Raw genomic sequence first — 144,179 nt, forward strand, 5'->3', positions numbered from 1 at the left:
ACCTAGACATTATCTCACCTTTCTTTAAACCTCGGAGATTTGTATAAACCTTGCTGTCTGTCTCTCCGACATTTGCAACATTGTTTCAGTATTCAAATTCGATCTCCAGCTGTCCCATAGTAATGAACGTGTCGGCAGTCGGGACGAGACAGACAGGCAGGCAACGTTTCTCAGCCAGTCGAAATCATGAATCAGTTGGCATCAATTTATGGATATATACAAAGAAATGTCAACTGAAAAAAAGGTCAAACTAAACAAAATGCAGCTAGTTTGCAGTCTTTCGAGCTTCAGTTTGAACTGATTGTGTTAGATGTGTTGTTGGCTAGCTCCTGATGAGTGAGCACATTTTCTATGCCAGGTGAAACTGCGCCTCATTAGCTTATTGTTATGGATGTATCCAAATAAATGTCACTAGAAAACAGCTTAAACAAATGCATATGTTGCTACTTTGCTGTTATTCTGGCTGCACTTTTTGACGTGAATGTAAATTAGCCGTAGTTGGCTAGCTAGCAAGCAAGGGATAAGAACGTTGCCAGATAGTATGGAAATGGACATTTAGATCAAACGATGCGGTCGCGCCCATAAATACAAAACAAAAAGACTGAACGACTTAATCTCGGGCATAACACCAGTGCCAATATATCCTCCAAACGGCATTATCACTTAAATGGAAAAGCCAACGGGTAGCCTAAAGAATGTATTGGAATATATGCAAATAAGAAGGGGCCTATTGTAACCATTGATGGCACTAGATTATATCCAGCTGATGTCTCGTTAAATCATCAATACACGCTAAATTCCCCTGCACAGCTGATCTCAATTGCAACTATTATTGGTCATCTCATTACCGCTTCCGAAAAGATGATGTCGGTGTTACCTTAGTCCGGAATGCTACGAAATTCTTTCAAGATATGTTCGCTCACTATTTGGTATTATCATCAGAAAAACCGACTAAGGGCGATTTATCTATTTGATAACCGTTCTGTACAATTTGAAATAAAGTATTTCCTTGTTTACCCTGGCAAATCTATTATGAATGGAAACTAATGTTGGTGTAGCCTATTGTTATTATTGAATTTGTTTCCTATTTATGTTACAACTGTCTTTAAAATAGAAGTGTCTGGTATGGCCATTTCTTAACAAGATCAGGGGTAAAACATCCCTGGACTGGCCATATTTGGAATGTATATCTAAATCAAGTCAATCTGGGGATTTAGTTATTTGTGCCAGAACAGTACGGGCCTGGATCAAACCCACACGGACATAGTAGGCCTATATGTTCATCCTGAAGGCAGCGATCCTAGACCACCCCAGGCCACGTTTTGAACTCAATTTGAACAGTTCATCTGTAATCTTAGGTTTGCTAGTAAACAATGTGCTCTTTTTCTCTTACATATACTGTAGACCTCAAAAACTCATGGGCCGCGTTTTTTTTAGTGTTTTTGTGTTTTTCAAATCAGTCGCTTTCTTTCATGTGCCATTGCGCTCCATTCCGTAGGCTACCTCACTATTGTCCATTTACATGTGAGATTATAGACCTATGTGTGTAATTCATTTTGAAAGGCTACTGTAGGCTATAGTTTAGGTGCAGCCTACTGTACGGCTGGCTGCATTGCGGATCCACTTCACACTTGTATGTTGTAGTGGAGACGGATATCTAACTTATTGTTATTAAGCTATATAAAACGCGGTTGTTGATGTGCATGCATGCATTTCAGGTACATTTTTTGTACATTTGAACATTGTTGTAATAGGACAGATAGGCCTACAGTAGCAGTAGTACATGTATTCGTGTTCTGTCTGGGGATTTAGCATTTGAGCGAGCGAGAGAGCGAGGATGATTTCAGTAGCTGGCACTAGTCAGAATGCCTCGACTGCCCCAGCTTGGAGAGAAACAGAACTGCGGGTTTTCAGTGAACGTATCTAAATCACAAGGCTCATTTGTTTTCTGCGGCAAAAGAGTAATCAAAGTAAGATCCGACATCTACACGTAAATTCACCAAACCGTTGTTGTTTTACTACTCCTAACCTTTTACATAAATGATCCTGACTTTTGTCGTTAGTTCCCCTAACCGCCAGTGTAAATTCTCCCCGTAATTCTCCTTTCTTTCTCAACAACTAACCTGGTCTCTAAGAAATACTTATAATACTATATGTCCTCCAAGATGTATGTTAGTTACGTCATCCAATTCGTATGCTATTGTACAACCGGGTAAGACGTACGATACTGCACGTCCTCTAATTTGTATGATATTGTACAACCGCTGTTCCATTCATAATGTAACCTAACGTAATATATCATACTAAATGAAGTGACACAGATTTACGTACATTATAACACGAATTGCCCTGAGACCACGTTGGAGTGCTCATTCAAATAAAACAGTACATTCCCTTTTCTGGTTTGAATTGGAGCTCATTCGTGTACAGGGGATATGCTTGAAGAGCTCTGCAGGTTTCGCTTTGAAGGCCTGCACGTTAATGTGACGGGGGGATTTTCCCTTCAATGGTGACTGTCTGTCTTGTAGCGTGTAGCTCTTGGTGGGATTTTGGTCTCCACTTTGAGTGTTATTCATTTGAGGGGTAAAAACTTAGATTACTACTCAATCTCCTGCTGAGGATTCACTTGCGGCGGTCCATTTATCCAGCGCTTCAGAGCTGTCATAGCTTGGACTACCGTAACGAGCTACAGGAGTCCGAGCTATATTCCTTTCGCCCCCGCAACGAGATTACTCTAGGAACCCTTCCAGAATCTTCTCCTCTCCCATGACAACACCTATCTCCATTCTGCACAAATAGACTTACAGGTTCTGCTCCAAAAATATGGAAGTCTTCATACAGATATTGGACCGTGTTTTTGACAGACTCACGCAAACAAAGTCTGCAGAAGCGTTTGCCAATATCCTGCCTCACATCTTCATTTCAAAGGCACTCTGCAGACGTCGTTGACAATTCTCAACCCAAGGCCTTGCTCTGGGGTTGCATGTCCCAGCACCTGTTTGAAGTGTTTTGGTAGCCAATCAGTGTTTTGTCAGGGGGGCTGCCTTACTCTAATGTCTCTTAATGTCTATCACATTAACCTTAATTGACTGCACATGAAAAAACAAACATGTTGCGAGGCGCTGTTGAGACGAATAAGTCCTGCGGGCAAAGCAAATAAACAAAACATTTAGCAAAAATAGATGTGTTCTGGAGCTGCGGGTCATATGCCGAAGTTTTAATTGCTGTGCACTCAACCTGCTACTGTGTGCAAGATGGAGTGAGTCAAACCCAATGTTGCCATGGGGGCAGACATTTCATCATAATCACTTATGGCATTCAAGTCTGTACCCACAACAACCTGCGGTCAATATAGAGTATTTTCATACTTTGAACATTGCTCTACACTCTTAGGAAAAAAAAAGGTTAAAAAATAAAAGGGCTCCATAGGAGAACCGTTTTTGATTCCAGGTAGAACTCTTTTTGGTTCTAGGTAAAACCCTTTTGGGTTCCATGTAGAACCCTCTGTGGAAAGGGTTGTACATGGAACCCCAAAAGTTCTACCTGGAACTAAAAAGGGTTCTACAAAGGGTTCTCCTATGGGTTGTCGATAGCACTTTTTTTTCTAAGAGTGTATGTACAGTATGCGTGTACTCTTTGTGTGCGTGGGTTGCATGTGTATGTATGAGTGTGTTTATTTGTGTACTTCTGTGTGTAAGTGTGGAGTTTGTTGTCGTCTGTATAGTGCAGTTGTCTGGACAGCGAGATCTCTTTTGCTCAGACAAAGGCGCGTCTCGCCCTCTGAGGAGTTGTCTAGGCAAGAGCAGGAATTTGTCCTGGATCACTCTGTCATGCTGTTACACTTCAGACTCAAAACAACTGTATCCATTGAGGATTGACAAGGAAGAGACTACTTCCATCGAGTCCATCTTTTGAACAACAATAAAAACGATTATTTAAAAGAAATAATTGTTCAGAAAATGATGTTGTATTAATTAAGGTATGTACAGTAGGTATGATTGCTGAAATGGGGACGAAAGTAAGCCACTGAATAGTACGTGTATCAAATCTTAAGATACTGTGGCAGAGCCAAGTTTCTGAAGCTTTAAAGTCTTAAATTACCTTGATTAAAGACCTCAGGTCAACACGCACGCCAACATACACACGCACGCACGCACGCACGCACACACACACACACACACACACACACACACACACACACACACACACACACACACACACACACACACACACACACACACACACACACACACACACACACACACGACACAAGACACCAAGCTCTTATTTTACAACCTTTAACTAAACAATTGCAAAGCGGAGGTGACATTTTTACAACCTGTTCCGACAGGGAAGCATGCTAATTTCATCTAATTTACTTGTATTCTGCCATTTTCACACTTTATAGAGCTGAAAGTAGTGGGGGAAAAAGTTAGTGGTGTCCTGAGTTCTTTTGATAGCTTTGGAACCGAATCAAGATGATCTACTATTGAATCTTAATCTCTACTGTTGTAGTTTGTTAGGAGGACATACTAGCGGACGCAAAGGTAGTATAGTGTTGTGACGCTAAGTTACGGTGACATCCTATGGCACATCTTTTAGTACCTTTCAGGGTATAGTTGCACAGCTGTCCTTTATAAAAAACAATATCTTCCTCGCTTTACATTATTTGTCCACTCGTCTGTCTATAAAGATCCTGTAACCGGACTCCTCATCCTCTGTTAAATCATCCTTATAACGGTGGACCTCGCTTGCTGCAGGAACACTTCAAGCATGGCTGAGCACCAACACAACAGCTATGGAAGTATAGCTAGGGCCCTGGGTTTTTTCTTAACCGCATGACCTGACCAGGAAAAACTCTGGGCCCTAACTATAGTCAATCTCTGTCATGTCATGATCTTATCATAGCTATAGACTACAGTAGCGTCTCAACCTGGCTCTGAGAGTAAATTAGCCGGCCCGCCCATCCTCTATTAGCTTGACATTCATCAGACTGTTTTGACTTTGGCTCCTCCAACACTAACCATGTAAAATTGAACCAATACGCAATAGTAGAGGCATTTCTGTATTATCTACCAATGGATGAATCCATAATATGTCAGGGTTTACTGATGTTGTCAATCCAGAGTGGACAGGGTTTTGTAGCTACTGGCAACAGCTGTCCCTCTGTGAGTGCAAAGGGTCACATTGGTGCTCCCTTAACCTAAATAGGTGGCCATGACTACTGGATGGGGATTGGTCAACGCACCAAAACAACGTCCAATGGGCCAAATTCTTCAGTGTGGAGTTTCCACTTGGATTCAATATTTCTGTCAAAAATGAAAGTGTTTCTCATATTTCGGGTCTTTCCTGTTTTGGGGCCAGCCATTAGGGCGGGTGGGTGGTTAGCATGGGGGCCTTTAAAGATGGCTGTATGGAACTGGCTGTGCATAAAGCCGTCCTTCATAAGGAATGCTACAGTACACCCTAACAAATGTCCTCCATCAATATGACTTTTGTTACCAAGCCACCAAAGCACAGCTTGTGGAATGGGAGTATGTAATCAGAAGACAAAAACTATTTGGAGCAGTTTTTGTCGAGCAGCGGGGATGTGTCTGTGTTGTGGGAGGTGTGCCAAGGACCAGGGTGTTGGTTCGGGCTGTAGTGGCCCCATGACCACCCATGCTCAGGGAGAGTGTGTGCGTGTGTGTTGCCTGGATAACAACAGCATACAAAGCCCTGTCCTCTCCTGCTGAGCCGCCTGTGCGAGTCAGCTGCTAATGGCCCCATACTGAACATATAAATACCATTCCATAAATGATTAGCCACACCAGCTAATGAATGGCTGTGGCTTCCTCCATAGTAAGAAGGTGGTAACCAAACAATAAATAACATGGTCTTTTATGAACGTCCCCTCTGTGAATCGTTTTTACATGAGCAAAAATGGTGGCTACTACATCAAAATTGTCGGGTTGAAGTGTGTATTTTTCATTCTGTTCGACTGAATGGATGGATACATTTACTGTAACTCTCTCTCTTTCTCACACAACCCCCTTCAATTTCTCCATGCTGGATGTGTCCGAAACGTTGCTCGGAGCCATGAAAAATCATTATTCAAAACCAATGTTGAAATGAGTTCAGCCAAAGGGACAACAATACTGACCATAAATGCTGGAAACCCAAAATGACTCTTAAACCCCTCGGGTCATAATGTGATCATTCTGCGGTGAATATATTACTGTTGATCTTTTGGGTGGGACTAGGTACTATCTGTTCAATCTCTCTTCTTCTCCACCATTTTACCAGCGAGAGAAACCACAAGCCTCAGTAATTCATTATATTTTCTATAAGACAATAAAGGCCTATCCTTTTTGACCAACATCAATATGTATTTTCCATAGCTCACATTTTATATCTCTTCACTGGCTAGTGGTTTGGGAGCAGTCACAGACGGAAGTCCAAATACTCCTTAAGGTGCTGTTTCTGTGGAAACAAAAGATCATAACCCGAGCCATCACAACAGGGAAAAAAATGAATTTGTCTGAGGTCTGATTAATGAAATGATGATGAAACTCCACACGGGCACCTGGAGAAGGCACGGAATTCATCATCATGAGAAAAGGACTTGACACATTTCTCCTGAAATGTTAGCAGACTCCACATATCCAGAGGCATTTTTCTCTTGGCAAGGACACATCACCTACAAAGTGAAGCAGAGCTGCAACTGTCATCAAAGCCCGAGGATGGAATCTTAGTTAGTGAGAATAATGGTGTTATTATTACAGTGAGGTAATGGCAGATGGGAAGAGAGAGACTGGCCAATGGAAGAGTAACCCTCATATCCCCAGGTCCACGGTCATTGTCACAAGAGCAGTCATGGAAATATACTATTCTATTACTCCTTGCAATTTCGGGAACTTCACACGGAGTTCAGAGGACTGCGAGAGTGGGTAATAATTGTGAGTGTTCAAGCCAAGCACTTTGCTGTTAAAAGTAGGAACATTTTTACAACTAGCAGGCGTAGGAAATAGGATTCCGAGTGTAAAACGGACAGACACAGCCGTCTCTCAGTACTCTCTCCTCTTGAGGCTATTATTTGTGTTGTTCTTGGGCTTCTGGAAGCCTCTGGCGCTCCGGGAATAAAAACCCTTTCTCTCAATCTTTGGATAGACACATGACATTGACATGTACTTATTTATCAACAAAACGTTTGGTTGCTGCAACTCTCCAAATGAGTAGGTCATAGAAATTCTCCCAGGACCATTCCCATGGAAGAGTAGGCCTGCAGTATATAGCTCCAACAGTTGCAAAAAAAGTGTAAAGTAATCTCCAGGTGCACAATTACCATATGTGATTGCACACGATGGGTGTATTCCTACCACAGTCCAGCCCCGGGATAAACTGAGAAATAGAATCCCATCTTGACAGTTCTCCCTGCACTCTTGGCCCTCCATGGTTAACCACTATTGGCATCTGATGGTTTGTCTTTCTACTGTGGTAATGCATGAGGCTCCCTGGTCCCAGGCAGATTGACTGTACAGTACTGTACTGTATGGTGCACCCAGCAGACAAGACTCACCAGCACCATCTACTGGTTCATATACAGTGACACTGGATTTTAATTCATGTTTAAAAAAAAAAGAATCATTGCTTTAAACGTATTCAGGTAATGGCGTTGTTCGTTGAAACTAATATATACAAACTATATATGCACCTGAAGAACAGTGATGGAATTTAAACCATCTCCACCGTCTTGGGGCGGCAGGGTAGCCTAGTGGTTAGAGCGTTGGACTAGTAACCGAAAGGTTGCAAAATTGAATCCCCGAGCTGACATGGTAAAAATCTGCTGTTCTGCCCCTGAAAAAGGCAGTTAACCCACTATTCCTAGGCCATCTTTGAAAATAAGAATTTGTTCTTAACTGACTTGCCTAGTTAAATAAAGGTAAAATAAAACTGTAAACCAGGCAGAGGGATGTGGCCCTTCTGACTAGTGTTGAGTGTTAGAATGTATGACCACTTCAAGACAAGAGATAGCTCTGGAGCTCACACATGTACACATACATACTTGTCACAGGCCCAGAACCACACTGCACAGCTGCAGAATCACACTGCACAGGCCCAGAACTAGGGTGTCAGGCCACAGCACTTTCAGAATGTTCCCAACACCAACCCCCAAGGCCCAGATACCCTCTCAGCGAATGTCCACCCAGTTCATAGTCAAGTGTCCTGCCAGTGCAGATACAGCCACAGTCCAGCTATATTAAGCCTCACTGCAAGTACGCACTTCCAGAACGTTCTCAACGCCAGGTCACAGATAACTTTAACCTCTCGGTGGAAGGCCACCCAGTTCTTGGTGAAGCAACCTACCAGTGCAGCCACAGTCCAGGTACCTAACCAACTGCTGCAGCTGGCTTTCCAAGTCCAGGAGTCTCATATGGCCTCTATTCTGGCTGCCGAAGCGCCTATCTTAATTTAGTTTGCTACATAATGGCTATTTTTTTTTACACTTTTGTGTAATGGAAACTTGAGTGATGCCTATTAAGAATTCCACAGTGGTGTAAAATACTTGAAAGTACTTTTTACACAAATATACATTTTCACAAAGTCTGCCGCCTCAGTTTGTATGATGGCAATTTGCATATTCTCCAGAATGTAATGAAGAGTGATCAGATGAATTTCAATTCATTGCAAAGTCCCTCTTTGCCATGCAAATGAACTGAATCCCCAAAAAACATTTCCACTGCATTTCAACCCTGCCACAAAAGGACCAGCTGACATCATGTCAGTGATTCTCTAGTTAACACAGGTGTGAGTGTTGACGAGGACGAGGCTGGAGATCACTCTGTCATGCTGATTGAGTTCGAATAACATACTTGAAGCTTCAAAAGGAGGGTGGTGCTTGGAATCATTGTTCTTCCTCTGTCAACCATGGTTAGCTACAAGGAAACACGTGCCGTCATCATTGCTTTGCACCATAAGGAATATGGATGTTGCTGCCAGTAAGATTGTACCTAAATAAACCATTTACCGGATCATCAAGAACTTCAAGGAGAGCGGTTCAATTGTTGTGAAGAAGCCTTCAGGGCGCCCAAGAAAGTCCAGCAAGCGCCAGGACCGTCTCCTAAAGTTGATTCAGCTGCGGGATCGCGGCACCACCAGTACAGAGCTTGCTCAGGAATGGCAGCAGGCAGGTGTGAGTGCATCTGCACGCACAGTGAGGCGAAGACTTTTGGAGGATGGCCTGGTGTCAAGAAGGGCAGCAAAGAAGCAACCTCTCCAAGAAAAACATCAAGGACAGACTGATATTCTGCAAAAGGTACAGGGATTGGACTGCTGAGGACTGGGGTGAAGTCATTTTCTCTGATGAATCCCCTTTCCGATTGTTTGGGGCATCTGGAAAAAAGCTTGTCCGGAGAAGACAAGGTGAGCGCTACCATCAGTCCTGTGTCATGCCAACAGTAAAGCATCCTGAGACCATTCTTGTGTGGGGTTTGCGTCTCAGCCAAGGGAGTGGGCTCACTCACAATTTTGCCTAAGAACACAGCCATGAAAAAAGATGGTACCAACACATCCTCCGAGAGCAACTTCTCCCAACCACCCAGGAACAGTTTGGTGATGAACAATGCCTTTTCCAGCACGATGGAGCACCTTGCCATAAGGCAAAAGTGATAATTAAGTGGCTCGGGGAACAAAACATTGATATTTTAGGTCCATGGCAAAGAAACTCCCCAGACTCTAATCCCATTGAGAACTTGTGGTCAATACTCAAGAGGCGGGTGGACAACCCCCTCCCCCCAAATTCTGACAAATTCCAAGCATTGATTATGCAAGAATGGGCTGCCATCAGTCAGGATGTGGCCCAAAAGTTAATTGACAGCAAGCCAGAGCGGATTGCAGAGGTCTTGAAAAAGAAGGGTCAACACTGCAAATATTGACTCTTTGCATCAACTTCATGTAATTGTCAATAAAAGCCTTTGACACTTATGAAATGCTTGTAATTATACTTCAGTATTCCATAGTAACATCTGACAAAAATATCTAAATACACTGAAGCAGGAAACTTTGTGGAAATTAATATTTGTGTTATTCTCAAAACTTTTGGCCACAACTGTACATTCCTTAGTTACGAAATGCTGTGCTTTTTTCTCCAAAAGTCCTAGTTACATTTTGAATGCTTAGCAGGACAGGAAAACGGTCCAATTCACACACTCAAGAGAACATCCCTGGTCATCCCTACTGCCGCTGATCTGGCTATCCGTAAATAAATTAAAACAAGAAAATGGTGCCATCTGGTTTGCTTAAAATAAGGAATTTGAAATTATTTATATGGTTATTTTTACTTTTGATACTTAAGTCTATTTTGTAAAACCAAATACTTTTAGACATTAATTCAAGTAGTATTTTACTGGGTGACTTTCACCCTTTTCTATTAAAAGGTATCTTTACTTTTACTCAAGTATGAAAATTGGGTCCCTTTTCCACCACTGGAATTCTGTGCATATAGACTTATTCTAATCTCTTAATCTACAGGCCCAGAACCATGTGACTTCTCAGCGGATGGCCATCCCTTTCTTGATCCAGCGTCCTGCCAGTTCAAACGCAGACATAGTCCAGCTACACAAGCTCACTGCAATTACGCAGCCGGTATTAGTAATCCACTTCTACAAATGACTTCACATCTCCAAACACAAGAGCCCCTGACAGCCTCCACCCTGGAAAATAAAAAGGATTCTAGTTCTGTGTCTGTTTCCTTGAATTCAGAACATGCATCCCTCTCGTGCTATGAAAATCACAGGGTCCTAGAAATCGACAACGCTGAACTGCTACACTGGAGTCCCTTTAGTACGTCCGCTCTAAGGTGGAAGAGGCATAGACGGTGCTACTTGTCCACCATATAGAAAATAAATCTGTCAACTCCGTTGGAGCTTGAAACAAAGCACAGGACTGGGATTTTATTTATATATTTTTTTTTTACCAAGACTAAATACAGTTGAAGTCGGAAGTTTACATACACCTTCGCCAAATACATTTATACTCAGTTTTTCTGACATTTAATCCTGACATTTAATCCCAGTAAAAATTCCCTGTCTTAGGTCAGTTAGGATCACCACTTTATTTTAAGAATGTGAAATGTCAGAATAATAGTAGAGAGATTGATTTATTTCAGCTTTTATTTCTTTCATCACATTCCCAGTGGGTCAGAAGTTTACATACACTCAATTAGTATTTGGTAGCATTGCTTTTAAATTGTTTAATTTGGGTCAAACGTTTCGGGTAGCCTTCTACAAGCTTCCCACAATAAGTTGGGTGAATTTTGGCCCATTCCTCCTGACAGAGCTGGTGAAACTGAGTCAGGTTTGTAGGTCTCCTTGCACACACACGCTTTTTCAGTTCTGCCCACATATTTTCTATAGGAGTGAGGTCAGGGCTTTGGGATGGCCACTCCAATACCTTGACTTTGTTGTCCTTAAGCCATTTTGCCACAACTTTGTAAGTATGCTTGGGGTCATTGTTCATTTGGAAGACCCATTTGCGACCAAGCTTTAACTTCCTGACTGATGTCTTGAGATGTTGCTTCATTATATCCACATAATTATCCTCCCTCATAATGCCATCTATTTTGTGAAGTGCACCAGTCCCTCCTGCAGCAAAGCACCCCCGTGCTTCATGGTTGGGATGGTGTTCTTCGGCTTGCAAGCCTCCCCCCTTTCCCTCCAAACATAACAATGGTCATTATGGCCAAACAGTTCTATTTTTGTTTCATCAGATCAGAGGACATTTATCCAAAAAGTACAATATTTGTCCCCATATGCAGTTGCAAACCGTAGTTTGGTTTTTGTTATGGCGGTTTTGGAGCAGTGGCTTCTTCCTTGTTAAGTAGCCTTTCAGGTTATGTCGATATAGGACTCGTTTTACTGTGGATATAGATACTTTTGTACCTGTTTCCTCCAGCATCTTCCCAAGGTCCTTTGCTGTTGTTCTGGGATTGATTTGAACTTTTTGCACAAAGTACGTTCATCTCTAGGAGACAGAACGCTTCTCCTTCCTGAGCGACATGACGGCTGCGTGGTCCCATGGTGTTTATACTTGCGTACTATTGTTTGTACAGATGGATGTGGTACCTTCAGGCGTTTGGAAATTGCTCCCAAGGATGAACCAGACTTGTGGAGGTCTACAATTTTCTTTTCTGAGGTCTTGGCTGATTTCTTTTGATTTCGCCATGATATCAAGCAAAGAGGCACTGCGTTTGAAGGTAGGCCTTGAAATACATCCACAGGTACACCTCCAATTGACTCAAATGATGTCAATTATCCCATCAGAAGCTTCAAAAGCCATGACATCATTTTCTGGAATTTTCCAAGCTGTTTAAAGGCAAAGTCAACTTAGTCTATGTTAACTTCTGACCCACTGGAATTGTGATCCAGTGAATTATAAGTGAAATAATCTGTCTGTAAACAATTGTTGGAAAAATTAGTTGTGTCATGCACACAGTAGATGTCCTAAACGACTTGCCAAAACTATAGTTTTTTTAACAAGAAATTTGTCGAGTGGTTGAAAAACAAGTTTTAATGACTCCAACCTAAGTGTATGTAAACCTCTGACTTCAACTGTAAATATAAAGCAAATCGTAATGATAAGTACAAAGTTGATTAAACCAAAAAAATAGGATGAAAACAGAAAATCAAGGTTTGAGACCATGTGAAAATGAGAACATTCCTTTGTGTTCATTTGTCTGTGCTCAGAATATCAAATGGTAAGTAAAGAGACAACATAGCTGGGCATTGTAAATTACTGGCTGTAATGAAATGTCAAAAAGCAAAACACACATAAACACACGTCCCATAAGTCCTGCCTCCATTGCCCCACATCAATAATGATACCTCCTCTATTTACATTGCGAATATCCTGCCAAATACTGCACATCACCACAAACAGTAGAGGAATGCTAACAGTGCATGCATGGACTCTTAACTGTAGACAGTAACTCTATGAGACTGAATCATCTATCACACAGCGCCAGAGGACTTTACAGCAATATGTTATGACTGCCTACATTGATTGGTTGTGAGCAGTTGCTGAGTGGCTTGCTTAGTTGAAATATAGTAGGAGTGTGAATGCACTGCTGACATCTGGTGGATTAGACTTGTGTTGACAGTGATCTATTCACATCCTCTGTCTCCTCTCCAAAGGATGTGGTCCTCATTGTGGCTTTCTGCATGGCTGGATCCAGGTGGAGACAATGTGATCCCGGACGGAGGTCAACTCCGATTAGCCACACTTCCTCTTCTGTAGCTCAAACAGCGGTCTGATACTCACCCATCCGCTCTCATCCGTCACTGTTCCATTAAATGGACGGGACCCATGATTTATAAAGACCAGGATATTTGCCACCCAAAAACAAGCCCCAATGGAAACCGGCGTGAATCTTTATGGGTACAAATATAAGTTTATGAGGAGAGATGGACAGACACAGAGCTATAATTTACAGTTCTGGCATGCCCTGCTTCTTGTCCTGGGGGAAGCATTTGAGAAGGAGAGAGGGAACACTGGAGGAAGGATATAAAGGATTATTTGAGCTCAATGTCATTATCTTACAGTCAAATAAAAGAGGCCCGGACTGAAGCTCTGAGGCGTTGTTAAATTCCTCCAGTGCGTGCCTCTCTTCTCCTGCGAGCTTCTCTGAGGCTCTTGTGTTTCTGATCGGAGGAAAAACAATGTATCTCATTTGAATTTGTTTGTTTGCATTCCGGCTATCTTTGACACGGAAAGGAGGCAGAGACAGAGAGGCAGAGACAGAGAGCGGCAGACAGCGAGAGAGAGGCAGAGAGAGAGATTGAGAGAGGTCATGTAAAAATGGTGCTGGAGCACTGTGGTCTTGCTGCGTTTCATGCAGGCTGATATTAACGGCTCGGTGTGGAGGTCCACGTTTGTCTGCCAGGGCCCTGGGTGATACTACCCTGCAGAGATGGTATAGAACCTAGAGGGTGAGGTGGAAGAGAGCAGAACCAGTGGATGGTATTGACCAGCTGTGGCCTGCCTGGGAGGGTGAGCGTGCATGTGTTTATCACCCAAATTATAGTGACATGGCATCCACTACTGAGTTGCCATGATTTATGTCTTCTCTCTCCCAGTGGAGGCTGCTGATAGCTCATAATAATGAATGTGTTTAATACCATTCCATTCACTCCATCCCGGCCATTATTATGAGCCATCCTCTCCTTAGCAGCCTCCACTGCGCTCTACATACTGTAAAACGAAAACAGCCACCTTGATTATTTTCCTTTGCACATTTTCTCATATAAACCTGGACCGGTCTGTGAAGATACACACCATATGGTAGCAATGGAGCTCTCCCCATAGAGTTCTCCCCATTAACCCAGTGTTTTAAGGTCCCCATGCAATGCTCTACTGTACTTGGCTTCCTGCGTCGCAGCGAGAGTCAACACAACTCTTACCATCTGATTGCAACTCTATGCTTGTGACTGTGGAAAACAGGGATAATCACAGGAGAGGAAAAGAAAGAGGCCCAACTAAACACTGATTGTGCACTTATGTTGAGTTTTGAGTTACCAGAAGGATGGTTTCCAGGATGTGCCCATCACTGGAGAAGATAGAATTGGCCCCTAACCACTGATACAGGGTCAGATACAATAACCTAATAATAACGTAATGGTTTAAATCTGTGGTAAAGGTCCATTTCTACTTCAAGCCACTTCTCCATGTTTCAATGGCTGTTTCAGGCAATGGCAGCATTTTCACCCTGACTTGAGGCCTGTATTTCAAGGTTTTGACCTCACCTCCAGGACCTCCTGTGTGATGGGAATAACCTCCAGCCTCTAAGGCCCTTTGATCCATTCTGCAGATGTTTCTCCTCAAGAAGAGGAGGTGAGTAAAAATGAAAAACAAGGTGTACAGTATCCAAAAGACTTTCCAGATTCCAAGACCTTTACTATTCTTTTTCTGTGGGGGAAGGAAAAGGACTGTGTAAAATATAACTATGAGCTTGAAAACTGGTCTGAAAAATCTTATCGCCGAGTTGGTAAAAAAGAAACCCCTCTGTGGGCCAAAGCCTTTAACACCGAAGTCAGTACAACACAAAAAAGATAATTCAAAGCTGTCACCCTCCTCTCTCCCCTGTAGCACACCCCATCCCCCAACCAACCACCTACACAATACCGAAACAGGGTCTGCCCTGCACAAAACACCCAGGCTTTTCTTGACTTTGTTTTCGTTTCCTAAAGTGGAGAGACTTATGATGTGGATTTCTGTTATAGGCAGTATTGAATAGCTCTCCTGTGTGTTACTGGGCTGTCACTAGAGGGACCTCACACGGAGAACAATGTCAACATGTTAACTTTGTATACTACGCCCATTTGTATAGCTTTCTCCAGCCCTTTTTCCTCTCCCGCCTATTCATTGAATTTTACACACTTTCACTGGTCCGTTTTAAACATTATTTGACAGCCCCTCTGATATCATTCTCTTTTTTGTGCTTTTCTGACACCCTCAAAGCTGGAAGACCTCAGAAACTTTGAGTTGGCCGGCTACCTCTCCTAATGTACAATTAGCACTGTTTTGATTGTCAGTATCAAGTACGTGGTCAGGATATAATCGCAATTAGGATTTCCTTTTCCACTTGAATAATAACTCGGCATTTGTGATTTCTCACTCACATTCCCTGACGGGTGGCTTTTTCCATGCCGGCGGCATCCGAAGGTGGTGAATTTGAAGTCCTCTCAAAAATAATAGAGTCTACCTTTACAATCGTGGCACGCCACTTAGCACATTAGCACCGTCACTTTAATTGGGAGTGGGAAGCACATCAGAAGACTCAAGCAGAACACATGGATGGGTGGCAGGATGGCTGGACTGTGCGTCAGAGCTATGGAAAAAGTGAATCTTTCGCAATCTCTCATAATAGAGGGAGAAGGTTTCAGAGCTGCTCGACTGCAACACCACGTCTATGTTTTTTTCTCTGTTATTCTGGAGGAGCAGCAAGGTTGGCACACTCTGTCATGACTGCTGCTATTTATACACCTGCTGAGGATATACAGTATTAAAAGTAACTGTCCAGTGTTTCCAGATTTTTATAAAATATGACCTATAATCAATTACAATATGAGTGAAATCGTTTTCCTTCCAAAAAAGTATAATTAAGAATGCTAAAAAGTAACTTATCTGTATTGGAATGGTGTGAGTGTACCCTACCAACAAAATGGTGTGGGCGTATACCGGTCGTTAAAAAATATTCATGCGAGTAGACCACTGATTGGCCAGCTCATACTCCTCAGGATGACATCATCCTCTATGAGGAAATAGCAAGCATTTTTTTTAAACGTTCTGTTTGAGCTAAAAGTTCGAGGTAGGGTTTTTAAAGTGTTTTTTTCCCTTCAATTTATGCTTTGGCCACAAAAACAAGAATAGGATGAGTCAACATTATTTGGGTGTGAGTTAACGGAATATTAACTTTAAAAGTGAGATTTTCAATGCACAGTTACTTTAAAAACTCAGCTCTGCAACTTTAGCCTGGATAGAACTCCTGAACCACCACGGGAAACAGACCGAGTAGGAGATTTTGAATTCCATGATCTTGGTGAGAGTCACATTCAGAACCCTGTCCTAAATGACTTTACCACTTCAGTTCACCAAACCCCCTTTGAATCCTATAGCTTTTTTATGACCATGCAACACTCATTATTAAACTGCCTTTCACTGGCAGTGGCTGTGGATGATGAGGCCTGAATGGAGGACAGTGCAGACGATTCATCTAACCACAGAGAACACCCCAAAACTCACTGATTGCCTTCTCCTCTGCTCCGGCTCAATGTCAGTGAAAAGAATGGAGGAGAACATCAGTGTCCCAGGTTACCTCTGCTTGAGAGACAGTGAGAAACAGAGTGTGAAAGAGAGGGAGAAAAAGAGATGTAGAGAAAGAGGGGGGATAAGGGAGAAACGAGTGTCCACTCCACTGACAGTCAGACATCACGGAGAACCAGTGACCTGATCGAGGAGTGTAACACGACTACACTGGGACAGTTATATTGTTCAGGAGAGAGAACAGCGGGCACTCTGTCAAGCAGGACTGCGTGCCGCCATTGGACGGCTGTAATTAGAAACATTTGGGATCATTTGCAAGGGAACACGAGTCCAAATGGGAACCAGATGGATCAACCGATGGCGGGTTTCACCTGAAATACAGGAACCCTTATTTAGGAGGGGAGGTGAAGGGTTCCTGGTCGGGGGGAGAGGAGTTCATCTCCACCCCCACCCCTATCCAGACCCCCAAAAGTGTATGGCCCTTTGGCTTGTATCGACTCGGCTCTAAGGGGGGTACACACCGTTCAGTCTACTCTGGAGGTCAAAGCCAGTCTGAAGACTGACTGGTGGTGAAGAACATCATACATCATCTTGAAGACACTGTATTTCCAAACACACCTTTGTAGATGTTAAACACATTCATGTACAGTGCCTTGCAAAAGTATTCATCCCCCTTGGCGTTTTTCCTATTTTGTTGCATTACAACCTGTAATTTAAATAGATTTTTATTTGGATTTCATGTAATGGACATACACAAAATAGTCCAAATTGGTGAAGAGAAATTTTTTAAATAACTTGTTTCAAAAACTTCCCAAAAATTCAGATCGGTAAAGTGGTGCGTGCATATGTATCCTTTTGCTATGAAGACCCTAAATAAGATCTGGTGCTACCAATTACCTTCAGAAGTCACATAATTAGTTAAATAAAGTCCACCTGTGTGCAATCTAAGTGTCACATGATATGTCACATGATCTCAGTATATACACACACCTGTTTTGAAAGGCCCCAGAGTCTGCAACACCACAAAGCAAGGGGTACCACCAAGCAAGTGGCATCATGAAGACCAAGGAGCTCTCCAAACAAGTTGTGAAGAAGTACAGATCAGGGTTGGGTTATAAAAAAATATCAGAAACTTTGAACATCCCGCGGAGAACCATTAAATCCATTATTAAAAAATGGATAAGAATATGGCACCACAACAAACCTGCCAAGAGAGGTCCGCCCACCAAAACTCACGGACCAGCCAAGGAGGGCATTAATCAGAGAGGCAACACAGAGACCAAAGATAAGCCTGAAGGAGCTGAAAAGCTCCACAGCGGAGATTGGAGTATCTGTCTACAGGACCACTTAAGCCATATACTCCACAGACCTGGGCTTTACGAAAGAGTGGCCAGAAAATAGCCATTGCTTAAAGAAAAAAATTAGCAAACGCGTTTGGTGTTCGCCAAAAGGCATGTGGGAGACTCCCCAAACATATGGAAGAAGGTTCTCTGGTCAGATGAGACTAAAATTGAGCTTTTTGGCCTTCAAGGAAAACGTTATGTCTGGCACAAACCCACCACCTCTCAGAACCCCGAGAACACCACCCCCACAGTGAAGCATGGTAGTGGCAGCATCATGCTGTGGGGATGTTTTTCGTCAGCAGGGACTGAAAACTGGTCAGAATTGAAGGAATGATGGATGGTGTTAAATACAGGGAAATTCTTGAGGGAAACCTGTTTCAGTCTTCCAGAGATTTGAGACTGGGACGGAGGTTCACCTTCCAGCAGGACAATGACCCTTAGCATACTGTTAAAGCAACAATCGAGTGGTTTAAGGGGAAACATTTAAATGTCTTGGAATGGCCTAGTTAAAGCCCAGATCTCAATCCAATTGAGAATCTGTGGTATGACTTAAAGAATGCTGTACACCAGCGGAACCCATCCGACTTGAAGGAGCTGGAGTAGTATTGCCTTGAAGAATGGGCAAAAATCCCAGTGGCTAGATATGCCAAGCTTATAGAGATATACCCCAAGAGACTTGCAGCTGTAATTGCTACAAAAGGTGTCTCTACAAACTATTGACTTTGGGGGGGTGAATAGTTATGCACGCTCAAGTTCAGTTTTTTTGTCTTATTTCTTTGTTCGTTTCACAAGAAAAAATATTTTGTATCTTCAAAGTGGTAGGCATATTGTGTAAATCAAATGATACAAACCCTCCAAAAATCAACTTTAATTCCAGGTTGTAAGGCAACAAAATAGGAAAAATGTCAAGGGGGTTAATACTTTTGCAAGCCACTGTATCTCCCGGTGGGTTAACTTGGGGGTTCTCCAGTTACGAAAACACACTCACAAAGGCAAGACCACTGATGATATTCAGAAGAGTTTAAGACTGTAGAATTCAGAAACAAAAACAGAATTGAATGTCACTATTTCTTGCCCCATTGATAGGTGTGTTCATTCCGCTTGTCACAGCAAAACCTCCACATGGTTGAGTTGCTACTAATTTAGGGTGATGTCACTGAGTAGCCTTCCCATCATGTAGTGTGGCTATAAGGCCCCATGTCAGAATCAGTGTGATCCTACAGTAGGTTTATGACTAAACAGAGGTAGGAGTTCATTAAAACGATGAATGTATCATCAGTCAGATGTGAAGTTTATTACAGATGTTTTCATGTGCTTTCCGGGGGTGTCGTCACTTTGCACCAGATTACATTCGGTAGCTCCGTCTGTGAAGAGAGAGGCAAAGATCAATCACAAACCAAAACTCTATATTTGATATCAAGTATCCCCTAACCATCACTTATAGGCAAAACTACTTCTTAGTGAGAAATATTTGGAAGACTTTCTCCAACCAACCTGGCTTTGAGGCACAGGAGGGATGATATAGGGACAGCGACTGTGGAAGGGGATTCTTTTTAGCCCTATGCTGCCTCCCAGTGGACAATACCTTCATGGGTTAAATAATAAGCACATTTCTTACCTTTTTCTTTGATTATGCACTGCATTTGTGGCGCCTTCTCTATGAGATCATCCTACAGGCTATATTCTATACTGTTAATATATCATGTTAAATTGTCCAGAAGGATAAGAGGGCAACACTATAGGTCCTGCAGCCCTGTGCATATGTTAAAATCTCAGATCCATTTAACGAGTACGCTTTAACTGCACGTGTGAATTGGTAGCTGTACTACCAGGCAGAGAAAGACTGAGATCACTCTGTAAGAGCTCTGTTCTGTTTGACCTGAAATGAATGTGATGCATTGCCCTAAGTAGAGGACTTCACCTGATCTCCACTCACAAACACTATTAGGGGGATATACTGAACTGTACAGGACAGAACATTGAGGTGTTATTTAAAGCAGGACTGTGGTTAAGTACTGTTTCTTTAATCAGGTCTCCCTATGTGACCATAGCGCTTCAACCGTGTACCCTTTCTATCTTTGTACGAGTTACATCCTGTCTGTCTTTCTGTGCCACTGACACAGAAGTGAAACCAAATCCGCATCAGGCAAAACCATACAGTTCACAAAACCACGGTTAATAAATTCCCCTGACCTTCAATCCACTTGAGCTTGTGTAACAGTGCTCTCCTTGTTGTCAGTGGTTAACACTGTAGAACTCCACTGCCCCAGTCCAACCACATCTTCCCTTACGGAAAGACCACATTCATTTAACGTGAACAGAAAGTGTTCCAAAAACACATTTTCAGCTTATGGGAAGCTAATGTGATAACGTGTGACAACAAGTAAAGCAACATATGATAACATGAAACTACACGTGGTTTTTCTGTAAGGGTTTCGCCTCTCCTGGTACTCAAAATAATCGAGGAAAAGAGAAAAGGCCATTGACTTGATTTGAATATACAGTACCAGTCAAAAGTTTGGACACACCTACTCATTCATTTTTTACTATTTTCTGCATTGTAGAATAATAGTGAAGACATCAAAACTATGAAATGAGACATATGGAATCATGTAGTAACCAAAAATTTTTTTTAATAAAAAAAGTGTTTTTATATTTGAGATTCCTCAAAGTAGCCACCCTTTGCCTTGATGACAAGCTTTGCACACTCTTGGCATTCTCTCAACCAGCTTCATGAGGTAGTCACCTGGAACAAATTTCAAATAATAGGTGTGCCTTTTTAAAAGTTAATTTAAATGCATTTGAGCCAATCAGTTGTGTTGTGACAAGGTAGGGGTGACATACAGAAGATAGCCCTATTTGGTAAAAGACCAAGTCCATATTATGGCAAGAGCAGCTTAAATAAGCAAAGAGAAATGACAGTCCATCATTACTTTAAGACATGAAGGTCAGTCAATGCGGAAAATTTCAAGAACTTTGAACGTTTCTTCAAGTGCAGTCGCAAAAACCATCAAGCTCTATGATGAAACTGGCTGTCATGAGGACTGCCACAGGAAAGGAAGACCCAGAGTTACCTCTGCTGCAGGGGATAAGTTAATTAGAGTTAACTGCACCTCAGATTGCAGCCCAAATAAATGCTTCACAGAGTTCAAGTAACAGACACATCTCAACATCAACTGTCCAGAGGAGACTGTGTGAAATAGGCCTTCATGGTCAAATTACTACAAAGAAACCACTACTAAAGGACACCAATAATAATAAGAAACTTGCTTGGGCCAAGAAACACAAGCAATGGACATTAGACCGGTGGAAATCTGTCCTTTGGTCTGATGAGTCCAAATTTGAGATTTTTGGTTCCAACCGCCGTGTCTTTGTGAGACACAGAGTAAGTGAATGGATTATCTCTGCATGTGTAGTTGCCACATGGAGGAGGAGGTGTGATGGTGTGGTGGTGTTTTGCTGGTGACACTGTCAGTGATTTATTCAGAGTTCAAGGCACACTTAACCAGCATGGCTACCACAGCATTCTGTAGCGATACACCATCTGGTTTGCGCTAAGTGGGACGATAATTTGTTTTTCAACAGGACAATGACCCAACACACCTCCAGGCTGTGTAAGGGCTATTTGACCAAGAAGGAGAGTGCTGGAGTGCTGCATCAGATGACCTGGCCTCCACAACTACCCGACCTCAACCCAATTGAGATGGTTTGGGATGAGTTGGACCGCAGAGTGAAGGAAAAGCAGCCAACAAGTGCTCAGCATATGTGGGAACTCCTTCAAGACTGTTGGAAAAGCATTCAAGGTAAAACTGGTTGAGAGAATGCCAAGAGTGTACAAAGCTGTCATCAACGGGTGGCTACTTAACAGAATCAAAAAAATGTAATCTATTTTGATTTTTTAAACACTTTTTTGGTTACTACATGATTCCATATGTGTTATTTCATAGTTGTGATGTCTTCACTATTATTCTACAATGTAAAACAGTAAAAATAAAGAAAAGCCCTTGAATGAGTAGGTGTGTCCAAACTTTTGACTGGTACTGTATATATACACAGGTACCCCCTGTATATAGCCTCACTACTGTTGTTTTACTGTTGCTCTTTAACTACTTGTTATTTTTCTATTTTCTTATTACTTCTTAAAACTGGTTTGTAAGTAAGGGCTTGTAAGCATTTCACTGTAAGGTCTAGACATGTTGTATTCGGCGCATGTGACAAATAAAATTTGATTTTGATTTGAACTAACTACTACTTACCTAAATAAAAAGAGATTTCCATCATTAGCATTTTCACACTTCACGAGTTGCCCTAAGCAGCGCCTCCTGCGTAACACAGTTGGTTCTTGTCTGCCGGGGGACTCACGCAACACCTCTGACTCATAGAATGCAGTGATGCTGAAAATGCAAATTTCACAATTATTCAGGTCAAATTTTTGCAGTCTTTAAACGGACTCTGACATTATGAGGTATCTTGTCTTGCAGTGCTGGTACTGACCGTCTCCACCTGTCCTGCTCTTTTCTCTGGACAGATCTCCACGTGTCCTGCTCCTTGAAGATCTCCTGTCTGTCTCTCAAGAAGTATAACCCTTGTATAACTTCCGTTGCTGCTCACGCACTGTGATGTTACATCACTCAGGTGCTAAGCAATGTTTCAATGGGAGGCAGAATTCCTTGGAAGAGATACAAATGGAAGGAAAAGGAAGAAAAAAATACATGCAGTTTGATATTATAGCCAAGGAATAAAAAGGCAACTTTATTAAAGAGGCAGTGCAGTCAAAAACAGGGGTTTCCAGTGTTTTCCAGTATACAATGCCTTCGGAAAGTATTCAGACCCCTTGACTTTTTCCACATTTTCTTACCTTACAGCCTTATTCCAAATTTGATTAAATAGTTTTTTCCCCTCTCATCAATCTTCACCCAAAACCCCATAATGAAAAAGCAAAAACAGGTTTTGAATTCTTTGCTAATTTATAAAAAACATAAATATCACATTTCCATAAGTATTCAGACCCTTTACTCAGCACTTTGTTGAAGCACCTTTGGCAGCGATTACAGCATCGAGTCTTCTTGGGTATGACACTACAAGCTTGGCACATCTGTATTTGGGGAGTTTCTCCCATTCTTCTCTACAGATCCTCTCAAGCTCTGTCAGTTTGGATGGGGAGCGTTGTTGCACAGCTATTTTCAGGTCTCTCCTGAGATGTTCGATCGGATTCAAGTCCCGGCTTTGGCTGGGAAACTCAAGGACATTCAGAGACTTATCCAGAAGCCACTCCTGCGTTGTCTTGGCTGTGTGCTTAGGGTCGTTGTTGGAAGGTGAACCTTCACCCCAGTCTGAGGTCCAGAGCGCTCTGGAGCAGGTTTTCATCAAGGATCTCTCTGTACTTTGCACCGTTCATCTTTGCCTCGATCCTGACTAGTCTCCCAGTCCCTGCTACTGAAAAACATTCCCACAGCATGATGCTGCAACCACCATGCTTCACCGCAGTGATAGTGCCAGGTTTCCTCCAGATGTGACGCTTGACATTCAGGCCAAAGAGTTCTATCTTGGTTTCATCAGACCAGAGAATCTTGTTTCTCATGGTCTGAGAGTCCTTTAGGTGCCTTTTGGCAAACTCCAAGCGGGCTGTCATGTGCCTTTTACTGAGGAGTGGCTTCCGTCTGGCCACTCTACCATAAAGGCGTGATTGGTGGATTGCTGCAGAGATGGTTGTCCTTCCGGAAGGTTCTCCCATTTCCACAGAGGAAGTCTAGAGCTCTGTCAGAGTGACCATCAGATCTTGGTCATCTCCCTGACCAAGGCCCTTCTGCCCCGTTTGCTCAGTTTGGCAGGGCGGCCAGCTCTAGGAAGTCTTGGTGGTTCCAAACTTCTTCCATTTAAGAATGATGGAGGCCACTGTGTTCTTGGGGATATTAAATGCTGTAGATATTTTTGGGTACCCTTCCCCAGATCTGTGCCTCGACACAATCCTGTATCGGAGCACTACGGAAAATTCCTTCGACCTCATGGCTTGGTTCTTGCTCTGACATGCACTGTCAACTATGGGACCTTATATAGACAGGTGTGTGCCTTTCAGAATAATGTCCAATATATTGAATTTACCCCAGGTGGACTCCAATCAAGTTGTAGAAATGTCTTAAGCAAAATCAATGGAAACAGGATACACCTGAGCTCAATTTCGAGTCTCATAGAAAATGGTTTGAATACTTATGTGAAAAAGGTATCTGTTTTTTATATTTAATACATTTGCAAACATTTCTAAAAACCTGTTTTCGCTTTGTCGTTATGGGGGTATTGTGGGTAGATTGCAGAGGATTTGTTTTTGTTTAATCCGGGGGGGGGGGGGGGGGGGGGAGTATTTCTGTCTGTAATAAGCCCTTTTGTGAGAAACTTATTCTGATTGGCTCTGGGTCTGCCTGGCTCCCAAGTGGGCGGGCCTAGGCCCACCCATGGCTGTGAGGCTGCCCAGTCATGTGAAATCCATAGGTTAGGGCCTAATGAATTTACTTCAATTGACTGATTTCCTTCTATGAACTGTAACTCAATAAAATCCTTGAAATTGTTGCATGTTGCGTTTATATTTTTGTTCAGTTTATAAAAATGCTGGGCAGGCCATTATTTTGGCTACCATGGCTAAGCCCCCATAGGATGACAATGCCCCCATTCACACGGCACAAGTGGTCCCTGAATGGTTTGATGAGCATGAAAACGATGTAAACCATATGCTATGGCCATCTTAATCACCAGATCTAAACCCAATTGAACACTTATGGGAGATTCTGGAGCAGTGCCCGAGACAGCGTTTTCCAACACCATCAACAAAACACCAACCTATGGAATGTTGTCACGTCCTTCCAGTAGAGTTCCCTACACTTTTAGATTCTATACCAAGGTGCATTGATGCTGTGTTGGCTCGTGGTGGCCTAACGCCCTATTAAGACACTTCATGTTGGTGTTTCCTTGATTTTGGCAGTTACCTGTATATTCCCACACTATGAGTTTGGAATAATACTGTGAAATTGTGAAAATGATGACAATACCCATTTTAGGTAAGAGCTGTTTGCAAAGACTGCCTGACATTTCAGCTTGTTTTGCATGGATGGCGTTTTGTAAAAGTTAGACCAATCACAAAGAATTCTTGCTTGAGAACGAGCTTTTTGCAACAAAAATCAATTTTTGTTTGTTATTGAACATTTTAATTAAAAACAGTCACAGTAAGCTAAATTGTTACCCAGAAATGATTTGATAATGCGATAAAAACAACTGCATTGAAAGATAAAAATGTTCTTATGAACGCAAAAAATTGCAGAAACATATGAATTGGATTATGTTGCCCTGTCCGGATGTGTATTTACCTGGAGCAGGACGGCACAGAGACAAGCGGACTTCAGGAGGAGAGCCTCTCAGCAGCATTACCACCCTCTACAGGCCATAGAGAGAACAGTCACTCACTGTCATCTACAGCCAGGCAATTAAGTCATTATGGGAAAGATAGACCAGAGATGGACTAAGGAGCTGGCCACTGAGAAGGGCTTTGTACACTGCACGTTCTTAGATCTTCACTTATTAATCCCATCCGTGTATTAATGAAGTACACTGAATCTAAGTACTCTTGGATTCACCACAACACGATTGAATGTTATTAACCAAGTTATTGTCTCACAATTGGCTTGATGTAACACATATATATTTTTATCAAAAGATAAATGGTCATAATGCAAGATAATGATCAGAGATAATGGTGATAAAGAGCTATTGAACAAACCAATCACATTGAGTGAAACAAAACCCCTCTATCTCACAGTAAATTGTCACAATTATCGGTCTTCCTATGCTCAGATTAACACAAACCCACCCACCCCCATATACAGTATTCTAACTCACAGTTGTAGCCACAATTGTACAGTCGTATTATGTCACACCGGTCTACGTCAATATTTACCTGGTAGGACAATCCCTTCAGCGGTTCTCCATTAACTGCCAGGATGACGTCTCCCTCCTGGATCCGCCCACTCTCCTCCGCTGGCTGGCCAGGGAAAAGCTTCTTGATCCGGACAAGACTACTGCTCGAGTCTCCTTTCGAGGGGTTGAGCTCAGGGACCAGGACGCTGAAGCCCAAGCTTTTCTGGCTCTTCTTCAAGGTCACCTCCAGAGTGTTATCTGTAGGGCGGAGGGGTTAGGGGATTGAAGTGTGTCAGAGTTCACCTCGGAGGCTTGGACGGTGGATCCAGGACTGAGTTTGGGAAACCCTGCTCTAAAGGACGGATTAGAAATCATGCAACGTCACCCAGTGTAAACTCATGGACAATGATAACCTTGCTTCGGAGATCAATCCCTCGAAGCACTAGTGTTCCCCTTACACTAAAGCTTCATTGTCAATGATATTTCCCTTACTGTCAGACACAAAACTGTAGTCCTTGGGCCTGACGAAGAAGGGGGTGATGATGGCGGGGCAGCTGTTGTTCCTCATCTGGGTGATGTCCAAGTGGGCACTCCGAGGGGACAGGCTGCGCCCCAGGAGACTGCGCCCTGTGTCTGGGCTTGGAGACACCCTGGGCAGGGCCATGTTCTCCCTCTCCAAGACCATGGTCACCACCTAGGACAGGAAAGGGTTAAATGAAGACAAACAATGTGACACGCCAGCCCAACGGGGGCTGATGAACTTTCATGTGCCTTCATTTCAAACGTATATGTGGTAAGTAAATATGAATACAAATGTTAAATTATGAGCCTAGTTTAGCCAAGGAGAAAGCACTGAGCTATACAGGGATAAAGACAGGATCCTTCCTGGCTAGCCATGATTGACCATGCTAACTGCTTGCTATGCATTTAAATGTGAATTCTTAAAGAGATGGGTGGGTCTATGGCTTAAGAGGGTGTGAACGATGCTGAATGGGTGTAAACAAAGAAGAGCTCTCTCGCACTCAACAAAATCTTTCAAAGTCATTCTCTCCTACTTGTCTCCTAACTGGGAAAACAAGTTTAGAAATGTTTAAAGCAGCATCATTTCCCCATGCTTCTTCCAATCACAGATATACCATTTGAGTCCGATTTTTCCGACATAAGCCCCCGTTGGGATGGGCTGTCACAAATGCTTCTTATTCGTCTTGACCTTGTAGAGACCTTAACTAGGGTAGGGGGCAGCATTCGGAATTTTGGATGAAAAGAGTCCCCAAATTAAACTGCCTGCTACTCAGGCCCAGAAGCTAGGATATGCATATAATTAGTAGATTTGGATAGAAAACACTATAAAGTTTCCAAAACCGTTAAAATGATGTATGTGAGTATAACAGAACTGATATGAAAATCCAACCAGGAAGTACTATTATTTTGAAAGGCCGTTTCCCCATTGAAAGCCTATCCACCATACAAAGACTTAGGACCCAGTTCACAATCTCTATGGCTTCCTCTACATATGGCCAGTCTTTAGGCATTGTTTCAGGCTTTTACTCTGAAAAATTAGGGAGATACAGCACTTTCAATGAGTGGCCAGTGTGAAATTTCCAGACAAGAGTCATGCGCGTGATCTTGTTTCTCCTTTTCTATTGACTAAGCTTTTGTCCGGTTGAAATATTATTGATTATGACAAAAACAACCTGAGAATTGATTTTAAACATCGTTTGACATGTTTCTACTAACTTTTATTGTACTTTTTTGACTTTTCGTCTTGATGTTGAGAGCGTGCATTGTGCCTTTGGATTTCTGAACTAAACGCACCAACAAAACGGAGGTTTTTGGACATAAAGAGGGACATTATCAAACAAAACAAACATTTATTGTCTAACATGGAGACTTTTGTGAGCCCTCTCCTTGGCTGGAAAATGGCTGTATGGTTTTCTGTGACTAGGCTCTGACCTAACATAATTGCATGGTGTGCTTTCTCCGTAAAGCCTTTTTGAAATCGGACACTGTGGTTGGATTTACAAGAAGATTATCTTTAAAATGTTGTATAAAACTTGTATGTTTGAGGAATTTTAATTATGGGATTTCTGTTGTTTTGAATTTGGCGCCCTGCAATTTCACTGGCTGTTGTCGAGGTGGGATGCTACCGTCCCACTTATACCAGAGAGGTTAACACCTAGCGACCTCGTCAGGAGGTTCGAACCTCTTGGCGTAACAGTTAAGATGTTGGCTTGACAGCTGCTGTACCTGGGTTCGAGTACCGGTCGGGGCTACTGCATTTGTTACATTGGTGTCAGAAGTGGGATTGCTATACACCCAAGCCTTGACAAGATGGATGACACAGTGAAGCAGCTGGCGAAGACGACTGGGCAAGAAGAAGAGGAGAAGCTCAAGGAGCTGAGCCTCAGCGGGAAGTGCCACCCCCCGCACCCCACCCACATGGATGAGGGGGAAGGAGGATGAGCGGAGCCTGGGAGGAACGGACAAGTTGCCCACGGATCCTACACCGGAGGGCTCATACCTGGACAGCCTGCTCCAAGCCAGTGGAGGTTTTCTGCTTCACCACACCCCATAGTGCCACCTGGAGGAAGGTGCGGTGTCTCGTTGTCCTGCACAGTGACATGGAGACAGACGTGGATCAGATGGTGGTGGTCCAAGGAATGGAAATGCCCACCCGGACGCTGAAGGTGGCCCGCTACAGGGGAGTAGAGTTTTGGGAACCCTACCTAGCCCAGTTTCAGCTAGCTGCGTGGCAAAATGGTTGGGCTGAAGAGGAAATGGCTGTGCAGCTTTTCCCAGGCCTTACAGGCCCTACTAGACCTCAGCTCTACAGATATTCGTTATTACGCCAGACAAGGCTACCCCCAGTTTGCCACTGCTGATCAGAAGAAACAGGCCTTACATGCCTTCCTCTGGAAGGCTCCAACAGCATGTTCGCCTGGCTGCCCCTGCCACACTGTCTAAGGCCGCAGGAAGAAGCAGAAAGATTGGAAAACATCTTGAGCCCAAAGAGTTGGGTTATCCCAAGGACACTGTGGGTAGAAACTGAGGTGGAGACCAAGAGTGACTCAGATGAGGTGGTCTGCAAAGCCAGTGAGGCGCACCGGCAGTGGACTCTACGACGGTCCACTTAGAGAGGTCAACGCCAGCCTGAGATTATCTGTTTCCGCTGTGGACAGAAAGGCCACATCGCTCGCCACCCCACCTCATCCCTTGCCCGCCCCTGAGTCGACGGAAAACGCCAGGGGGGTGATGAAATGAGGGGAGCATCATCCCAGTCCCCTGACCCCTTGTTGAGCGGAACATCAAGTTGGTTGTTTGGGTCAGACGCAGGGCCTCTACTTTCCATGCAGCGTCAGCAGTGAGGCCTGCCAGGTATTGATTGACACCGGTTCCACTATATCCCTTGTTCCGCCTGTTGTTCTTCCAGACACAGTGGCCCCTTCATCAAGCTATCCAACAGCCTCTGTAGTCCTTGTCAAGAAGGATGGCTCATAGCGCTTTGGTGCAGACTACAGGCAGCTGAACTATGTGACCAGGAAGGATTCCTATCCCCTCGCCATCACAGGGTCACTGTGGTTCAGTTCCCTTGATCTCCGCAGCAGTTATTGGCAAGTGGAGCTTGGCCTTGAAGCCAGGCCAAAGACCGCCTTCTCGATTGGACAAGGACTGTGGCAGTTTACCGTGATACCCTTTGGGCTCTGCAATGCTCCGCCAACCTTCAAGCGTCTTATGGAGCAAATGCTGGCCACAAACCCCCGCAACAAGTGTGTGGTCTACCTGGATGACCTCTGTTTGCAAGCAGCAAGCTTCCAGGGATCTCTGGCGAATCTGCGTGAGGTTCCACTTGCCATCCGGCAGGCAGGATTCGAGCTCCACCCCAAGAAGTGTCACCTACTTCAGCGGTAGGTCAAGTTCCTAAGCCAAGTCATTGGGGCAGACTGAGTCGCAACTGACCCAGCCAAGGTGGTGTCGGTTCAGCACTGGAGTTGAGAAGCTTTGTTGGCCTAGCTTATTACTACCAGAGGTTCATCAATGACTTTACAACAGTAGCCAGCCCGCTACACTGCCTTACAAACAAGGACCAGCGGTTCAACTGGGATGAGAACTGCGCTGCTGCATTCGCTGAATTGCGGGAGGCCCTTACCAAGGCTCCAGTCCTGGGATACCCCAACGTCCAGCACCCATTCATCATGGACAAAGATGCAAGGTATGTGGGCATTGAGGCTGTTCTTTTGTAGGAGGGGCTGGATGGGTAACAGGTGGTGGCCTTCTACAGTCGGAACCTCAACCGTGCCGAGCTTGACTACTGTGTCACCCGGTGAGAGTTGTTGGCTGTGGTCAACTCTACCTCTACGGGATCCAGTTCCTCCTTTGTACTGACCAAGCCTCAATCACCGGGCTCATCAACTTCCAAGAGCCACAGGTCTAGGTGACTCATTGGACCGAAGAGCTACAGGAGTGAGAATACCAGATGCAGCACCGGGCTGGTCGTCTCCATACAAACGCTGATGCATTGTCTTTCCGGCCGTGTGAAGAGGAAGACTGCATGCACTGCCCACACTTGAAACAAAAAGATGGTTTCCTGCCCACAGTGGTGGAAATTCAGGCAGCAGACAGGAGCTCAGTACCCTTGGAGACCTGGAATGACCAAGACCTGAAGAGGGAGCAGGAAGGTGACCCGATATTGGCAACTGTTCGGGGCTGGTTGGAGACAGAGTCTCACCTCTGTGCTCCAAAGCCAAGGCCTACTATTCACAGTGAGACAACCTTGCCATTCATATGGGTTGCTGTTTCGAAGATGGAGGGAACCAACACACAACTCTGTGGTGTGGCAGCGGCTGAAGCCTTGTTCTATGCGTGCCCATGCCCTCAGAGCTGTCCATGGGTTGGTGGGGGACGTCCACTTCAGGCTTACAAAGACCTTCCAACGCCTCCGAGGGAAACTCTACTGAGCTGGCTGCCGTCAAAACACGGAACAGTATGTGCATGCCTGGACCAACTGGACAGTCACCATTTTGTTACAATATACATACACATTGCGTAAGACAAAATGGCACATAATCAGAACACATGTTAAAATGTTAGTGTTTACTCTTATATTTTTTATACACAGTTCAGATGAAGGCCAATGCAGAAGCAAAGCTTTGTTGCCCTGTCCTGGTTGCAGCTGAGATATTGATGTTCCTTTACCTCTCCTGTTTTCGCCAGACATTCCACAGCCTGCTGATGTGTGAACCCTTGAAACCTGATGCCATCCACTTCCAGCAGTCTGTCACCTGTTAGATGTGCACAAACACATGCACACACACTTGTGATTCATCATCTCGCTCTAATCTATACTGAATAAAAATATAAACGCAACATGCAACAATTTCAAAGACTTTACTGAGTTACAGTTCATTTGAGGAAATCAGTCAATTTAAATAAATTAAATAGGCCCTAATCTATGGATTTCACATGACTGGGAATACAGATATGCATCTGTTGGTCAATGATACCTTACAAAAAATGGGCCTCTGGATCTCGTCACGGTATTTCTGTGCATTCAAATTGCAATCGATAAAATGCAATTGTGTTCTTTGTCCGTAGCTTATGCCTGCCCATACCATAACCCCACCGCCACCATGAGGCACTCTGTTCACAACATTGACATCAGCAAACCGCTCGCCCACTCAATGCCATACATGTGGTCTGCGGTTGTGAGGCCGGTTGGACGCACTTCCAAATTCTCTAAAACGACGTTGGAGGTGGCTTATGGTAGAGAAATTAAAATTAAATTCTCTGGCAACAGCTCTGGTGGACATTCCTGCAGTTAGCATACCAATTGCACTCTCCCTCAATACTTGAGACATCTGTGGCATTGTGTTGTGAGAAAAACGTGCGCATTTTAGAGTGGCTTTTTAGTGTCCCCAGCACAAGGTGTACCTGTGTAATGATCGTGATGTTTAATTAACTTCTTGATATGCCACACCTGTCAGGTGGATGGATTATTTTGGCAAAGGAGAAATGCTCACTAATAGGGATGTAAACAAATTGGTGCACAAAATTGTAGAGAAATACCTTTTTTGTGCGTATGTAAAATGTATTTTATATCAGCTCATGAAACAGGTGACCAACACTTTACATGTTGTGTTTATATTTTTGTTCAGTGTAAATTCAATTTGTGCAGCAATAATCCAGTGTAGTGCTCTCCTAGTGTCATTATTATTCCAGGTGCTTCACTGTAACATAATATAGCTTGTTCAGGATTATACTGCACCTGGCTGGATGCGGCCATCTTGCTCAGCAGCCCCTCCACAGACTAGGCTTTTGATGAAGACACCGCCATGACGCAGGCCTGTGGTCACACCACCCTGACAAACCAGAAACACAAGGGTATTTTCCAACAACATAACAGTCTCTGTGGAAATGTAAGTTTATCAATATACGCCATCCATAACATTTGCATGTCTGACTAATTGCTGAAGCAGTAATGTCATTTTTGTATTATATTTTTGTATTTTATTTTCTTACTTTGGTGATAACTACTTTATTGAGGAACATGTACTTACTATGCCTGTGATATGTAGTTGTCCCACCTAGCTATCTTAAGATAAATGCACTAACTGCAAGTCGCTCTGGATAAGAGTGTCTGCTAAATGACAAAAATGTAATGACAATGTACCATAAAGGGTTAACTCCTCATATTTTGTTTATATCAATAGTCCCCACACTCAGGCTGCTACCGTAAGTGAGAGGGATGATTAAAAGCAATAATGTATGTTTATCAAGTTACAAGATCTTACACTCTGTTTCTCACACCAAGGAGGTAAAAAAAACTGAATGTCTGCCAACAGACACACCCAGGCGTGTGGTGTGGTGTGCTCTCATCCCTGGTCCACCTTCACATCATCCGAATTCCGGACAGGCATAATGAGAAGACACCAACAAAAAGTCAGTATCCTTGTTCACATAGCACAGATCAACCGCCAATCAGCGTCATTAAAATACTCCAGACCACAAAATGGCAGCAGATTTCTTAAGCTATGTTTGGCTTGTGCCTGCTGTAGATAGCTAATGTTAGCTAACCAGCAAGCTGCACTAATGTTGTTGCTAACTAGCCACAATTTGTAGTAAGCCCAATAGCCATATGGCCACAACTAGATAACTAGCACCATTATGATTACATCACAATGCATTATGCAGCTTGGTGGATTACACCGGGAAAAGTGCCCTCTTTTATCCTTTTTCTTGCCACTCCTGTCGGCTCCGCCACGTGGAGATTCGGGCTCTCTGACTGGCTCAAAGTCAAGTGTCTTCCGCTGACGAACAGGGCGATTCCACTAGTAGAAACTGCAGGTTCGTCGGTACCAGGTCGGTAGGCAGTAGGTACATGTGCATCTTTTGTTCTAGCAAGAGAAGGAACGACCTCCTAAGTCTCTCTCTCAACAGCTTGCACCTGCCTTGTGAGTGGTGAGTAACTCACGTAGCCTGTTGAGGTTGACCTGTCACAGGCTGTTAGGTAACGGGTCGGGGTCTCACACACACACACACCTGGGCTTTACTGTAGGCTACTGTAATGTGCAGTAGGCAGGCAGGTTCCAAGCTGCAGGCCCTCCCTCTCCAAGGTGATTAGCCCCAGGGGTCTGAAGGATTACCCAGAGACAGCTAACTTCCTGTCCAGAGAGGTGTGGTCAACTCATCTGTACACCCCATAGACTTAAATACAGGAGGTCCATCCCTCTCCCGCCTACCAGGAAATACACCCTTTGCCTATAACTCTGGCGTTGTCCTAGGGCGTTAGGTGTGAAACAGCAGGGTTGGTGAGTTAACTCACAGCGATACTGATCCCTAACCCTCCTCCAGCATTCTTCTTTAGCTCTACAGAGATCTCATCACCCCTGAAGCAGTTCATGGAAGGAGCCCTGATGCAGCCATCCTGAAAAATGTATAGGGGATAAGAGTTAATGATTAATGGTGCAATTCACGAGAACAGCTGTATTGTATTTTTGTATTCTTTCATCAGATTTAAATGGACATTATGTAGAGTTGATTGCTAAATGTTCGTTGTCTTGTTTGTGTATAAAATCTAAACGATCGTCGATCACACAAAAGGCTTCACTGTTCTTGAATGTAAGTACGTGCGGTATGTACAGTATTGTCCCTAACATGGAGGAGATGATGGTCAGTAGCCATGGGTTACCTGAGCATTGAGGATGCGTACGTCAGGGAGTTGCAGCCTACTGCCAGTCTTTGGCGTCAACATGACAGACACGATCTCATCCAGGTCGTCCTCCCCAGAGTGTACATCAGTCATCAAAGTGGTCTGGGACTCGTAGTTCTTCAATAGCGGAGATCTCACGTTGTTGGGTGTCAAGGACACTGTAAAGAAAAACGAAAAGAAAAAAAAACGATTGAATTATCAACTAATATCGAAAGTCATTGAAACCTCTGCCCACGTACAGTGTGCATCAGAGGAAGCTGGTGGGAAGAGCTGTAGGAGGATGGGCAAATTTTAATGGCTGGAATGGAATAAATGGAACGGAGTCAAACATGTGACGTGTTTGATACCGTTTCAGTTACTTCATTCCAGCCCGTCCTTCTATAGCTCCTTCCACCATCCTCTGGTGGTATCTACTGTAGTGGAGTTCTACAGAGGACAAACAATTCAAATTCCAGTAGCTTAAGCATTTTGGGGGTCTAACTAGTGTCTAGCTGAAAAGCCAACAAGTTTCACGTCTACTTCAAAAACACAGTTTACTACTAAACCAGCTGTGAACAGAGCAGAGACACACACACACACACACACATCCTGTACCTTTGGGCTGGGACACAATGAGTGCGACCTCCCGTGGGCTGTTCTGCATGACCTCTGCAGCCTCACTGAAGGTCATGCCCTCCAGACTGGTGTGGTTCAGAGAGATCAGACGCCCACCTGAGGGAGAACATCACCGTAACATTTCATATATCAGGTTCCACTTTTAGATTTCAATGAAATATGACTTATCTTGTTGTTGGTGTCCACTTAGTCCTGGCCCAGAATCAACCGTTAGCCCCTATCTAATTCATTAAGATTTGTAAACATCATAAAAGCAGGGGATAAGACAAGGGACTGGGGGTTGTCTCTAGACAAGGCCCCTAGTCTTTGTTAATTAACCAGCAGAGTGTCAACAGACAGAGCTCACATAAGAGCTTAGAAAGCCTTTAAACCCGGCATTCAAGGCTATTATCCACAAGTTTTGTGTAGCCAGACCAGACGTCATAATCCGGTGTGAGTTTTGTGAGGAGAAGCCTGGGGGAAGAAAAAACCTGATCACCGACCTGGTCTGATGCGGCCATCTTTATCCGCTGGTCCTCCCGGCACGATGGATGCTATGAAGATACCCAGGTCGTACTTCCCCACCGTGTCTTCTCCAACTATCACAATACCTGAACAAATAAAAAGGATTTCCTTTTAACGATGACTTTTCATTCTAGTGCTAATCTAAAACATGTCCTTTAATGTATATATACACACGACTCAATGCTGTTAACGGTGTACTTGTAATCGCATCTCTGCATGTCTGGCAGACATATCAGTGTGGATGACGGATCACCACCTCAAGCTGAACCTCGGCAAGACGGAGCTGCTCTTCCTCCCGGGGAAGGACTGCCCGTTCCATGATCTCGCCATCACGGTTGACAACTCCATTGTGTCCTCCTCCCAGAGCGCTAAGAACCTTGGCGTGATCCTGGACAACTCCCTGTCGTTCTCAAGTAACATCAAGGCGGTGGCCCGTTCCTGTAGGTTCATGCTCTACAACATCCGCAGAGTACGACCCTGCCTCACACAGGAAGCGGCGCAGGTCCTAATCCAGGCACTTGTCATCTCCCGTCTGGATTACTGCAACTCGCTGTTGGCTGGGCTCCCTGCCTGTGCCATTAAACCCCTACAACTCATCCAGAACGCCGCAGCCCGTCTGGTGTTCAACCTTCCCAAGTTCTCTCACGTCACCCCGCTCCTCCGCTCTCTCCACTGGCTTCCAGTTGAAGCTCGCATCCGCTACAAGACCATGGTGCTTGCCTACGGAGCTGTGAGGGGAACGGCACCTCAGTACCTCCAGGCTCTGATCAGGCCCTACACCCAAACAAGGGCACTGCGTTCATCCACCTCTGGCCTGCTCGCCTCCCTACCACTGAGGAAGTACAGTTCCCGCTCAGCCCAGTCAAAACTGTTCGCTGCTCTGGCCCCCCAATGGTGGAACAAACTCCCTCACGACGCCAGGACAGCGGAGTCAATCACCACCTTCCGGAGACACCTGAAACCCCACCTATTTTAAGGAATACCTAGGATAGGATAAAGTAATCCTTCTGAGCCCCCCCCCCCCTTAAAAGATTTAGATGCACTGTTGTAAAGTGGCTGTTCCACTGGATGTCATAAGGTGAATGCACCAATTTGTAAGTCGCTCTGGATAAGAGCGTCTGCTAAATGACTTAAATGTAATGTAAATGTAATGTAATGTACTCACCTACGCCGAGCTTTGGGTCTCTCTTTAAGGACACACAAATGACTTCTCTCTCTGGTATGACACTCTTTGTTGGGGTATCTATTGAACACAACAAAGAACATCTATTGACTGAAGTACCACAGCTACCTGTTATCAAAATACGTCGACCACAGCGCCTCATTAGAAACCTGTACGCCATCTCTTCGGTTGATAATGATAGGCTACTATGGCGGTTGCTAGGATGTCTTCCTCGCGGTGCACGGCTTTGGAAGGCTTCCGGGAACGTCGACTCGTGATCCTGTCCCTGATTCAACAGTGTTATGAGGTTTTAATTTTCTTGGGAGCTGATAATCGAGCCATACCTCTGGCTGCTGAAGACATGGAGGGTGCCTCAGACCCACACTTCCCAGACCCACGAGACAGGGCTGGTGACAGGTTCCCAGACAATGGTCTCCCTATGCTGGAAATGATGCAGGGAGAAATGACTTACAAACATTCGACGAAAGACATACAGTGGCAAGAAAAAGTATGTGAACCCATTGGAATTACCTGGATTTCTGCATAGATTGGTCATAACATTTTATTTGATCTTCATCTAAGTCACAACAATAGGCAAACACAATGTGCTTAAACACACAAATTATTTTATTTTCTTCTCTATATTGAATACACGATTTAAACATTCACAGTGTAGGTTGGAAAATATGTGAACCCCTAGACTAATGACTTTTCCAAAAGCTAATTGGAGTCAGGAGTCAGCTAACCTAGAGTCCAATCAATGAGACGAGATTGAAGATGTTGGATCAGAGCTGCCCTGCCCATAAAAAAACTCACAAAATTTTAGTTTGCTATTCACAAGAAGCATTGAACAGGCCTCGAACAAAAGAGATCTCAGAAGAACTAAGATTAAGAATTGTTGACTTGCATAAAGCTGGAAAGGGTTACAAAGGTATCTTTAAAAGCCTTGATGTTCATCAGTCCACGGTAAGACAAATTGTTTATAAATGGAGAAAGTTCAGCACTGTTGCTACTCTACCTAGGAGTGGCCGTCCTGCAACGATGACTGCAAGAGCACAGCGCAGAATGCTCAATGAGGTTAAGAAGAATCCCAGAATGTCAGCTAAAGACTTACAGAAATCTCTGGAACATGCTAACATCTGTTGACGAGTCTACGATACGTAAAACCCTAAACAAGAATAGTGTTCATTAGAGGACACCACAGAAGAAGCTCATGCTGTCCAAAAAAAACATTGCTGCACGTTCGAAGTTTGCAAAAGTGCACCTGAAACAAAATTCTGTGGACAGATGAAACGACAGTTGAGTTGTTTGGAAGGAACACACAACTCTATGTGTGGAGAAAAAAAAGGCACAGCACACCAACATCAAAGACTCATCCCAACTGTAAAGTATGGTGGAGGGAGCATCATGGTTTGGGGCTGCTTTGCTGCCTCAGGGCCTGGACAGCTTGCTATCAGATAGATTTCCCAAGTTTATCAAGACATTTTGCAGGAGAATATACGGCTATCTGTCTGCCAATTGAAGCTCAACAGGACATCACCCAGAAGTTGGGTGACGCAACAGGACAACAGGAAAATACACCTTCTGGAGTGGCTCAGTCAGAGTCCTGACCTCAACCCGATTGAGATGCTGTTGCATGACCTCAAGAGAGTAGTTCACACCAGACATCGCAAGAATATTGCTGAATTGAAACCGTTTTGTAAAGAGGAATGGTCCAAAAGTCCTCTTGACCATTGCGCAGGTCTGATCCGCAACTACAGAAAACATTTGGTTGAGGTTATTGCTGCCAAAGGAGGGTCAACCAGTTATTAAATCCAAGGGTTCACTTTTCCCACCCTGCACTGTGAATGTTTAAACGGTGTGTTCAAAAAAGACATGAAAACGTATAATTGTTTGTGTGTTATTAGTTAAAACAGACAGTGTTTGTCTATTGTTATGATTTAAACGAAGATCAGATCAAATTTTATGACCAATTTATGCAGAAATCCAGCTAATTCCAAAGGGTTCACATACTTTTTCTTGCCACTGTATAAAGGTACTTAAAAGACGCAAGAAATGAAAGAAAAAGATCTGTACAGTATATAGAAAGAAATAATACAGGGAAGGGAACTTCATGCTCTCCATCACTCCTACCCCTGCTCGTGGAGGACACGCTGCTGTTTGATCCGCGCCTCGATCTTGGCGGCAATGTCATCACACAGTTTGGTCATGGAGTCGTCCTGCGGTGTGGTGGGACCACTGTCTGTCCGTATGGTCTCAGAGACAGAGCGCCGGCTCATCTGGCTGTTCATCTGGCTATGGCTGTTCTCAGCTGTTTGACACACTGCCGCATACTGCACTATGCTGTCCTCTGGAAAGAGAAAGGGATCTTCAGTTCAAATCATGGGTGGTCAAAAGTGGCTACAGTGAAATCAAGATGGGTGTAAATGTAGATCTAATAAGTGTGCAAATTACTCTAATACAGTGGGGCAAAAAAATACTTATTTTCCACCATTATTTGCAATAAATTCATTAAAAATCCTACAATGTGATTTTCTGGATTTTTTTTCCTCATTTTGTCTGTCATAGCTGAAGTGTACCTATGATGAAAATTACAGGCCTCTCCCATCTTTTTAAGTGGGAGAACTTGCACAATTGGTGGCTGACTAAATACTTTTTTGCCCCACTGTAACTGTACTATAAATCACAAGATGTCCCTGTTTGGCCTATCATTGAGCCCACATGGTACAATAGCAGGATATACACTGAGTGGACAAAACATTAGGAACAGCTTACTAATATTGAGTTGCACCTCTCTTTTGCCCTTAGAACAGCCTCAATTCGTCGGGGCATGCACTCCACGAGGTCCCGAAAGCGTTCCACAGGGATGCTGGCCCATGTTGACTCCAACGCTTCCCACAGTCGTGTCAAGTTGGCTGGATGTCCTTTGGGTGATGGACCATTCTTGATACACACAGGAAACTGTTGAGCGTGTAAAACCCAGCAGCGCTGCGGTTCTAGATGACTCAAACTGTTGCGCATGGCGCCAACTACCATACATACTCCGTTCAAAAGGCACATAAATCTTTTGTCTTGCCAATTCACCCTCTGAATGGCACACATACACAATCCATCTCTCAATTGCCTCAAGGCTTAAAAATCCTTCTTTAACCTGCCCCCTCCCTTTCATCTACACTGATTAAAGTGGATTTAACAAGTGAATCAATAATGGATCATAGACTGACCAGGTGAATCCAAAACGATGTCATGGAAAGAGTAGATGTCCCTAATGTTTTGTACACTCAGTGTATAGCTTGCTAGCTGTATGGCTGAAGAGTCTGGCAAAAAGTCAGGCTAAGATTCACCAAGAGCAGGACACAAACTGTATAAAATCAGAACAAGCTGTCTCTGGCATAGTATTAACAGGAATGTGGTAGTAGTAGTGGTTATGGATGGGGCCAGGAGTTTTTCTTGACTGTTACCAAACCAGGAAAAAAAACTTTTGACCCCGAGCCAGTTAGGATGGCATGAAAGGTTCTGACCTGAGGCCAGACTGTGACTGAGCTGGCGAGAGTTCATCTCATTGTGAAACTTGTGCTGGGCAGAGCAAAGGTTGCAGAGGTACGTGGCCGTCTTGGTTCTCTCTGTGACTAAGGTGTGCTTTTTCTTGCTCCCTCTGCTCTCGATGACAAATTTACGGTGCTGTGGTAGGACATAGAGGACGGGTTAAGGCATTTACAGATATAACAAGCCAACAAAACAACAGCGACAAAATCTTTATATTCAACTACACTGAACAAAAATAAACGCAACATGTTTCCTCTAAGCTCCGCACCCGGCGTGCAGTAGCCCCTATACTGCCTCCCGGAAGAACTATCGGCCCAGGGAGAGAAGCATGAGATTGAACTCAACTTTCAAGAGTTTTCCCTGTTAACACTATCAACGTTTCTCTTGACTGTGGCAATTGCTATCGAATTAACGCAATATTAGCCACTTTCAATGCAACATACTGAAACAAAACCAACTATGCACGAGATTTTGTTGTTGGCAGAACGCATTGGAGTAGGATTCTATTGAGAACAACCCAGCCCTTACTCTACAAAGACCGGCAGCATAACCAATCAGAGTTGCAGTAGGCCTATATGTAAATAGACCATTACCATATATGGATCTGTGCCATTTACATTGAACTGGACCGTGTTTACAGCTGTGGTCGTGAGTAGATTTGCTTGTTTTGAGATCAAAGCAAGAACTGCATGAAGCCACTTGTGCACATTTTCTTCATACAATCCATCCGGAAAGTATTCAGACCTCTTCCCTTTTTACACATTTTGTTACGTTACAGCCTTATTCTCAAATGGATTAAATGAAACAATTACTCATCAATCTACACACAATACCCCACACTGACAAGTGAAGTACAGCTGAAGTCGAAAGTTTACATAGTGTCTCCTGACCCCTCCTGTCTCAGCCTCCAGTATTTATGCTACAGTAGTTTATGTCGGGGGGCTAGGGTCAGTCTGTTATATCTGGAGTATTTCCCCTGTCTTATCCGGTGTCCTGTGTGAAATGAAGTATGCTCTCTCTAATTCTCTTCCTTTTTTTCTCTCTCTCGGAGCACCTGAGCCCTAGGGCCATGCCTCAGGACTACCTGGCATGATGACTCCTTGTTGTCCCCAGTCCACCTGGCCGTGCTGCTGCTCCAGTTTCAACTGTTCTGCCTGCGGCTATGGAACCCTGACCTGTTCACTGTCATTACTATTATTTGACCATGCTGGTCATTCATGAACATTTGAACATCTTGGCCATGTTCTGTTATAATCTCCACCCGGCACAGCCAGAAGAGGACTGGTTCCTCTCTAGGTTTCTTCCTAGGTTTTGGGCTTTCTAGGCAGTTTTTCCTAGCCACCGTGTTTCTACACCTGTATTGCTTGCTGTTTGGGGTTTAAGACTGGGTTTCTGTACAGCACTTTGATATATCAGCTGATGTAAGAAGGGCTATATAAATACATTTGATTTGGAGTCATTAAAACTCGTTTTTCAACCACTCCACACATTTTTGATTTTGTAAAGTGGTTTCTTGCATCAAACAACACAACAACATTTTAGGTAACCTCCTTGTCTGAAGGACAAGTGGATAAACAGGTTAATGTCATGTCATGCATGTCTCATGGAATGTTGGCCTACATTGAACACCACACATTGGCTGCTACTGTTGGCTGAATGATAGAACAGCTATTTTCTACATTGTTTTTGATGGTAGGCCACTCTGGTAGACCTACATTATGATCAAATAGCCACAGTAGGCTACTTTGCCACTGTTAAAAGTGTAACATAAAGCGGGTACAGCCTCAGCGTTCACAGTAAACTTTTTTTGGAAGTTGCACAGAATTTTCACAATGTTAAAATTTCAGCAGACCTGAAATATGCTCAGTCCGGAAAAAAAATGTGTTTATATCCCTGTTAGTGAGCATTTCTCCTTTGCCAAGATAATCCATCCACCTGACAGGTGTGGCATATCAAGAAGCTAAACAGCAGGATCATTACACAGGTGCACCTTGTGCTGGGGACAATAAAAGGCCACTAAAATGTGCAGTTTTGTCACACAACACAATGCCACAGATTTTAATATATATATTTTTTCATTTCACCTTTATTTAACCAGGTAGGCCAGTTGAGAACAAGTTCTCATTTACAACCTGGCCAAGATAAAGCAAAGTAGTGCGACACAAACACAGAGTTATACATGGGATAAACAAACATACAGTCAATAACACAATAGAAAGTCTATATACAGTGTGTGTAAATGTAGTAAGATTAGGGAGGTAAGGCAATAAATAGGCCATAGTGACGAAATAATTACAATTTCACAATTAAACACGAGTGATAGATGTGCAGAAGATGAATGTGCAAGTAGAGATACTGGGGTGCAAAGGAGTAAAAAATAAATAACAATATGGGGATGAGGTATTGAGTGGGCTATTTACAGATGGGCTGTGTACAGGTGCAATGACGGGTAAGCTGCTCTGACAGCTGATGCTTAAAGTTATTGAGGAAGATATAAGACTCCAGCTTCAGTGTTTTTTGCAATTCGTTCCAGTCATTGGCAGCATAGAACTGGAAGGAAAGGCGGCCAAAGGAGGAGTTGACATTGGGGATGAACAGTGAAATATACCTGCTGGAGCGCGTGCTACGGGTGGGTGCTGCTATGGTGACCAGTGAGCTGAGATAAGGCGAGGCTTTACCTAGCAAAGACTTATAGATGACCTGGAGCCAGTGGGTTTGGCGACGAATATGAAGCGAGGGCTAGCCAACAAGAGCATACAGGTCACAGTGGTGGGTAGTATATGTGGCTTTGATGACAAAACGGATGGCACTGTGATAGACTAGACTACATCCAAATTGCTGAGTAGAGTGTTAGAGGCTATTTTGTAAATTACATCAGTTTTAGTCAGTTTTACTAGGGTATGTTTGGCAGCATGAGTAAAGGATGATTTGTTGCGAAATAGGAAGCCAATTCTAGATTTAATTTTGGATTGGAGATGCTTAATGTGAGTCTGGAAGGAGAGTTTACAGTCTAACCAGACACCTATGTATTTGTAGTTGTCCACATATTCTAAGTCAGAACCATCCAGAGTAGTGATGCTAGACGGGCGGGCGGGTGCGGGCAGCGATCGGCTGAAGAGAATGCATTTAGTTTTACTAGCATTTAAGAGCAGTTGGAAGTCACGGAAGGAGTGTTGTATGGAATTGAAGCTCATCTGGAGGTTTGTTAGCACAATGTCCAAAGAAGGGCTAGAAGTATACAGAATGGTATCATCTGCATAGAGGTGGATCAGAGAATCACCAGCAGCTAGAGCGACATCATTGATATATACCGAGAAAAGAGTCGGCCCGAGAATTGAACCCTGTGGCACTCCCATGGAGACTGCCAGAGGTCCGGACAACAGGCCCTCCGATTTGACACACTGAATTCTATCTGAGAAGTAGTTGGTGAACGAGGCGAGGCAGTCATTTGAGAAACCAAGGCTGTTGAGTCTGCCGTTAAGAGTGCGGTGATTGACAGAGTCAAAAGCCTTGGCCAGGTCGATGGAAACGGCTGCACAGTATTGTCTTTTATCGATGGCGGTTATGACATCGTTTAGGACCTTGAGCGTAGCTGAGGTGCACCCTTTACCAGCTCAGAAACCAGATTTCATAGCGGAGAAGGTACGTTGGGATTCGAAATGGTCGGTGATCTGTATGTACGTTGGGATTCGAAATGGTCGGTGATCTGCTTGTTAACTTGGCTTTCGAAAACTTTAGAAAGGCAGGGTAGGATAGATATAGGTCTGTAACAGTTTTGGGCTCCCCCTTTGAAGAGGGGGATGACTGCGGCAGCTTTCCAATCTTTAGGGATCTCAGACGATACGATTATGGTATGGGCAGGCATAAGCTACGGACAACGAACACAATTGCATTTTATTGACGGCAATTTGAATGCACAGAGATAACGTGAGGCCCATTGTCGTGCCATTCATCCACCGCTATCACCTAATGTTTCAGCATGATAATGCACAGCCCCATATCGCAAGGATCTGTACACAATTCCTGGAAGTTGAAAATGTCCCAGTTCTTCCATGTCTTGCATACTCACCAGATATGTCAACCATTGAGCATGTTTGGGATGCTCTGGATCGACGTGTATGAAATTGTGTTCCAGTTCCCGCTAATATACAGCAACTTCGCACAGCCATTGAAGAGGAGTAGGACAACATTCCATAGACTACAATCAACAGCCTGATCAACCTTGCGAAGGAGATGTGTTTTCTGATCTACGCCCCTACCTTTTTTTAAGTATATGTGATCAACAGATGCATATCTTTATTCCCAGTCATGTGAAATCTATAGATTAGGGCCTAATTAATTAATTTAAATTGACTGATTTCCTTATGTGAACTGTAAGAGCGTCTGCTAAATGACTTAAATGTAAATGTAAATGTAGCTCAGTAAAACGTGTCAAATTGCTGCGTTTATATTTTTGCTCAGTATATTCAGTAAACGTTCACTTTCAACATTCCTCATTTCCCTTCAATAAAGTGCAACACCAACGGGGGAAAAAAACGGTGTTTGCATTATCATAAAGATGCATGATACTCACAGAGGAGGAAATACTGGCCGTTTCCCGCCAGTGGAATGTCTGACTCGTGGAGCGGGAGCCATCTTTAACCTCATACACTATGACTCCTTTGGCACACACTCCTAAGATCAGCTCTCCGATGACTGGCTTCTTCTCGCGACCCACGCGGTAGAACAGAACGCCATACTCAGGAAGCTGCTGGGTTGCCTGGGAGGAAGTAAGATGTTAGACGTTAGAACGGCCGACGTGCAAGCTTCCCGCACGGGCTAAGAATACGAGCCAGATGTGTATGTAATATACAGTATTACCATATGTTTGCCTTTAATGCACTGTGCAGGTGCCACAGTCTTTTAGTGTTATGATTCAAATATTAGTCCACATATTAGTAGTATGGAATGAATTAGACTGACATAACTGTTTTATATATAGATATATATGCACACGACAGTTCAAAAAGTCCATTAAAATAACATCAAATTGATCAGAAATACAGTGTAGACATTGTTAATGTTGTAAATGACTATTGTAGCTGGAAACGGCCGATTTAAAAAAAATTGAATATCTACATAGGCGTAGAGAGGCCCATTATCAGCAACCATCACTCCTGTGTTCCAATGGCACGTTGTGTTAGCTAATCCAAGTTTATCATTTTAAAAGGTTAAATGATCATTAGAAAACCCCTTTGAAATTATGTTAGCACAGATGAAAACGGTTGTTCTGATTAAAGAAGCAATAAAGCTGGCCTTTTTTAGACTAGTTGAGTATCTGGAGCATCGGCATTTGTGGGTTCGATTACAGGCTCAAAATGACCAGAAACAAAGACCTTTCTTCTGGAACTCGTCAGTCTATTCTTGTTCTGAGAAATGACAGCTATTCCATGTGAGAAATTGCCAGGAAACTGAAGATCTCGTACAACGCTGTGTACTACTCCCTTAAAAGAACAGCGCAAACTAGCTCTAACCAGAATAGAAAGAGGAGTGGGAGGCCCCGGTGCACAACTAAGCAAGAGGACAAGTACATTAGTGTCTAGTTTGAGAAAAAGATGGCTCACAAGTCCTTAACTGGCAGCTTCATTAAATAGTACCCATTGGACACTGCTCCAGAGTCGAATGGCGTTGAGCTTTACACCACTCCAGCCTACGCTTGGTATTGTGCATGGTGATCTTAGGCTTGTGCGCAGCTGCTCAGCCACGGAAACCCATTTCACGGAGCTCCTTAACAGTTATTGTGCTGACGTTGCTTCCAGAGGCAGTTTGGAACTAGGTAGTGAGTGTTGCAACTGAGGACAGGCGATATTCATGTGCACCACACATCAGCGGTCTGGTTCTGAGAGCTTGTGTGGCCTACCACTTCGTGGCTGAGCCATTGTTGCTTCGAGATGTTTCCCCTTAACAATAACAGCACTTACAATTTACTGGAGCATCTCTAGCAGGGTATATATTTGACGAACTGACATGTTGGAAAGGTGGCATCCTTTGACGGTGCCACGCTGAAAGTCACTGAGCTATTAAGTAAGGCCATTCTCCTGCCTGTGTTTGTCTATGGAGATTGCATGGCATTGTGCTCGATTTTATACAATTGTCAGCAATGGGTGTGCCTGAAATAGCAGAATCCACTAATTTGAAGGTGTGTCAACGTTCTTTTGTATATTAACAGTGCATTCAGAAAGTATTCAGTCCCCTTGACCTTTTCCACATTTTAAGTTACAGCCTTATTCTAAAATTGATTCAATTGTTTTTTTCTATCAACCTACACACAATACCCCATAATGACAAAGCAAAAAAAAAAAATGGAAATATCACATTTACATAAGTATTCAGACCCTTAACTCAGTACTTTGTTGAAGCACCTTTGGCAGCAATTACAGCCTCTAGTCTTCTTGGGTATGACGCTACAAGCTTGACACACATGTATTTGAGTTTCTCCCATTCTTCTCTTCTCTCTCAAGCTCTGTCAGGTTGGATGGGGAGCGTCACTGCACAGCTCTTTTCAGGTCTCTCCAGATATGTTAGATCGGATTCAAGTCCGGGCTCTGGCTGGGCCACGCAAGGACATTCAGAGACTTGTACCGAAGCCACTCCTGCATGGACTAAGTTTTCATCAACAATCTCTCTGTACTTTGCTACGTTCATCTTTCCATTGATCCTGACTAGTCTCCCAGTCCTTGCCACAGAAAACATCTCCACAGCATAATGCTGCCACCACCATGCTTCACCATAGTGATGGTGCCAGGTTTCCTCCAGACGAGACGTTTGGCATTCAGGCCAAAGAGTTCAATCTTGGTTGTAACATAACAAAATGTGGAAAAAGTCAAAGGGTCTGAATACTTGCCGAATGCACTGTATATACTCGTTATATATATACACTCTTATTAAGGATTAAAATAGGGCAAAAAAAATGTGGTTACATAACTCTATGGAGTGTTTTCATTGGCTCATGTTACCTTTAGGAACTCAAGTTCGGACTCGTCGGTACTCATCGTGGAGTTATTGGCATGTAACCGTAGTAACTCCTCCTTTAGGTAAGGCAAGGCTCTTTTTTCCATGACGCTCTTGGCAACGTACTGGTCTGGTCGATAGTAGTTCCTCCCATAAACCTTTGGGAAATATCAGATAAAAGTCAGTCATCACTCAACTATAACATTTCTAGAGCTAATATTACAAAATATTTGCCATGGATGGGCATTTAAAATTCTTTTACAATTCAAATAATATGACATTTTTATGACAGTCAAAATTTGTAATAATAATGTTTTTTTTTTGCTCTCGACTCTCGACCAATCAGAATGACGCAAATGCACATGGCAGAGATAAACAGCGAACATTCTGCTTTTCTCCGGTGTAACAGTCCTGACCTGTTTTATGTTGTTTTTATGTGTTTATGGTCAGGGCGTTAGGTTTGGGTGGGCAGTCTATGTTATTTGTTTCCATGTTGGTTTTGGTTTGCCTGGTATGGCTCTTGATTAGAGGCAGGTGGTTTGCGTTTTCCTCTAATCAAGAGTCATATTTAGGTAGGGCATTCTCACTGTTTGTTTGTGGGTGATTGTCTCCTGTGTCCGTATGTATGTTCGTACCACATGGGACTGTAGCGTTTGTTTGTTTCGTTTCGTTTCGATGTCGTCTGTTTCCTGTACGTAAGTTTATGTTTAGTTATGTAAGTTTATGTTCAGGTTTCGTCAACGTCGTTTTCTTGTTTTGTAGTTTTGAAATTGTTTTGTTTCGTTTCGTGTTGCCATCGTGTTTATAATAAAGATGGCTTATTTCCCACAAGCTGCGTTTTGGTCTGAAGATCCTTCTCTCCTCACCTCATCCGAGGATGAGGAGAGCACCAGCCGTTACAGAATCACCCACCACGCTAAGACCAAGCGGCAAGGGAAAATTAAACGGAGTAAGGGACAGGAGAGAAAGGAGCAATGGACATGGGATGATGTTTTGGACGGAAAGGGTTGCTACACTTGGGAGGAGATCCTGGCTGGGAGGGATCGCATCCCATGGGAACAGGTGGAGGCACTGAGGAGAGCAGAGGCTACCGGGGAGAGGAACCGGAGCTATGAGGGAACGCGTCTGGCACGGAAGCCGAAAAAGCCCGTAAGTAATTCCCAAAAATTTCTTGGGGGGGGCTAGGAGGTAGTGGGCCAAGGGCAGGTAGGAGACCTGCGCCCACTTCCCAGGCTTACCGTGGAGAGCGGGAGTACGGGCAGGCGCCGTGTTACGCAGTAGAGCGCACGGTGTCTCCTGTACGAGTGCATAGCCCAGTGCGGGTTATTCCACCTCCCCGCACTGGTAGGGCTAGATTGAGTATTGAGCCAGGTGTCATGAGGCCGGCTCAACGCGTCTGGTCTCCAGTGCCTCTCCTCGGGCCGGCATACATGGCACCTGCCTTACGCATGGTTTCCCCGGTTCGCCTACATAGGCCGGTGCGGGTTATTCCACCTCCCCGCACTGGTCGGGCAACCGGGAGCATTCAACCAGGTAAGGTTGGGCAGGCTCAATGCTCAAGAGTGCCAGTACGTCTCCACGGTCCGGTATTTCCGGCACCACCTCCCCGCCCCAGCCTAGTACCTACAGTGTCTACACTATGCACTAGGCTACCAGTGCGTATCCTGAGCCCTGTTCCTCCTCCACGCACTCTCCCTGTAGTGCGTGTATCTAGCCCGGTGCCTCCAGTTCGGGCACCACGCACTAAGCCACCTGTGCGTCTTCAGAGCCCTGAACATACTGTATCTTCTCCCCCTACTAATCCTGATGTGCTTGTCCTCAGCCCGGTGTCACCAGTGCCGGTACCTCGCATCAGGGATAGAGTAGGCTTTGAGAGTACAGTGTGCCCTGTTCCTGCTCCCCGCACTAGTAGGAAGGTGCTTATCCTTAGCCCGGTGCCTCCAGTTCCGGCACCACGCACCAGGTCTACAGTGCACCGTATCCGGCCAGAGCCATCCGTCTCCCCAGCGCCATCTGAGCCATCCGTCTCCCCAGCGCCATCTGAGCCATCCGTCTCCCCAGCGCCATCTGAGCCATCCGTCTCCCCAGCGCCATCTGAGTCATCCGTCTGCCAGGAGCCTGCAAAGCCGCCCGTCTGCCATGAGCCTGCAAAGCCGCCCGTCTGCCATGAGCCTACAGAGCCATCCGCCAGACAGGAGCCGCTAGAGCCGTCAGCCAGACAGGAGCCGCTAGAGCCGCCCGCCAGACAGGATCTGCCAGAGCCGCCAACCAGACAGGATCTGCCAGAGCCGCCAACCAGACAGGATCTGCCAGAGCCGCCAACCAGACAGGATCTGCCAGAGCCGCCAGCGAGCCATGAGCAGCCAGAGCCGTCAGAGAGCCATGAGCAGCCAGAGCCGTCAGAGAGCCATGAGCAGCCAGAGCCGTCAGAGAGCCATGAGCAGCCAGAGCCGTCAGAGAGCCATGAGCAGCCAGAGCCGTCAGAGAGCCATGAGCAGCCAGAGCCGTCAGCCTGCCATGAGCGTCGAGAGCCGTCAGCCTGCCATGAGTGTCGAGAGCCGTCAGCCTGCCATGAGCGTAGAGAGCCGTCAGTCTGCCATGAGTGTCGAGAGCCGTCAGCCTGCATGCACCTGCCAGAGCCGTCCAGCCAGGACCTGCCAGAGCCGTCCAAACAGGACCTGCCAGAGTCCTTCAGCCGGGATCTGCCCCTTGTCCCGGTGTTGCCCCTTGTCCCGGTGCTGCCCCTTGTCCCGGTGCTGCCCCTTGTCCCGGTGCTGCCCCTTGTCCCGGTGCTGCCCCTTGTCCCGGTGCTGCCCCTTGTCCCGGTGCTGCCCCTTGTCCCGGTGCTGCCCCTTATTCCGGTGCTGGTCCTTATCCTGGTGCTGCCCCTTGTTCCGGTGCTGCCCCTTGTTCCGGTGCTGCCCCTTGTCCCGGTGCTACCCCTTGTCCCGGTGCTGCCCCTTGTCCCGGTGCTGGCTGTTTATTTAGGGGAAAGTAGTTTTAGGGTGGTCAGTGGAAGGGGTAGACAGAAGAGGGGAGTGACTATGGTGGTGTGGGGACAGCGTCCTGAGCCGGAACCACCACCGTGGTCAACTGCCCACCCGGACCCTCCCCTGGACTTTGTGCTGGTGCGCCCGGCGTTCGCACCTTGAGGGGGGGGTACTGTAACAGTCCTGACCTGTTTTATGTTGTTTTTATGTGTTTATGGTCAGGGCGTTAGGTTTGGGTGGGCAGTCTATGTTATTTGTTTCTATGTTGGTTTTGGTTTGCCTGGTATGGCTCTTGATTAGAGGCAGGTGGTTTGCGTTTTCCTCTAATCAAGAGTCATATTTAGGTAGGGCATTCTCACTGTTTGTTTGTGGGTGATTGTCTCCTGTGTCCGTATGTATGTTCGTACCACATGGGACTGTAGCGTTTGTTTGTTTCGTTTCGTTTCGATGTCGTCTGTTTCCTGTACGTAAGTTTATGTTTAGTTATGTAAGTTTATGTTCAGGTTTCGTCAACGTCGTTTTCTTGTTTTGTAGTTTTGAAATTGTTTTGTTTCGTTTCGTGTTGCCATCGTGTTTATAATAAAGATGGCTTATTTCCCACAAGCTGCGTTTTGGTCTGAAGATCCTTCTCTCCTCACCTCATCCGAGGATGAGGAGAGCACCAGCCGTTACATCCGGTAGTTTGACTAAAAGCAACAGCGAAAGAGAAGTCCGATTTTCCATGATTCTCTTACAAAAGGGTTTTCTGGAGTGTTTTGCATTGATCCGTGTCATACCGATCATGTCAGGGCAGCCTGGAGTTCTAAATGAGCAGAAGTAGCACAGGAGGAGCTTAACACACCCTTACAAAAAACATTCAAAAGTTTGTTTTATTAAATTCAGAATTTTAAATATCATGGTATATCCTTTTTTTTTTTTGTAGACAGCTTTTTCATTGCTAACCTCTGAAAGTCTAAGCATTTGGGGGGGGGGGGGGGGGGGGGTCTACTAAGCTAACATATGGAATTGTTTTAGGTTGGTCATATTATGGATTTTAATTGTTTGATAAAATATTGAATTAGGCCTTTATTACTGTAGCCCATTTAAAAACACATTGGATACCACATTCATAAATGGCAAAAGAAAACAGTAAAAAAAATAATACATCATAAGGAGAAAAAAAAACAAGGTTTTGAAGTGTCATTCTTTTATCCAGGAAATATAAGAAAGCTCAGGGACAAAAATTGCGGAGACACATTTAACCTCTTTTTTTAATTGGCACAAAACTACCTCCATTCATTTGTATGGGTTAATAACGGACGGGTCCCATGATACTTGTGGGGTCGTAGAGTCTCCCCTTTCCACAATGGGGTCATATTAGTTTGTAGCCCAAACAGGTTGGACGGTACAGACAAAAGTTGGCACATCGGTGATACCGAATACAGACACTTGTGCGGGTCGTAGAGCAAAACGGAGAACACCATTGTGATCGTCAAAGTCTACTCTTTCCATATAGTGTTTATTAGGCACATTCTGATGCTACAGACGTTTTCCTGAGAATACAGATTTGTCTGGATGTGTCCTGGGCTGATAAACAGCACTGTAGCCTGCCACTTTCCACCGCAGATGCGGAAGGCCGAAATAGGCGGATGTGGTGAATTGAGACGGGGCTCATCCTGCAGCTATCGCTAGCTTAAACTGAAGGATTTTGATGTGGATTTTTTTTGTTATAATCATTACTTATTCTACAATATAGAAAATAGTAAAAATAAAGAAAAACCCTTGAATGAGTAGGTGTGTCCAAACTTTTGACTGGTACTGTACGTATGCAGTAAAATCCACCTAGACCTTGACAATCAGGTGACTATACAGGATATATAACTCAAATAAAATGTCTAAAATACCTCAGGCATGCAGTCTCCATACTCTGCTTGGAGAGCCAAGGCACCCAGATATAGGCCTGTCTCTTCATGGCAGGCCAACCTGTCCTCCAGTATATCCTTCCTCAGCTGTAGGTAGTACTGGTGACGAGTCAGTTTGTGCCTGCCAAAAAACGCCATTCACACACAATATGCTTCCATAGAGAAAGCAGTGGGCAATCTGCATTATTGCCTGACCTCTATGAATTCCATAGGTCGACCTTGAATACAATACACTGTAAGCATGAGCGGATGTGAGGTACTTACAAAAGGAGAGAGATGTCGTGGACAAAGAATTTCACCCTGAAGAAAAGGACAAACGTGGAGGTAGGCACTTTCTTCCAACTGTCGGGGGCGACCTTGGATAGCTTTGTGTCATTTTCCAGGAAGAAGAACTCATGATCTAAAACCGAGAGATAAAAAGAAGAGTGACATTTTTAAACACGTGAACCATTTAAAGACAACTTTTAGCTTTTTCATTACTGTAGTTCGAGCACAGCCATACATGACCCAACAGAACACCTCAATGAACTGTTTCCAGTAAACGACATACAATATTTGTGCATTTACCATCAATGTAAGCAAGGCCAAAGTAGAAGTGTTCCACCAGATTGGAGTGGGCGACAATCATATCAAAGACATCCCCTCCTCCTGACTTGACGTCACACTTGACCAGGATGCTCTGTCCGTTTGGCATGACCACACTCAGTTCCCTCATAGTGGAGGGAGACTTCCCTTTCTTTGACTGGATTAAGAGACAGAAAGATAGTGATTCACGTAAAGACCGACTGATGACAGTTGGGGTGATGATAAAAGGCATTTAATGAAGCTCTTGATTTTTATTTTGTTTAACCTTTATTTAACTAGGCAAGTTAGTTAAGTACAAAATTCTTATATACAATGACGGCCCACCCCGGCCAAACCCGGACGATGCTGGGCCAATTGTGCACCGCCCTATGGGACTACAGCCGGATGTGATGCAGCCTGGATAAGAAGAGGTGGTGAGGCCTGACCTGAGCAGGCCAGACTACTGGTCGATGATAAAGTCATAATTACCACAATGGATCCGGGCAGCTCCAAGACAACCAGAGGCTCGTCTAACTTCCTAATGAACTCAGGACCCATATCCTGCAGAAATAAAGAGGAAAACATTAAGAACTACTAAAAATGTCAACTCAATATGTCACATGACTCACTATGATATCATACCTTGGCTTTCTTTTCATTAAGACTGACCGTGGACTCGTTTAGATATGTGTAAAGTACAGGTCTGACACTGCCACGGCGAAAGCCATCCAGGTAAGGGCTACAGGGGCTACGTGACTGATAGCTGCAGTAACTCTCTCGGTGACGTGACCCTTGGGGAATTCTGGGAGAAAATAAAAGACAAGATTACAGGGATAAAATTCTTTAACTTATTGTCCATAGACAGTTGGGTGAACTATCCCTTTAAAAAAAAACTGTACTTGTAAAGCTGATAATATGTGTATTCCCGGGTCAAAATGTGCCTTTTTGTTGTTTGAAAGGCGACAGCTAGGTTCTTACCCTCTGCTGAGCTCAGCTTGGAACGTTGGGGTGCTTCTGTTTCTCAGCGCCCAGGTGGAGTTGTGGTACGAGGCACTTCCTGAGAGACTGTGAAGCCTCTCTCTGACCATCTGACTCCGGTCAGTAAGTTGAGGACCAATCTCAGCCATGGACACATGATCAACCTAGAAAACACAATTGAATGACAGCTGCTGAATTAGATAAGTTGCGCTGACCTATCCTTAAAAATAACCATGGTCTCAAATCAATATGATCTCAATTCAAACCCAGCTGTAGATTGTAGCCAAGATAGAGTTGCAGCCAGTATTGTCACAATATGGAATAGAGGCCAATTTATTTCTAGGAAATTTGACCCTATAATGTCAGTGTGCTGGTCAGCACATGGAGTGTAGAGTGACAGCTATACTGACTACAGGTGCATTGCCTAAACCAAAAAAGGGAATGTGGGTGACTCACAGAGTCCCTGAAGACATCTTGTACTAGCTGTCTGATGAGCTTCTCTGGTGGGGGCAGTTGAGCAGCCTTGATGTGCTGTTCACAGGTCTCCAGCACGGTCACGAGATCTGCTCGCCTGTGGACCGTGTCCTCACACATACTCAGCAAGAGGTTGTTCAGGTCGTCACTCAGCCGAATGGGCTGGTTTTGAGGTAGTTGATAATCAACGGACCAGAAGAGGGTCATTCCTAGGGAATATACAATCATCTGAAGAAAACAAAGAGAAACAAGACAACAGTAAACATGTCGGTCATTCGGTGTTAGAGGAGTAGCGTTTTTAAGTGTTTTTCACAAAATTCCAAATCCATCATGGGCGGACCTCTTGGGTCCGTGAGGCAAATGTGTTCCTTGTAAGGAGAGGGACCTATGTACCGAATTTCATGATTTTAGGTCAAACGGGGTGTGGGCGTGACCTTTCAAAGTTTGAATTTTCAATCGCATGTTATCTGGTCAATCAGTGTCATTTTGTGAACCGTAAGACGCATCATTCACCCAAGGTTCGTCAAAATCGGGCTCGTGCTGTCTGAGACACTGCGTGTGACGAACGTACAAACTAACTGACAGAGACAGATCCACAGGACGAATGAGTAAAATCTTTCCTGAGGAATTCATGCAAAACCGAAAGTCGAGAGCCAAAACAGTGGTGAGATGTCAAGCCAACGGAGACCATAGGAGTTGGCCATATAGTACAGACGGACATGAAATCAGATTAGCAGTGTGATGCGATGACATTGAGATCAGGGGTTTTATTGAGCACCTTCTCCGAGGCCGTCCTGTTGGAGGCAGCGTGCCCCTCCTGTACCTCTGGAGCAGTGAAGGAACCAAGGTTCTCTGACCGGGGACAGCTCTTAAAAGCAAGGTTCCCAGTGGCTGACAGCAGCATTGAGCCAGGGCTCAGTACACTGCACATGTTACCAGGACCTGTCGAGAGGACAAAATACAAACTATTAGAAGTCGAGCACGATATTGTGTTGCCTATCCTTCCCATTCATCTCGGGTTTGAGGCCTATTTCTTCGAATGCATAAAGATGCATATACAAAAACAAGTCATGGGGTATGAAGTCAGCTCAGCATAATGGAGGTCTGCAAACATCTGACACATGTTTTGACAGGGTGTGAACAATCTCTTTTAAGGTCAAAAGATCCTGCCGGTGTGTATTATCATGGGTGAGGAAAAGCATATAAATATGTCCAGGTACCTTTGTGAGAGATTTCCATCAAGGCCTCGGCGGTGCCCAGTAGCAGACACCATACCTCATCCTCCTCCAGAGGTGACCCCCGGGCCTCCAGCACCTCCGCCAGGGTCACGAACGTGCCCATCCTGGGGGGGGACAGCCATGTGTAGATACAGTCATGTTATCTAAATCATTTTTGGAATATCTGCCTCAAAACGCTGTAATAGCGAAACATAAGCAATACATGTTGTTTCAAAAATATGCGAAGCCGTTATTTGGATTACAATGAAAACTGTTGAACCCAAGAGACTTGATTGTTTCCATAAATCATTGAAAAGTGTCCACACAACCATATTATCTAACTGCTTAAATCATTACCGCAAAGTGATATTTTTCTTTGACAAGATAGAGATATTAGGAGAACAGTAAATTTGGTCCATTTAGACAAGTAGCTATAGATGATTATCTACAATGAGTGAGGTGATTGATTGGACTAAAGGGCTCATGCAAAGCAATACAGACGCCCCCCCCCCCTTCAATAGCCACCTGTCCATTTCCCCCCTCTCCCGCTCTCACACATGCACACCGGGCTGTCACACGATGAGCTTCCAGTTTGCCATGTAATAGGCTTTCGCAGAGCCTGGAGGATTTGCTCTGATATGGCTACTCTCTGTGCCTTTCATTTTTCTGCCTCTCGTCACCAAGGTGACTGTGAAGCGTTACAACGAGACGTGACAGTGGTAGCATCCGGCTGAGGTTCTGTGACAATATCAAATGACACTGAACAAAAATATAAAATGCAACAATTTCAACGATTATTTCGACATGGGGCCGTGATTTATCACGCTGCCGCATATGATGGCTGCGGATGAATGGCGCGACAATGGGCCTCAGGATCTTGTCACGGTAGCTCTGTGCATTCAAATTGCCATCGATAAAATTAAGTTGTGTTCGTTGTCCGTAGCTTATGCCTGCCCATACCATAACCCCACCGCCACCATGGGGCACCCTGTTCACAACGTTGACATCAGCAAACCACTCGCCCACAAGACGCCAGACAGAAAATGTTTGCAAATGTATTGAAAAAATAAAATAAATACTAAATCTAATTGACATAACCCTTCACATCCCTGAGTCAATACTTTGTAGAAGCACCTTTGGCAGTGATGACAGCTGTGAGTCATTCTGGGTAAGTCTGGAAGAGCTTTCCACACCTGGATTGTGCAACATTTGCCCATTTATTCTTTTAAAATAATTCTTCAAGCTCTGTCCAATTGGCGTTAATCATTGCTAGACAACCATTTTCAGGTCTTGCCATAGATTTTCAATTAAATTTAAGTCAAAACTGTAACTCGGTCAGTCAGGAACATTCACGTTCTTCTTGGTAAGCAAATATAACACTTTGTAGTCCGGACAAAAAAGTACATTTCTTTGCCACATTTTTTGCAGTACTACTTTAGTGCCTTGTTGCAAACAGGATGCATGTTATGGAATATTTGTATTCTGTACAGGCTTCCTATTTTTACCAATTAGTCAATTAGGTTAGTGTTGTGAAGTAACAGTGTTGTTTATCCATCCTCAGTTTCCTCCTATCACAGCCATTAATTGACTATCGCACCATAGCACTCAACTGTCATCGTGAAGTGCTTTGAGAGACTAGTCAAGGATCATATCACCTCCACCTTACCTGCCATCCTAGACCCACTTCAATTTGCCCAATAGATCCACAGACGATGCAATCGCCACCACACTGCCCTGTCCAATCTGGACAAGAGGCATACCTATGTAAGAATGCTGTTCATTGACTATAGATCAACATTCAACACCATAGTACCCTCCAAGCTCATCGTCAAGCTTGAGGCCTTGGGTCTGAACCCCGCCCTGTGCAACTGGGTCCTGGACTTCCTGATGGGTCGCCCAAAGGTGGTGGGAGGAAACAACACCTCCTCTTTGCTGATCCTCAACACTGGGGCCCCACAAGGGTGTGTACTCAGCCCCCTCCTGTACTTCCTGTTCACCCACGACTGCGTTGCCAAGCACGCCTCCAACTCAATCATCAAGTTTGCAGACGACACAACAGTAGCAGGCTTGATTACCAACAACAATGAGACAGCCTACAGGGAGGAGGTGAGGGCTCTGGGAGTGTGTTGCCAAGACAATAACCTCTCACGCAACGTCTACAAAACTAAGGAGATGATTGTGGACTTCAGGAAACAGCAGAGGGACCACCCCCCTATCCACATTGATGGGACCGCAGTGGAGAAGGTGGAAATTGAAAAGCATCCTGTCGGGCTGCATCACAGCCTGGTACGGAAACTGCACCGCCCACAACCGCAATGCTCTCCAGCGGGAGGTGCGGTCTGCACAACGCATTACTGGGGGCAATCTTTCTGCCCTCCTGGACACTTACAGCACCCGATGCCATAGGAAGGCCAAAAAGATCATCAAAGACATCAACCATCCCAGCCACTGCCTGTTCACCCCGCTATCATCCAGAAGGCCAAGTCAGTACAGGTGCATCAAAGCTGGGACCGAGAGACTGAAAAACCGCTTCCATCTCAAGGCCATCAGACTGTTAAACAGCCATCACTAGCACATCAGAGACGGCTACCTATAGACATAGATTAGGAATCACTGGCCACTTTAAGGAAATGGATCCCTAGCCACTTTAATAATGTCTGCATATCTTGCATTACTCATCTCATATGTATGAACTGCACTCTATACTATCTTAGTCACTTCAATTGTGTGTAAATATTGCATCCCCCATCTCATATGTACATACGGAATTCTCTACTATGCCACTGTATCTTAGTCCAATGCCACTCTGACATATATGTATATATTCTTAATCCATTCCTTACTTAGATTTACGTGTATTTTGGGTAACTGATACCTATTACTTGTTAGATATTACTGCACTGTCGGAGCTTGAAGAACAAGCATTTTGCTACACCCGCAATAACATCTGATAATCACGTATATATGACCAATACATTTGATTTGATTTTGATTTGAACTCTAACTGTTTTAAAGTTGGCTTCATGGTGAAATCCCTGTGGTTTCCTTCCTCTCCGGCAACTGAGTTAAAATATGTCTGTATTTTTGTAGTGACTGGGTGTATTGATACACCATCCAAAGTGTAATTAATAACTTTACCAAGCTCAAAGGGATATTCAATGCCTGAAGAAAAAATAATATATATAAACTTACCCATCAACCAATCGGTGCCCTTCTTTGAGAGGTATTGGAAAACCTCTCTAGTCTTTGTGGTTGAATCTGTGTTTGAAATTAACTTCTCGACTGAGGGACCGTACAGATAATTGGATGTGTGGGGTACAGAGATGAGGAAGTCAGTAACAAATCATGTTAAACACGATTATTGAGCACAGAGTGAGTTCATGCTAATTATTATGTGACTTGTTAAGCTCATTTTCACTCCTGAACTTATTTAGGCTTGACATAACAAAGGGATTTAATACTTATTGACTCAAAACATCCCCGCATTTCATTTTTTATTTATTTGAAAAAAATAATTCCACTTTGACATTATGGGATATTGTGTGGAGGCAAGTGACAAAAAAAAAATCTAAATTTAAATCAATTTTAAAGTCATACTTTAACACAACAAAATGTGGGAAAAGTCAAGGGATGTGAATACTTTCTGAAGGCACTGTACCACCATTGGATCCAAGTCGTTAGAGTATTCACAGCAAATATCACACTGTGGAAGGTGTGAAGAAAATATTGTATGTTTACCACAGATTGTGTTACACAGCAAAATGAGACTTGATTGAATCATGAATTCCATCTCTGTGAAGTATGTAGTTCAGAGAAAAGTTTTTGCATACAAAACCACCCACATATGCAAAAAAATAGAGGAGCAGAACAAAAACATCGAACAGAAGGTTTAGAGAACATTTAATTGGATGCCAAAAAAGGATTAGAACAAAGCAAGCCCATATCTGAAGAGCACATACAGTGGCAAGAAAAAGTATGTGAACCCTTTGGAATTACTTGGATTTCTGCATAAATTAGTCATATCATTTGATCTGATCTTCATCTAAGTGACAACAATAGACAAACACAGTCTGCTTAAACTAATAACACACGAATAATTGCATGTTTCTTGTCTATATAGAATACATCATTTAAACATTCACAGTGTAGGTTGGAAAATATGTGAACCCCTAGACTAATGACTTTTCCAAAAGCTAATTGGAGTCAGGAGTCAGCTAACCTAGAGTCCGATCAATGAGACGAGAATGAAGATCTTGGTTAGAGCTGCCTTGCCCTATAAAAAAGCACTTACAAAATGTGAGAAGCAGTGCCTGATGTGAACCATGCCTCGAACAAAAGAGATCTCAGAAGAACTAAGATTAAGAATTGTTGACCTGCATAAAGCTGGAAAGGGTTACAAATGTATCTCTAAAAGCCTTGATGTTCATCAGTCGAGGGTAAGACAAATTGAGAAGGTTCAGTGCTGTTGCTACTCTCCGCAGGAGTGGCCGTCCTGCAAAGATGACTGCAAGAGCACAGTGCAGAATGCTCAATGAGGTTAAGAAGAATCCTAGAATGTCAGCTAAAGACTTACAAAAATCTCTGGAACATGCTAACATCTCTGTTGACGAGTCTACGGTACGTGAAAAACACTAAACAAGAATGATGTTCATGAGATGACACCACAGAAGAAGCCACTGCTGTCCAAAAAAAACCATTGCTGCACATCCGAAGTTCGCAAAAGTGCACTTGGATGTTGCACAGCACCACTGGCAAAACATTCTGTGGACAGATGAAACTACAGTTGAGTAGTTTGGAAGGAACACACAACTCTATGTGTGGAGAAAAAATGTCACAGCACACCAACATCAAAACCTCCTCCCATCTGTAATGTATGGTGGAGGGAGCATCATGGTTTGGGGCTGCTTTGCTGCCTCAGGGCCTGGACAGCTTGCTATCAGATGGAAAAATTAATTCCCAAGTTTATCAAGACATTTTGCAGGAGAATGTCAGGCTCTGTCCACCAATTGAAGCTCAACAGAAGTTGGGTGATGCAACAGGATAACAACCCAAAACACAGAAGTAAATCAACAACAGAATGGCTTCAACAGAAGAAAATATGCCTTCTGGAGTGGCCCAGTCAGAGTCCTGACCTCAACCTGATTTAAACTGCTGTGGCATGGCCTTGAGAGCGGTTCACACCAGACATCCTAAGAATATTGCTGAACTGAAACAGTTTTGTAAAGATGAATGGTCCAAAAGTCCTCCTGACCATTGTGCAGGTCTGCTCCGCAACTACAGAAAATGTTTGGTTGAGTTTATTGCTGCCAAAGGAGGGTCAACCAGTTATTAAATCCAAGGGTTGACATACTTTTTTCACCCTGCACTGTGAATGTTTACACGGTGTGTTCAATAAAGACATCCAAACGTATAATGGTTTGTGTGTTATTTGTTTAAGCAGACTGTGTTTGTCTATTGTTGTGATTTAGATAAAGATTAGATCTACCTCCTAATAATTTGGTCTATTTCCACCAATGCGGTATTGTAAACACATCATTCGTAGCCGGTGTGTGCTTGTTTGCCCATAACCTGTTTTAGAGAAATGTAATCATTGAATATTGTAAGAGCTTTCATTGTCTGTTTACATGCCCCCTTTATTCATCCTATGGTTCTGACTTGTTGTACAGGGAGTACACTGTAAGAACGGCAGAGGTTCTGAATTCTGTCGCTTGTACATTTCAAAAGCGCTGAACAAATAGTATTATTGCCTACGTCCGTCGTTGGTCACTCATTAATGTCTTAATCGAAATTACGGATTGCCTCTTATCCGCTTGTTGTCCCCTTATACCATAGTTTGTACATCTCAATTGTTAGTAGAAACCACAGTTGTTTAAGCAAGTCAGCCATATCAGCTATGTTCTTTAAAAGGCAGTAAATGAGGCTTAATGAACGGTGATAGAGTTTCTGTGCACCGTTTGTCACCGTTGTAGTGCAATTAAATGTATTGTTTAGTGTTGTTGTGGTCCCGTGTGGCTCAGTTGGTAGAGCATGGCGCTTGCAACGCCAGGGTTGTGGGTTCAATTCCCACGGGGGGACCAGGGTTCAATTCCCACGGGGGGACCAGGATGAATATGTATGAACTTTCCAATTTGTAAGTCGCTCTGGATAAGAGCGTCTGCTAAAATGTAAATGTTGTTAATGTAATTCATGAAAGCACACAAATTTGATCAATTGTTGCGTAGGGGCTTTGCTGGCATGCATCACACATTTATTTTATTTGCCCCACCAAGATTTACATGCTAAAATCGCCACTGCTAGCAAGCTAGCCAACATTAGCCAGTTAGCTAAGTCAGTTAACCCACTGTTCCCCGGACGCCGAAGACGTGGATGTCGATTATGGCAGCCCCCTGCACCTCTCTGGTTCAGAGGGCTTTGGTTAAATGCGGGAAGAAACATTACAGTTGAATACATTCAATTGGACAACTGACTAGGTTTCCTCCTTTCCCCTAGCTTGGATGCTTGACTGCTGTTAGATCAGAACACTCGGATCAACCCATCTCCTCCGCCAGAGCGTCCAGTGCGTTCTGAACGCACACTGGATTTACGAACGGACGATCTGACAACGCTATGCGTTTACGAGCGCACTCTGAGGACACTCTGGCACTCCAGATTGAATTTACGAACACACCCTTAGTATAAACCAGCCTTTAGTCTTGAAATCTTTGGTTGTTTAGTACATGGCCTCACATCTGAATCGTTAATAAAGAGCTGGGTGGGGATAAAGCTTAAGCGGGTGTGAACAACGCTGAATGGGTGTAGACAAAAAAAGAGCTGTCCAGTAGGTGTACCAAAACTTTCAAGGGCCATTTTCTCAAAAAGTGAGGTTACAAGTTTATCAACTTTCAAAGCAGAATTACTTCCCATTGTACCTCAACTGTAGTGTATGATATACCAATTTTTAGCTCTGAGTCTCTACTTTTATCCAATGTAAAAAACACAATTTTAAATGTTGCTATATAAGACCTGAATCGAGCCGGTCGGTCACATTTGTTAACTTGTCGACACGTTAACAGGCTATTTATTGTATTTTAAACGTGATAATGAATTCTGCTTGGTTATCAATGGAACTAAATATCAACATTAGAAGGAGATTTATCTTCCGCTTGGATATTTCCATCTGTGCCACTGACTTAGTCTGGCTTTAATTCCAGTTTGTTTTTCAAATGAATCAGTCATGTTGGATTCACATCTCCAACTCAACCAAAAATCTAAGTTAAAGAATAGGATTAGGCCTAAATCAAACTTAAGTTTAATTTAAGTTTAATTTGATTTAACTGAGATTTTGGTTGAGGTGGAAAGTGAATCCAACATATAAATTATTAATTTGTCGACAAACTGGAATTAAATAATTTTTTCAATTTGGACATAAAGGCATGGTAACTGGCTATATTTATGCTGTCATTGCATTTAAAACACAAAATATAAAAATATATTGCCCAATAATTTAATTGATGGGCTAAAATGACACCATAACATATATGCTTCCCTAAAGATAACATATCTTTAGGTTGAGATCATGCCTACCAGGCTATTGTCAAGAAACTGTTGTAATTCAACCGTTAACTACCTAATGGAAAGCTAAACCCATAGTTAACTCCTAATGACATATCGGCATTCACTCATTGGCTGTGGTACGCAACTTTTACGCATTCATAGAATACCACATTTGTGTAGAATACATGTAGGTCTATATTTTTGCGGAATTATATCCAATTAAACCCAAAACTTTACCTTAATTAATTCGATATCGGAAGTCCCTCTTAATTTCTTCAGAATACCTGCAGCTCGAATGTAATCCTCTCAAGCATCACATGGCATTCCACCTGTGGCTGTGCTCTCCGTCGGCAAATGTGTCTAGCCTATCAGGGGACTTTCACCTATCCATCTATAATTCCATCACACGACAGCGTGGAAATAACACATTTCTCCATCGCATATAACGCTCTGGACTCACACGTAGTTACCTGTCTATACTGTGGTTCTGTTAATTTGGACTATTTTTAGACTCCAGCTATAAGAACTCAATTGGATTACGCAGGAGCAGTGTGACAAGTGGCGAGGCAGTGCGCAACCAATTGGTGTGGCCAAGTACTCTGAGCAGCATATACTGTAGCTAATGGTCGTGCTCCCTTGCGCAGACCTTGCATGCATCAACCAATGGTTGCGTGCGACGTCATCAGCTGTGTAATCGACTGACAGATTGCGAAATATATGATGTGGTTAGCTGATACTTTACCTGATAAATACCTTTATAGGCGTTGTTAAATCTGGCAGGAGTCAGCAACGCCTGGGCAGAGGAACGCGCCCAATCTGTCAGTTGAACAGTGAGGTGAAAGGTGAGACAAGTATGTTCCGCTCATTTCCAGTAACCCAAAGTATGTTAAAAAATAGCCCTATTTCTTTTTTAATGCGAACTTCAAAAATCACGTGTGGTTGTTGTTTGGCTAAAGACGCCAACTCCCCCTCTCTCTTTTCTCTCTTTCTCGCTCTTCTGTCTCTCTCTCTTTTTCTCTCTTTTTCTCTCCTTCTCTCTCTCTTTCTCTTTCTCTTTCTCTCTCTCTCTTTTCTCTCTCTCACACACACTCCTCCTTCTCTCTCTCACACACACACACTCCGTTCTCTCACACACACACACACACACACACACACACACACACACACACACACACACTCTATTTCTCTCACTATCTCTCTCTCTCACACACACACACACACACACACACACACACACACACACACACACACACACACAATATCTCTATCTCAATTTCAATTTAAGGGGCTTTATTGGCATGAGAAACATATGTTGACATTGTCAAAGCAAGTAAATTAGATAATAAACAAAGGTGAAATAAACAATACAAAATGTACAGTAAACATTACACTTACAAAAGTTCCAAAATAATAAAGACATTTCAAATGTCATATTATCAAATCAAATCAAATGTATTTATATAGCCCTTCTTACATCAGCTGATATCTCAAAGTGCTGTACAGAAACCTAGGCTAAAACCCCAAACAGCAAGCAATGCAGGTGTAGAAGCACATATTATGTCTATATGATGTGCAAATAGTTAAAATAAATAAACATAAATATAGGTTGTATTTACAATGGTGTTTGTTCTTCACTGGTTGCCCTTTTCTTGTGGCAAGAGGTCACAAATCTTGCTGCTGTGATTGCACACTGTGGTATTTTACCCAATAGATATGGGTGTTTATCAAAATTGGATTTGTTCTCGAATTCTTTGTGGGTCTGTGTAATCTGAGGGAAATATGTGTCTATAATATGGTCATATATTTTGCAGGATGTTAGGAAGTGCAGCTAATTTTCCACCTCATTTTGTGGGCAGTGTGCATATGGGGTTCTCTTGTCTTCTCTTGAGAGCCAGTTCTGCCTTCGGCGGCCTTTCTCAATAGCAGGGCTATGCTCAATGAGTCTGTACATAGACAAATATTTCCTTAATTTTGTGTCAGTCACAGTGGTCGGGTATTCTGCCACTGTGTACTCTCTGTTTATGGCCAATGAGAATTCTAGTTTGCACTGTTTTTTTGTAAATTCTTTCCAATGTATAAAGCAATTATCTTTTTGTTTTCTCATGATTTGGTTGGGTCTTATTGTGTTGCTGTCCTGGGGCTCTGTGGGGTCTGTTTGTGTTTCTGAACAGAACCCCAGGAGCAGCTTGCTTAGGGGGCTCTTCTCCAGGTTAATACTCTGTAGTTGATGGCTTTGTTATGGAAGGTTTCTCCCTCTCTCTCTCAATTCAAGGGCTTTATTGGCATGGGAAACATATTATTCTATCTCTCTCTCCTTTCTCTCTCTCTCTCGCTCTCAGTGGGTGTGTTTATTATGGCGAGATGAGAAGTAGAATGCCTAAATGCCTCTAATTTGTCATGCATAATGTTGCATACACTACAAACAGAGAATACCCGCGGGAGGTAGGCTATACAACACTGCAGGGCGTTGCGCTCTTGAATGTCACCCAGTTCTCATCCGCAACCGGAAAACATCGCAAGGTTTTCGACGACGTCGGTATGAAATAGCAGAAACTGTTTGTGTCACGGAAGCGCAAAGATTAGGCTACGTAGTACACATGTATTTTGCAGATCCAGGCCTGCCAGTGGAAGGAAACGCAGCGGATTCAGAGGTTGTCTTACTAACGAGAAGATATTATAAGATATTCAAACATTCTGCTGCATATTTAAACGGAAGACCAGACACCGCGGTTTGACCGTTTTGGAATTACGAACGCGTTCTTTTGGAGTGAGGTGAGTTCCATATGAAACCTTTATAAGACATGTTATTGTTAGCAGTGGGGGAGGGGGAGGGTATTGTCACTGATGGGTCGCAAGGAACACAGAAATTACAATAAATAGCTGCAACCAGCTTGCTGGAACATATTGTCGAGTTTCGGCCTATAGGCCTATTGCAATTTTAAAGACGTGCACCGCCTTAAAAAAATCTGTCTATTGGATACTTCTCAATGCGCGATGAATTTAAATGCACACGAGACTCTATAAAATACGCTACATTGTAACAAGACTGTAACTACCTGCTGTGTTACATTGTAACAACTACCTATCTTCGCAGCAGATACTGACAACATAAATGACTCGGTTACATTTGACATGCTACATTTCTCAAATATGAAACACACGCCCGCCATTCGGTAAAGAAATGGGCAATTGACAATTTGCCTACCACCAATTGAGTAGTATAAACGTGTGTTCGCAGGCTTACCTATTCTGCTAGTGCGTCAAGTCGACGTCTATTTAGCAAGTTAGAGGAATAGCAGCAGCTTGTGCAAAATTGTAACTCTTTTGATGGATGAAGTCGTCAGCATATCTGGATCGACTACATTTCATCCAATATACCTAAAACATTGCAGAATAATTAATCGACGGTGTTATGTTCAGGCAGCTGTCACATCGACATAATACCCGTCTATCTACAATAAGAACGCTATTAATATAATTGCAATGATGGTAAATATGATTAAATCATATCTTCCTTTAACTTCCTATTCATTCGATTAACAACACTTGGCTAAAGATTACTGTCGCATTTCGTTTTGAAAGATGTCGGACACCTTCGTTGGCCATTCCAGCCTAAGGTGTGTCATAGAAGAATGACCTCCGTAACAGATGCAGCCAGAGGCATTTGACAAATTGCTTCTAATTCTGACGTTGCTGGTTCTTGCGGTCAGTGGCGATGGGCTACAGTGTCTTCATTAGCTGGAAAAGTAGGCTGGTGAAAACCACCGATCATTTAAGAAGTCATATTCATTTAGGTTAGATGTAGACACCAGCTGGGCATTAATGGCATGATCGAGAGACATGGATGATTATTTCCTTCACAGTTATTGCTGTGAATGAAATGCCCCCCGTTTTTACTGAAATGCCCCAGACACCACGAACTTGTGATTTAGAGCGAGACCTTGAAACAGCAACAGACGATGTAGCCTTCACCTGTGGGTGGGCGATGTTGTCCGCGACGGCGACATGCTTCATGGCTACAATTCTCTGCCTCCCTCTAATCGCATATTCTCTCAGCTTCTCTCAGAGTCTCTGTGAGAGAAGCTCTCTCTCTCTCTCTCTACCACTCATCTATCCGAGTGCCACATCTAAAGACCAAATGTCGTTGTCACACCTTCTTCTGCTCCACGGCTCTTGCTTTTAGTAAACCTTGTTGCACACAGTATCTGTTAGTGTTTTCATCCTGTCTGTTAGCTTTTCACAAACGAACTCTGATGCAAAATGCTCACATTTCCATTGATCATGTGAATCAAAATAGTGTCATTTATGTTGTTTCAATACAATGACACGCATATCATTCAATTCAGTCCCTCTGTATAGGGCATAGTCATTCAGTTGTTTGCACCGCCATTCATGCTGCTCCAGAGTGCACAGTTGCACGGAGCGATTTCACTTCCCTTTTGTGTCGGTAAAGCATTTTGTTCAAGCTCCTCCAAACCTTTTTTTTTAGTCCCTCCATCTCATAGCACGGCTTCGGGCCGTTGACATGCGTTTCATCCGGGATGAACCCCCCCCCCCCCCCCCCCCCCCCTCCACACACACACACACTGAATGCCCCTTCGTGTGAAGAGGAGGGGAAGGTGGCTGTGTAGGCGTATGGAGGTCAAGTAATGGTCTGTCGACTGTGCAGCCATCAGCCAGTGGAAATGGGCCTACATTTGAGTAATGATTTTGTCTTCTAACTCCATATCAAATCCAGCGCTCCCTCCCTCTCTTTTTTTCTCTCTCTCTCTCTCTGCCTCACTCCTTCCTTCTATTTGCCTGAGCAATGAGTCTTAAATAAACATTCCTGCAGGCTCAAATGGGCATCAGACAGTGGTGCTAGTCACTCTCGATGTGATAGCTGTGCGATTTCTCTATTGGCTTGTGAGAAACGTTCCTAGCGCTGCCCCATATCTCAGCCAAGCAAGCAACTAAAGTGTTTGTTTTTAAGCTGCTATATTTGCTATAATGCGAGCAAAGAACTTCCACAAACCTCAGGAAGGGCCTTTTTAAAGCTGTAGAGAAATGATGTACAGTGCCTTCGAACAGTATTCAGACCCCTTGACTTTTCCCAAATTTTGTTAAGTTACAGCCTTATTCTAAAGTTGATTAAATGTTTTTTTCCCCTCATCAATTTACACACATGAACCCATAATGATAAAGCAAAAACAGTTTAAAAAAAATATTTTATGCCAATTTTTTTATTTTTTATTTTTGAATATTTAATTTAAATAAGTATTCAGACCCTTTACTCAGTACTTTGTTGAAGCACCTTTAGCAGCGATTACAGCATTGATTCTTCTTGGGAATGACACTACAAGCGTGGCACACCTGTATCTGGGGAGTTTCTCCCATTCTACTCTACAGATCCTCTCAAGCTCTGTCAGGTTGGATGGGGAGCGTTGCCACACAGCTATTTTCAGGTCTCTCCAGAGATGTTCAATCGGGTTCAAGTCCGCTCTGGCTGGGACACTCAAGGACATTCAGAGACTTTTCCCAAAGCCACTCCTGCGTTGTCTTGGCTGTGTGCTTAGTGTCATTATCCTGATGGATGGTGAACCTTCACCCCAGTCTGAGGACCTGAGCGCTCTGGAGGTAGGTTTTCATCATGTACTTTGCTCCGTTCATCTTTGCCTCGATCCTGACTAGTCTCCCAGTCCCTGCCACTGAAAAACATCCCCACAGGATGATGCTGCCACCACCAATCATCACCATAGGGATGGTGCCAGGTTTCCTCCAGACATGACACTTGGCATTCAGGCAAAAGAGTTCAATCTTGGTTTAAATCAGAGAAGAGTATTGATTCTCATAGTCTGAGAGTCTTTAGGTGCCTTTTGGCAAACTCCAAGCGGGCTGTCATGTGCCTTTTACTGAGGAGTGGCTTCCGTCTGGCCACTCTACCATAAAAGCCTGATTGGTGGATTGCTGCAGAGATGGTTGTCCTTCCGGAAGGTTTTCCCATCTTCACAGAGGAACTCTGGAGCTCTGTCAGAGTGACCGTCGGGTTCTTGGTCAACTCCCTGACCAAGGCCCTTCTCCCCCGATTGCTCAGTTTGGCCAGCTCTAGGAAGAGTCTTTGTGGTTCCAAACTTCTTCCATTTAAGATTGAAGGAGGCCATTGTGTTCTTGGGGACCTTCAATGCTGCAAAAATGTTTTGGTACCCTTTCCCAGATCTGTGCCTCGACATAATCCTGTCTGGGAGCTCTACGGACAATTCCTTCGACCTCATGGCTTAGTTTTTGCTCTGACATGCACTGTCAACTGTGGGACATTTATATAGTCAGGTGTGTGCCTTTCCAAATCATGTCCAATCAATTGAATTTACCACAGGTGGACTCCAATCAAGTTGGAGAAACATCTCAAGGATGATCAATGGAAACTGTCACGCCCTGACCTTAGAGAGCTGTTTTATTTCTCTATTTGGTTAGGTCAGGGTGTGATGTGGGGTGGGCATTCTATGTGTTCTATTTCTTTGTGATTGGCCTGAGTGTGATTTCCAATTAGAGGCAGCTGTCGATCGTTGTCTCTGATTGGGAATCATACTTAGGCAGCCTGTTTTGCCACCTTAGTTGTGGGTAGTTGTCTTTGTTAGTCGCCTGTATAGCCCTAGTAAGCTTCACATTCGTTTTTGTTGTTTCTTGTATTGTTGGCAACATTTAAAAAGGAGAAATGTACGCTCACCACGCTGTACCTTGGTCCGGTCATTTCCCTGACGACGTTCGTGACAGAACTACCTACCACTACCAAAATAAAAAAGCGGCGTTGCCGGGAGGAGCAGCGTTTTCTGGAGGAATGGACATGGGAGGAGATCTTGGAAGGCAAGGGACCCTGGGCAAAGGCTGGAGAGTATCGGCGTCCAAGGAAGGAGATAGAGGCGGCGAAAGCAGAGCGGCGACAGTACGAGGAGTTGGCACAGCGGAGCAGGCACGGGGGGGGGGGGGGGGGGCACATGAGGAGATTGGCTGAGTCAGGTTGGAGACCTGAGCCAACTCCCCGTGGGGAGCGTGTGACTGGTCAGGCACCATGTTATGCAGTGATGCGCACGATGTCTCCAGTGCGCACTCATAGCCCGGTGCGCTATATTCCATCTCCCCGCATGGTGCCGGCTCAGCGCATCTGGCCTCCAGTGCGTCTCTACGGCCCAGGATATCCTGCGCCGGCTCTGCGCACAGTGTCTCCGGTGTGCCTGCACAGCCCAGTGCGTCCTGTGCTGGCGCCCCGCATTTGCCGGGCGAAAGTAACCATCCAGCCAGGACGGGTTGTGCCAGCTCTACGCTTGAGACCTCCAGTGCGCCTCCACGGCCCAGCGTATCCGGTTCCTGCTCCACGCACCAGGCTTCCAGTGCATCTCCCCAGTTCAATGAGACCTGTTCTGATTCCACGTACCAGGCCCCCAGTAGGTCTCCCCAGCCTGGTGAGCCCTGTGGCAGCTCCACGCACCAGGCTTCCTGTACGCATCCACAGTCCAGTACGTCCTGTGCCTCCTCTCCGCACTCGCCCTGAAGTGCGTGTCATCAGCCCTGTGCCACCGGTGCTGGTCCCACGCATCAAGCCTCCAGTGCACCTACACACACCAGAGCTTCCGGCAACAGTTCCCACTCCAGAGCTTCCGGCGACAGTTCCCAGTCCAGAGCTTCCGGCGACAGTTCCCAGTCCAGAGCTTCCGGCGACGTTTCACAGTTCGGAACCTCCAACGACGTTTCACAGTCCGGAACCTCCAACGACGGGCCACAGTCCGGAACCTCCAACGACAGGCCACAGTCCGGAACCTCCAACGACGGTCTACAGTCCGGAACCTCCAACGACGGTCTACAGTCCGTGAGCCTCCAACGACGGTCTACAGTCCGGAGCCTCCAACGACAGTCCACAGTCCGGAGCCTCCAACAACGGTCCACAGTCCGGAGCCTCCAGCGACGGTCCCCAGTCCGGGGCCTGCAGCGAGAATCCCCAGTCCGGGGTCTGCAGCGAGGGTCCCCAAGCCAGGGCCTGCAACGAGGGTCCCCAGTCCGGGGCCTGCGGCGAGGGTCCCCAGTCCGGGGCCTGCGGAGAAGGTCCCTAGTACGGAGTTGGCGGCGAGGGTCCCCAGTCCGGGGCCTGCGGAGAAGGTCCCCAGTCCGGGGTCGGCGACGAGGGTCCCCGCACCAGAGGCGCCACCTTTAGTGGGGTGAGCCAGAGGTGGAGCGGGGTCTGCGTCTAGCACCGGAGCCGCCACCGAAGTAGATGCCCACCCGGACCCTCCCCTATAGGTTCAGTTTTGCGGCCGGGAGTCCGCACCTTTGGGGGGGGGGTACTGTCACGCCCTGACCTTAGAGAGACGTTTTATTTCTCTATTTGGTTAGGTCAGGTTGTGATGTGGGGTGGGCATTCTATGTGTTGTATTTCTTTGTGTTTGGCCTGAGTGTGGTTCCCAATCAGAGGCAGCTGTCGATCGTTGTCTCTGATTGGCCCTAGTAAGCTTCACGTTCGTTTTTGTTGTTTCTTGTTTTGTTGGCGACATTTAAAATAAAGAAAAATGTACGCTCACCATGCTGCACCTTGGTCCGGTCATTTCCCTGACGACGTTCGTGACAGAAACGGGATGCACCTGAGCTCAATTTTGAGTCTCATAGCAAAGGGTCTGAATAATTATGTAAAAAAGGTATTTTTTTAATGTATTTTTTAATGCATTTGCAAATATTTCTAAAAACCTGTTTTGGCTTTGTCATTATGGGGTATTGTGTGTAGATTTTTATTTATTTATTTCACCTTTATTTAACCAGGTAGGCCAGTTGAGAACAAGTTCTCATTTACAACTGCGACCTGGCCAAGATAAAGCAAAGCAGTGCGACAAAAACAACAACACAGAGTTACATATAAACAAACGGACAGTCAATAACACAAAATAATAGAAAAATCGAAAAATCTAGGTACAGTGTGTGCAAATGTTGAGGAGTAGGGAGGTAGGCAATAAATAGGCCCTAGAGGTGAAATTAATTACAATTTAGCATTAATACTGGAGTGATAGATGTGCAAGTAGAGATACTGGGGTGCAAGAGGGTAAGTAATAATATGAGGATGAGGTGTGGCTGTGTACAGGTACAGTGATCGGTAAGCTTCCCAGACAGCTGATGCTTAAAGTTAGAGAGGGAGATATAAGACTTCAGCTTCAGTGATTTTTTTTGCAATTCGTTCCAGTCATTGGCAGCAGCAGAGAACTGGAAGGAAAGGCGGTGTTGGCTTTGGGGATGACCAGTGCAATATACCTGCTGGAGCGCGTGCTACGGATGGGTGTTGCTATTGTGACCAGTGAGCTGAGATGAGGCGGGGTTTTACCTAGCAAAGACTTATAGATGACCTGGAGCCAGTTGGTTTTGCGACGGATATGTAGTGAGGGCCAGCCAACGAGAGCATACAGGTCGCAGTGGTGGGTAGTATATGGGGCTTTGGTGATAAAACGGATGGCACTGTGATAGACTACATCCAGTTTGCTGAGTAGAGTGTTGGGGGCTATTTTGTAAATGACATCGCCTAAGTCAAGGATCGGTAGGATATTCAGTTTTACGAGGGTATGTTTGGCGGCATGAGTGAGGGAGGCGTTGTTGCGAAATAGGAAGCCGATTCTAGATTTAATTTTGGATTGGAGATGCTTAATGTGAGTCTGGAAGGAGAGTTTACAGTCTCACCAGACACCTAGGTATTTGTAGTTGTCCACATATTCTAGGTCAGAACTGTCCAGAGTAGTGATGCTAGTCAGGTGGGAGGATGCGGGCAGCAATCGGTTGAAGAGCATGCACTTAGTTTTACTAGCATTTCAAAGCAGTTGGAGGCCACGGAAGGAGTGTTGTATGGCGTTGAAGCTCATATGGAGGTTTGTTAGCACATTGTCCAAAGAAGGGCCAGATGTATACAAAATGGTATCGTCTGCATAGAGGTGGATCAGAGAATCACCAGCAGCTAGAGCGACATCATTGATATATATATACAGAGAAAAGAGTCGGCCCGAGAATTGAACCCTGTGGCACCCCCATGGAGACAGCCAGAGGTCCGGACAACAGGCCCTTCAATTTGACACACTGAACTCTATCTGAGAAGTAGGTGGTGAACAAGGCGAGGCAGTCATTTGAGAAGCCAAGGCAATTGAGTCTGCCGATAAGAATGAGGTGATTGACAGAGTCGAAAGCCTTGACAAGGTCGATGAAGACGGCTGCACAGTATTGTCTTTTATCGATAGCGGTTCTGATATCGTTTAGGACCTTGAGCGTGCCTGTGCTTGAGGTGTACATTTAAAAAAAAAAACTTTTAGAATAAGGATGTAACATAACAAAATGTGGAAAAAGGGACAAGGTCTAAATACTTTCAGAATGCACTGTAAATTATCCAAATGTCATTGCTTTTTACACTCAATGCAGCCTGTCAATCAAATTCTCAATGCAGCCTATGTCAATCAATCAAAACAATCTATGGCTTGGAATGTCCAGGTAATAAGCTGATGAAATGCTAGTACTTTAAAAAAATCTTCCTGCTGTCTTCTCCCTCTTTCTTAGGTCTTGAGACAGAAGTTCCACTTGGATGCCCAAAACACACACTTTGTCCAGATTTCATCATGAATCGGAATAAGCGTGAAAAGGAGTTTTACAGTTTAGACGTCGGTGATTCCACTTTTACGGTGTTGAAACGCTACCAGAATTTAAGACCCATAGGCTCCGGAGCACAAGGGATTGTCTGGTGAGTAGACGGAGCTGTGAATTAGACAGGAAAAGACAGGCGTTGTAGCCTGGTACTCATTATCAAGTGGCTATGTTAGAACTGCGTGTGTTACGTTGGAAAATAACATTATCTAACATAACCATTTGATAGCTTTTTTAAAAATGACATTGGAAGTCAATATGATATGTTATTAGCTGTTGCAGGTTGTTTGTATGCCATGGGTCCAGTATTAGACTTCGTACTTGTACCTTGTTATTGATCTAGGACATGGGAAAGTGTGAACAACTCACACGCCTCCTAGTTTAAAAAAAAAAAAAGGATTAAAGACATTGATGTTTGGCCGTGCTTGCCTTCTTCAGATTGCGTCATGCAGTATGGACAAACCTGTTTCTATTTTGTGTTTCCCAGCTCAGCATATGACCACAACCTCGAACGCAACGTTGCAATTAAAAAACTCAGCCGACCTTTCCAGAACCAGACCCATGCCAAAAGGGCTTACAGAGAACTGGTGCTCATGAAATGTGTCAACCATAAGAACGTAAGCTATTTTTCCCCCCCTCTCTCTGAACCTGCGATAGCGAAAAGGGCGAGTGCAAGTGGGAAAGGGAGTTGTAAAAATGTGTCTCATTTTCACGACAGAGATCGTTCCGGAATGTTGCTGTCCTCTTGTAGCTTTTACGCGAGCTCTTGGCCGTTTCCATTTTTCAAATGTTCAATTGCCTGTTTTCTGTAGCGTTATCCGTTTTATTTTTTAGCAAAGAACCCTCCTGCTGTTTTTAGTGCACCCTTATGCAGCGTGTTGTCACCGCTGAATGCGTTGTCCCTCCATATGCTGCTCATAGAACCATGATGCACTGGTGCCTTTTGTATCCCCACAGATTATTGGCTTGTTAAATGTATTCACGCCACAGAAGACACTGGAGGAGTTCCAAGATGTGTAAGTAACGTCGTCGCCCTTGGCTTTACATAATATATGCTCAGTGTTCCCTGGTAGGCTGTGGTGCTGAAATGGCAGGAAGTACATACAACAATTGTTTCGTGCAGTGTATGGTGTTTGGGGTCGGGGTCCATCGTGGGATAACGGATGGGTTAGTATGTTGCAGTGCATGGGACGAAATGGGATTTCATTCTCACAGCGGAGGGAGGAACTGTGAGAATCTCTGTCTGCCTGATTGGAGCTAAAAATACAAAATGAACAAATCATAGCCTGAGGGTATACGGACCGTTTTGCTATGACGGAGGAGGCAGCCTGTGTGTGTGTGTGTGTGTGTGTGTGTGTGTGTGTGTGTGTGTGTGTGTGTGTGTGTGTGTGTGTGTGTGTGTGTGTGTGTGTGTGTGTGTGTGTGTGTGTGTGTGTGTGTGTGTGTGTGTGTGTGTGTGTGTGTGTGTGTGAGACGTAATCGGTGTGTATTCTTGCATGTGCTTGGGTGTATCTGTGTGTGTTTGCCTGTGTGTATGCATATGTTTGTGAGTGTGTACGTGTCATCTCACCCACCCTTCCTTCCCTCTTCTCTGTATCCGTCCCCAGTTATATTGTGATGGAGCTGATGGATGCCAACCTGTGCCAGGTGATCCAGATGGAGCTGGACCACGAGCGGCTGTCCTATCTGCTCTACCAGATGCTGTGTGGCATCAAGCACCTTCACGCCGCGGGCATCATACACAGGGTAGACACACAAACACGCACGCCTTGCCTAGCCTGACATTTCTAGAGAGTTATCCACCCATCCCATATCTCTAAACCACATCCCCTCCTTACCCCACCCTCAGGATCTGAAACCCAGCAACATTGTGGTAAAGTCGGACTGCACACTGAAGATCCTGGACTTCGGATTGGCCAGGACAGCGGCCACAGGCCTCCTGATGACCCCGTATGTGGTGACCCGCTACTACCGCGCCCCTGAAGTCATCTTGGGCATGGGTTACCAGGCCAACGGTGAGTGAGTGACCGATCATCAGAGCTGTGCGTGCTGCGGGAAACGCTGCCTGTCGCATGCTCCGCCCACAATGTCCAAACACCCACCCACCCTCACAGCCACACCACCCTCCCGTGTCAGTGTCACAGTCTGAGGTGACGGTGGCATGCCTGGCTATGCATTGTGGGTTCCTTTCATCCGGTGTAGAGAGCCAGTGCACAGCAGATGTAGCGCTTGTGTTTTCTAAGAGGCCGCCCAGAGACGGTGCAGCTGGACTAGGCGTCAGTGGGAATCCAGTCACGTGTGGATCCACTGGTTCACTTTAGTGCGCATGCCTTTAACAATTAACATTTTATGCAAGAATGTCTTATGTGCAGATGTGATGGGGCTTGATATCGCCGAATCATTGGACTCGGGTTTGTTGTGCGATGAAATTCAGTGCTCAAATACGAGGGGAAAGGTTTATTTAACTTCTACTTCTACTGCCTGGAAATATGGGCATCTCTGTACTCTTGACCAAAAATGTCCCAAACTTTCCTGCTGACTTGTTGCTTTGCTTATTTTCTTCTCCTTCTTTCTATGCTACACATATCTAGTGGATATATGGGCTGTGGGCTGCATTATGGCAGAAATGGTTCGCCACAAAATCCTTTTTCCAGGAAGGGATTGTATCCTTGTGCTGCTTGCAGCAGCTCAGTTCAGCATTTGCACACAAAAAAAACGTCGGCGAGTTTCTTTTTGAAGCCGTGCTCGTTACAATGGATCGCAGCGATCATGTCAAAGAGCAACTGTCGAAATTCCATCTCTCTTCTGATATGCCTGACACCTCCTCGCCCACTTCTGCCCCCCCCCCCCCACACCTTCACTCTATCCCCCAAGCACCCATCACTGTAGCTCGAAGCACCTCTGACTCACACATCAAGCACCTGAAATAGAATGGTTTGCTCCTTTAATTTGCAATTGCAAAAGATACCCTCTTATCTCATATTATTGTTTGACGGTCTTCTTCAAAGATTAACAGCCGTATATGGTGGACTGGTAGAGCTTTTATCAATGATCTAAAATTGGCTTTTGTCTATTAAATTGATGGTAGTCCACTGAGAGTCTTGAGGGTGGTATGTAGGCAGTTCTCCGGCCCTCTTCTACTTTGGTTAATAATATGCCAGAGTGAACCAGCAAACACATATCATGTGCACTGCTTAGTCGGACACTGACAGCGGTTTGACGTGAGAGTTTGCATGCGTTCATTTTCTTTGTTTGCACTCACACACATCACACATTGTCTGCATCGTTATTCGTTCCTTCTTTTGTTATTTTTCAGTTCTGCATGCTAATTTGATTGTCATTTCATTTTTCAGTTGATGTCTGGTCTATTGGCTGCATCATGGCAGAAATGGTCCGAGGTAGTGTGTTGTTCCCAGGCACAGATCGTATCCTTACCTGGACCCTCATCGTCCCTCCATTGTGTGTGTGAGTTTGTAGGTATGTGTGTGCAAATTTGTTTGTTATGTGTGTGAAAATGTGTGTGTGTTGTGGTGCTGAGACCGCCCTACTACTGCATACAAATGAATTTCCGTTCGGTGTATGTGAATGGGTTTGTACCATAGAGAGAGATCGAGGACTCTAGTGCTCAAAAGCCCGTTTCAGTATCGGCAGCGACATTGAGGACTTCCACCATTTTGAAGTAGTCAACTGTGTGGGACTTCCTATGGGTTTAGGAAGGATCACATAATTCCATCCAGGTCACCAGGGATCAGCCAATGAATTACACTTGTGAGGAAACGTTCTATAAATTCAGATGGAAATAAATCACCAACCTCGGCTTATACCGGTTCAAATAACTCACTCTAGGTGGCAGTATACATCCTTTCAGTTTGTTTTCCAAGTCATACAACTAGTAGAAGAAGAACATTCACTACTTCAAGATTGAGATGGCCTCAATGGTGCTGCCCGTACTCTCACAGACTCCATATTGGGACCGATACCATGATGCGATGTCTATGGTTTGTACCTGTCGGAGGCCGCTTCAACTGAAGGGAAAACTGTTCTGATCACTTCACCTCATTATACAGTTCCACACCGAGGCTTTCGGTTCTGTTTTCAGTGTTTTGTGTGTCTGTCTCATGGGAGAACAGACGATCAAACAGCTTTCCCTTGATTACTCAGTCACAGTTGCTCAACAAAGGCAACAGTGAATGAAATTAGCCTCCTCCATGTGTCCAGTGTCCATAATTCTCCACGACAACCGATTTCTTCATACTAACTACAAACCCAAAACTTTGTCAATCGTCCCCCTTGTGAAAAGCCTCTGAAAAGCCCTGTGTAGCGTTTTTCTTACATGTTGGAACGTCAGATATTGATCAGTGGAACAAGGTGATCGAGCAGTTGGGGACTCCCAGTCAGGAGTTCCTGATGAAGCTCAACCAGTCGGTAAGGACCTACGTGGAGAACAGACCCCGCTACGCCGGGTTCACCTTTGAGAAGCTCTTCCCCGACGTCCTCTTCCCAGCCGACTCGGAGCACAACAAACTGAAAGGTAAGCGGGGAGAGCACGCCCCCCTGTGGGACACCCAAAGCATGAAAACTGCAGTATTGTGTGTCATTGAGAGGTGCCTGTTGTGAGATGCAAAATGTCTCCTACATGTTTGTATGACTAAAATATTCTAAATCTATAGACAGTTATTTGCTGAATATAAGTACATTACGTGCCTAACACTTTCTCTGATATACACTAACTAATAGAGTTACTTACTTATGTGATCAATTGTTAATTCCACAGAAAGTAGTTAAGTTTGATGATGATGATGATGATTAATGCAGTCTTTTATGTAGTGGTTTGAAGCCTTACTCTGCTTTGATTCTGATCATGCTTGACTAAGGGACTATTCTGGCACACTACACTAATTTATCAGCACAATGAATGTCAGCCGAGTCGACTTTACCCATGCCATTAATTTCTCTATTTTTCTTAATTGCCTCGCAGCAAGTCAAGCCAGAGACCTATTATCAAAGATGCTGGTAATAGATGCATCCAAACGGATCTCTGTGAGCGAGGCTCTCCAGCACCCCTACATCAACGTGTGGTATGATCCAACTGAAGTGGAGGCGGTAAGCACTTACTTGCTCATTATGTGGGCGTGTAGGGGTGGCTCTTGTGTCGTCTACTCTTATGTTAGATAATAACATGACTCTTCAGGTCTACTCTGTGTGTGTCTTAATGTGTGTGCATGCTTCTAAAAAAACACATTTAGTTGTGGTTCACAGTAAGAGGGACCATGAAAGCCCCGTGAGTTTGCCTGCCTGCCAAAGGCTCAGGCCACATCAGATGGTAAACGTCTCTGACTGTTTATCAGGCCGTCGCTGAAAGCAGGTGCTCTGGATTTGACTTCCATTGACAGGCAGGTTGTCAGCGCAGAGATTGCACTTGGATGTGTCAACCTGTTTTTCCCTCAGTCACGAAATCTCCACCTCGGCTAACGCGCAGTGTGTGGGTGAAGAATGAGATGTTGCACTCCCCTCAGTCATTCACCAGTCCTCAAAACGGACATAAAACGGCCTTGAGACGTGTAGATTTGGCAGCAGTGCAGCAGCGCCTTGCACATATTTGAATGTGACTCAGCCAAGTGAAGAGAAGGTCATCAGTCCCCGTGTCACCCCACTTACAGTATGCTCTGTCCTGTTCCTGTTGCAGCCCCCACCGTTGATCACTGACAAGCAGCTGGATGAGAGGGAACACACAGTGGAGGAGTGGAAAGGTACAGTAGAGAGAGCGAAGCCATTTTGCTTACCCATGCTTTGATGTATACACTGAGCACTTTTAAATGTTTGCACTATGTTACATTACAATTGCACATTACTCTACTAAGAATCTACATCTCACGGTATACTTGCGGGACATTTAATATTCCTATTTGAGTGTTATGCAGGTTTTCCCCTTTGTGTGTGTCTGTTTGTCCTAACAAATCCCTGTCTAAAGTGTGTGGCGTGTCCTTTGCCTGTCTCCCTGTCTAATTTAAACCTGGTCTGATGATTTTTGACAGAGCCCTGTTTATTGACTCTATTCTCAAGTGTCGACTCCGTGTCACGTCATGCTTGCTGTGTTGCGGTCTGTCATGCTCTTCTTAGGTTTATGTCTCCTGTCTAAGGTTGCAAAATTCCCCAACTTTCCCAAAATTCCCAGATTTTCCAAAATCCCAGTTGTAGGATTCCCAGATGTCCTCCTTATTCCCTCCTGATTCCTGGAATCTTCCAATCCGGAATTCTGGGAAACCTGAGCGTTTTGGTGAAGTTATCGGAAGTTGCAACTGTACTCGCTCTCTTTACCAAACGTTGTGTTCCATCACAGATTTGATATACATGGAGGTCCAGGACTGGGAGGAGAGAACGAAGAATGGAGTGATCCGGGGACAGCCAGCGTCTTTAGGTTAGTTTAGAGCGTCGTCTCTATGGGGATTGAGCACTCCCGCTCTGATTATAGCTTATAACTATGGCCCAGCCTTTTTCCTGGTCAGGTCCCGTGGTCATGGAAAAACTGGTCCTAGTGCACTGTGGTAGGAACAAATTGAGACGGACACTGTCTCTCTGCCCATAATCGGCTTCTGCTCCAGATCCGACTTGAAGGACCATGTTCTTTTCTTTAAGAAACTTTCCTCTTTTTCTCTCTGCTGAAATGTCATAGCCTAACCAGAAGTCATTTGTGGTTCAAGTCTGACTTGATGCCCCTTCTATGTTTCTCCATACATGTAGCACAGGTGCAGCAGTGAGCAGCGGCTCCCAGCAGTACCCTTCTGTATCGTCCTCGTCCGTCAACGATGTGTCCACCGACCCCACCCTGGCTTCCGACACGGACAGCAGCCTGGAGACAGCCTCTAACACGGACCCACTGGGCTGCTGCAGATGACTATCACCCTGCCCTGGGCCCTGTCCCACCAGTCCCTCCGCTTGTCTTCAATGGTGTAGAGTTTAGGCCAGTTTCACCTTTTTTTTAAATTATTTTTTAATCCTTTATAATTTTCCCCGAAAACTACTGCTACAGAGTTATTTGAGTTATTTTCTTTTTGAGTCCAGGCTGTAATTTATTGTGGCATATCAATATTTTTTTAACGTGAGAATGATTTCACTACGCTGTGGTTTCGACCGCTGGTGAGAATTTGAGAACATCTGTAAAAGCTTTATCAAAGCTTCTTTTTTTGTTTGTTTTTAGTTTCATCAACTTTTAGTTCAAGATACTGCTATTTCAATTGGCCATATTGATGTTGAATGAGTTTGTACAGATTTTATGGTAAATATATTTTTTTCAATTTGAGTTTGCAGTAAGCCATTTCAACTATCATTTAATTGATGTCTAATTTTAGTACTCCCCTTCAGAATAGTAATATTACTTTGCCTATTTCATATGGGATTTTGTGTTTTAATGCATATATCCATTGGATTGAATTTTGAGAAACTTTAGAACTGTTTTCCTCTTGTGAGTCTACTTCCTTGTAAAGAAATCCAAGTTGACGAAAGAGCTTTCTTTTTGGTTCTCTTTGTTCTTTGTTAGTTTAGTCTTAAAATATCTCAAAATGCTGTTTGATTCCTGAACCATTTTTCCTTTTGGTAAGAGAAGAAATGTTGTTTCTTTTTTTCAGTAAAAAGTTTTCCGGAATTTTCTTTCCATATTTCATGGGTATTCCAGTATATGATCAAAAGGATGCAGATAGGTCCAGAAAGGAAACAACTCAGAAGATGTTGATCATTTTAATTTTGTCAGAGAGCTGTAGGCAGTTCTTCCTCGGCTCTGGTCAGTTATTCTCCAGTGATTCTTTTCTCCAGGTGGCTTTTGCTTCGACAGTCGGGTTATGTTAAACACTAGGACAGAGAAATATGGCAGTGGCACTACTTGTGCAGGTGTACGCTGAGAAGCTTTGTGAGAAATGGGATGTGACTAGTTTGTGAGGAGGAGGAGTCCTATGACGACTGCGCTTCGGTTCAGTCCGAACATGGACGTAGAGAGGGCTTGTGTATGTGGTGATGTTGATTGTCTTTGGAGGGATGGAGATTTTGCAGGCTGCAAGTGCAGAAACAAACTATATACAAAAAAAAAATCGGGTCTAATTTTATTAACGTAATATAAATATACCTTAACGATTTTGTTTTTACGGTTGCCAACGTGCTGTATATTGAACATTTCTAATTGGGAAAATGATGAGTGTAATAAGCTGGATCTCAGAGAAGGTATTGGCTAAGCCCTTTGCAGAAGGTGTATGCATGTGTGTACTAAATCTATTTCGCACTAAGCTCAGTACAGTACTTCACAAAATAATTACTGAACCACCACGAAATCCCAAGTTTATCAATGATTCTGAACTGTATGCAATAATAGTGTCCCTCCAGTGTATGTTTTGTTTATTATTTTGCTTTTAAAAGGGAAAAGTGCCTGTAGTTTGTCAATCGTTCATTCCTGAGGATCTAGGAAGAGGAGTAGTCGTCATGGTGTGCACACTGTAGGTTGTTAATGGTTTCTGATAAGGACTATAGTAGTTTCCACAAATAAGTCAATCACATTTTGAGGCCGTTATCAAAAAATGCATTGTATATTTTTCTACGGCATCGGTATGACCCCGAAGTTGGAGTCTACGTTCTGTCAAGCGGATGATGTATGCTTTAGAATATTTTAGCACATAATATACGTTTGAAATAGTTTAAAAAAGGGGCAGTTTTAGGTAGGTCTTTCATCAAAGTTAAATACTTTAAAAAAATATATAACAATCACTGCTAGGCATGTGTGGTTTGCGGCTTTACTTTGCATAATGAGAATGTGCTTGATGATTTTAGAAGGGACGATTTCTTTTGCCTAATTTCCTCGGTTTTATATTAAACCAAATGTATTTGCGCTGAATGGTAACTGTGGCAGTGTAGATGTTATGTGGTGGTGTTGAATAATTCCTGTCCTAAATAGAGTCATTTCAGAATGTAAAATGTAACCTAATGGATTATTTGGCAACATGACGCGTTGTGGAAGGGGAAGCAGAATAACAGCCAATGAGATCCATCCACTATTATAGAAGCTGTGTTATAACACAAGAACATCATTAATCAAGACAAGATATTTTGTTATTTTGAAGTGGTCTTAATTTTGTTAGCCCGGCATTATTGGGGATATATTTTGGAATTTGTAGACTTTCTTTTGATTTTGTATCACATCGCTCTCTCTCGAAAAAAGAGTATCATCATGATTTTAAGTAGGCTTTGATGAACTACCTCACTAAATTTCAATAAGTTCTTGGATACTTAGTTGCCCACATGATTAGCTATTGAAGACATGTGAATACAGATTCCGTTATTTATTTATTTGAAAGTGTACTATTGTCAATGTTAGGAAACTTCTAGTTTTGTACATTATGAATACTTCACCTAGAAGTAAAGATAATTGTTTATGTACATTTCCTTTAAAAAAAAAATCTTTTTTTTTTTTTTTTTTTTTTTTTTTACAGTTCATGTGCAATACCTTCCGCAAAATGTGCTAGGACTAAACTAAGTGATGGGTCTAGCCCATATTAGTTTGTATGTTTCTGAAGGTAGAGAAATGTTTGGTACTGTCAATCCATGTTTTCCTTTTTTTTATGAATTAGGATGATTCTCTATGACTTTAATCTAGTCATGATGTTACGTAATCGGTCGAATACCAGTCCAATCTGTGGCCAGAGGGAGCAGAGAGAGGGGAGTACATCATGCGTGGCCAATAGATTTTGATCGGTAAGGCCAAATAATGATAAATAAAAGATAAGTAATGCCTAAAAACAAAGTCATATGTATGGTGCTGGTTTGTTATGTTTGCTAGTGAAGCCAGCCATGCAAGTAGTTAAGAATTCTTGGTTCTGTGCGTCTGGGATCACAGCCAATGAACAGTGCACTATTAGAATAAATGCATTGGGATCTGATGATACCCCCCCCCCCCAAAAAATTAATAAAAATATGTACAGCAAATAAAAGAAACACAATTTGAGTCATGCATTTGTAGGTTGTTTTTGTACATGATCTTGAGATTTTGTATAATTTGGTGGTATAATGAGTACACACCAAGTGCTAAGTGTGAGATGAACGGAACACAAGCGTGCTGACCCATAAAGCATCACTCACAAAATGACACCGGTCATCTTTATTTACTCATATTGCCATAATGCCATTCATTACAAGTGTGTAGATTCATAATAAATAAGCACCTTCAAATCTTAATCAAAGACTATAAATATTGAACCTAAGTTTACGTTTCAACGAGAAAATAAACATTTCAACTGCTGTCAATTGACAGGGGCGACCACTATAGACACTTGTCTTAATCAGTCCAAGTCTTTCAAAACACCACCTTGTAAACGTAAGCATCGGAACAGCATATGAAAGGGGTCATCATAAAACATTAGTCATATGATTCTGTATAAAATGCAAAAAGAACACACAAAAAAATACAGTCACATGGCCTTGAAACTAATACACGTGGTCACAATATTAAACCCGATTATAGGGGACTTCAGGAACCAGATCATGTTTTGTGTTCAGGCCTCCAGACCTGTCTATACAGTAGCAGTCATCATTTGCTGAAAAATGGGGATTCTAGCAACAGTTTCACCACATGCAACGCTCGCATAGGAATTATCTGCGGGAATGTATAGAATAGTTATGCGTTCAAATCTATCTCAATGTTTTGATAATTCATTCACACTCAATTTACAGGGCTGGCTTGATCCACAACACATTACATTCACTGAAGTATACAGTACATTCTGTTTCAACATTTTCATTCGATGAACTATTGGCACCTTACTGCAAGTGACTCTGGGGATAGTAGTGATAAATTAAGGTTAAGCAATACATGAACCATTTGGACAAGCACACATTTTCTTTTTTTAATTCTAAAAGTCCCTGAAGGCACAGCCAGGATACCTTTGAATTGTTTCTTTGAGGGCAGTGGTCAGCTTCATGTGCCCCAAACCGTCATGGCGGCTTCAACACTGGACCGTAAGCAAGAGTATTTGGTATTGTTGTATTTGCACATTGTGTACTGTAGGAGGCAGCATATGATTAACAAAGCAGTGATTATTGTACAGTCATAATGATAGTAGTTGACCCCTTTTGTTTTACATTAAATGTATACTGACAGAGTTGACCAGAGTCAACCAAGGACCAAGGCTTTGTCACCAGATAGATACTCATGGTAGTCATAGGCACACTTAGAGGCCTGAGGAAATATAGAGATGCAGCTGCCTGCGTTGGACAACATACAGTATTATTAATTGAGTCGATGTAGTTCTTAGTCTCCCTTGCCAGACTCATGGCACTCGGCTGTGGGGAGAGACTATAGGAGTCTATGACCAGGGCTATTAAATGTTGCTAGTCCTTGCTCCCAGAGTCAGGTCTCCCAGAGTGGAGAAGAAGTCCTCCATTTCCCTCTCCAGGAGCCGGTTCCTGTTCTCTGCGTCGTGACGGCCTCGGTCTGAGTTGCGGAGCTTGATCTCCAGCATGCGCTGCTTCTTCCTCTCCTGCTCCATCTCCTGCTCCAGACGCTCCATCTGAGCGCACAGAGCAGCACTCGACTCCTCCAGCCTGCAGGGGGTACATACGTAGGTTGATTTACACAACTGTAGAGCCGGCACTCCTCAATACCTGCAAGTAACCTGAGTAAAATTGTTGACTGATTTGCAGCCTGCAGACTTACTTTTTGATGATGGTCTCATAGGCCACCTTCTGCTGCCTCAGCTCATCCTTCAGACCCTCCACCAGGCTGGTAAGTGCTTTGGAGCCTCCGTCAAGGTCTTCCAGCGTCAAGATGGACGGCACCAACATATTGGCTATGGTGTTTCCATTGTCACTGCAGCCTGCGCTGCTAACACACAGCTCCATGGCGTCACTACTGTCATGTTCTTGCTCTGAGACCCTATCTCCAACTCTCTCCTCCTCCCGGCCTCCCATCTGGCCCTGGCGCTGGGGTGAGGCTAGCTCCTGCCACTGGCACTCCCCTGGACCCTTCCCGTTACCACAGTTAGGCCATGAGGGCTCGCCGCCTGAGTCAGGTGCGGCGATTTCACAGGAGGAGGTGGACCAAGGCGTGCTGGCTACGCTGGGGACACTGCCCATGCTGGAGGAAGAGGTGACGTTGTCATAGGTGGACAGTCTCTGGGAAGAGCTGGTGGAGTCTCTGACACGCTCCCCCGAGGCGGTCCGCCTGTGGCTCCTCAGAGAGGACAGCCCGTTCATCAGCCAATTTCCACTATAGGACGCGCTGACGTCAGCTGCGCAAACGGCCGGCTTGGCCTGAGGAGGGGGCCGCGGCGTGGAGGAGCCCTTGAAGGAGTACTTCCAGGAGGGAACATTCTTGGTCTGCTTGTTGGGGCTGACCACCGTCTCACCCTTCCCTGAAGGAGCGAGTCTGAGCGGAGGGGCAGTGGCGGCGCAGAGTTTAGCATCCAGAGAAGAGGCGCTGCTGCAGGCGAGGTCCTCGTTGGGGTTGGCGGGACAGCTCTGGAGGTCCTCCTCAGAAATCCAGCCACCGATGCTGTGCTGCTGGAGCTGTTGGCCTTGGAGGGTCACTTCTGGCTGGGGACCAGGGACCTCCAGCTCCCCCCTCCCCGAATACAGACGTTTATGCTCACTGATCAGTACGGTCATGAGGCTCTGGACTAGGGAGGTCCCTTTACAGGAAACAATAAAAAGGTATAAGGAACCATACTGTACAATGCTGTTCTACTTTGGATTTGTATATGTTTTGTGAACTGGACATAGAGTAGATGAGTCATGAATAGATAGCATGCAATGGTAAAGTGTTTCGGTACCCTACTTTCCATAAGCTAATGTACCGTATCTTCTCTGCATCATACTTCCCAGGCATTTGAATCAAAAAATATCAGGAAAGACTCAGATGATTAATACAGTGCCTAATAATATCGGTATGATAGAAAATGAATGAGAGTTCGTTCATACCTTCCATAATTACCACTGGGTCCTCCATTTTGGGCCGGAGGATATTTGGTCCAAATACAGTGGCCAGGTTCTGTACACTCATCTTGTTTTTGATTGCGTGAGACTGGACCTCATCAAGAAACCTTTAAAGAAAGGCAAGGCACGGCGGGACAGAATTAGAAAGATATGAAAATGTGACTGTGATAAAATGAGATAATTGTGATCTTCTAAGGACGGGAGTTGGACGTTTGTGGACGTACTTGCATATGTACTTCAGGAGATTGTAGTTGGCTGGAGGAAGATTGCTCACTTGCTTCTCCAGCTCTTGTACACCCTAAGAAGATAAGATGAGAACCTGAGAATGACATACAGTATCACAACAGCTTTTGTTTCTTCACAAAGACATAATGTACTTGAACACTCGTTTTTATCCAACGACAGAGCAGTTTGTCTCTTTGGCTTCAGTCATAGTGTGAGTACTAACATGACAAGGACTAGTGTAGAGAAGTGTTTCTTACCACCTCCGCGTCTTTGGCCAGCTGCTGAGCACAGGCGAGGAAGTCCTCATACTTGGAGAAAGGGACCACAGGCTCAGGCAGTTCACGAAGGTAGAGCTTCAGCAGGGACGCCACTGTGTGGACGTCAGTGTTACTGCAACGGGGCACGAAAGAGTTATCTAAAGTTGCCTACTAACTGTGAATCACAATATCCAAATGCTAAAGGTCTAGTGGCCTACGGTATTGTAGTGGAAGGATTTAAAGGTAGGCTATACAGTATGTAGGCGTACAGTGTATACACTATCACAGCTATTGTGAGTAATTGACCACCACTACCTCTACCACCACTTCTACTTCCAGCTAAACAAATCAGCATTTATTTTCTATTCAATAACAGGGAATGTAGATGACCTTTCATCTACCTGTCAAATAGAGGCTTATCCCCACAGTCAAAGGCTTCCTGTAGATCCTTTACCAGGTTAGCCTGCCCTGGCATCCGAAAAAGACCCTCCTCATCCAGACCTCGTTCCCTTATGAAGTCCACACACTGCTCCACCAGAAGAGGTGCCGGGCGATGGCCAAACTTCTTTTCATACTGGACTGTGTCCTCTAAACTCTGGCCAAATATCCCTGCAGGCAAGAAAAACGTATTGCATACTGTATTTCAGTATTAAATGATGGTTGTCATTCATTACCATAATAAAATGCCAAACCAATGGAAAGTTATGTTCAGGAATACCAATATGCAGCATCTCAACATTCAGCAGTTGGATGAACAAGTAAACACAAAATGCAAATCAAAATATAGCTGTCAGCAGCAATGAATGGGGTTCACAGGATGACAGAAAGGAGATCAGTTGGGTAACAAAGCAAGCACTCTATCATGTGGGAACTATGTTATTTTATGTGCAATAAGTGAAAGCATTACCATGTTTATCTCTCAAAACCACAAAGATGACGCAAGTGAAGTTTGGTCGAGTGCTGTATCTTTGAATTCAGCAGGTAATCCTTCTTAATGTCATTACTTAATTTATTGAGTTTATAAACCAATTCTGGGGTTAATTTGACTAATGGTTTAGATTGGGGAAATGTTTACAACGTTCAACCTTTCAACTTTCAAAATGTTGTATCAAGACTGCCCAAATATGCCTAATTTGTTTATTAATAACTTTTCATGTTCAAAACTGTGTACTCTCCTCAAACAATAGCATGGTATTCTTTCACTGTAATAGCTACTGTAAATTGGACAGTGCGGTTAGATTAAAAAGAATTTACGCTTTCTGACAATATCAGATATGTCTATGTCCTAGTACATTTTCTTGTTACTTACTACCTCATGCTAATCGCATTAGCCTAGGTTAGCTCAACAGTCCCCTGGAAGGGACACCAATCCCGAAGAAGATTTATTAAGTATCGACACATAGCGAATCGAAGGACTTGGAGGTTCATTTCAAAAACTCTAGTCTGCGCTCATCTTCGTGGAGGAATTGAGGTACTTGGCATGGGCCAATATGAAAAATGTCCATAGGTCCAATGTCCAATGTTCATACGTCATCTTGTTGTTATCAACAAATTATTGTATATCCTCTCAATGTATGCCCTCTTGACATTAAAATTAGATACGGGCTAAAGAAGTTCTCTTCATCATTGCATGCTCCTTCCAAAATGTAATTTATGTAGCAAGTAGCCTACTGACTACACCAGAGGTTGGTGGCACCTTAATTGCGCAGGACAGGCTCGTGGTAAAGGCTGGAGCGGAATCCGCGGAAAGGTATAAATACATCAAACACATGGTTGGATGCCATTCCATTCGCTCAGCCGTTCCAGACGTTATTGTGAGCTGTCCTTCCGTAAGCAGCCTTCACTGACTGACTACAATAGTGTGCCTGCTGTCCTTCCGTAAGCAGCCTTCACTGACTGACTACAATAGTGTGCCTGCTGTCCTTCCGTAAGCAGCCTTCACTGACTGACTACAATAAGTTCTTCAAAGAAACCCTTTTAATGGATCCTCAAAGAACCTTTGGGGTTAATTTTTGAGCTACCCCCCTCCCAAGTTATTATGAATAATAGTAATACGCATAAAAATTACATCAATAACACAATATTTTAGTTCTCAGTGTTTATTATGATTTTAGTGGCAAAGCAGAATTAAAAAAATTCAAATATGAGGTAAACTCCCAGCAGAACCCCAAGTCCAATGGGTATATGCTCTGGCGTGTTGATGTTCTGCGTATCCACAGGCAGAATCATTTAGCAGCGCAAAATTTTGCCGGCCATTTTCAATGCCAAGAACCCTAAGGTTCTTCAAAAAACATAGAGGATCTTAGAACAACCCTCATATTTAGAATGTATGATATGAAAGCATGGATGTCAGTTAGACCTGCTGTGATCCTCCTATTTAGAACATCCTCTGTGGGACGTAATATCTGGATATCCAGCTGCCTTCACACACACTAGCCAAGTGCTTTGAGAGGCTGGTTATTGCACACATCAACTCCATCATCCCAGAAACCCTAGACCCACTCCAATTTGCATACCGCCCCAACAGATCCATAGACGACGCAATCTGAATTGCACTCCGCACTTCCCTCACACAACTAGATAAGAGGAACAACTATGTGAGAACGCTGTTCCTTGACTAAAGCTCAGCGTTCAACACCATTGTCCCCTCCATGCGGCTTGGGGCTGCAGTGTGGCTGCAGTGGATCGGGTTGAAGCTTCAAGTTCCTCGGTGTCCAAAGGACTTAAACTGGTACACACACGCGCGCACAGTCGAGGAGAAGGCGCAACAACGCCTCTTCCCCTCAGGAGGTCGAAAAAGATTTGGCATGGGCCCTCAAATCCTTAAAAAGTTCTACAGCTGTACCATTGAGAGTATCTTGACTGGCTGCATCACTGCTTGGTATGGCAATAGCACCACCCTCGATTGCATGGCGCTACAGAAAGGGTGTGGACAGCACAGTATATCACTGGGGCTGAGCTCCTTTCCATCCAGGACCTCTATATCAGACGATATGAAAGGAAGGCACGTAAAATCATTTAAGACTCCAGCCACGCACGCCATAGACTGTTCTCTCTGCTTCTGCATGACAAGCGGTACCGGTGGATCAAGTCTGACACCAACAGGATCCTGAACAGCTTCTATCCCCAGGACTGCTAAATAGCTAACTAAATAGCTAAAAAAAAATGGCTACACGGACTATCTGAGTAGACCGTTGTGTTTTATTTAATGAAAAATGTTGCACTGTCTCTATGCACACTCACAGGACCCTACACACTCACGTACACTGACACTCCAATGCACACACAAACACTTACTCCATAATTTGCTCACACACACATAATATTACATTTATACTACATTTATACTACATTTTATACTGACTCTACACACACCCACTCAATCATCGTATACGCTGCTACTACGTTGCTTATCATATATTCTGATACCTAGTCACCTTACCTCTTTACATGTCTACCTCTACATGTCTACCTCTATCACTCCAGTATCCCTGCACATTGTAAATATGGTACTGAAACCGACCCCGTATATAGTATGCTTACTTACTTTCACGTGCTCTTCTTATTTCCTTATTTTTATTTATTGTGTGTTTTTGTTCTACCTTATTGCTATTTGTAGTATTACATTGTTATTGATTACTGCATTGTTGGGTTTAGAGCTTGCCAGGAAGACATTTAACTGTACTTGTGCATGGACATTAAAACTTGAAACTTCTGCATACACGTCAAGTACAGTAGACTAGCCTTTCAGTGCAATGTTTCGAAACTGAACAGAGTGTAATGACACACTAGTCAGGAAATAAAGACTCTGAAAGGACTCGTTAGTCTGTTCTGAACATACTGTACGCCATGCAATGATTTTCTGTCTGTCAAACCTTCTGACCGCCTACAGCACATGTCAAAAAATGTTTGAGTGACATAAAGAGAATAATGAGAGCCTTGACCAGAATATCCTTTCACTGAGCATTAGATCAGTTTTGTAAATAATTGCATCTAGTAATATAAGTCTGGGCGAAGCGGTTTTCCTTCTAGCCCTGGTAAAACCAGACTGAACACTGCGAAACAACAGTGAAACATAGCAAAATCACTTTGAATGCCAGCCTAGTTTACCTCCTCCAAAGGGTGCCCAGATGACCCGTCGTATGGCCTTGACCCAGTCATCCATGTCACTCTGGGAGTTGGCCAAGAGCAGAAAGGCCTCATGACTGAGAGCAGCGCGGTCCTTTTCTCCTCCTGTACCACCTGAGAGAGAGAACGAGAGAGAGAGAGAGAACGAGAGAGAGAGAGAGAGAGAGAGATGAGTCGAATGCATCTTTGAAAGTTAATAGGTTGGCAGACTCATCTGGGGGGAAAGTGGACTGAGGTTAATGAAAGGTTGATGAGTCCAGCTACTTCAATATCCTTTCATGTTTTTTTTCATACCACAGCTCCACATCGGGAGATGTCCTTTAAGATGTCCTTTAAGAGCCCCATCCCTGTACAAGGCTAAAATATAAGATATTGTGCACGGACAAGAAATCCAATCAGGTAGGCCCGACTCCTCAAAGATCAAGCTGTCCAAATAAAAAATTGGATTTTCAGCCAACAAGTTAGCCATCAACTACCCTCATATCAGACCTCTTGGTGAATAAAGTTGTAACCGGCACTATTACCACTAGATGGTGTAGTTGTTTTGTTAAGAATACAGTTACAGCTACATCAAAGATAGTAGACCATAAAGATAGGCGAAAACTGTAGAAACATGCCATTGAGTGTAACGGTCGCCCCCAAGCCAAACTGCACATGTGCAGGCCGTCAAATCAAAGGCACTCCTTCGACAAGTTGTTTTTGACGAAAATGAAAACGTGTCAGTCTGTCACTACCACGAGGTTGGAGTAATAACATGTTCAACTACTAAAGAGACGGGCTCATATCTCGGTCGTGCCTTTAGATTTCGGGAAAATGAACAACCAAGGAAGAATGTCACTTCTCTCATTGACTTCTCAAACTCAAAACCCTGGCCTGGTCTGTTTGGTCTGCTTCGCGAGCGTTCCCAGAAAGCCTAGCGATATTACGCCTCTGGGTTTAGAAACTCTGTGGATACATAACAGACCGACCGAACAACCAAATGTAGACTACATGTCTCAATTGATTGACCCTATAGGATCTGGCAACACAATGAATGTCTACCATTTATCAGATATAGTAGCACACATGTAGAGAACAGGTCACATTTAAGTGATTCATCAGATATCATTCTTCAGATGTGATTTTACTGGGGTCCAGTAATCCATGTAATGATATCTCTCGCCATGTTAGGACATACCATTTAGCTTTGGGAAGGTAAACCAAATATAAACAGTGGTGCCATAAAGCTAAGTGCCTTTGTCACCCAGCTCAGCAAACTCACACCACTGTGATTATCACTTAGCAGCCCAGTCACATTGACTGCTTTGGGCTCTGTGTACTCATGTGACCCTTAGATACAGGTTTGCAGTCTATAGTCCAGGCTGAAATGCTTTAGTCATTACTTTTTATCATTATTACCATATGCAGTCATTGCATTCAGTCAGTACTTCATATACCTAATATTATGTCGATAGAGTAGATATAATTCCTGTCTATGCATTCCTAGCATATTACTACTGTATATTCTCGGAATCAGTTGAAACCTCCCTATGCGAGTACAAAATAATGCTGAGAATTCTATTGCCTTCATAAAATATTAAATGATAATGTTATCATTTGACTGGTGGAATATTGGCTCTGTCAAGATATACTGTATTTCCCACTTGTCTTCTGCTTCAAAACATCTTACTCATATACCAGACACGCAGAAAGCAATACCGCTTAGCTGCTGCCGTCTGATAGGAACTTGAAAATAAACACAGAAAGACTAAAGGGACTCCCATTGTAGGAGAGAATCATATCATTCACAAAAAAATAACACCTTCTACTATCTTGTACCAAACATCTATATTGGATACTTTTGGTTCCAAACATAGCACTTTCCCATTAACTTGAAAGATGAACGTGTTAATATTGTTACAGCTTCAAAAGCACTTGGTCAAAAAGCTGTTCCTTTATGTGGTCTGATAGGGAAGACAAAGCTCTTCAGTCCTAGTTCCTGTCATCAATAACAGTGTAAACCAGATGGATGCCTTCCCGCCAGGTCACCCACATCAGTGATCTATCCAGCCACCGGAAAAGAGAGAAATCAAGCGAGTGATAAAGATGCCCCGCTGACGCAGACATAAAGGAGCCTGAACACAGTCAATGCTTCCTCTTCCAGCTCACTGCCAGCAGACTGTAAGAAAATAGAGTTAAGAAAATATTTACTAAATACGCGAAAGTAAAAATAAATAAATATATATAAATATATTACAGAGTCAATATGATTTGGAAGCAATTAAGATAATCCAGAGCTCTGGGATTTAATGCAAGTCTCACTCCTACTGAGCACATAAAAGGGCTGATATTTTGATTAGGACTCTTCATGTTCCACAGAAAACTGCAGTGAAGGTCATTCTTGGTGATAGTGATTCCCTCTGGTCGGTAAATGTCAGACTACCCACTGTGCTTGTGGATGGATGGACCCTTAGTGGAAGGGATGGGAGATAAGGGATGAGTTTTACTGTGAAAAATAGGTTTCTTCTTACCTGGGTGCCGTGGTATAAAGTACATACGTAAAAATACTTTGAAGTACTACTTAAGTATTTTTGGGGGGTATCTGTACTTTACTTTAATATTTATGTTTTAGTTTTACTCCATTACATTCCTAAAGAAAATATGTACTTTGTACTCCATTACATTTTCCCTGACACCCAAAAGTACTAGTTACATTTAGAATGCTCAGGCAGGACAGCACCCCTCCACCACACCTATCAATATAACGCATTGTCATCAGTGGAGGCTGCTGCGGAGAGGACGGTTTCCATGTGGTTAATACCATACAATTGACTCCATTCCAGCCATTATTATGAGCCGTCCTCTCCTCAGCAGCCTCCACTGGTTGTCATCCCTACCGTGTCTGATCTGGCGGATACACTAAACACAAATACGGAATTTGTAAATGATGTCTGTGTTGGAATGAGCCCCTGCAGTATGACAATTGAGTGCTTTTTACATCACTGTACTTAAGTACATTTCAAAACAGATCATTTAGACTTTTGCTCAAGTAGTATTTCCCCCGGGTGACTTTCTCTTTTACTTGAGTCATTTTCTATTAAGGTATCTATTTTACTCAAGTATGACAATTGAGTTCTTGCTCCACCACTGACTGTGTGAACATAGTTGACTGACTGGGAGGTGCGGACACCTGCAGTTAGTGATAACTGTCACACTGTCAGTGTGAATAATGGTCCAGATGATTGTTCTGAGGATTGGGAATTGATTAACTCCTGCTGACCTTTGTGCCGGAGGGTTTAGGAAGTGCAGCACACATGTTGTGTATAATGTTTCCCAAATAGCTGTGTGTAGGGTCACCATGGAGAGGGAACATCATGATAATTCTGGCATATACTACGTTTCTTTTTCTAATTTATTATAGTATGTACATTTTGTGATAAAACATGTCCTCTGGAGCAGCTATGATTGGTTGTAGAACATGCCCTATATTGTTTTCTACCAACCTTTGTTGGATAACCAGAAAAGCTTGCCCTTCAAATGAAAGAAAGGACTTCAGAAAACCTGAATGCAGTACGTCATACAACAACAGAACACCACGACCAACAAAATAAAACCCCTTTTTTGAGCCACTCTAGCTCCCCTACAAAGTAAACCTTTTGTTGTGGTATGGCATACTGCATTATGGACAAAACAAGTGAAATCCACAACAGAGAGATGAACATCATTAGCCCCGAGCTGTTCAATATAATTACAGTACATTACATGTACTCAAATTACATTAATTGACATTTACAATATAACTCTAAAAAGGTAGCTAGCTTTACCTTGCAGGTGTTCCTGTTTGAGCCTGGTGGGCTTACAGCAGGCCAGCCCCATTCCCATGATTCACTGAGGGGAGCTGGCAGTGCTACAGCTGGGGCATGAATAGGGTACGTGCTGCCCTCCTGGAGGTCGTGTATCCTTATCCACACGCAGGTACTACTGGGCAGGCGGTGCCAGTGAGGCATGCTCAATGCCAGGAAAAACAAGCCCCGAAAAACAAGTCCCACTTCTTCCTATTCTTCATGTATAGATTCTCTCATTCACTAACATGGGCAGCAGTAGTTATCTCTATCCCCTGGGTTCCCTCGGGAGAGGCAGATACCAGAGGAGGAGTGTACGCTAATCTCTCCTTGTGTGCCCTGGCCTTGCTCTCCCTCTCCCTCCCTGGCAGTGTGCTGTGTGTGGAGTGATTAGATGGGCTCCTCTCCCCTTCCTTACCAAACCAAACCTCCCCAGTCCACACACACACTCTCTGGAAAACGCACAGACGCTGCGAGTCAATTGGGAAGCCTCTGACTGGCCAGATTTGTCATGGTGATCTGTAGTACACTCGTAGAAAAGAAGGGTTCCAAAAGGATTATTCGGCTGTCCCCATAGGATAATCATTTTTGGTTCCAGGTAGAACTCTTTTGAGTTCTACATGGAACCCATTATGGTTCTACCTGGAACCAGAAAGGGTTCTTCAAAGGGTTATCCTATGGGGGCAGCCAAAGAACCCTTTTAGGTTGTAGATAGCACCTTTCTAGTGTATGAGTCTAAACTGCAATGACCAGTATAGGGACAAGGTGGAGTCGCAATTCAACGGCTCAGACACGAGACGTATGTGGCAGGGTCTACAAGCAATTGCGGACTACAAAAAGAAAACTAGCCACGTCACGTACACCGACGTCTTGCTTCCAGACAAACTAAACACCTTTTTTGCCCGCTTTGAGGGTAATACAGTGCCACCGACGTGGCCCACTACCAAGGACTGCGGGCCCTCCCTCTCCTTCTCCGTGGCTGACGTGAGTAAGTCAATTAAATGTGTTAACCCTCACAAGGCTGCTGGCCCATGCGCAGAGCACCTGGCTGGTGTGTTTACGGACATATTCAATCGCTCCCTACCCCAGTCTGCTGTCCCCACATGCTTCAAGATGGCCACCATTGTTCCTGTACCCAAGAAGGCAAAGATAACTGAACGAAACGACTATTCTGTCATCATGAAGTGCTTTGAGAGACAAGTCAAGGATCAAATCACCTCCACCTTACCTGCCACACTAGACCCACGTCGGTTTGCATACCACCCCAACAGGTCCACAGACGATGCATTCGCCATCACACTGCACTCTGCCCTATCCCATCTGGACGAGGAATACCTATGTAAGAATGCTGTTCATTGACTACAGCTAAAATAATCTTTACATATCTTACATTACTCATCTCATATGTATATGCTGTACCTTATACCATCTGTTGCATCTTGCCTATGCCGCTCGGCCATCGCTCATCCATATATTTATATGTACGTATTCTTATTCCATCCCTTTAGATTTGTGTATTAGGTAGTTGTTGTGGAATTGTTAGATTACTTGTTAGATATTACTGTACTTTCGGAACTAGTAGCATCAAGCATTTCGCTACACTTGCATTAACATCTGCTAACCATGTGTATGTGACCAATACCATTTGATTCGATTTGATCGTTGTAATCATGTTGTTGGATCACACTCTGCTGTTGGCTAGCTTGTCCTACTAACACATTTTTACAGTAGGCCTTGGTGTTTTCCCTTCACTTCAAGTGACCAGAAAGAGTGATATGTGTAGGTTTGTTGCTAGCCTAAGGGTCACAGTCACGTCACCACAAGACCCATCTATAGATCCATGGAAATCCTCCATCACAAATTCCAGCATGCTGTCCATAGACTTAAAACCAACAAAACAGCACCTAGCTACTTTCCATTGCTTTCTTTTGCAACACTGTCTGGGGTCATGAAGTGAGCCATTGTTGTAGTTACTGACAGTTTATGCATATCAGGTAAGGAGAGCCCACAATGAAGCTCAGATGAAAGGGAGGCACACGTGAATATTGTTGACTTTTTCAACCTGGCTCACATTACTCAGGTAAACAAGATCACACGCTTTTCTACTGCTAGTGCCACAGGGTAATATGCAAATGTCAGAGGGCACTAAGAAAATAGTTTCATACTGTATACAAAGATCTTGTTAGTACCCTCATTCAATGTTCTGAGCCAGCGGGGTGCTCTATAAGCAATGAGCTGACAACTAGCTAATCAGAAGTCGTGCAAGCCTAGAAAGACAGGACCACTGTTCTTTGTCTGAAGCTGTATTCCCTTCTAGCAAAGAGCTCTTCTTTATAAGGCTGAGCTTTTCTGCAAGGCTTGGACTGGTGCTGGGGGTAGGGGACAGGCTCCAAGTGTGTGTGTGTGTGTGTGTGTGTGTGTGTGTGTGTGTGTGTGTGTGTGTGTGTGTGTGTGTGTGTGTGTGTGTGCGTGCGTGCGTGCGTGCGTGCGTGTGTGTGTGTGTTTGCACTGGCTAAACAAGTAGCCTACAATAATTAATTAGCTGAAATTGTCTTGTTTACCCAGGCTTGTGTGTGTGCGTGTGTGTGTGTGTGTCCACCATCCTTTACAGGCTGTTGTTTCCCAGCTGGTTTTATGGCTAGAGACCAACACAAAAGGAAGCTTAGCCTTGAGTAAACCCTTAAGCACAGAGTGCATTTATAAACCACAGATTATAATACCTGTTTCCTTTCTCTGATAGGCTTTCAGTAATAGCCACATAGCTACTTCAGTTTAAAGGATATTGAAAAGGGTTGTTGGATTTGGCTACGATTTGGTTCATTGCTTTCTTGCTCCGAAGGATATTAGATGGAAAAGAAGCAGGATATTATACCTTTAAAATGTGTGAGGGCTCCCTAACCAGTTTAATTGTAGCCTTGGATATGAGGATATAAGAGGTGCTATCAGATAGGTTCATTTGGTCATACAGGATGTCTATCACCGTAGATGTTCCTGAGGAAATGAGTGGAGATGTATCATGTATCAATGCATCATATCTTGCCAAATTCTGGAGGGGGAAAAAATCAAGCTAGGCATATTTGTACCCTTGATGAGTTAGTGTCAATTTGCAGGGGCCTTTGCTTCTCTTTCATTTGGACAGTGCAAGGACCTTAAAGTGTCCACATCAAACACAACCTGCAAGGACGTTTATTGGCAGAGGTCATGCATGGAGAGAGTCAGTGAACTGAGACCGAGGAACACCCTAGTGCCTAGCCTTGCTCTGAAATATGGCTGCACGATACGGGCCCAAAAATCAAATAGCATTTTTTTTAACCAAATATTGTGATTGCGATTTCACCTGCGATATAGATCTAAACACTTGGGCAAACTGTTGGAATCATAGAAATAGAATGATTAAATAAAAAACGAAGTGGAAAGCAGCATTGTTCTTGTTTGTTACAATCTCTTGACTGCATTTAACTTAACAGAACCTCATGCAAACTTATAGTGGATCTAACAGCTAGGACGATGAACTGCACCACTTGACTGACAGGGGGCGGAGTTTAGTGTGTGTAGGAAACAGCCATAAGAGGGAAAAACAACTAAGTAAACTATAAAAGTGGATGTCAATGAGTCAATGTTGCAATTTCGATGTGAATTAGAATAATTGCGCAGCCCTACTCTGAAAGGATGACGTGATGTGGTAACAGAAGACAAAAGACGCTCAGAGGGATTTCTCACAAGTGCTAGGAGAATTATACAGACAGTAACCTCAGAGGTCATGGGCTCTCTAACACCCTAGATGGCACAGTCAAAAGCCAAATTGGCCAATGAATTGCAGGCACTGCTCTTTGCCGAAACCCGATTCTGAAACGTATAGTATGAATGAGGACAGGACCATCCACATGGAGACATTTTGGGTGATGTGGGTGAATGTGGTGGTCCCTCTTGACCTATTGTAAGAAGTACACAAAAAGCTTCCCCGCGCCTCTGTTGAAGCCTTACAGTAACATTTGTTTACCACGATCCCTTGTTTCCCAACCCCATTACCAGAGTGGATCGTTATCGTAATGCCAGAGTCAATCTGAGCACTCAGTGGTTGTTTATTTCAAGGCTGAGAAGTGAAAAGCTTTCATTCAAGCTGAGTGAGAGAGAAAGCAAGAGGGAGAAAAAACACCCCGTTTCTCTCAAGCGCCTGAGAATTGAATCTCTTCTAATGAGCATGTAGGGGGCTGAGTTGGGTTTGAGAGTGGGAGACTTCTAAAGTGCACAGCTCCGACTGAAATGCAGCCCCCTTTCCATTATGTTCTTGCTGTCCCACTGTTGAAATGGTCTTCAGAAATGGCCTTGACAGCCTGTGTGCTGCCTGCCTAGCTCATCCACACGTCGCCAGTAAAGGCTGATTGGGGTTACACTGTGCTGCAATATTTACTCGCCATAAATAGAAAACACAGAGACCCACTGGCCCGTCAGCAACAATACACAGTGGGGGGAAAAAATCACAGTGCAAATAACATTTAACTGAGTGATATACAGTAGCTACCTAGTACCGCAGAATTAGGAATTAGAATTGAATACGATCTCTTTGCCTAGCTCACTCTGAGTGACTTTAATTGAAAATGACCATTGGGGCTGTATTGAGCGTGAAGAGTTGACTGCGTATGGTCTTTCCAGCACACTCGCCCCCAGGCAAAGCTGCGTATTGTCCGTGTACATGTAACAGTATTGCTTCCGTCCCTCTCCTTCGCCCCAACCTGGGCTCAAACCAGGGAACCTCTGAACACTTTGACGACAGTCACAGACAGAGCGTCATTACCTATCGCTCTGCAAAATATGCGGTCCTTGCAGAGCGAGGGCAACAACTAATTCAAGGTCTCGGAGTGAGCGACGTCACCTATTTAAATGCTACTAGTGCGCACCGCTAACAAGCTAGCCCTTTCACACCGGTTACTTTTACATAGATGTCAACCTTAAAAGACTCCTGATAGTCATGAGAAACAGCTATTGGGGTCAGTATGCCTGGGCAAGATGAGAATGAGAATATTCTCTTTTCTCTCTTCCCTTTATTAAAATGTCATTCGCCAAGGAGGTGGAATCCATACTGATGCGTCAATGTGTTCTTAGCGATTAGTTCTGATTCTGAAGTTTGGAGATTCTGTCACGAAAGAGATTAACATCCACAGGGATGTAATTCTTAGGAGGTGATATACTGCTGTTTCCATGACATCGACCGACCAGGTGAATCCAGGTGAACGCTATGATCCCCTATTGATTTCACCTGCTAAATTCACTTCAGTCAGTGTAGATGAAGGGGAGGAGACAGATTAACGAAGGATTTTAAGCCTTGAGACAATTGAGACATGGATTGTGTATGTGTGCCATTCAGGGTGTGAATGGGCAAGGAAAAAATATTTCAGTGCCTTTGAACGGGGTATGGTAGTAGGTACCAGGCGCAACGGTTTGAGTGAGTCAAGAATTGCAACACTGCTGGGTTTTTCACACTCAACAGTTTCCCGTGTGTATGAATTATGATCCACCATCCAAAGGACATAGCGCCACCTTTACACAACTGCGGGAAGCATAGAAGTCAACATTGGCCAGCATCCCTGTGGAACGCTTCCGATATCTTGTAGAGTCCATGCTTCGACAAATTGTTCTGAGGGAAAAAGGGGGTGCAACTTAATACTAGGAAGGTGTTCCTAATGTTTTGTACACTCAGTGTAATTGCAGTGTATTGAGTGCAAGCTTATCTACCAGTCAGTATGGCGTCTGTCCTGCATCTCCAGTCTCCATTGTGAAACATCAACATTGCCCCCTGCTGGCTCAGTGTGGTATTGAGGAAACTGCAATACGCTAAATATCCTCCTCATAAAATCTTGAGCCAGACATGTGCAGTGATGCTTGACTGACAACACATGTATTTTCTGCTAAAGGAGGAGAAGGTTTGGTGTTGATGGATTATCTCACCTGGAACGATTTCAAAAAGATGTCTCCCTGGTTCTTCTGGGTTGGCGGTGAGCTCGTTCACCTGACAGCCCTGCAGAGGTATGCAGCCCTGGAATGAACAAAGACAGAACCCATTCAAAACCAGATATTAACAACACCTCAGTGAGATTCAACTCTAATCGGTTAAATCACAAATATTGATCAAATCCTTATGAGAATACAAGGGTAGAAAATAGAAAAATATCTATCTCTTTCATCTCTTTCAGGATGAAGATGTACACATTATTGAATGGAGATCAATAATAATTAAACAACGTAATCAAGGCCTGTTAATTTAGAGACTACTCAGAAGGAAAGCCGGGTCTCATTCTACCAGTCTGGCAGCATCCCTCATCATCCCTCATCAAACAGGATGGGATCTGCCAAACCAGAGATCAAGCTGTCCACAGTAGTTGCCATGGCAACAAATTGGTAGAATGTTGGGGCAGGGCTAGCAGCCCAGCAGAGCTCCCAAGGGTACAATGAGCCTTGAATATGGGGACAAATGACTGAGGAAAATTTAGACAGAACTCAAGATCTGAGATTATTCTCCCTTCAGAAGATGTCTTGTAGCAACCTTTGTGGCTCTAAACACCAAGCCATTCCTTAATGGCCTGCTCTACATGATAAAAAAGGGCTGTAGATTGCCTACATGCAAATTCCCTTCCTTCAGTTATCATTTCCTTTCATCTCAGTGGGAGACTTTGCTGTGTGAATTGCTTACACAGCCCCCTGCTCCAATTTCTATCGATTAGATGGGAAAAAAGCGGACAGATTGACACTTTCACACACATCCTGGTTACCGCGCAGGGAGGGGCGTGTGTGTTTGTGTGTGTGTGTGTGTGTGTGTGTGTGTGTGTGTGTGTGTGTGTGTGTGTGTGTGTGTGTGTGTGTGTGTGTGTGTGTGTGTGTGTGTGTGTGTGTGTGTGTGTGTGTGTGTGTGTGTGTGTGTGTGTGGAGAAATCAATACTGCCTGGATGACTATTGACAGCCTGTGATTAAAAGGTGCCTATCAAACCCTTCAGTCATTCAGCCAGGCCTTAATGTAGAGCTTCTCCAGCCTGAAAGGCCCCGATGATGTGTGTGTGTGTGTGTGTGTGTGTGTGTGTGTGTGTGTGTGTGTGTGTGTGTGTGTGTGTGTGTGTGTGTGTGTGTGTGTGTGTGTGTGTGTGTGTGTGTGTGTGTGTGTGTGTGTGTGTGTGTGTGTGTGTGTGTGTGTGTGTGTGTGTGTGTGTGTTGGGGAGACAGGTCTGCATTTAAAAGGGCAGCAGTCAAGTGGGAACGCCTGTGGAAATCAATGGAGGTGCTTGGATATCAGGCCGGGAATGTAAGAAGATGATCACTGAACACTGGAAGCATTGGGCCACCGACTACCGCCTGCTGTCTTTTGTTGGATCACTTCATTACCCTTTCCTGGCTTGATGCTGTGTGGTGGTCCTGAAACAACTGTCTGCCTGATTACTGCACAGCTCTTTCATGACCATGCCAAAACGTCATGACCAAAATTGAGCAACGGTATCAAAACTATGTTTCATCCTGATTTTCCTTCTAGGCAGGGCACGGTGGCAGTGCTATCTATCCATGCTAGGTGGTGATATAAACAATTCCTTTGGTCTGTTTTTCAAAGCAACGGATGAAAAACCACAGACAAGTATTATTGGAGAGGATCTGAACCTGCGACAGTAGCTACTGGAGCGAAAGTCCCACATTAAACCAAATAAAGGACTTCAGCGAACCTCTGCAATGAACTGAAGAAGAGCTTAGGTGTGAATGTTCAGTACCTGTGGCTTGGTCTCCTCCTCGTCTTTGTAGAAGTAGAGCTGGTCGGAGCGCAGGACAAACCATTTTAGCTGCCAGTTCTTCATGATGCTCCTCTGTTTCTTCAGCCAGCCAGCCTTCAGAGCCCCCTCCTGGAGACTGGGGGAGGACGGGCGGCATGGGCCTCGGGACACATCCCCCATCACCATGCTCTTGGACCGGGCTGGAGAGTCGAGACACACACACATACACACATGAATACAAATACACACATAAGCAGGGAGGGAGACAGGCAGAGAGGGAGACAGGCAGGGAGGGAGACAGGGAGAGAGGGAGACAGACAGAGAGGGAGACAGACAGGGAGAGAGACAGACAGGGAGGGAGACAGGCAGAGAGGGAGACAGGCAGAGAGGGAGACAGGCAGAGAGGGAGACAGGCAGAGAGGGAGACAGACAGTGAGGGAGACAGTCATATACACATAGTGTGTGTCAGCCCCAGGGTTGCCATGGTGAGGCAGACACCACACACACCACGTCCTGCCCTGGAGCTAAGGCTGAGGCCCCCCTTCCTCCCCTGGGTAGAGGTGGCTGGAGACCCACCCGGCACAGGAAAGAGAGGAAAGGCCTCAGGTGATCTAAGCGATTCATTTAAAGCCACTGGAAGAGAGTTATTGTCCGTTCTGGCAGACCAACAGAACCAGGAACCAGTTTGAACTGTGATAATAAGACCTCCTGGGATTGACTCTGGGTTTTAGTGTAACGTGAGCTCAGTCAAGGACTGTTTCAGATGCAGTTTATAGGCTCCCTATGTCTGGAGGCTCTGAACTCACACTGACCCTGAATCAGTTTCAGTCTGTCCTTTATGCAACGTAATTCATGAAATTAGCTTGATACAGGACACAGACACGATTACTTAATACAGTACAGCATGTGCAGAAAGTAAAATCGGGTTTTTACTAGTCCATGCATTAATCATGACATTTGACAAAATAAACAAAAACCTGATTTCAGCTTCTAGAGACCTGGCCATCCTGAGTGAATAGCCACTCAGCAACACCTCCCACAGAGCCAAACAGCAGCAAAGGCAAACAAGACAAGCAATTTGATGATCATGTATAATTTATAGGAATCAATCCTGCAGACGTCCTCTCTGCTGGACCTCCTGTGTGACACACTCAGGATCATTGCTCAGCTTAGAGGGGGAAGGGAGGATGAAAATCAATGTTTATTCTTCCCTTTTTCTTCTCTCTTATTCTCCCTTTCTTCTCCTTCTTGCGATGTGGGACGGGTATGGACGGCCAGGAGTTTCTCACGTGGCCAGGGAAAACTCCCGACCCTAAGGATGGGGAACGCTATAGTATAGGTATGACGCAGACACCCTGGAAAGACAGTTCCTAACATCCCATGTTTTATTGGAATTAATTCATAGTTCTAACTGTCCATTCATTTCAAATCAAATCAAATGTCAAATCAAACCTACATTTACAGTCATTGTTTATTATACTCTGTGATTATGGGTTGGGCTGTGGCTCCTTTGCCCCCCGGCACCAGACACAACATTGCATGGCCCCCGTAGCCTAGCCGTCATTGTCCCCCTCCACTCCTACTGCCATGGCTGCCTGCCTGGCTCCCTTCCTAATGGGTTACACCCATCATAGGAGCAGGGGCCGTATATCACATGAACCATTTCTCTCTCTCTCCTTCTCTCTCTCCGTCTACAACTGTCCGCCCATCTCTCTCTACCTCCATCCCTGTTTCTGGGTGCTCTGCCGGCCCCACTCAATCACAGCCCTGTGTGCTTGTCTGGAAGCCTTATTAGAGTACATACTGTACACACACTAGTGTTGAATATTTTCCCGACTATTTTACAAATGTTCCATCCGGAGAATAAATCCCTTTTCTCAACGGCTAACCCAGTTCTTCCCGCCCTAACCCAAAAGTGTCATTCAAAAGCATTATAACGCTTATAAAGCTTTGATCGATAAATTCAAGTGTGATGCTACCTGAGCCTGATGAGCCATACACTAAATACATTTTGTGTGCCTAGATTGTGCCGTTCTCCAATATATGATAGGCCTATAGGCTACTGCACATTTTGCACGACAGAAAAACGCCAAAGCCCATAGATGTAGCTAGCTCTATGCTCTCCTGGCGAAATAAATGAAATTAGCTCCAGTAGGCTGATCTTTTTGAGTGTGAGCTGTATTACTGTACTGCATTGTGTTATACTGTATTATATTGACTGGAATGACGCACATCGTTCAAACCATGACAAAGCAGGGAGTGAACATGCAATTCTGGTGCAGCACATGAGACCTACAGAGGTACAAGTATTGGCTAGCGAATTTGACTTTCATTTTGAAATATAATAGGGCCTATTCGTATAATTAGTAGGCTGACGCGTAAATACCTTTCATAAAATTGTATTTCCCCGAATGTTATTGGCATACCTCCTCTTTCTCACTTTGTTGTTCATTCCTTCCTTGGGTTCAACAGTTAAATGAAATATGTTTTGTTGTCCATAACTGCATCATTCTAATGACATCCTTGAATAATATAGGACTAGAATTAGATGCAGAAGGCTGTCACTTCCCTTCAGGAAGATTGAAAGGTCATGTGTCTGAAGAAATAGCTGCTATAGCCTACTGCCGTCTCACGTTCGCTCTTCTCTCAAACTACCCGAGTTCTATAGGCTGCTGTAAAGGGATGCAAACAAGCGCTTGCATCCCTTTTCAAATAGTGTGTTGGTATAAAAAATGCAAAAAAAAACATTATGTCCAGCAAGCTATTCTAGTCTAGCTTTTCCTTCATGGGACTCCAAGAGCTAAGGATCATTTTTTAAAGGAAAAAAGCCAACGGAGCACAGGTGCATATTGCGCAAGAGACAGAGGCTCTAAGTTAGAAGCTTATTATGCTTAACCCATCATTAATTAGCAAAATCTAAAGCTGATACTGCATTGAATGTATCACCTGAAAGAGGTAGGCTAGGACATCAATATATTGGGCTATATATAAATCGAGAACAGGTTTATCCATTTTGGATGCAATTTGAATGGAGTGACCCCCGAAAGGAATACCTATGTAAGAATGCTGTTCATTGACTGCAGCTCAGCATTTAACACCATAGTACCCTCCAAACTCGTCATTAACCTCGAGACCCTGGGTCTCGACCCCGCCCTGTGCAACTGAGTCCTGGACTTTCTGACGGGCCGCCCCCAGGTGGTGAGAGTAGGAAACAACATCTCCACCCCGCTGATCCTCAACACTGGGGCCCCACAAGGGTGCGTTCTCAGCCCTCTCCTGTACTCCCTGTTCACCCACGACTGAGTGGCCATGCACACCTCCAACTCAATCATCAAGTTTCCAGACGACACTACAGTGGTAGGCTTGATTACCAACAATGACGAGACAGCCTACAGGGAGGAGGTGAGGGCCCTCGGAATGTGTTGTCAGGAAAACAACCTTTCACTCAACATCAACAAAACAAAGGAGATTGTGGACTTCAGGAGACAGCAGAGGGAGCAACCCCCCATCCACATCGAGGGGACAATAGTGGAGAAGATGGAAAGTTTTAAGTTCCTTGGCGTACACATCACGGACAAACTGAAATGTTCCACCCACACAGACAGCGTGGTGAAGGCGCAACAGCGCCTCTTCAACCTCAGGAGGCTGAAGAAATTTGGCTTGTCACCTAAAACACTCACAAACTTTTACAGATGCACAATTGAGAGCATCCTGTTGTGCTGTAATCACCGCCTGGTATGGCAACTGTTCCGCCCACAATTGCAAGGCTCTCCAGAGGGTGGTGCGGTCTGCACAACACATCACCGGGGACAAACTACCTGCCCTCCAGGACACCTACAGCATCCGATGTCACAGGAAGGCCAAAAAGATCATCAAGAACAACAACCACCCGAGCCACTGCCTGTTCACCCTGCTATCATGCAGAATGCGAGGTCAGTACAGGTGCATCAAAGCTGGGACCGAGAGACTGAAAAACAGCTTCTATCTCAAGGCCATCAGACTGTTAAACAGCCATCACTAACATAGAGTGGCTGCTGCCAACATACAGACTCAAATCTTTGGCCACTTTAATATATTTAATAAATGGATTTAATAAAGGTATCGCTAGTCACTTTAAATAACACCACTTTAATAATGTCTACATATGCTACATTACTCATCCCATATGCATATACTGTATTCTATACTTGCCTATGCCGCACGGCCATCGCTCACTCCCTATATTTATATGTACATATTCTTATTCATCCCTTTACATTTGTGTGTATGAGGTAGTCGCTGTGAATTTGTTAGATTACTTGTCAGATATTACTGCAATGTCGGAACTAGAAGCACACGCATTCCGCTACACTCGCGTTCACATCTGCTAACCATGTGTATGTGACCAATATCATTTGATTTGATTTGACTTGATTTGGTTTGCCCATAAGCATGGTCGGTAGAGACTCGTTTGAGCTCTTTTGTTTTAACGTCCCAATTGGTGTACTGTGAGATCTCAAACATCGTCTCAGATATCATCTTAAATGAAACTATAATGACAAAGTCTTTCAGTACTCTGTTCATTATTCTGTCATTCCAGCCAGATGTAATTCCTCAGTGGTGTTTCAGACATTACACAGCGTGGCGTTGTGGGGTCTCTAAACAGACATTTGGAGGAAGACTCATGAGTTGTTTTCCAGTTTCCACACTGCCCTTTCAAATTCGACTCTACTGGAAGAAACCAAATAGGGCCAAGAGGAATGAAGTAATGATTTGTAAATGTTGCCTTAGTAGTGCACACTCTTAGAAAAAGGGGTTCCAAAAGGGTTCTTTGGCTGTTCCCATAGGACAGGTATTCCCAAACTGGGGGTACGCCTAGTAAGAATGTATAATAAAAATGTAAACATTTTTAAAAACCAACAATAATATGAATTGTTTTTATTTAAAAAAATATATAATAATTCCTTCACATTTTCAAACAGTCCATTTGTATTTTCCAACGGGGCTATACATTTGGATTCGTTTTTTCTCTCGCCTGAGTAGCCTCGTTTCACTGCCAAAAATAACATTAAACCATCTAGTGTTCAGCGAAATAACAACACAATGTCAAATACTGGTAGCCTAGTCAAATAATTAACATCCAATCACATTAACCGTTACTCTCTCGTGGGAATTCCACTAACGGTCCATATGTAGCTGCTGCTCATGTTGGTATCTGTACTGATGGCGCAAAAGCCATGACAGGGAGACATAGTGGTGGTAACGCGCGTGCAAGCAGTTGCTCCCAATGCCACTTTAGTTCACTGCAGCATCCACCAAGAGGCTCTTGCTGCCAAGGGAATGCCTGACAGCTTGAAATACGTTTTGGACACTACAGTGAAAATGGTTAACAAGGCCCTTGAACTCTCGTGTATTTTCTGCACTATGCAATGATATGGGCAGCGACCATGTAACATACAGAAGTGTGCTGGTAATCAAGGCAAAGTGTTGACACATTTTTTTGAATTGAGAGACAAGTTTAAAGTTTTCTTTACTGACCATAAATTTCACTTGTCTGACCGCTTGCATGATGACGAGTTTCTCACACGACTGGCCTCTCTGGGGAATGTTTTTTCTCGCCTGAATGATCTGAATCTAGGATTACAGGGACTCTCCACAACTATATTCATTGTGTTGGACAAAATTGAGGCTATGATTAAGAAGTTGGAGCTCTTCACTGTCTGCATTAACAAGGACAACACACAGGTCTTTCCATCATTGTATGATTTTTTTGTGTATAAATTAACTCAAGCTGACGGACAATGTCAAATGTGATATAGCGAAGGACCTGAGTGAGTTGGGTGCGCAATTACGAAGGTACTTTCCCGATACGGATGACACAAACAACTGGATTCGTTATCCCGTTCATGCCCTACCTCCAGTCCACTTACCAATATCTGAACAAGAGAGCCTCGTCGAAATTGCAACAAGCGGTTCTGTGAAAATGTAATTTAATCAGAAGCCAGTGCCAGATTTCTGCGCTCAAAGTATCCTGCCTTGGCAAATCTCGCTATTAAGAGTTATGTGCATCCTTTCAAGCACACCCTTCTCATTAACCTGTGGTGAGTTATTCATTGGGTTGGCAGGTATCCTAGTGGTTAGAGAATTGGACCAGTAACCGAAAGGTTGCTAGAACGAATCCCTGAGCTGGTAAGGTAAAACATCTGTTGCTCTACCCCCAAACAAGGCTGTTCCTAGGCTGTCATTGTAAATAAGAATTTGTTCTTAACTGACTTGCCTAGTTAAATAAAAAAATCATAATTTTCAATGAACAAAAATGGTTTTATACGTAAGATGGCTAAATAAAGAGTAAAATTATTCATTATTATTTGTGCCCTGGTCCTATAAGAGCTCTTTATCACTTCCCACGAGCCGGGTTGTGACAAAAACTCACACTCATTCTTATGTTTAATAAATGTATTGTACAGTGTGCCGGGTTACAATGATGGAAAAAAACAACATTTGAGAGTGCGCTGACCCTGGATGCTAGAGGGGGTACACAGCTGGAGTTGGAATGTTTGAAGGGGTACGGGACTATAAAAAGTTTGGGAACCACTGCCATAGGAGAACCCTTTTTGGTTCTAGGTAGAACCCTCTGTTGAAAGGGTCCTACATGGAACCCAAAAAAGTTCTACCTGGAACCAAAAGGGATTCTTCAAAGGGTTCTCCTATGGGGAGCATCTAGATAGCACCCATTTCTTCTATAAGTGTAATGTAGTTTGCATCAGATGTTGCAATCCGTGGGCGCAATGGATCACACTGCCCAATTATCTGAGTCGGTGTGTGTGTGTGTGTGAGTGTATGTATGTAAGTGTTTGTAGGCCAATGGTACACTGAGCCAGTTTGGAGATTTCTCCTCTCAGTGATTCATTTCACGTTAAAGTCTACACAAGTTGAATTTGGCGCATGTGACAAATAACATTTGATTTGATTCCCTGTGTTGTCATGGGTGTAGCTTAACATGTGGTCTCTTCCAGTATGTAAGTAGTCTTAGAAAGAACATTGGGACTGTTGTGTTTACACAAAATACCAGCAATTCATTTAGCTACGAAGTGCGCATTCAGAGTATTTCTTTGTATGTTTATAGTTAAGTAAATGGATGGTTCACCCTCACAGTCGCTCTGAGATTCTAACCCAAACATACTATTCTCCTCCATATGATTTATAGCGATCTTCAATGAAAGATGTAGTAGATTGGCGGTCCTCCTCCTTATTGTATATGGCATGTACTCCCTGACCCTAGAGAATAGTCTGCCAAGGATGTTCATCATGAGTAATGTATATTGTGTACCAGCTTTACTAATACCATCAATCAATGAGCTCACGTCTGAAAGAATGATCACACCACCTAAGGAGATGTGCTCTATAATAACTTGTCTATTTAGCATGTTCCAATGTGCTGCTACTAGAATATGGCCCATATGTCTCTAATCCACAGTATATTGTCTTGTTTCAAAGTAGGTGTAACCTCATCCAGAGATAGTCATTAGGACCATAGAGAAACAGCTACTGCATGATTGCATTGCACACATACAAAATATAGCCCGGGGGTAAGCAACCCTGGACCGGGGGTAGGCAACCCTGGACCGGGGGTAGGCAACCCTGGACCGGGAGTGCCGCAGGCCCTTCATGTTTTGATTTAACCGACCTAGAAGACCAGGTGTGTTGAACAATCAGCTCAGTTGGTCAGGTGAGGTGCCAAGTCGGAACAAAATCCTGCGGCACACCAGGGACAGGGTTGCCTGCCCCTGCTATAGCCTATATCCAGTCGCCGTTGTTAATTAACTTTCGAGATGTGGATTCATCATCACATGGTATGGCTGTTTAGTCCTCGAAAATCAGAGAAGAGCTATCCATTACCCTGTCACAATGCGTAGACTTATCAGCCACAGGATAAATTACCTGGCTCTTTTCTCCAAGCACAGAATCCATTTGAGAAATTCCATTTAATTAATATGGTTGCTGTGTGATTTATGATGCATGGGAAGGGGGTGGTAGCCAGCTACAGGTGCATGGCTGGATAATTCCCACTGACTCTATCTGCTGTTGATGAATGTATTAAACCATTGAGAATCCGTGGAGAGTTTGCCTAAGAAAATGTAGCAGGCATCACTCGGATTAGGGGGGAGGGGGGGGTGAGTACTGTGCCGTGATGTTCAGCTGCAGTGAGGTGTAACACTGCTGTGCTGGTATGTGTGTACTCTGTGCTCTAGTGATGGGGGGGGGGAATGGATTAAAGTTACATATCGCAATATTATTTTGAACGATTTTATATCAATACTTGACTCCGAGGTAGCGCTAGCGAACGCTAGCCGGCTGTCCCTGTGCCAAAACGCAGTTTTTTTTCATCCTATAGCTTGTTCTCCATCTTCTATTTAAATATTGAGCCAACATGTTTTTATGCACTTTTATTTCCATGACTGATCAAAAACTCGTCTTTTCATGCTCTCTCTTGTACAGTGAACAATATGTTTGGAACATCAAATTGCAATAAAATTGCAGTATTGAATCGCAACACATATCATATCGGCACCTAAGTGTTGTGATAACATTGTATGGTGAAGTCCCTGGCAGTTCCTAGCCCTAGTGCGTACTGTATCCATGCTGTATATTCTGTTGCATAGTATGTGTGTATGTGTGTCTACTACTGTGTCTGTAGCTCATCTGTCAGTAATACTACTGTCAATGCTGTGTAGTATACTACAGTAGTGGGCTCTCATCCCAAAACCATGGTAATGTACTTCAAAGGCATGATGATGGGGAGAGTGAAACAGCTGAGATGTGGGCTATTTAAAGAGATTACCATGGACCAGGAAATAGATTACCATGGACCAGGAAATAGATTACCATGGACCAGGAAATAGATTTAAATGGACCAGGACTCGAAAATTGAATTTCTTCATGTGTTTTGTTGAATGAATACAAATAAGCAAATTTACATACCAATTACAAAAGCTATGCAGAGAATGTGCCTATCTTAGAACCACAAACTGAATCTATTTTATTTCTTAGATCTTTTAATGAATGAATTCATCCGTTTAGTTTCTTATACGCTCTCAATGTGATCTTATTTTAGAGAGAATATGAGAATACGGATTGCAAAGGGATCTCTCCCTATATCTAGCACTGTTCATCATTTCCCATTAAACTCCCATGAAATCTTCTCACACCTGCATCATTTTGTCATTCACGTTCTAGTGTCAATGCCGCGAACATCAGAAGCAGCAACTGACAGACAAGCATCATCAAGACCAAACAGGAGATGATGATGTCATTGACCGCATCCTAGTAGAACGATCTATGTGTACCACCCCATGTGCTCCATTCACATACAGTGTGTAGCAGTAGTGTGGTTAGATAGTAGTGGTAGAGATAAATAAACACCGCTCTCGGCTCGCTCACCTCTCTTGGTCTGTCTGATCTTGGGACTCAGCATGGCTGTCATCGCTGGAGGACGACACATTCGTCCATCCGGCACCCCACCCCTCTCGTTTCTCTCGCTCGGTCCCTCGTTCTCAACACACCATCCTCTCCTGCCTATCCTCTATTCTCTTCTCTCTCCCACTGACCTTCTGTAGTAGGCAGCACCGGCAGCAGCTGCAGGCTAGGGGGCTGGGGCTGAAGGGGGAGGGATCCCTTCTCCTTGCACACGCTCAGTGGCCTCCACCCCTCCCTTCTACATTATTCATCGCCGGGGAGACCACGCTGGTGGGTAGGGGGGAGGGAGGGTGGATCTCATCCCACTACTACTATACCACACCGACCGGTAAACGCCTGTTTGTGATTAGGATGCCCTTCCCATCGGAGGTTCAATGGGGCTGAAGCACACAAGAAGGAGAGCTGCTATCTCCCTGTCACTTCCTCCCTCTATGGCTGGGAGCTACCCGCTTAATTGGTTTAAGCCGTGTGTTTCTCTCTTTTTCACTAATGTTCTGTCATTTTCTCTCTTTCTAGCTTTTTCTTCCTCTGTCTGTGTTCTTCCTTTTCCTTCTGTTTCTCTCACTGGTGTCTACCTCTTCCTCATTATGTCATTTTTACGAAAGTTCAATCAGGAAGGCTGGTCTGAATGCTTGTTAACTTCATCAAGTAGCATAGCACAATTCACTCTTTCCTATTATACAAATCAAATCAAACTTTATTTGTCAAATGCGCTGAATACAACAAGTGTAGACCTTGCCGTGAAATGCTTACTTACAAGCCCTTCACCAACTGCGCAGTTCAAGAAGATTTAAGAAATTATTTACCAAATAAACTAAAGTAAAAAATACAAATAAAAAACTAGGCTATATACAGGGGGTACCGGTACCGAGTCAGTGTGCAGGGGTACACGTTAGTTGGGGTAATTTGTACATGTAGGTATTGGTGAAGTGACTATGCATATATAATAAACAGTGAGTAGCAGCAGTGCATAAAACAAATGGGGGGGGGGGTCAATGTAATAGTCCGGTGGCCATTTGATTAATTGTTCAGCAGTCTTATGGCTTGGGGGTAGAAGCTGTTAAGGAGCCTTTTGGCTCTAGACTTGGCGCTCTGGTACCGCTTGCCGTGCGGTAGCAGAGAAAACAGTCTATGACTTGGGTGACTGGAGTCTGACAATTTTATGGGCTTTCCTCTGACACCGCCTATTATATAGGTCCTGGATTGCAGAAGCTTGGCCCCCTTGGTGATGTACTGGGCCATACGCACTACCCTCTGTAGTGCCTTACGGTCAGATGCCGAGCAGTTGCCATACCAGGCGGTGATGCAACCGGTCAGGATGCTCTCGATGGTGCAGCTGTAGAACTTTTTGAGGATCTGGGGACCCATGCCAAATCTTTTCAGTCTCCTGAGGGGGAAAAGGTTTGTCGTGCCCTTTTCACAACTGTCTTGGTGTGTTTGGACCATGATAGTTCATTGGTGGTGAGGACACCAAGGATCTTGATACTCTCGATACGCTCCACTACAGCCTTGTTGATGTTAATGGGGCCTGTTCGGCCCGCCTTTTCCTGTAGTCCACAATCAGCTCATTTGTCTTGCTCACATTGAGGGAGAGGTTGTTGTCCTGGCACCACACTGCCAGTTCTCTGACCTCCTCCCTTTTAGTCTCATCGTTGCCGGGGATTGTGTCATTAACAAACTTAAGGATGGTGTTGGAGTCGTGTTTGGCCACGCAGTCGTGGGTGAACAGGGAGTACAGGAGGGGAATAAGTACACACCCCTGAGGGGCCCCAGTGTTGAGGATCAGCATGGCAGACGTGTTGTTGCCTACCCTTACCACCTGGGGGCGGCCAGTCAGGAAGTCCAGGATCCAGTTGAAGAAGGAGGTGTTTAGTCCCAGGGACCTTAGCATAGTGATGAGTTTTGTGGGCACTATTGTGTTGAACGCTGAGCTGTAGTCAATGAACAGCATTCTCACATAGGTGTTCCTATTATCCATGTGGGAAAGGGCAGTGTGGAGTGCGATAGAGATTGCATCATCTGTGGATCTGTTGGGGCGGTATGTGAATTGGAGTGGGTCTAGGGTATCCGGGAGGATGCTGTTAATGCGAGCCATGACCAGCCTTTCAAAGCACTTCATGGTTACCGACGTGAGTGCTACGGGCCAGTAATCATTTAGGCAGGTTACCTTCGCTTCCTTGGGCACAGGGACTATGGAAACATGTAGGTATTACAGACTCAGTCAGGGAGAGGTTGAAAATGTCAGTGAAGAAACTTGCAAGTTGGTCCGTGCATGCTTTGAGTACACGTCCTGGTAATCCATCTGGCCCCGCGGCTTTGTGAATGTTGACCTGTTTAAAGGTCTTGCTCACATCGGCTACCAAAAGCGTTATCACACAGTCATCCAGAACAGCTGGTGCTCTTGTGCATGCTTCAGTATTGCTTGCCTCGAAGCGAATAAAAGGCATTTAGTTCGTATGGTAGGCTTACTTCCTATTCATTTTGCAACTAATTTCATGGAAAACAAGGACATTTCTAAGTGACCCCAAACTTTTGAACGGTAGCGTATATATGAATGATATACAGTACCAGTCAAAAGTTTGAACACACCTACTCATTCAAGGGTTGTTCTTTATTTTTACTATGTTTTACATTATAGAATAATAGTGAAGACATCAAAACTATGAAGTAACACATACGGAATATTGTAGTAACCAAAAAATGTGTAATATTATTATTTCATGTTTTAGATTCTTCAAAGTAGCCACCCTTTGCCTTGATGACAACTTGCACACACTTGGCATTATCTCAACCAGCTTCACCTGGAATGCTTTTCCAACAGTCACAAAGGAGTTCCCACATATGCTGAACACTTGTTTGCTGCTTTTCCTTCACTCTGCGGTCCAACTTGGGTTGAGGTTGGGTGATTGTGGAGGCCAGGTCATCTGATTCCGCACTCCATCACTCTCCTTCTTGGTCAAATCACCCTTACACAGCCTGGAGGTGTGTTTTGGGTCATTGTCCTGTTGAAAATGAAATGATAGTCCCACTAAGCGCAAACCAGATGGGAAGGCGTATCGCTGCAGAATGCTGTGGTGGTCATGCTGGTTAAGTGTGCCTTGAAGTCTAAATAAATCACAGACAGTGTCACCAGCAAAGCAACCTCACACCATCACACCTCCTCCTCCATGCTTCACGGTGGGAACCACACATGCAGAGATCATCCGTTCGCCTACTCTGCATCTCACAAAGAGACGGCATTTGGAACCAAAAATCTCACACTCGGACTCCACCGGTCCACCGATTTCCACCGGTCTAATGTCCATTGCTCATGTTTCTTGGACCAATCAAGTTTCTTCTTATTATTGGTGTCCTTTAGTAGCGGTTTATTTGCAGCAAATTGACCACAAAGGCCTGATTCACGCAGTCACTGCTGAACAGTTGATGTTCAGATGTGTCTGCTACATGAACTCAGTGAAGCATTTATTTGGGCTGCAATCTGAGGTGCAGTTACCTCGATTTAACTTATCCTGCAGCAGAGGTAACTCTGGGTCTACCTTTCCTTTGGCTATCACGAGAGCCAGTTTCATCATAGCGCTTGATGGCTTCTGCAACAGCACTTGAAGAAACTTTCAAAATTCTTGAAGTTTTCTGGATTGACTGACCTTCATGTCTTAAAGTAATGATGGACGGTCGTTTCTCTTTGCTTATTTGAGCTGTTCTTGCCATAATATGGACTTGGTCTTTTACCAAATAGGGCTATCTTCTGTATACTACCCCTACCTCGTCACAACACAACTGATTGTCTCAAACGCATTAAAAAGGAAAGAAATTCAACAAATTAACTTTTAACAAGACACCTGTTAAATGTAAAGCATTCCAGGTGAAGCTGGTTGAGAGAATGCTAAGAGTGTGCAAAGCTGTCATCAAGTCAAAGGGTGGCTTCTTTGAAGAATCTCAAATATAAATAATATTTTGATTGGTTTAACACTTTTTTGGTTACTACATGATTCCATATTTCATAGTTTTGATGTCTTCACTATTATTCTACAATGTAGAAAATAGTAAAAATAAAGAAAAACCCTTGAATGAGTACGTGTGTCTAACCTTTTGACTGGAACTGTATATATACAGTATATATATTTAAATGTATTTTTGTTTATTATTTTCCCCTAACCCTACCATCCCTCCCCTAACTGGAGTAAACTAATGAACAACAACACTTAGGCTTCTACTTCCCGCTTATACATACTATATACATTTTAAGGACACGGTATATTTTACTATAGTTATATTTTGTTTGTTTTTAGTCCTTCAGCTCCACTCAACCCCTCCCATCTATCTCTGAACACCATCCAGTTTTGATTTCTATTAGTCATATATTTTTCAACTGTACTGTGATGTTTCACAGAAGTTCTGATCCTTTCTATTCTCACAGATTCTACAGTACATGTTGTAAATTAAAAATACAAATTTAGCTAAGAGAATTATGATATTATTAATCGATTTACGATGACTTCTTATATCACCCAGCTGTGGTCATACAAAATTGTTTTGTGTACCAGTTCATAAACCATGTGCCATGGAATCGGTACATCGAAAATCTTTTCTCAACTATTTTTCAATCTATATGGCACAGCTGTCAATGTTTTGGTCCTTAAATAAACTGGTATACCTTTTTCTTTATCACAATTTTTTTTCTTTAATGCAGGGCCGACAGACAAGTTCTTGGTATGTATTTATGTCAACTTACCCATGTTGTCACGTTCCTGACCTGTTTTCCCCTTGTTTTTGTATTTATTTAGTATAGTCAGGGCGTGAGTTGGGTGGGTTGTCGATGTGTGATTTTCTATGTTGGGATTTTGTGTGTTCGGCCTGGTATGATTCTCAATCAGAGGCAGCTGTCAATCGTTGTCCCTGATTGAGAATCATACTTAGGCAGCCGGGGTTTCACGTGTGTTTTGTGGGTGTTTGTCTACCGTGTCAGTATTCGTGCCACACGGGACTGTTTTTCGGTTGGATTCTATTTGTTATTTTGTTTCGTGTAGTGTTCAGTTTATTTCGTAATAAATCATGGACACTTTCCACTCTGCGTCTTGGTCCGATCCCCTCTTCAGACGAAGAGGAGGAAATCAGCCGTTACACATGTCCTCTCACTTGTTTTCAAATGACGGCCAGACCCCAAAATCTCCCCTGAGGAAGAAGAAACGTCTCTTGTTCCAGCAATAGAGATCCACCCACTCCCAGGCGATACAGATGATTCCTCCATAACTATTTCCCTTAACGCTCAAATCAGTTTTGTTTTTCAAATCCGTTTTGGAATACCGACTGTCCAAACTGCAAGTTACAAGTGACCAAATCGACTGCTGTCTGAACACACACATCCATTTGCTGACATGGCTATGTTAGTTGTCATAGTAATGACAGGTGTGTGCTTAGTGGTGTAGGTTGATTGGTGGTGGTGCTCGTGCTTCCTATTACTCAGCAGTTATGTAGCAAGCTAAGGTGACAACAATGCCTGACATGGACTTTTCCCCAGTTGCTTTGAATGTTCAGAACACTTTTAAAGACTCAAAGGATAAGATGATCCAACTTTCAAAACAAGTTATTTTTGGCTAGCCACAACAGTCAAATAGCTAGCTGTAGCTTTCTAGCACATTCACTCATTTTTTTGTAAACAATTATCAAGCTAGTTAACTACCACATGTTCTTGTCAAAACTGTCACCAGAGTAGATACTGTAGCTAGCAAAATGATACGCCAAATAACAGTCTGAGGTGGCATAGCCAGGAACCAGATTTGTATCTGATTTCAAACCACCTACGAAGGTAGTTGGAAGCGTGGCTTGAAGTGTCTGATTCCCTTTGCTTAGACTGCAGGAGAAATAACAGATTTGAATCAGATATGGGGCAAAAAATTGGTAGCACTTTACTTGACACCTAGCGTCATAACACGTTATGACATGGTCACATGCGCTGACATAACTTGTCATAACCTGTCATAATATGGTCATAACACTGTCATGGCACATATTTAGACCTGTTGTGACAGATATTGCATTATTTTATGGCTGGTTATGACACCTACAACCTCTGACCTTCTCATCCAATGGGTTTTGAGAAGGGGACAAGGAGGGAGGATTTGACAAATCAAGGAAATGAAATTGAGATTCCCCCAAGGACAGAGGAAGAAACTATTTGTCTTTGTCATTTTATTTTTTAAATCCTCACTGTATGTCTAATAAATCACTGTCTGTGTTTATTTAATGAAAATAACCCCTACATTTATTTTTGATCATTTATTTCCCTGAGCCTCCTTTGGCCCTTTAAATGCTCAATCTGATTGTGTGGGCGATATGAAAGATATTTACATACACAGCCCTGATCGACTGATAGCATGGTCTAGAGCCCACCTCCTTACCCAGATGAACAGTCATTGGTCTGTTATAATAAATTCACATTGTGATGTCATGATGTGGGCTAAAAATTTCCGTCTCACCTAAACAGGCTGAAATATCAAGCATTTTTTTCAAACAGCTCTTACACAAAAAGGGTATTATCATAATTATCATAATTTTCACAATTTCAGAGTGTTATTTCAACCTCGTAGTAGGGCCGGGATGATACCAGTATCGCAACTAAAGTTTTTGACTGTACTGCCGCTTTAAACATTTTACACAGTGCCTGACTGATAATACCCATGGTCTGTCCAGAAACAACCCCTAGCCCCTACTGCCCAGAGTCTAGACACGTGGAGATCTGAGAGGGATTGATGAGTGGTGACAAGGTGAGACCTCCACAATATTGGTGGTTTTGCTTACACTTGTGAAATCCTCTCAGTTCTCCACAAGTATCTATGGGCAGAGGATAGGGCTTTCCTTTGGACAGGACCCCACAACCCTCTGGGTGTGTTGTGGACCTACAGCATGACTCGAGGCATCGGTTGGAGGTTTCATTCCATTGCTATACACACATGGATTTGCACAGTTGTAAGCGGAACACACCCACGGCACCCTATCAGGCTGATCAGACAGTTCTGGGTAGCTGAAGACATGCTGTAAACAGTGAAAGGATATATTTGCATGTCTACTATTCACACCCTTGCTTCATTCCAACTAGTTAGATATGCAACAACTGACTAAGTATAGTATATCTCTAGTCTAGCAATAGACTGTTGTTTTGGCTGTATGGCATCATTGAAAAGGTTACCAATGGTTAGTTAGGTAGCTGGATATATCAGTCAGCTAACCATTTACAGTAACAGCAGTTCATTAATAAGTCAATGCACACTAAATATTATGCAGAAATTGAGAAATTTAACTAGGAAAGTCAGGTAAGAACAAATTCGTATTTACAATGACGGCCTACTGGGGAACAGTGCCTTGTTCAGGAGCAGAACGACAGATTTTGACCGCGTCAGCTCCGGGATTCGATAAAGCAACCTTTCAGTTACTGGCCCAGCACTCTAACCACTAGGCTACTGTGGCATGGTATTGGCAGCTATTACTCAATTAACTAATAGATAATAGATTCATAGAATGGAGTTAAAAGGGTGAACTCCTACTTTGAAAGGACACGAAGTGTTGGCTTTGCACTTAACCAATGACAGGCATTCCACATTTAACCCCACCCGCATGTGAAAATCAAAATCTGAAATAATTTTGAGGGGTTTTATATACAAAAACAAATAAACAAGCCATTTTCACATTCCTGATAACTTGGAAAACAAACGATATAAAAATACATGGACCATAATTTTACCTCAGGAATCTTGACATAATGTTGTCCATGACATACTGTAGGCTAATTATCTTGACGGCCCTAATAACACAGACACCTAAATGTTCCGTCAATTCTCCAGATCAACATTAATTCCCCCACTTTCGCTGTTGTTCAAACGAGTGCAGTATCACACAAGCTCTTTATATCTCGACTGTCATTCAGAAAATCCTTTCCAGCTCAGTAATTTCCCCATGTAACTAAACACCTACTGTAGACATCACATGCGTATCAAACAACTATCGTGCATAATTATTGAAGAACCCTGTTAATGACTATCGCTTTTTGTTTGATTCATCTTGTTAAAGTTACTCTTTCTGTTAGAAGCATTGCATTTGTCATTGTTTTGGATATGTGTGCCCACTGTAACATAGGGAGATACGAAATGTTACAAAGTTATGGTGTACTTCCGAGATCTCCATACAAAAAAAGAGGCTGAGCAATTTCCAGGAATTATACATTATCAAGTTCAATGTGTAATTCAATTGTTCAATTCTCAGTATATGATATCATGACAACGAGCAGTATCAGAAATGCAAGGAAAGTAAGGTACTGTTTTATGTCACAAAGTGTTGACCAATCAGTATGCTGCTGTTAGAAGCTCACAAGTGAAATTCATGATTAGCCTATATTTATCTGACGACATTCATCGTTACTCATTGTCAATTCATTCTCAAATTCTGCAAGCAATGCAATGTATGGAGGGATTTCAGTGCGTCAACAGAAATTGTATTGGAACTCCATCATTTTGAATTTGTATTAGCATATTGAATTGAATCTTTTTCAATTTGTAATGCAGAAATGTAATCATTGAACATATTGTACGCGTTTCCTTGAACGTATTCAAGGAAACGCTTCTCCATGCTAGCTTCTAACATCCTACCCAATCAACAATGGTTGGTCCCACAGTAACCACCTTCTGTTAGCAAATTAAGGCTACCCAGCAATGGTTTTCACCATGTGGGTTCCCTTATTGCAATTGTGCAATAAGGGAACCCCGTTTATTTCTATAAACAATATGGTTGTTGCAACAGTGACTGATCTCAAGATCTCATCATGCTTTAGACAGTTGGCCCTCGAGGACAGGTTTTACTGTCGATGCTTCCCATCTGTGTAGCTTTGGGGGATTTTCAGGTTCAGTGGTCTGAAGTTCATTGGTCTCCATAACGTATAATTGGTCATTCTATAGTGCGCCTCAACTCATAAGCCTAGCGACAGCATATCACACACTAGGTGAATTACATTATTTCAGGCAACCATTAGGACTTGTTTCTTTGTCTCGTACCATCTTTTCAATCAGCACGGCTCTCTTCATTGCAAAACACAACCGTTTTGACCTCAATCCTATGCCACCTGCTACTTCCTATTCTACAGCATATGCCCGCAGCCCTCAGGCAAGGCGGTTTCCCTCCGCAGTGACCTTTTCGCGAGGCTGTCTTCTTACCGGTTTTCCATTGTTTCCTTCTAATTGCAAGTTCACAACTCCTATCGTTTTTATTCCTTCACGTGATTTAGGTTTTTCTGATCCTATCTTTTCACTGTAATCACTATTGTCTAACTTATTTATTTTGGGTGGTTTCGATGCCAGCTGCCTAGCAAAAGGCTACCTGTCATCAGCGTCTGGCTACGAGGAGCGTTCCTCGGAGACGAAGCCATAACCCAAACTATTTCATAAAATTCCATATTGCATTCTGTCTCTGTTGTTCATTCGGTCAAGCCTGTACTCGATTGAACTGTAGTTTCTGAAAGTTCAATCAGGAGGCTGCTCTGAATGCCCGTTGAACTTCATCAAGCATCATAACATAATTCGCTCTGTTTCCTATTATACAGGCATAGTGGGAATGAATACAAACTTATCATCATCAGCATAGCGTCTCATTCTTCTCCTTTTGTGGGGGGGGGGGGGGGGGGGGGGGGGGGGGGGGGTTGGGGGGGTTCAATGCCAGCTTCCGAGCAAAGTGTTACCTGTCATCAGCATCTGGCTCTGAGGAGCATTCCTCAAAAACGAGGCCATACGCCAAACTATTTAGTACAATTCCATATTTCATTCTGTCTCTGTTGTTCATTCGGTTAAGACTGTACTTGATCTCCCTTCTACATCTCTCTCTCTCTCCTCCCTCCTAGTTCCCTGCATCTCTCTAATGATATTGCATCAGTGTGGGAGCAGCATCCCAGGCATCCTCCTCCTTTCCTCCTCTTCTTCCCGTATGGAGTATAAAAGCTTTAAATCCTCCACTGCAATTGAATCAGCGCTGCCCTGAAGACCACAGCTGCTCTTACTACAGAGACCAGAGGGGGAAGGGCCACAAAAACCTCAGCACAAGCCAAAATGAGACAGCAATAAAAACCTTATGGCCATTGGTGGTGGATAGGGGTAGGGTTTGGCTGGGCACTGCTGTTTTTGTTCAGCCATAACAACTGGGCTGCTCATTGTCACTAGGGTTACCAGAATCTTTGGTCATTTGGGTATTAACAGGTCAGCTATGGCAATCGATGGTAACTTGAGTAATTTATTTGTTGACATTTTAAACCTAACCTTTATTTACAGTTGATGTCAGAAGTTTACATACACCTTAGCCAAATGTATTTAAACTCAGTTTTTTGACAATTCCGGACATTTAATCCCAGTAAAAGTTCCCAAAATCAGGTTTGTAGGCCTCCTTGCTCGCACACGCTTTTTCAGTTCTGCCCACAAATTTTCTATAGGATTGAGGTCAGGGCTTTGTGATGGCCACTCCAATACCTTGACTTTGTTGTCCTTAACCCATTTTGCCACAACTTCAGAAGTATGCTTGGGGTCAAGCAAAGCACCCTACAACATGAAGCTGCCACTCCCGTTCTTCACGGATGGGATGGTGTTCTTTGGCTTGCAAGCCTCCCCCTGTTTCCTCCAAACATAACGATGGTCATTATGGCCAAACAGTTCTATTTTTGTTTCATCACACCAGAGGACATTTATCCAAAAAGTACGATCTTTGTCCCCATGTGCAGTTGCAAACTGTAGTCTGGGTTTTTTTACGGCGGTTTTGGAGCAGTGGCTTGCTTCTTCCTTGCTGAGAGGCCTTTCAGGCTATGTCGATATAGGACTCGTTTTACTGTGGACATAGATACTTTTGTATCTGTTTCCCCCAGCGTCTTCACAAGGTCCTTTGCTGTTGTTCTGGGATTGATTTGCACTTTTTGCATCAAAATACGTTCATCTCTAGGAAACAGAACTCGTCTACTTCCTGAGCAGTATGACGGCTGCATAGTCCCATGGTATTTATACTTGTGTACTATTGTTTATACAGATGAACGTGGTACCTTCAGGCATTTGGAAATTGCTCCCAAGAATGAACCAGACTTGTGGAGATCTACAATTTTTTTCTGAGGTCTTGGCTGATTTCTTTTGGTTTTCCCATGATGTCAATCAAGCAAAGAGGCACTGAGTTTGAAGGTAGGCCTTGAAATACATCCACAGGTACACCTCCAATTGACTCAAATGTTGTCAATTAGCCTATCAGAAGCTTCTAAAGCCATGACATAATTTTCTGGAATTTTCCTAGCTGTTTAAAGGCACAGTCAACTTAGTGTATGTAGACGTCTGAACCACTGGAATTGTGGCACAGTGAATTATAAGTGAAATAATCTGTCTGTAAACAATTGTTGGAAAAATTACTTGAACAAAGTAGATGTCCTAACCGACTTGCCAAAACTATAGTTTGTTAACAAGAAATTTGTGGAGTGGTTGAAAAACAAGTTTTAATGACTCCAACCTAAGTGTATGTAAACTTCCGACTTCAACTAGGCAAGTCAGAACAAATTCTCGTTTCCAATGACGGCCTACCCCGGCAAACCCAGATGTCACTGGACTAATTGTGCACTGCCATATGGGACTCCCAATCACGGCCCGGATGTGATACAGCCTGGATTCGAACCAATTACTGCAGTGACGCCTCTTGCACTGAGATTCAGTGTCTTAGACCAATGCGCCACTCTTTAAGAAAATGTATTTGTATTCATTTGTATATCTATGTCCATACGTTTCTAGTGCAGCAGTCACCAACTGTTGATCACGAACGACTGGTCGATCTCCAAGGCATTTGTAGTTGATCACCCCCCCCCCCAAAAAAAAAACTACGATAAAAAACAACTATAAAGCCTTGCGTTCCTATATATTTATATTTTGTTTAGCACTGCTAGCGGTAGGTGCACTTGATTCAGCAGCCCTAGTGCCTGGAAGACGAAATGTTACCATTTTGAACCATTTTATGTGTCTGAATTTAGAACTCTGCATACCCGGCAGGACCAGAGAGCCAATCAAGTGCACCTATAGGCCTACCGCTGGCCAATCAGATAGTTTAGATCACTGTATCTGCACAGTTTCCTCGAGCCATGGGCTGTAAAAAGAAACATTGAGTGCACAGCAAAGTTGGTACTGTGATTTCAAAACTTTTAAAACAATGACTAAAGAGAGACTCAACGAATACAGCAAAGAGCTGCTGTTTTCATAAGTAAGTTCTTGTTTAATGTGGCATAGGCTTACTGTATGTTTTTTTAAAGTAAAATCAGAATGGTAGATCTCGGCTTGCTTTTGGACTCTTGAAAAGGTTGGTCACCACTCTTTTATTGGATATGGAACCATATGGTTCAAGAGAAGATAGCCTAATTAATGAAAAAAGCATCTTATCAATAATGGAAGTATTTTCAATGAACTCTGTAACTCTTCCAACTAGTACCTTTTTTTCACAACTGCCACCAGTTTGGCAACAAAACATTTACAACAAATACATATTGACATAGTAAGTTAAATATACAGTAAAAAGTAAAGGGTATTTCATGTTGAAACCCTCACATTAAACACCAATGGTATTCACTAACTTCATGGTTTATATTTAGGATAATATTTTACAGCTTTGTCATTCCTTTTTTTTTTTTTTTTTTTTTTAATATTGTTATTTCATAACTGTATCTATTTTACATGTAGTAAGTCCACACAGAGGGCCAGAGATAATTACAGACAGCTGTGATAATCTGAAGTACCCTAAAAAGGCCACTAGACGACATTTCATAAATTCCCCCCAATAACTTGAAAGATACCAAAAATTCTGGTAGTTCACTGGTAAACTTCGAAGCTTGCAGTAATAGACCCTCCCTTTGCAATGCTAACACAACATACACCACGAAATGGGCTCCTATGTACATTTCTGAGGTGTATTATATGTTGTGTTGTTGTTTTGTGTTTTAAGATGGATTGTTTCAAATTGGGATAATCATGGTTTAGCACCGTCTGTGTGGAAAACATGCAGGCAATGATGTAAAACAGCGCGTATAGCCTCTCTTCTTGGGTCAATGCATGTCATTGTACTGAATTGGAATATGTGACAAGTGCTACTGCTGACTGTCTAGAATTGGGAATCCAGAGCTTTGATCTCTTGTTAAATATTAATAGGAACTCAAGTACATTTTTAGAATGGATAGGTGTGGTAGTTGTTGCAAATCTACATCATTTGTTTCTACAGTAAAGATTTGATCGGTTGTTGTGCCACTGGCCTAGGCACAATAACCCATAGCATCAAAGTGGAATTATGTTTTATGACATTTTTACAAATGAATAAAAAACTAAAAGCTGAAATGCTTTGACTCAGTATGTATTCAACCCCTTTTTTATGGCAAGCCCAAATTGGTTCAGGAGTACACATTTGTATAGCAAGTCACATAATAAGTTGCATGGACTATCTGTGCAATAACAGTGTTAAACGTGATTTTTGAATGACCCCACTAATACAATCATCTGTAAGGTCCCTCAGTCGAGCAGTGAATTTCAAACACAGATTCAACCACAAAGACTAGGGAGGTTTTCCAATGCCTCTCAAAGAAGGGCAGACATTGAATATCCCTTTGAGCATGGCGAAGTTAAAAATCACACTTTGGATGGTAAATCAATACACCCAGTCACTACAAAGATACAGATGTCTTTCCTAACTCAGTTGTCGGAGAGGAAGAGGAAGCTTACTTTATAACAGTTACAGAGCTTAATAGCTGTGATAGGAGAAAACTGAAGATGGATCAACAACATTGCAGTTACTTCACAATACTAACCTAATTGACAGAGTGAAATAAAACGCATCCTGTTTGCAATAAGGTACTAAAGTAAAACTGCAAAAAATGTGGCAAAGAAATGAACTTCATGTCCTGAATACAAATGTGTTGTTCAGGGCAAATCCAATCCAATTCATTGCAGAGTACAACTCTCCATATTTTCAAGCATAGTCGTGACTGCATCATGTTATGGGTATGCTTGTAATCGTTAAGGATTTTTCGTGATAAAAAAATGTACAAAAATTAACTTGAGGCAAAATCCTCAAGGAAAACCTGGTTCAGTCTGATTTCCACCAGACACTGGGAGATGAATTTACCTTTCAGCAGGACAACAACCTAGAACATAAGGCCAAATCTACACTGGAGTTGCTTACCAAGAAGAATGTGGTCGAGTTACAATTTTGACTTAATCTCTAAAAGTCTAATCTGTTCGGGGATTGGTGGGGTACTTAGCTAACATATGGAATTGTTTTAAGATGGTCATATCATGAATCATTTAGCTGATTAATTTAGAATTTTTGGGGGATTTTTTAAATCATTTGATAAAATATAGAATTTTGCCTTTACTACCATAGCCCATCAATAACACATTGAATAAAACATTCATAAATGGCATAAAAAAAGACAGTCAAAAAATGTATGTGTTGAAGTGTCTGTCCTATATCTAGGAGATATAAGAAAGCTCAGGAAATATATATATTTTTTGGACACATCATCAACCCCTTATTTTTGTAGGCACAAAACTACCTCCATACTTCAATTCATTTGTAAGGGTTACATTCAGACGAGTCCCGGAGAACACCATCCTATTCGTGAAAGTCTCCCCTTTCCACAGTGGGGTCAAATTTGTAGCTCAAACGGTTCGGATGCTACAGACATTTTCATGAGAAGACAGATTTTCGGGATGTCTCATGGTCTGACAAAGACTGCTGTAGCACGGCCACCTTCCTGATGCGGGAAGGCTGACATAGGAGGATGCAGTGGATTGAGATGCAAACCATGCAAGAAAACAGATATTTCTAGCTGAAACATGGATTTTGATGGTGCTTTTTTTATTTCGATTGACGCAGGGGTGCAGACATCGACCTTAGGGGGTTTTAATAAATGTAGAGTTCAGGCTGTAACACAACAGAATGTGGAATAAGTCAAGGGGTATGAATACATTATGAAGGCACTGTAAGGTCCTCGCTCAGGGGCACATCAACAGATTTTTCACTCAGGGATTAGAACCAGTAACCTTTTGGTTACTTGCTCAAAACTCTTAATTAAAACCTCTCTGGGATATGTGGGACGGTAGCGTCCCACTTGGCCAATAGCCAGGGAAAATGTAGAGCGCCAAATTCAAAAGAATTATACAAAATCAAACTTTCATTAAATCACACATGTAAGATACCAAATTAAAGCTACACTCGTTGTGAATCCAGCCAACATGTCAGATTTCAAAAAGGCTTTTCGGCGAAAGCATAAGATGCTATTATCTGATGATAGCACAAAAGTAAACAAAGAGAGTAGCATATTTCAACACTGCAAGGCACGACACAAAACGCAGAAATAAAATATAAATCATGCCTTACCTTTGACGAGATTCTTTTGTTGGCACTCCAATATGTCCCATAAACATCACAAATGGTCCTTTTGTTCGATTAATTCCGTCCATATATATCAAATCAAGTTTATTTTATATAGCCCTTGGTACATCAGCTAATATCTCGAAGTGCTGTACAGAAACCCAGCCTAAAACCCCAAACAGCAAGCAATGCAGGTGCATTGCACGGTGGCTAGGAAAAACTCCCTAGAAAGGCCAAGACCTAGGAAGAAACCTAGAGAGGAACCAGGCTATGAGGGGTGTCCTCTTCTGGCTGTGCCGGGTGGAGATTATAACAGAACATGGCCAAGATGTTCAAAATGTTCATAAGTGACAAGCATGGTCAAATAATAATCAGGAATAAATGTCAGTTGGCTTTTCATAGCCGATCATTAAGAGTTGAAAACAGCAGGTCTGGGACAGGTAGGGGTTTCGTAACCGCAGGCAGAACAGTTGAAACTGGAATAGCAGCAAGGCCAGGTGGACTGGGGACAGCAAGGAGTCATCATGCCCGGTAGTCCTGACGTATGGTCCTAGGGCTTAGGTCCTCCGAGAGAGAGAAAGAAAGAGAGAAGGAGAGAATTAAAGAGAGCCAAGATTTTCAAAATGTTCATAAATGACAAGCATGGTCAAATAATAATCAGGAATAAATGTCAGTTGGCTTTTCATAGCCGATCATTAAGAGTTGAAAGCAGCAGGTCTGGGACAGGTAGAGGTTCCATAACCGCAGGCAGAACAGTTGAAACTGGAACAGCAGCAAGGCCAGGTGGACTGGGGACAGCAAGGAGTCATCATGCCCGGTAGTCCTGACGTATGGTCCTAGGGCTCAGGTTCTCCGAGAGAGAGAAAGAAAGAGAGAAGGAGAGAATTAGAGAGAGCATACTTAAATTCACACAGGACACTGGATAAGACAGGAGAAGTACTCCAGATATAACCAACTGACCCTAGCCCCCCGACACATAAACTACTGCAGCATAAATACTGGAGGCTGAGACAGGAGGGGTCAGGAGACACTGTGGCCCCATCCGATGGGGCCCCATCCGATATCCAAATTGTCAATTTATTTGGCGCGTTTGATCCAGAAAAAAACAGCTTCCAATTTGCGCAACGTCACTACAAAATATCTCAAAAATTACCTCTAAACTTTGCCAAAACATTTCAAACTACTTTTGCAATACAATTTAAGGTATTTGTAAACGTTAATAATCGATCAAATTGAAGACGGGTCTATCTGTTTTCAATACAGGAGATCAACAAACTAACGCTACGTTTCTAGTCTTGCGCAACTCTCAAACAGTACACATGACGTTACACTGTTTCCAGGTGGCCTTACTTCTTCATTTCACAAAGGAATAACCTCAACCTATTTCCAAAGACTGGTGACATCCAGTGGAAGCGGTACGAACTGAAAACAGGGTGATTAGAAATCCAGTATTCCAATGAAACCTCATTGACCTAAAAAAATAAAAATAATTAATGGTTTGTCCTCAGGGTTTTGCCTGCTACATAAGTTCTGTTATACTTACAGACATGATTCAAACAGTTTTAGAAACTTCAGAGTGTTTTCCATCCAAATCCACTAATAATATGCATATCTTATATTCTGGGGATGAGTAGAAGGAAGTTGAAATTGGGCACGCTATTTATCCAAAAGTGAATATGTTGCCCCCTATCCTAGAGACTTGCTACCTGCCATCCTGGTTACGTTGTGTATTAACCACATTGAAATGTTGTATCTGTACTGAACAAAAATATAAACGCAACATGCAACAATTATATATAAAGTTCATATAAGGAAATCAGTCAATTAAAATAAATTCATTAGGCCCTAATTTATGGATTTCACATGACTGGGTAGGGGCACAGCCATGGGTGGGCATAAGCCCATCCACTTGGGGGCCAGGCCCACTCACTGGGGAGCCAGGCCCAGAATGTGTTTTCCCCCACAAAAGGGCTTTATTACAGACAGAAATCTCCTCAGTTTCATCAGCTGTTCGGTTGGCTGATCTCAGACGATCCCACAGGTGAAGAAGCAAGATGGGGAGGTCCTAGGCTGGATTGGTTACACGTGGTCTGCGGTTGTGAGGCCGGTTGGACATACTGCCAAATTCTCTAAAACAACGTTGGAGGAGGCTTATGGTAGAGAAATTAATATGACATTATCTGGCAACAGCTCTGGTGGACATTCCTGCAGTCAGCATGCCAATTGCACGCTCCCTCAAAACTTGAGATATCTGTGACGTTGTGTGACAAAACTGCTCATTTTAGAGTGGTCTTTTGTTGTTCCCAGCACAAGGTGCACCTGTGTAATGATCATGCTGTTTAATCAGATCCTGATATGCCACACCTGTCAGGTGGATGGATTATCTTGGCAAAGGAGTGCTCACTAACAGGGATGTTAACAAATTTGTGCACCAAATTTGAGAGAAATTATATTTTTCTGTGTATGTGGAACATTTCTGGGATTCATCAAAAACGAACTAAAAACGAACTAGGGTTCTCCTTTTATCTGTGGATTAATTGTCAGAGAAGAGGGTTCATCCCGGGTGGCGCAGTGGTCTAGGGCACTGCATCGCAGTGCTAGCTGCGCCACCAGAGTCTCTGGGTTCGCGCCCAGACTGGGCTGGGTTCGCGCACAGGCTCTGTCGCAGCCGGCCGCAACCGGGAGGTCCGTGGGGCGACGCACAATTGGCATAGCGTCGTCCGGGTTAGGGAGGGTTTGGCCGGTAGGGATATTCTTGTCTCAGTATGTAAAATGTAATAAAATGTATGCACTCTACTGTAAGTCGCTCTGGATAAGAGCGTCTGCTAAATGATTAAAAATGTAAATGTAAGAGAACACACAATTTTGTTTGACTCAAAGTGTGTAAAAAGTCTACAAAGATCCAGCAAAAACTACACCATATGCATTTAATTAATGTAAAATTGAAACAATTAAAACAACAAAAACGAAATTAAACCCAGTTCAGAACTTTGGAGATGGTGGCCCTGTTGAAGTCCGTCCAAAACTTGTTGAATGCATGCACTGAAACAATCCGAACACAAAACAAAAACAACATAAGGTTACTGAAAACAAGTACTGAAAATATTTCATATTTTGTCATCGTAATAACAGACTCAGTGGCTAATGGGTGGGTTTGGCTTTAGAAAAACGGGGTCAGCTGTTACACAGTTGCCTTGATGTTGCTGTGCATCTCTCTGAAACTGGCATTCTGTATATTTTTCAACAAGGAAACACTGTTTCTGCCATGCATAAATGCCATATAACCAAACAATGTAGCTAGCATAAACTGGGACTTAAGCCTACTAAATCTAACTTTAAATGTTTGGCCAACCGTTCCTAGAGAGCCGACAGTATACCGATTTTTCTCCAGCCAAGCCTCAACACAATTAATTCAAACGAATCAACTAATTATAATCTTGAGACCCCGACATTTTTTTTCATTGATCCAAGGGCCCATCCCTGCTCTAGAGAGTGCTTTTAGGGCTGCTACAGCTTCTGCTCCGCCGCATTCTGCCTGCCTGACTGAGGAGTGTGTGTGTGTACTGGTGCATTGATTTGCTATAGCACTGACACAGCGGTGAGCAGTGTGTAAAGTAAAGCGTGTTAGACTGGTCACCTGTGACGATGCTGCATGGGGAAGCTATTTTAGACATAACACAGATAGGAGGATTGATAAGGGATTGATCAGTGGAGCCCCAAGCTTTAATTAAGAGACTCAGAATTCTAGCAAGATTCCGTCTCATAACATGGATAGTAACCGGACCTAATAATGGTCAGGTCAATACAGTGTTGTTTCTGTTAGCTTACTAATGAATCTATTGATTTAGCATCTTCATATTCTTGTTGATTCAGCACTTCTCTGGTCAGCATCAACCCCAGGTAGTGGTTTGGGAAAAAAATATTGTGTATTGTTGGCAACACAATCTCACTCTAAAATCGTGCAAATATGTACAAAAAGTATTTCAGCAGATTTTGTGTGTTTTTGTGTGGCTTAATCCGTGTGAAAATACATACATTTTTTGTGAGATTTCATTCATAGGAAAATACATTTTTGGGGGGGTAAACTTCAGAACAATCTTTTGAAAGTTATTGGCGCAATGCATTTTGTTAATCAACCAGATTATTTAAAATAAAAATATTTCACCTTTATTTAACCAGGTAGGCCAGTTTACAAGTGTGACCTGGCCAAGATTAAGCAAAGCAGTGCGACACAAACAACACAGAGTTACACATGGGATAAACAAACGTACAGTCAATAACACAATAGAAAAATCTACATACAGTGTGTGCAAATGTAGTAAGATTAGGGAGGTAAGGCAATAAATAGGCCATAGTGGCGAAATAATTACAATTTAGCAATTAAACACTGGAGTGATAGATGTGCAGAAGATGAATGTGCAAGTATAGATACTGAGGATCAAAGCAGCAAAAACAAAAATAGCAATATGGGGATGAGGTAGTTGGGTGGACTATTTACAGATGGGCTGGTTATCACCAAACTACTTATAATATAATACTAGCCTTATATTTGTATTTAAAAAAAATCCAAATGCTGATTTCTATGCTTGTTTTTGCTTAATGCTTTGGGATACTGGTGCTATGTGTCACGAATCCCGCTGAAGATGGTGCCTCTTCCTGTTCGGGCGGCGCTCGGCGGTCGTCGTCGCCGGCCTACTAGCTGCCACCGATCCCCTTTTCTGTTTCATTTAGTTGTGTCTGATTTGTTGCACCTGTTTCGTGTTTAGGTTTGATTGTGGGCTATTTAAACCCAGTTGGCCCGCCGGCTTTTGTGCGGGCTTGTTTTTCTGTTTGTGGTGTTCGTTCATTCTTGTGGTGTCTGTTCCTGCTCAGTTACGTCCTGTTTGTTGGACTGGGACTTTACGCACCCTTGTGTGTGTGGCGTGACCGTCTCTCTGGTTATTTGGAATATTAAAAATCCACGTCTTTTGGAACTATCCTGATCACCTGAATTCTGATCACCTGTTCACACACCTGTATGTCATTATCACACATTATTTAGTTCAGTTCTTTGCACCCCATCACTGTGAGGTATTGTTTGTTTTGTGACACACGTCTTTCAGAGAGCTGTTTTTCTGGTGAGTTACTCCTCCCGTGTATGATACTTTTTGCCTGCCTCACTAACTACGACTTTAGCATATTCCCTGCCGCCGGTACTTTAGCCTATCGGATTTCCTGTTATCCACATATTGCCTGATCTCCCGGACTACGTTACTAGCCTTTTCCCTGCCCCTTTGGACCCCTTGTGTATGACCTTCTGCCTGCCCCTGGACCCAGCTACCTGCTTCTTCCTGTGGTCCTTTGCTATAAACACTGGCTGTTCCCTGCGCTTGAAACCAGCTCTCTTGTATCCCCTCGTGTGCATTACACTTCCAAGGCCGTTTCCTGATTATTATGGTTGTGCCAATCATGTTATATACAGTGCATTTGGAAAGTATTCAGACCCCTTCCCTATTTCTACCTTTTTGATATGTTACAACCTTATACTAAAATGTATTGAATCTACCCACAATACCACATAATGACAGCAATTTTTTATTTTTTTTCAAATGTATTTTAATAAAAACTAAAATCACATTAACATAAGTATTCAGACCCTTTTCTCAGTCCTTTTTGAAGCACCTTTGGCAGCGATTACAGCCTTTGAGTCTTCTTGGGTATGATGCTACAAGCGTGGCACACCTATATTTGGGGAATTTCTCCCATTCTTCTCTGCAGATCATCTCAAGCGCTGTCAAGTTGGGGTTCTTGCTGGGACATTCAGAGACTTGTCCCAAAGCCACTCCTGTGTTGTCTTGGCTGTATGCTTAGGGTCGTTGTCCTGTTGGAATGTGATCCTTTGCCCCAGTCTGAGGTGCTGAATATTCTGGAGCAGGTTTTCTTCAATGATCTTTCTGTACTTTGCTCCATTCATCTTTTCCTCAATCTTGACTAGTCTCCCAGTCCCTACCCCTGAAAAACTTTCTAAAGCTAACCAGCTTCAGTTAGCTTCCCGTTCCAGCTCAAGCTTCAACCATATTACGACAGTGTATATAAACTAGATCGTTCAGGGTTTTCTAAAGCTAACCAGTTTCAGTTAGCTCACATTCCAGATCAGGCTTAATCCGTATTGCGAAGGTGGATATTGCTCGTCTGCCTGCCGCTAACTCTATCAGGCTTGTAACTACGCGTAAATAGTGCAAATGAGTAGTCGAACGCCAAACTCTTCATTGAGACAATGCTGAAACGTCCACAATTTAATTTGCGCCTTAATCAAATTGAAAGAAAAGTTATCTTGCAAATTCAGCAGGCTGTCAAACCCTGATCTGTATCATCTTTTTTGTGCTTGTCTCCACCCCCCACCAGGTGTCTCCAACTTTTCCCCCATTATCCCCTGTGTATTTATAACTGCTTTTTCTGTTTGTCTGTTGCCAGTTCGTCTTGTTTTACCAGCTTGTTTCCCCTTTATCCAGTTCTCAAGATCTTGTCTTCTAGTCTTCCCAGTTCCGTTCTTTCTACCTGTCCTGACCCTGAGCCTGCCTGACGTTCTTTCCCTGATTGACTCTGCCTTGGATTATGAACCTCTGCCTGCCCTCGACCTGCCCTTTGCCTGCCCCTTTGTTATATTAAATATTCTGAGAACCAAACTATCCGCCTCCTGTGTCTTTATTTGGGTTATATCCTGAGTCGTGATAGTACCAACTGGCCATGACTGACCAAGCAAACTCAGACCAGCTCTGCAACACAGTCTCCCTCCAAGGAGACACCATTGGGAGCCATGAGGAGTTACTGCAGAACCTTGTGGAGGGACTCCATACCTTGGCGAAATGCCATGACCATGCCTTCAATGCATTGTTGGAACAATTCCGCGGACTATCTCCTAGGTAACAAACCACCACAGTAACCTAACACTCGTCTGCAGTATCGACAGCCTGGTCTTCAAGACACAGCATTCCCAGCCGGCTAACCATTTGTTTGTCCCAGATTTTGCCCGGTCCCCGGTCTTAGAATGGGCTCATTCCTCTAACCTCACCTGCCATCCTGGCTTCCGCTGGACACTGGCTTTCTTCCGACAATGATTTTGGTGTCTCACCTTGGTTCCTGACGTCCTTGGGTTACCAGCCTCTGCTCTTCTCTGAGCAAAAGGAAGAAGTCAGCATAGATGTTTGTCCGCAGCTGTCGGCTTACCTGGAAGAGAGCCCGGTCCGATCTTAAGACCACTTCCAGGTATCAGCGACAGGCAGACTGCCACCGGATCCCGGCTCACCACTATCATCTCGGGCAGAGGGTATGGCTCTCCACTCAGGAACCGCCCCTCCGGTTTGAGTCCCGTAATCTTACCCCCCGCTTTATCTGCCCTTTCCCCATCTCTAAAATCCTTAGCCCCGCTGCTGTTAGTCTTCTGTTTCCCCACACCCTCCGTATACATCCCACTTTCCATGTGTCTAGGATTAAACATTTGTCTTACAGCCCTTTGTCTCCGGTCTCCTATTTTTTCCCCGTTATCCCGTGTGTATTTATACCCATGTTTTTCTGTTGCCAGTTCATCTTGTTTTGTCAGGTCTTACCGGTGTGTTTTCTGTTTCTCCAGTTCTCAAGGTCTTGTTTTCTAGGTCAGTTCTGGAGGATTTCTTGCCAATTACCTGGCTAAAAGGTGACCAGTTACCCCGAGTTGAACTCAGTTTACCAACGTTACCTCGCTAAATCGTCAAACCTGCTTCGCAGGATACCCCTCTGGTCCCTATGTCCTAGTGTGATTGCTGACACTGTAATAGAGACAAATAATAATAACAATGAGAATGAAAGCTTATTTTATTATCAGAAACATTTGATATGCAAATGAAAGTAGTATTGGTAAAGCTAAGGTAGATTTCCAGTGCAGTGTCTGTTGGAGAACACTACAGGACTCCAAACTCTAGAGGGCGATAGAGTACAACAAACCACAGACCGAGCAGCTTATAGAAGGCTGGTTATGTGTGACTGCAACCCCTGTAATGTTTCTTCTTCCAGAATTCCTGATATGCCTAATATACATTGTCAAGTAATAAGTAGCTATTGCAATAGAGCACCTGGACTGTTTTTATCATAAATAATATGTCCTTGGTGGCCTTTTGATGACCTATTGAGGACCTGGTTCCTCCATCACCTCCAGTTGGCTTGGTGCTCCTGCACCACCGAGTTGGGTGTGTTCAGGCCGGCGAAGATAGACTTCCTGTGGGCGGGGCCTCTGTTCAGCCTGCTGTTCACCCTTTGCCTGTCGTCTTTGACCTTCTGGAGGCAGCAGGCACACAGACAGCTCTCCCTCACCAGGTACAGGCACTCCACCCTCTGGATGGGGTCTATGCCTTTGTCATCCTCCAAGGGAATGGGATTGCACTTCAGGTTGACAGTCTCCAGGTAGGGCAGGTTGCGGAGGCACTCAGGTACCCGGGTCAGGTGGTTGTTGAACAGACCAAGGTGACGCAGCTCCTTGAGGGCTGCGATAGAGGATGGGATGCTCTCCAGGACGTTCATGCCGAGGTTGAGGCTCCTCATTTTTCGCAGGAGACCGATCTCATTGGGGAGTCCTACAGTGCTCAGACAGTTGTTACACAGGTTGAGGCTGTATAGGTTATGGAGGCGCCCGATAGCTTTCGGAACCTGGTCCAGCTGGTTGCTGTGGAGGTCCAAAAAGCAGAGGTTGACAAACTTGGCGATAGAGTCTGGGATCTTCTTGAGCAGGTTGCGGCTCAGGTCCAGCTCATCCACATCGCAAAGCTTCAGGATGCACTTGGGGAAGGTGGTGATCTCCATGTTGCTGAGGTCCAGCCGACGCTTGCCATCCACGGTCAGCTTCAGGGCCAGCTTAGCCATCTTTAGGGTGATCTTCCGGCCTTTGGGCTCGCTTGACTTCCTCTTGCCCTTGGCCATCATGCTTTAAAAATAAAAGGTTTGAGTTTAGTGTTCAACATGTTATGAGTTTGATTAAATGCTGTTTCCTTGGTTAAGATTTAACCCGTTCCATCAATCAATTATTCATTAGTTAGTTTCTCCATTATACATGAAGTAGGCAGTAGACAAATGGAATTACTAGTATAACTAGAACGTGATGTAATAGATAGTGTTACATGTCATAGTCCCTTGCATAAATGACAATACTTGTCTCACTGTATAACTCATCATATTACAACAAAGGACATGAAACAGCCAACTGTTTGCCATTGTAGCAGAGAATGAACATGTACATTGACCATAACATCTCTCAATCCCACCTTTAGTAGAAGAAAATAGTGAATAGTTATTGTTTCACTGTATAACTTGTCTTTAAAATACAAAACAAAAAAAATACTATTATCACATTCACCCTATTCAACCTAACCTTTTAAAACACTTTAACATCACAACTTGAATCTACTATATGACTTCTTAGCAATAATCAAGTTGAATTTATTCTGAACTTATTCTGAATTTATTCAAAAACTGTTTTGTTTTCTGACCAGTATTGAAGTTCGTCCACCACCCAGATCAGTGCAGAGCCGGAGAGGGTGCAATCTCCAGACCTACGACACAGGAACGCTCTCCCAAGGTTTGTCGAGGATCCTTCCATCTCCCTGGCTGTGAATTATACATAAGAGCCACCAAGAGCTATGTAAACCAGGAAGGGCACTGCTCTGTCGTTTTTAAGTGGATACAGCTAAGGACCTGTGTTTTTTTACATTTTTCTGTCAGCCTGGCCTGCATAAACTGAGTACTGCTAGCCTTCTCTTGTTTTTCCTTGTTACTAAGCAACTGAATGATGTGTTCCTTGTAGTTTATGGCTAGGTCTGAGGCTTTCAGGGGGAAAAGCTATTGCACTGTTTTTGCTGTTGCTTGCTTCCTGAATACATTCTGTCTACATTTAGCACACAGTTGAAGCTCAGAACAAATAAACAAAACACCAAATAAGCCTGTCATGTTGAGACACAAATGGTGGAAAATCTTTGACTATTTTCATGTATGATTATCATATTTACAGTGAAGTCATTTACTGCAACATTTACCTCCTTGCTTACTGAAGTGGGCCCTCATCCTACAGGAATAAAAATGGATGCTTGGATAGAGAAAGATAGATCTTTGGCTATTGGAAGCCGTACAAGAGTATTGGCATCCAACATAAAGAAATAGTCCAAGTAATAAAAAAAAACACTCTAAGAGCTCAGGTGCAGTAATTTAATAACCTAATAACCAACGTTTTGACAGACAAGCTGTCTTCATCAGGGTGGAATGACAAACACTGCGGGTCACTAGTTTATATAGTGTCAAAGGACACACACAGGTGTCTGTAATCATGGCTGGGTGTGGCCTGATATCATTGGTTAATTCTCAGATATTAAAAGAACATACAAGAAACATGAATGGATAGCATACGATCATAGATACAAATTGGCTACATAGGCCATCAAACATTTCCAATGAATAGCAAAATCACAATAATCACAAGAATGGCTTCAAATCAAAGTCTACAATGAGACCGAAGGGAGCAAGGGTCTTTAAATTAAAGATCCAGGCAGCCTCTCGTTTAAACGGTTGGAGTGGTGTAAAGTTCGCCGCCGTTGGACATCACGCTTCACCATCTGGCAGACCTACAGACGAATCTGTGTTTGGCGGATGCCAGGAGAACACTACCTGCCCGAACGCATAGTGCCAACTGTAAAGTTTGGTGGAGGAGGAATAATGGTCTAGGGCTGTTTATCATGGTTCGGGCTAGGCCCCTTAGTTCCAGTGAAGGGAAATCTTAACGCTATAGCATACAATTTACATTCTAGATGATTCTGTGCTTCCACCTTTGTGGCAACAGTATGGGGAAGGCCCTTTCCTGTTTCAGCATGACAATGCCCCCGTGCACAAAACGAGGTCCATACAGAAATGGTTTGTCAAGATCGATGTTGAAGAACTTGACTGACCTACACAGAGCCCTGACCTCAACCATATCGAATGCCTTTGGCAAGAATTGGAACGCCGACTGTGAACCAGGCCTAATCGCCCAACATCAGTGCCCGACCTCACTAATGCTCTTGTGACTGAATGGAAGCCGATCCTCGCAGCAATGTTCCAACATCTAGTAGAAATTCTTCCCAGAAGAGTGGAGGCTGTTATAACAGCTAAGGGGGGACCAACACCATATTAATGCACAAGATTTTGGAATGAGATGTTCAACGAGCAGGTGTCCACATACTTTTGGTCTTGTAGTGTATTTAGGAAGAGGTCACCATTTCATGCAGTCTGTGAAGGAAGAAAAAGTGGTATGCACGTTAGGTAAAAAAAAAAGTATGTTTTTTCACAAAGTCAAATTAATTTATCGTGTTAAAGGTTTTATGATGCTTCTATCATAAAATCGTATTCTATTCTATCATTTTAAGATTGTTCTATACACCAGTTGGGGTATTTAAAACCTGATGAGGTCCTAATCCTTGCATGAAGATGCATCCTTGTAGCTGTGTGGGCTAATACAGTCAAAATGTTGGACTTAGGGCAAGATGAGCCAAAGGATGAGCCAATGTTAAATTGAGAAAATGTAAGTGTTTTCTTCCCAGGCGTAATGCGAGGCATGAGTGCTGGGATATGAGGTAACAACAGGGCCAGGCCTATGTTAAAGCATATATATATTTTTTTAAGGTGTTACGCCTGTGTTAAAGATGCTTAAAATGATTAAAAGACAAAAAAGCGATTGTGTGGAATTGAGTTTGGGAAATAAATATAGATAACATTTTTTTTTTAAGTTGGGGTAATATTTCATTCAGCACAGAAATGTGTAGGCGACTTAACTTACCCTGTCCCGCGGCTCAACGTACCCCATACGTTGTGCCAAGAGACTTTTTTTGGAGGTGCTATATTTTCAAAACTGTAATCAGATTATTTCCAGCGATACATAACATCCTGAAATATATGTAGATATCTTTGTTACAAAGAATACTATATTTCCCTTGACAGGGTGATGCTGAATGTAAAAAATGGCTCAACTTACTCCACTCTCACCTACATTCTAATTATATGGTCAGTCTTATATTAGTGTACAGTATATCAAACATTTTGAGGTCATTGTTGATAGAAATGTAATCTGACGGAAGACTAGCAGTATGAAAAGTGATATGAAAAGTCATAAAGTCTCTGGTGCTTGCAAAAACTTAAATGTACCTAATAAAGCATGCCTTTCCATCAAAGCTGAACTTTGTCATTTACCATGTAGATTTTATTTGTTAAATACAACTGAATATGTTGTTAATAAATGCAGGGTATAGTTTAGTCTAGCCAATCATACCGAGTCAACTTCCCTCCAGTGCCTGAATTACACATAGGCTATATGCAGCCAAATGCATGTAATGAAGAGAGACAGACATACTGACCTAATTGAGCATGGCCCAGTGCCCCTTGGGGACCTGTGAATAGGCTGGATAGATTACACTTGATGATCTGCAACGTGAGGACTGTATCTGAGAAACAGAGCGAGAGAGGGGAGGGGTGAGGGAGGTTGAAAGAGAGAGAGAGAGAGAAAGGGGAGGGTGGACATTGCGTTCAAGTTCATTGGGTTGTCCACAGACAAAGACCAAGCTTGACCGATTCTCCAGGTAGGTGTGTCTTTCAATGGAATCCTGTTTCTGGTCCCCAGGAGGACATCACAAGAGCCTCTTGTTTACCTGTGTTCAGTCTGTCATCCTCCCCTGCAAAAAGCAACCAGGTCACCCGTGATCCAAGTCAGTATTCGACGTCCATCCGTGTCTGAGGACGTCAGTAGATGACATGGAAACTGGCCACTAGGGGCAACCATGAGCGCTGTTACCTTCAACTAGGTTTCAGTTTTGCAAGGGCGTTGTGGACAGGGATGGCGGACGGGCGTAAGCATCTGTCTCTTGAACCAAGGTTGCATGTTTGAATCAAGCGATAGAAAGTTGTTTTTGAGATTTTTTGTTTTAAGCCTATCCCAAACCTTATCCCTTACCTTAAAAATGAGGAGTTCATGCCTAAACTTAATAACCTTAACATTTAGAAAAATGACGTTTGGAACAACTTCGAAATTTGACGTTTGAGAAACATGGATGAACTTCTCATTTTGACTTGAGACTGTGAGAGCTAGTTGGTAACAAGAGCTCTGCTCTACGGGAGTGTGACGATCCCCCTGTAACAGCCAGACAACCAGCTCAGTATAAACACACATCTCAATTTCCTTCACTGGTGTTGTAACTAACCTAATCATTTTTTTAATTATGGGTTTATCCTACTGTTACAGTATGATTAAACGTATTGTTTATTTGAAGGAGAATTCCATGGAGTATGAAAACCCTTCAGTAGTTGATAACATCAAACAACAACACTCAGTCATCAATCATACTGGGCTATCCACTGCTTCAATAATGGCATATTGGCCATGTGCTGAGGCTGGATCGCTGGACACATCTGTGTTCACAACCTTGTTAGCAGGACATCCGGTCTGTCTGGTCCAGCTTTCCTACCCCCAACCCAGCTGACAGTGTCTGTTACAGCCTCTCTGTTTCCTTCCTATTGCTATTGTTTTACTGCCCCGCTTGGTCACCAGGTACAGAGGTGGCATTATGTGTTAACTACGTAATGCCCCAAGTGACTAATTCTCTAATTATATTGTGACACTAACAGAGGATTACAGATGAAATCTAGTTTTTATTCTTGGCAAGTCTTGTACGTCTTTGACTGTGGAACTGTTTTGTTTCAGTATTGACATTCATATAAAGGATAGCCTAATTAGCCATGTAGCCTATTCAAGGGATGTGTTATAGTTTTTTGGACATGCTTAGGAAAACTGTCAAGAGAGGGCAAAAACATGTCATCCTGTTTATTCAAGTCTTGAATGGATGTGGTTTGGTTCTCCTCTGACTCAATACAACCCTGTCATAATGTCTAAAGATCAGAAATTCAACGAGCTCTTTATTGGATAAATGTTTGCTTGGAGCTACTTCAAAGGTACTTGACTGAGTATCAATAATACTTCTAGTTGGGAAAGTTAATAGTATAATGTGTCTATTGGTGCTCTGATACTACAGGAAAAGGTTAGGGCTTGGTTGTGAGAGAAGTTGGACCCTTACAGAAAAACCACATGCTTTCACACATGTAGTTGTCACATGTTATTACATTGACTTCACATAAGATCACATGAAGCATGTTTTTGTAACACTTCACGTGTTCACGTTCACATGCATGTGTTTTTTTCCCATAAGGGTATACTGTGCTATTGTTAACCAACATGATTGTGGATTGGGGTTCTAAGCTGACATGGAATTGTTTTAAGGTGGTCATACCAATGACTATTTAGCTTTAAAAAAAAAGTATTATTGGATGGAACATTCAATTTGGCATTAATGCTATTAGCCAATTGAAACACACGGAATAACAGATTCACTACATGGAACAACATATTTAATCTTAAGTGTGTCCTATATCTGAGAGATATAAGAAAGATCAGTAATATAATGTATATATATTTTTTTTTTTGTGTGTTTGTTTGTTATACCCTTATTTTAGGCATATATACCATACATTTTTTTTAACTGGTACTAGGGACCTTCAGACGAGTCTTATGAGGCTTGTGGTCGTTCTAGAGATAACACAACCGACACCTACATGTTTGTGAGAGCTTTCCGTAGGGTGGTTATAATCGTTTTTGTGAGAAGACTGATTTTCGGAGTCTCTCATGGTCTGACAAACACTGCTCTAGTTCTGCCACCTTTCACCACAGATGCGGAAGGGCGATATAGGCAGATGTGGTGGATTGAAACGCAGCCCATGCAAAAAAACAGATATTTCTACCTTAAACAGATGGATTTTTTGATTATGTTAATTATTATTCCAAGGGGGCGCGGACATTGTAGGCCAAGGGATAAGGAGTCCTTTGGACCTAGACTTGGCGCTCCTGTACCTCTTGCCATGCGGTAGTAGAGAGAGCAGTCTATGACAGGTGGCTGGATTCTTGGACAATTTTTAGGGCCTTCCTACTGACACCGCCTAGTAGATGTACTGGGCCCCACGCATTACCCTCTGTAGCTCCTTGCGGTCGGATGCTGAGCAGTTGCCATACCAAACGGAGATGCAACCAGTCAGGATGCTCTCGATGGTGAAGCTGTAGAACTTTTTGAGGATCTGAGGAGTCATGCCAAATATTTTCAGTCTCCTGAGGGGGAATAGGCATTGTCTTGCCCACTTCATGACTGTCTTGGTCTGTTTGGACCATGATAGTTTGATAGTGCGACCTGTATGCTCTCGTTGGCTGGCCCTCACTTCATATTCGTCGCCAAACCCACTGGCTCCAGGTCATCTATAAGACTTTGCTAGGTAAAGCCCCGCCTTATCTCAGCTCACTGGTCACCATAGCAGCACCCATTCGTAGCACGCTCTCCAGCAGGTATATTTCACTGGTCACCCCCAAAGCCAATTACTCCTTCGGCCACCTTTCCTTCCAGTTCTCTGCTGCCAATGACTGGAACAAACTGCAAAAATCACTGAAGCTGGAGACTCATATCTCCCTCACTAGCTTTAAGCACCAGCTGTTAGAGCAGCTCACAGTTCACTGCACCTGTACATAGCTCATCTGTAAATAGCCCACCCAACTACCTCATCCCCATACTGTTATTTATTTTATTTATTTTGCTCCTTTGCACCCCAGTATTTCTACTTGCACACTCATCTTCTGCACATCTATCACTCCAGTGTTTAATTGCTATATTGTAATTATTTCACCACTATGGTCTATTTATTGCCTTACCTCCCTTGTCCTACCTCATTTGCACACATTTTATATAGACTTTTTCTATTGTATTATTGACTGTATGTTTGTTTATTCCATGTGTAACTTTGTGTTGTTGTTTGTGTCGCACTGCTTTGCTTTATCTTGGCCAGGTCGCAGTTGTTAATGAGAACTTGTTCTCAACTAGCCTACCTGGTTAAATAAAGGTGAAATAAAAAACATAAAATAGGGTTGTGGACATCAAGGAACTTGAAGCTCTCAACCTGCTCCACTACAGCCCAGTCGATGTGAATGGGGGCGTGCTCGACCCTCCTTTTCCTGTAGTCCATGATCAAATCCTTTGTCTTGCTCACATTGAGAGAGGTTGTTGTCCTGGCACCACACTGCCAGGTCTCTGACCTCCTCTCTATAGGCTGTCTCATTGTTGTTGGTGATCAGACCTACCACCATTGTGTCGTTGGAAAACTTAATGATGGTGTTGTAGTCGTGCGTGGCCACGCTGTCGTGTACGGACAGGGAGTACAGGAGGAGACTAAGCACGCACCTCTGAGGGTCCCCCGTGTTGAGGATCAGCGTGGAAGATGTGTTGTTGCCTACCCTTACCACCTGGGGGTGGCCCGTAAGGAAGTCTAGGATCCAGTTGCAGAGGGAGGTGTTCAGTTCCAGTGTCCTTAGCTTAGTGATGAGCTTTATGGACAGTATGGTGTTCAACACTGAGTTGTAGTCAACAAACAGCATTCTCACGTAGGTGTTCCTTTTGTCCAGGTGGGAAAGGGCATCTGGTCAGTATGCAAATTATAGTGAGTCTAGGGTTTCTGGCATGATGGTATTTATGTGAGCCAGCCTTTCAAAGCGCTTCATGGCTACAGACGTGAGTGCTAAGGGGCATTCGTCATTTAGGCTGGTAACCTTGGCATTCTTGGGCACAGGGGCTATGGTGGTCTGCTTGAAACAGGTAGCTATTACAGACTTGATCAGGGAATGGTTGAACATGTCAGTGAAGACACTTTCCAGTTGGTCATGGTAATCCGCCCTGCGGTTTTGTTAATGTTGACCTGTTTGAAGGTCTTACTCACTTCG

At 43.6% G+C, this 144,179-nt stretch overlaps 4 protein-coding genes across 9 annotated transcripts in view; 1 reads left to right on the forward strand and 3 right to left on the reverse strand.

Annotated features, from left to right (window-relative positions):
- Window positions 1-18,993: 18,993 nt before the first annotated feature.
- Window positions 18,994-63,728, reverse strand: LOC129829178 (FERM and PDZ domain-containing protein 2-like). Of its 2 annotated transcripts, none has more exons than XM_055890783.1 (28): window positions 63,465-63,728; window positions 55,193-55,314; window positions 54,751-54,914; window positions 53,955-54,200; window positions 53,499-53,662; window positions 53,163-53,322; window positions 53,010-53,081; window positions 52,524-52,698; window positions 52,221-52,356; window positions 51,939-52,077; window positions 47,071-47,223; window positions 44,649-44,834; window positions 40,051-40,210; window positions 38,663-38,879; window positions 36,874-36,971; window positions 36,533-36,610; window positions 35,346-35,453; window positions 34,843-34,959; window positions 34,228-34,406; window positions 33,862-33,963; window positions 32,305-32,398; window positions 31,236-31,321; window positions 26,535-26,736; window positions 26,083-26,300; window positions 25,496-25,562; window positions 22,635-22,809; window positions 22,397-22,534; window positions 18,994-19,504 (listed from the first exon to the last, which is right to left on the reverse strand). In XM_055890783.1, exons 2-26 carry the CDS (start codon window positions 55,311-55,313, stop codon window positions 22,772-22,774), a joined length of 3,480 nt encoding a protein of 1,159 aa, XP_055746758.1. In that variant the 5' UTR covers window position 55,314; window positions 63,465-63,728; the 3' UTR covers window positions 18,994-19,504; window positions 22,397-22,534; window positions 22,635-22,771. The 2 variants fall into 2 exon arrangements, with proteins under 2 accessions (XP_055746758.1, XP_055746757.1); XM_055890782.1 differs by lacking the exon at window positions 63,465-63,728 and adding an exon at window positions 62,960-63,271.
- Window positions 63,729-65,130: 1,402 nt separating this feature from the next.
- Window positions 65,131-83,333, forward strand: LOC129829182 (mitogen-activated protein kinase 8-like). 3 transcript variants are annotated; one of them, XM_055890789.1, is made up of 12 exons: window positions 65,131-65,494; window positions 73,268-73,448; window positions 73,839-73,968; window positions 74,309-74,367; window positions 74,959-75,097; window positions 75,201-75,366; window positions 76,705-76,776; window positions 77,700-77,882; window positions 78,330-78,454; window positions 79,038-79,101; window positions 79,692-79,769; window positions 80,098-83,333. In XM_055890789.1, exons 2-12 carry the CDS (start codon window positions 73,327-73,329, stop codon window positions 80,244-80,246), a joined length of 1,287 nt encoding a protein of 428 aa, XP_055746764.1. In that variant the 5' UTR covers window positions 65,131-65,494; window positions 73,268-73,326; the 3' UTR covers window positions 80,247-83,333. The 3 variants fall into 3 exon arrangements, with proteins under 3 accessions (XP_055746764.1, XP_055746763.1, XP_055746765.1); XM_055890788.1 differs by lacking the exon at window positions 76,705-76,776 and adding an exon at window positions 75,943-76,014 and having other exon boundaries at window positions 65,134-65,494; XM_055890790.1 differs by having other exon boundaries at window positions 65,136-65,494; window positions 80,093-80,194.
- A 125-nt stretch (window positions 83,334-83,458) lies between these two features.
- On the reverse strand, window positions 83,459-112,168 carry LOC129829180 (rho GTPase-activating protein 22-like). Of its 2 annotated transcripts, XM_055890784.1 has the most exons (10): window positions 111,914-112,168; window positions 102,494-102,693; window positions 100,695-100,782; window positions 90,910-91,041; window positions 87,201-87,408; window positions 86,800-86,932; window positions 86,542-86,615; window positions 86,303-86,424; window positions 85,041-86,013; window positions 83,459-84,928 (listed from the first exon to the last, which is right to left on the reverse strand). In XM_055890784.1, the coding sequence occupies exons 1-10, from the start codon at window positions 111,972-111,974 to the stop codon at window positions 84,706-84,708; spliced, it is 2,214 nt and encodes a 737-aa protein (XP_055746759.1). In that variant the 5' UTR covers window positions 111,975-112,168; the 3' UTR covers window positions 83,459-84,705. The 2 variants fall into 2 exon arrangements, with proteins under 2 accessions (XP_055746759.1, XP_055746760.1); XM_055890785.1 differs by lacking the exons at window positions 100,695-100,782; window positions 102,494-102,693; window positions 111,914-112,168 and adding an exon at window positions 94,731-95,137.
- A 23,044-nt stretch (window positions 112,169-135,212) lies between these two features.
- Window positions 135,213-144,179, reverse strand: part of LOC129829185 (leucine-rich repeat-containing protein 18-like) — a 9,490-nt gene continuing 523 nt past the window's right edge. The window contains exons 1-3 of one of the 2 annotated variants that reach the window (XM_055890794.1): window positions 139,735-144,179; window positions 136,849-138,613; window positions 135,213-136,286 (exon numbers count right to left, since the gene is read on the reverse strand). The exon at window positions 139,735-144,179 is cut by the window's right edge and continues 523 nt beyond it. In XM_055890794.1, coding sequence (XP_055746769.1) covers window positions 135,515-136,286; window positions 136,849-136,958 — 882 coding nt within the window. In that variant the 5' untranslated portion in view covers window positions 136,959-138,613; window positions 139,735-144,179 and the 3' untranslated portion in view covers window positions 135,213-135,514. Of the gene's footprint in view, window positions 136,287-136,848 lie in introns of both variants that reach the window. The other variant, XM_055890793.1, reaches the window with a different exon arrangement.

This window comes from Salvelinus fontinalis, chromosome 30, assembly GCF_029448725.1.
Source record: "Salvelinus fontinalis isolate EN_2023a chromosome 30, ASM2944872v1, whole genome shotgun sequence".
In the NCBI taxonomy this organism is placed as follows: domain Eukaryota; kingdom Metazoa; phylum Chordata; class Actinopteri; order Salmoniformes; family Salmonidae; genus Salvelinus; species Salvelinus fontinalis.

Coding starts and splice junctions, on each gene's coding strand:
- LOC129829182 (XM_055890789.1), top strand. CDS start 73,327: ATGAATCGGAATAAGCGTGAAAAGGAGTTTTACAGTTTAGACGTCGGT. Junction 73,969..74,308: donor AATGTGTCAACCATAAGAAC/GTAAGCTATTTT, acceptor GTATCCCCACAG/ATTATTGGCTTGTTAAATGT. Junction 78,455..79,037: donor ATCCAACTGAAGTGGAGGCG/GTAAGCACTTAC, acceptor TTCCTGTTGCAG/CCCCCACCGTTGATCACTGA.
- LOC129829180 (XM_055890784.1), bottom strand. CDS start 111,974: ATGTGTCGTCCTCCAGCGATGACAGCCATGCTGAGTCCCAAGATCAGA. Junction 87,409..90,909: donor CTGGGCACCCTTTGGAGGAG/GTAAACTAGGCT, acceptor TCTTGCCTGCAG/GGATATTTGGCCAGAGTTTA. Junction 86,014..86,302: donor CCCAGTGGTAATTATGGAAG/GTATGAACGAAC, acceptor TTTCCTGTAAAG/GGACCTCCCTAGTCCAGAGC.
- LOC129829178 (XM_055890783.1), bottom strand. CDS start 55,313: ATGGGCACGTTCGTGACCCTGGCGGAGGTGCTGGAGGCCCGGGGGTCA. Junction 52,078..52,220: donor CACGACATCTCTCTCCTTTT/GTAAGTACCTCA, acceptor GTTTTTTGGCAG/GCACAAACTGACTCGTCACC. Junction 22,810..25,495: donor TCTGTGCCGTCCTGCTCCAG/GTAAATACACAT, acceptor ATCTCTTCCAAG/GAATTCTGCCTCCCATTGAA.